General features: G+C 38.3%; 1 protein-coding gene across 1 annotated transcript; it reads right to left on the bottom strand.

Annotated features, from left to right (window-relative positions):
• Positions 1 to 69373: 69373 nt before the first annotated feature.
• On the bottom strand, positions 69374 to 107408 carry APOB (apolipoprotein B). Its single transcript, XM_052809773.1, has 29 exons — positions 107272 to 107408; positions 105541 to 105579; positions 102796 to 102911; positions 101787 to 101932; positions 100598 to 100751; positions 100258 to 100413; positions 99127 to 99251; positions 98853 to 98938; positions 97893 to 98112; positions 96640 to 96867; positions 96334 to 96451; positions 96069 to 96215; positions 94769 to 94980; positions 94211 to 94448; positions 93494 to 93670; positions 93020 to 93211; positions 92088 to 92255; positions 90680 to 90891; positions 89946 to 90128; positions 89609 to 89730; positions 88773 to 88983; positions 87333 to 87508; positions 87005 to 87192; positions 86595 to 86740; positions 83870 to 84246; positions 75318 to 82898; positions 74402 to 74516; positions 73382 to 73565; positions 69374 to 72268 (listed from the first exon to the last, which is right to left on the bottom strand). Exons 1-29 carry the CDS (start codon positions 107327 to 107329, stop codon positions 70442 to 70444), a joined length of 13902 nt encoding a protein of 4633 aa, XP_052665733.1. The 5' UTR covers positions 107330 to 107408; the 3' UTR covers positions 69374 to 70441.
• Positions 107409 to 144179: the final 36771 nt, after the last annotated feature.

The following is a 144179-nucleotide window of genomic DNA, read 5'->3' as shown; positions in this document are numbered from 1 at the left end:
TCTTTCCTCAACTTCTTTGCATTCTTCCCCTTTTCCTGAGTAAATATAAAATCAGAAGGAAGAAAGGAATTAACTGACATTCATTTTTTTCATTTGGATATTCATAGCTATTGCATGACAGATAATTCTACATGTTCTTTAACAACTGGATGCAACGTGCTTGTGTGTTTGCCCAGCTCTGTGTGTGTGTGTGTGTGTTTGTACATGCACTTGTATTGTGGTGAGTGGCAGGGAGGCCTCCAAGGAAAACACAAAAGGCTGCAATCCAACAAAATCGGAAGAAGAACACTTACTCTGAAATGGCTTGATCTGATGTTATGAAAATGCTAGAATGTAAATACAAACTATTTTCATGCCGACATCCTGGCCCTTGTGAAAAGTGGTGTTCATTTCCCAGACCTTTCTCCGGAGTAATCTGCAGTAATTTATAGCCGCTGTGAATAGCCACATCTCCTTTGTGCGGTACACATTTGTTTGAAATATTAATCAGTTCCATGAAAGGAATTGCACTTTTGAAAGTTTCCCACTGATAGATGACAGAATATACAGTCATTACTCTTTTCTGTGGTTTTCCTAAAGGGCTGTTTTCCCCATATTTTTACATTAGGAGGATGGAAGGCTTTTTCAACACCTGCTACAGTAGCTCTTATATGAGAAATCAGAAGACCATCTGCTTGCTGGCCCTTCCTCTTGTTACCATGTTTACATCAACTTCTCTTAAAAACCACCCACTGTTTCCTTAGTAGAAGTATTCTTCACTTCTGGAGAAGGAGTTAACTAAGAAGAGAGACATGATTTTGTTTGATGAAGCCATACATTTTCATGGAATTATATATGTCAAACCTTGCTAAGCCGATGCCATTGTATATTACACAGAGGACATCAGTTGTTAAGAAATCTGCAGTCATGAAGAACCACTGGGATATTTACTTTTCACTCTAAACAGTCACCACAGATCAAGCAAACTGAAACTTCAATGCTAATTGTTTTTTCCTAGCAGTGAACTGTCAAACAAATATTGAAGGAGTGTCAAAGTCCAGTATGTTCTGACCAGGTTCTTTTAGCTATTCTACACGTGTAGTGTTTAATGGTTAATGCCAGTTTTACTTATCTGAAGATTTCTGATGTTACATGGGATTTCAATTTAGCAGAGTGATACAGCAATGTACTAAAATGCATACACTAATCAAAGAGAGATCAAAATAATTTCATGGAATGATCCCAGAGACAGTGTTAATGTTTCTTAGTGGTTTTCTAAGAACAATTCACCTTTCCTGGAAGCCAGGAAAGCAGTGGTCTCTATACTGGATATTGTTATCCAGCTTCATTGAAAATAATCTGCATATTATTATGTGTGATTAAATTAACTGCTATGTAAATGTGATGGAATCATTTAAGTTATATTTTGAGGATATTCATCAGAGCTGTTATGTGTATGCTGTAGGCTGGATTAATTTCTCCTAATTTTGGCCACTTCTATAAAGTCAACTATATTAATATTTCAAAGATATTTTAGAATATCTGTTTAACAATGCTTAGAAACCTACCCATCACTGCATGCATTCACATCAATGAGAGCATCACCTCAGAAAGAGTGAGGTAAATATTTGGTGCTTTATCACTGTCAGGATTCTTGAACCAGCTGACATATAGTCATTCCAATGGATGTAGAAAAGGTTTAGTAAAAAGTGCGTATTATTGTGGTCTCAGAGGTCACAATCCGGAGTGCAGTGATATTTCATTTTACACAATGTTAAGGAAGGTGCATGTCACTTAGAGCAACACAGAAAACTGCTGTAAAAAGGACCCCCGAAGACAGCTTGTGATGCACATAGCCTGAACAAAAGTTCTCATCTTAAATGTTCCCAAAATTCAAATGATCTGTTCTTGGTCATTTCTCTGCTTTAAAGTTATTCTTGAAAAAATCCAAATTCCTTTTCTTAGCTGAAGTGTCTTTGAGAGGCTTCCCCCATTTGACTCCCTGATGCTGTATTCCAGAATTGCCAATCACTTAACACATATGGACCCCAGAATATTAGCTTTGGCAAGATCCCCAGGCTTTTTGCAAAATAAGAATTCACACTTCGCAAGCCAAGTGTAAGTGGAAGGTTCCCACAACATTGGTGAATCCAGAAAGATTCTCGTAGGCCATTCACATCCAGACAACTGAAGAGCTTAAAGCTGTTGACTGGCAATACCACTTAGAGTCCATTCTTGTGGTAAGAAGCAAGTTATTAAATTTTCCTTTTGAAGGCGTACTGCTTGAAGGTGCCAGAAAATTAGGACTTTTCTTAGCCAGTGTTAATAACAAGCAGTTTAAGCTGGAGAATTTCAATCATCTATTCAATTTCATTTTATTTTGCATGGAAGAAAACCTACTCCTTAGCAACAACTTAAGTATGGTAAAAATAAAGGTTCTGTGGAATTTTTTTGTCTGTGACTTCCCTACCTGCTTATCCAGTAAAAACATGCATTCATAGTCCATCTCAATGCTTGGAGCTGGAATCAGTGGGAAGAAAATCACAAGTGGAGGAAAATTATACTCCCATATTGACTTTCGTTGGCTTTAGCAAACCAACCTTTTTTGGCTATATTGGTATCTTGCCTACTAACCCTTGACTCAGAGGCAAGTATTAGAAGTACTTCTGTCACTTGGCTTTACAACTTAGCAAACACATGGTGCATGATTAAAAAACTCCGATAATTAATTCATGTTCAACCAAGAAGGGAAAATTGCATGGAGGTGTTGAGACCTGAGAGTTACAACTGCAAAGGAAGAGAGGAGTTTCTCCCTGGGGTTTCGCAGACATGTGGTGCACCCTTGTGCGCCATTCTTCTGCCAGAGGTTGATTTTATCTCCAGGAGGTTGATACTGGGGTTTATTCAGGGGAGATGAAAGTTGCTCAGTGCTTTCTCCTTTACTGGTGGTAAAAAGACTCCTGTGTGGCTTTTTAATAGGATGCTGGGATTTAAGTACATATTCCATCTTACAGATTCTGTTTATATGTATAATACATGTATATATCCATACAGCTGTCTTCGTAAGTTCAGAAACCCCTTCTGTTGATGCTGACACCAGACCAGGGTACGGCCTGGTACTGTATCAGACAGGGATCTAGGGCTCAATTTACTTTTGTAGTGAAGTAGATTGAATCCCCATTGGTTTTCCAAAATGTATTCTTCCTTTTCATAGGGAATAGTATGCTGGTTATCTACAGTATATCACAGAAAAAATGGGAAACTATGGGAAAAGTTTGCCACTGAATTTTACTTTTTCTTCAACTCATTTTCCACAGGCCAGGCAGTAAGAACTATTTAAAAAATGCAGCTGAAAATAATGCCTTTTGGACAGTTTTGAAACTGAAGTAAGCATAGGAGAAGGAGAGGTAAAAAATTCCTCCTCCAATAGAAATATTCTTGCAGGATTTATTTTCAGTTAAAATGTGTTTGGGTGCATACCTAGCTCTTTATAACTCCATCTATAGTTCAGCTACAGCTTATCTTTTATTATAATGATGTTTTACAACTGCAGTAAAAAAGTGACAGTGCAGATTTATTCCGTCTTCTTTTAACCTGACTGACTCAAGTACCGATAATAGTCTACAAATGGCAACATACACGTGAGTGTGGGCTGTGTGACTATGCTTCTTTTCACTATTCGCTTAATTAGATTGATGGGGAAAATTGGCTTTAAGTATAAAATGTAATCAAGTGCTTCTCCTTAATCAGGATCACGTGCATAATGAGATGATTGACAACAAACATCAAGAAACCACAAACAGCCAAGAGGACTACTGATGGTATTGGAAAACATTAAGCCATTATTAGTAGTTATATATTTACATACATAAGTAGGAAACAGATTAAAAAGTAATAATAGATTCTACAGCATTGTTCTGATTCCTGTACAAACAGCACTGCTAAAGGATTCTTTCCTTTCATATGTGTGAATGCATTTGTTATCTCTTAGCCAAACAGTTTGGAAAAATATGAAGCAATAGAACTAGCCGAATCCCTACAGAGAAACAAGAGCTTATCTGAAAATTATGTCTGCTGGAAAAAACCCAGCACACACGGGTCACTTGCAAATTATAACCTAAGGCCATTACCATCTCATAGCCCTTCAATTGCTTGTGTGAAATGCATTGATGGTCTCAGTCCAATTCCTAGCAGACAGGTGTCCGCATCACTGGAATCACCAGGTGGAGATGACTGCATTTTTTCCCATTAAAAAGGTGATTATAGCTAACACAGTGTAAAACATTAATATAAAGTACTTATAGTTCCCACAGCAGATGTTACAGAAACTTGGAATCTTGCTCACTGGAGAAAATTGTGCCCAGATGCTTGTACTTAAACTTTATGGTCCGAACTCTGCCCTCAGATGTACACATAACTCCCAGAGATTTCAGGGGGAGTAATGTTCATGTATGTCAGGGCCATGTCCAACTCCTTTCACAGAGTGCATATTGATGTTCAGGCATATTGTGGGACATGCAGTCAAAAACCTCAACCGTGGTTGAGGATGATGAGGATTATAATACTACAGTAGCTCATAGGAGCCCCCATCCAACATCAGTGCCAAAAGGTACCAAGCATTGCTCAAACACAAATCAAAAGCCAGACATATAGATAAATGCACAAAAAGAAGAAAGAGAGAAAAAGAGAGAGAGAGAAAGAAAGGAAGAGAGAGAGAAAGAAAGGAAGAGAGAAAGAAAGAAAGAAAAGGTTGGGAACAGACCCAGAGAGTGAAATGAGTTGCACGAGATCACAGAGTAGTTCAGTGGCAAAACCATGATTGATACTACCCTCCGATTTAGATCACTGAGAAGGATATCCATTTTTGTAGCTATTCAAATATCCTTCAAGACTAGGATGGAGCACACTTGGAGCAGTCACTTATTCCATGCTTTTGTAATGTGGTGCTCTCCTTCTAGAAAACAAGCAGAAATGTGTTATCCAACAAGAGTTTAATCAAAATCATTGTTTTTTATTGACTTTACGAATTTCTGATCAGTCCTTTAAGGGGAAGGCCACTCTAGAATACAGTAGCTATCCTCACTCTATCAACATATGGAGAGAAGCACTTTGGAGGCATAGGTAATAGCAAACGTGGAGTAAGAAATAAGGCCCCAAGGCACCCCTGGGAGATGAAACAGAGAAAGGCAGAGGATTTCAGGTGCAGATGTTTAGATCTAGGCACATAGCTTGTCATTCTGCAGCCAGTTCCTATCTTTGCATCATAGCCAGTGCTAACCTGTCCTTCCAAGAAGACAAGGAGCAAGCTAGTATTTAATGAGAGAGGAGCATTGTGTTATAAACAGCTTAACAGTGGAAATGTAGGTACACATTCTGCTTATGTAAAAAGAGAGGCTGCTGAGAGTGTCCCATGGGATCTCAGGTGCAGTGCAGCGCTGCCCCAGTTTCACAACTTGTGCATGCTAGTGTTGGTGCTACCAAAACTTGCTTACCTGAACTTTATTCTGCATGTTAACATTTTGCTCTGCTAGGAGGGCAGCCCATTTGCTTTGCTTAGGTTGCTGCAATGTGTGTCAGGTAAAACCTTCCTGAGGGAGAGCAAAGTTAGGCTTCCCTGGAGGTCAGCTGGGATGCTTGCTGGGGAGACCTTCTGCTGTACAAGATGAGGCAGACAAGCCTGGATGTTTAGGGCACAGTGGTGACTACAAAGAGGAGCAGGGAGCAAATACATAGGCAAGTTTAAGAAAGAAGGAGCCTTTCCCAAAGAAGGGGGTAAGGTTTATTCAAACCACGAAAATGCTGAACAGTTAGAGAGATGGGAGAAAAGAACTTGCCACGTTAGGATACAATGGGTTTAGGGTAAGATTTATTTTGAACTTTTTTAGTATTAAACATCTTTTCCCAGTTTAATGTTTGTGTTCTGATAAAGCTCAGCTCCAGAGACTGAGAGACTTCAGACAGTTTTGCTTTCAAGAAGGGTGTGGTAGTTCCCTGTGGAGATACTAGCTGACCGAGTGTCCCCTTTCTATTACTACTGATGGTAACAAGTCCTACTTGTGTTTTGGCAGCTCTCAGAAGCTCTACTTATGGTTCAAAACATCAATGTATGCATTGACCCAACCAGCACGGGTCCGTTTGAGATCATATTCTGTGCCCGTCATCATTGCATTTGCATGCGTATATATAATAGCTTGATCTTTGACACAGTTAATGAGAACATTACTTTTAACCACTATGTGAGCTGCTACACAGTCATTATGGTAAATATATCCTGGGTTTTTATTTGTTTTTTTTTAGACATTAGAGCATCAGAAGAGCCCAGATGAAAACTGTGTTCAAATAGAAGATTAAGGCATGCTACCTATTCTTTTCTGAATATTCATAACATTGGAGATATGATATGATATGCCATAAATTTAGCTAACACACTGCTTGATTAATCTGTCAGCATAATCAGTAGAAAATGTCCTAAGGGCTGTTGTAAATCAATCACTTAACAAAAGCAGAGGCTAGATATAATTTTTTTTAATGGTCATTAATAATGATATATAGAAAAAGGGATTTCTCACTTTAATGTGGGATTTTGAAAAGTTAACTTCAGTTGTCTAAATGCTGAGTGTCTGACATGTACAGCTACATGCTCCCTGTAGGGAAATAGACACATCAGAAAGTTGTTTAATTCCATCCTGAAATGAGTGGAATGAAACCTCCCTGGAGATTCCTTCATCTTTTTCCGATGACTATTGAGTGATCCCAAGACAGCACATTTAAATGAATCTACTAATTTTTACCTGGCCCCTCACTGAGAAGATTATGCTGCAAATGTATGCTTAACATAGCTACACTTGCCTCTGAGCAAACCAATATCTATAAAGATATGGTCCTTTAAATAAACATTTCATTTCAAAATCACAGTGGGGTAAAAGCACGTCTGACACATATGTGATTCCTGTGATGAGCAATCGTGGTCCTCAATTCCCCTTCTTGGCTCTGCAAAATGAAAAGTTTTCTTTTTGGGAGGACCACTACTAGTTATACTGCAGAGACTAATCACAGGTTGAAAAGTATTTTGACAATTAGGCATTAAAGAGGTTGTGATATATTTTGGATAGTTTATTACTTATTATTATCATTATTCATTATTACTCATTATTATTTATTATTCAAGAAAGAAGAACTGATGACCAGGCAACTGAATGAGATGATAGATACAAGAAATTAGCTTTGTCAAATTGAAAGCATCAGGATCAGGCAGGGTTCTCCATAGCTCCAGGAAAAGGGCTCATGCTCACAGTCTGAGCACAAGCAGGAACGGAGTCTGGAAGAGACATTGTTGAAGGTACTCTCTGGTTGTCAGGTCTCAGTGTAGGCAATGTGGAAAATATCCTGCTCTTGCATGGGATGGAGAGTTGAATATCTTGTCTTGCCCAACCCACTTCCAATCTTTGCAAGGGTCTTGCATTTTAATGAAGCATTTCATTACTTTTGGTGGAGAAAGAAGGATGTATGTCAGACACGCATCACTGCGGAAGAAGAACTTGTGTAGTTCTTGGGAACTTCACAGTGAACCCAGTTCGGGTGCACTGTGCTGACAGAAGGGAAGGCAGAAAGGCTAGAAATGCTGACACCCCTGCCCCCAGACCTGAACTGAGAACGATGCAAATTTTTGCATCAGAAACACTATGATCAGAGTTTTACTTAAAATCTGAAACACAAGAACTGGTAAGAAAATGAGGATCAGTACAATACAGATAAGATATGAATTCATACATGGCACTAATATGAAGTGCATAAAATACATGATCATATCAATAGCAAAAGAGAGTGAACACAAATAAAAAGTGAGATTTAATGTGAAACATTTTTCCTTTAAAGTTCTTAGCAGACGGCCAACCTGTTAAGAAAGAAATCCTATCCACCCAACCTAAAGTTAGAGGCTACAAGTGGGATTCTGTTGCCTAAACATGGGCACCCAGGGGCATTTGAGGTGCCTTAAAGTATCCAAGATATCTGAGTGGAGCTGGGAGACAGGTCTCAGGACTTCAGGAAACTCCGCTCCCTTCTGCAGAGTCAGGTGGAGGCCAGGTAGGACACAACTCAGTGCCTGAAGTGACACTGAATCCTTCTGTTTAGGCAATGCAATCTCTCCCTGGGTTTCAAAACAGATCGTGGGTAACTGCTGAGGTACCCTTATGTATGGCTGTAGAAACAATGCTGTAATAAACAGTAGCAATGAGCCCAACCCTTCTCTTAACAAGTTCATCAAAGATAAAAACTTTTATTCCACTACATATAGGAAAATCAGATACCACTAATGCTAAATTACCCCCTATCTGTATAAGACAGATGTATTGCTTTCTAATTTCTAATATGAAATTATTCTGTCTGACACCACAGAGTGTATAACTTTTGGTCGGGTTTGATCAGATTGGCTTTTTGATCTCTGCCCATGGAAATCACCTGCTTATTTTAAATTCTGAATCTCTGCCTCTTGAATAATTTCTGAACATCTTATTTAGTATTAATGTGATTATAATTCCATAACAGAAAGATCTGTAACTTGCATTTATATTCTGCTATTCTGCTATTCATATTGTGATCTTAATTTATTTCTAAATTATTGTCAGTATTATCACTACAACCAAATCAAATAAGCAGCAGCGATCTTCAGTGCCTAGGGAAGGATGAAGGATTTCTTTTGGGGGACTTCAGGAGGCTGACAAATGCTGGCTGGCAGCTGCATGCTGCCAGTACTGAATGTCCCAAGAATTTCAAAATATTGTACATGTTGATTGTCTAAGTCAGAAAGTGTTGCGTACAGCGCAGGACAACTCTGTGTTAGACATCAAGTTAGTAGAAGAATTTCCCAGTACTTGTGGTTCAGCTCAAGTGTTTGTGACTTGATTATAGTTGCTTTGTATAAACATAATAAAATCCTAACCATCTGTGCACGGCTGTACAATACACATACAGACACACACCCGCACGCACTCCTAAATACTCACACACACACACACACGCATGTATTAATGTCTGTGGCATTTGTGTGTGTATGTGTGCATGTGTGCATACTCTTTGTGCTTTAAAAAGATCAATGTCACAAAGCTGAAAACAATTATGAAACAAATCATCTGGGAGGAAAAATTTAATCAGAAAAACGTGAATGGTAATTAAAAACTGTTTACTTCAAACCCTAAACAGTGTAATCCCACAACTGAAAAGCTTGTTTGAAAGAACCAAAATGAACAAATGAAAGCAGCAGTAACAATACCTATATCTATAACAGGTGTAGCAAGAAAACAATTTATAATGTGGATTTGGTTGGGTTTTTTATGTTGGAAGCTGTAGAAAACTGACACTGCGAAGAGAAAATCTGGCTGTAAGTGTTAAGGGCAATATGAAGAAAGCACTTTTTGGGGAACAAAAAGAAAATGAACAGGGTTATTGATCCATTTTTAGAACAGTAAATAACAATGCATAAAAAGACATCTGTGTTTAATAAATATTTTTGTTCTGAATTGAAATAAAAAGGTAGATAATACATTTACATTATATAAAAATTTTATTATCTAGTAATAATCAAAGTTCTTAAATAATAATCGGCATTAGATCCAGGTTTTTTCCATTTGAGAGCTTTAAAATAGCTGCCCAAGGAAGATTTTAGAATTGATAGCATTCTCTTTCAGTGAGTATTTCAAGACTTTGGAAATGCCAGACAGTTGGAAGAAAGATCGTGCCGAGCCTATATGTAAAGGGAATAAATATGGTGATGCTAGTGATTACAGGATTGTCAGGGGGATGCTCATTTCAGACAAAAGCATGGAATATATATTAGTCAACCTGATTCATAAAAAATTTGAAGAATTTAATTAAAGACAACCAGCATTTGCTTATGAAAAGAGATGTCAAAACACTTCGATGCAGCAATAACATTAGAGCAACACATTACACTGATGATAAGAGAAAAAGGTCAGTGTTATATATTTTAATTTTTGTTGATGTTCTTTCATTGAGATGGAAAGGGCATAGAATCAACATAACATATTAAATAGATGTAATCTGCCTAAGCAATAGATCCCAATAAACCATTTTAAGCAGAGAATCATTATCAAGCAGGTGAAAAAGAAGGTTGTATCTTTAAAAAGGATAAAAAGTCATGGTGGATAAACAGCTGCAAACAGACTCCTCATGTGGACTAATGGATACAAAGTTGAAAGTCATATTTGAACGTATAAAAGGGAAGCATTCAGTCATCAATAGCGCCTCAAATTTGGTGCAAACCACCCTGGAGGCTTATTTTGATGTCTACATGGCAAAGATCTATGAAGAACAATGAGATGGAGTCAAAGAAGAGCACCAAGGAGTAAATCAGTTTCTGAAGAACTCACCTGGATCTAAGCCCTTTTTTCAGAAGGAAGATAAAGAGTTGGGGTTTAACCATTTGTAAACACTCGCATGCATAAATCAATGCTTCGGGATACTTTAAAATCAAAGGATCCTAGATTTCTTCACATACTTTATGCAGACATTAATTCCACTGCCTCTGAAATATCAAAAGATAAGCTTGAAATATATTTCCAGAATTATTCTGTCTAAAATAATTGCAGCTTGATTTACTTATATACTCAGTACTTCAATATTTAACAATTATTTTATTCCATGCAGTTATCTAAAGGGCTAAAACCGTCTGCTTGGGTCACAGAGTCTGAGCCCAAAGACCACGTAAGACTGGAAGGAAAGAGCAGAAGGAGTGATAATGACTGCAGTTTGCATCTAAGTATTTTTCATGGGTTGAAATATCTGTTACAGGTATAACATCAAGGTCACTGTTTGGGTCATAAAATTTTATTAGTGAGTTCCTGAAAGAAAAAGGCCACTTTTTGCAGAAGGAGAGGGGAAATGATGTTGTATGTATCAGTAAAAACTGCTGTAAGGCTTTTACAAAGTGGTCTACACAAAAGTGAATCAGATGTGCATATTGGGCTCGTAGATGTAAGAAAGCATGAAACGAAATGGACTGTAACAATTATTCTAGCATAACAGTTGAGGGGAACCCCTCCCTCCTCACTGAAACTTTTGTTGTTAAGAAATGCCCAGCCCCCAGTGTTGTGGAAGCAGTAGAGGTGTGTTGTGTTGTTATCCAAGGTCACTCGTACAGATCATCTCCTTGTGACAGTCATATGTATTTCCAGGGACTTGCTGAAAGCTAGCAGAGGATCCTGGTAGGATAAAAGCTTCTTGTATTCCCAGTAATGTGCTTCTCTTTCAGTTGTGAGGACACCTACAGAGGTGGTTGGGAAGGGCCTGTTTTTTCATACGGTCACGTATGCCTCAAACCACAGAGATATCCAGAAATACAAGATAAACATCTACTACTACTATAATGAAAGAATCAGAGCCTGTATAATTATTTTCAAGACACCTAAGAATACCTGAAAATGTGAAATGTAAAAAAAAAAAAAAAAAATTATTTAAACTTTGACACTCTATTGCCATTTGCAGCCTGTTAATTCTGTGAAATGCCAGCTTGTATGCACGTGGTGCAAAATGAGAAAGAACATTGTTTCCAGCAAGTTGCACTTTTTATAAATTGCACAATACAACAAAATGCACTGTAGAAGAAACATCCCAGGCCTAAAAATAGAAAATAAAATGATTTATTTTTCTCATGTTCCAAAAGCTTTTCAAAATTACATAATTAAAGGAAATATTTTGTCAATTTAATTACATTGAAATGCTGAGTACTACATTCCGTAAGTTGACAATGCATGAACTGGTATATTTTCTGCAAAGGAAAAGCTCCTAAGCTGGTTTCAAGCTGTTAGAAGTTACCTTTGTGTATTAATTTGTTATTAGACTAACAATGTGTAAGTCAGGAAAAATGAAAATAAAGGTAATGGAGAGATACTTTTGATGACAAGGAACTGCTTGTATTTCTTTCAAAATGTACAACAAATTTTTGTGTTTAAACTTTAGGAATTGGAGTACTCTGAACTTATAATGTGTTGATATTTATAACATAATGCTTAGAAAGAAATCTAGATTACAACAGAATTTTTTACATACTTTTCTGATCAGCAGTGTAACTCACCTAAAAAGACATCATAGGAAAGCGGAAATAATGGAAAGAGCTTTCATTCAGCAGTATGTATTACCTACTATCTGACTTTGATAGTGTCTTACAATTTGATTTCAGCAAACAGTGAATTTGTTGCAATTCAGCTACTTCCTTTGGGAAACAAATGTTTACCTTTCAGGAAATCATAAGAATTCCAGAAGGACTGAAAAACATGACAAAAGTCTCCATGTACATTGTTTGCATAAGAAATGCTGTACACAAACATTCAACAGAACATACATCCAGCAGAACATGCATCCTTCAGAAAGCTTTTAGTGTGAAATGGTCTAATACTCTGTCTTCAAATCCTCATTTTCAGTCTTCTGAAACTCAGAAAATATATAATGCCAATTTCTAACTCTAACATTGCAGAAATGGGAATTTTCTTACATAAATAGAGTTGGACAGATTATAGAAACCTACTGCATATTATTTCTCCTAAGGCTGTGCTTCATGGTGGTTTTAGTTCTACATGTAGAGTTTTGCGAGCTTAAAAGGAAAGAAAAAAGTGCAACTTCATGAAGTTGATTTTTTAAAAATTTAAACTGTATTTCTGAGAGCACTTAAGAGATAAATACATGGTACACAAAGGAAAATGGGATTTCTCCTTTGTTTCCCGTAAAACAAAGTGTTGTTTCTTATTTACTCAAACAGACAGACTTGTTGGGGGACTAAGTATGTGTGCGTTGGTGAAAAAATAATACCAGTAAACTGGATGTGATAATTCTAGCAGAAAGTTGTTTCCCAGAAAATCTGGGACATTTCTTCAAGGTCTTGTATTCAGAAAAAGTATTTCACCATAAGTGAGAAACAATGTAAGCATCCAGCTCCCTCAGAAGACCCTGAGCAAGCAACCAATAAACAAAAACAAAATGCAAATCACTCCCATGAAGACCAGACCTGAATAAGTCTTGCTTTGGGGGGAATCTTTCTAAATAGCTTCTCTGGTGTCTAGTAATGTCACTGTGCAGATGCAGCAGCTTTTCTGATAGTAGGGATGCTAACCCATGGTCTTTTCTTAATCCAATAGTTTATTTCCCAAATCTTTTAGGAGCTTAATATGTACGAATTGGCTGTTCTACCGACAAATGTGGTTGAATTTGGTGAACAATGTTAAGTTTATTGGCAAGCTGGGATATATGACAAAACGACATGACTGTGGGACAAATAAAACCCTTCCCTGCACTCACATTCCCTATCCAAAGCAGGATCTTCATCCCTTAAAGTGAGAAATGCCAGAAATTCCTTGAAATTTATTATAATGCTGCTGTTTTCAAGGCCGGGGCAGATGCAGCTGTGATACTGATGGTAGCAATTCCACCGCAGACATCTTGTCTTCTCACCCACATTCCAGGCCATTTCTGGAGCTGCTGCTTGGAGGGATGGGGAGCATGTGGAGGACTGCTTCTTCAGCTTCTTACCTTTTCCTCCCGCCCCCACACCCTAACCCCACCAGGGTATATATAGCCTGGGCTGCTACTGCCAGGCTGCAGTCAGAATGTGCGCAGTTTCTCCAAATTCTCTTGGGTATGTTGATATGATACTGAGATCATTTTTGACTGCAGCATGGAAGTGGCCTGTGAGTAGCATCAACAGGCCGGGAGGTTGCAGCTGACAAAATTCTGCCTGCAGGTCTCTTTGTCTGCAATTGCAGAACTGGGGTCTCACCATCTCTTGGCTCACTTGGTAATTATCATAGAATCATAGAATCATTTAGGTTGGAAAAGACCTTTAAGATCATCAAGTCCAACCATCAACCATGCCCACTAAACCATGTTCTGAAGTGCCTTGCCTACACGCTTTTTGAATACATCCAGGGATGGTGACTCAACCACTTCCCTGGGCAGCCTGTTCCAATACCTGACAACCCTTTCAGTAAAGAAATTTTTCCTAATATCCAATCTAAAATTAGAGAGGACCATTAGGGACAGCCTGTCCTCCCAGCCCCTTCCCAGCTGCAGGTGGGTTCTGCAGCCCCTTGCCAGCTCTCCGTCTGCAGGTACTACCTGAAAGTCATCTGCAGATCACAGAGCAGAGCCAGCCATCTGACATTTACAGCTTTTAAAAGGAAAGATTAATTAGAATCTCATTCAGTGTAGGCTTTTACCACTGAACAAAACTTTTTGTTGATTTTCAAATGCATTTGTTATTTGTTAGTAGTCAATTTTCCCAATAGCATTGTGAAGATCAAATAGACTGGAAGTACTAGTAATTTGTGGATCCTGTATATTCACTGTACTGATGAAGTTTAAAAGTGCAATCATTTCAGATCCCAGCTGAATCACTGCCATCAGCTACAGTAGTCCTTAAAATGCATATCTGCACTTACAAATAAGCAGGAAAAGACTTAGTGGAGGATGACTTCTCATTTTTTTAGCTCAGGAAGTGTCATAGAATCCTACATATTTGTTTGCATTTTTTTCCCAAGGTCAGTGTAATTTTTTAACTCGTAAAATCAGTTCTGTCTCTCAGGCTAAGACTAATGCTGCCAGTGTTGTGAATCAGCTCTGCTACTTGTATCTATCTCCACAATGGATTCCTTCTACAGTGGAGACCAAAAAGTACAGGTGAATATGCATGAATCAGGGGCTTGCTTTGACATAAGCCTTGAACCGCATCTTGTTCCTCAATACCAACAAATTAGTAGTTCTTTCCCAGCTTTCCTATAAAAAAATTTATGATTAAAGCAGAATCAACAAGTTGAGAGCAACCTGTATTCATGATTGCAAGTTGCTTTTTTTCTTATCTTATATTACCACATTTTGTCCCATGAGGATTTCTGGTGGATTATCATGACTAAAGAAAACTCACAATACTTTCCTTAAGGTTTCATTAATTCTTTTTTACTATAACCTACATATTCCATCAAAATGGTCTCAATATGTTTTAATGCGGCAACTTTAAACAATGTTGGCTTTTTAAAAACATGGTAAAAGCAGTCTATTGTAAAGATTTTAAAATTGAAACAACTTTGGAATTTTGATTCTTTGTGAGAAAAGTTTTCGTTTTTATCATTGTCACTAATAATCATATACTGAATAGATCTTTTAATAACTAGAACAGACTGAAACAGTCTAAAATTTAAAAAATTGAAAGAGATCATAGTTATATCTATTGGTGTGCTGAGTTCTAGATGTTAATGGAAATTAGTCTGAACATTTTCCTCAAAGAATATGAAAATAGAATAAAAATAGACTCCTCCATTTGTTACAAAATATCTTATAAGGATTGATACTGTAATTACAAGTCTTGCGTAACTTTGTGTGCCAGTTATCTTACTGAGCTAAGCACATTTAACCAATGAAGTTGAAGAAGTCAAGCAAACATTTTGCAAAACAAGTCAAAGATCTTCTCAGATGAGCCATGGCGATGGTTAAGGTCCTGTCCTTTGGGAGAGTGGGAGCTAGTTACAAGCATTCAGTGTAGAAGTTTTTGAGTAATTTCCTTTTTGACTGCCATAAATCACATATAGTACTTTAATTGCAAATGCATTACCAGCAGACCATGGCCTAAGCAGGATTATGGATTTTCATTTGTTCATAAGATTAGCCCATGGTTTTTACTTTACTTAAGATCCTTTCAAATGCTTTTCTCTTATCTGTAAACTACAGTAGTGATTGTGTTTCAGGCTGCTTAATTATTAATCTTTATTTAACAAATGTAGTAATTAGATATTATTTGATATAAAACATACTTTTGTTGAACACTGAGTTCATTTTCCGGCTAAATGAAATGAGAAGCGGGAGAGGAAAAGACAAATGTTGGACTTTTCTCATTTAAGCCTCATTTTTTCCAAGTTCACAAAGTAGTTGTAAAAATCGATTCATTTTGCAAACTTCTGATATTTTACAATGACAATTTCATCCAAAATACAATTTGTCTGCAAGTTCTAGAAATGTTTTTTTCAGCCTAGTTTGATATAGGATGATTGGTTCAGACTGATCAAGTAAGTCACATGGTATTAATTCTGTTAATTAAGTCACTCCAGATATGCTGAAACCAGCCCATATAGTCAGGAGGCTTCACAAACGAGTGTTTGTTTTTTAGGAGTCTTTAAAATACAGGAATGTGGAATAATCTGCTCTTCACAGCCATGATGAATAGAACAAGAAGTAACCAGTTTAACTTGCAGTGAGGGACAATTTTATTATATATTAGGAAGAAAGCCACAGTCAAGGAATGGAATAAACTGGCTGGAGAGGTTGTAGAGTCCTAGTCACTGGAGGATTTAAAACCAGATATGCACATGTCTGTAATGGTAAATATATGGACCCTGCGTGGGCACGTAGATATATTAAATGTTCTGTTTATATAATTTGTGACCCTTTTTTATGTTATCCTCTGATTTTATGTCCTTTTCCTAAGCCACTCTCAGATAAGCAGTAGGATACTTGGTGGTGCAGTATGGAAAGAAGTATGTACAGAAGGAAGTATATACTACTTCTGAAGCAGTACGGAAAAGAAGAATAATAAACGAGAACGAGCAGAAACTCACAGTATATGTAACAGATATTGCTTGTATCACTTAACATACCACTGGTAAATGTTTAGAATTTAGTGATGGAAAGGGTATAAAAACTAGACCAGAAAAACTCACCCAGACCAGCATAGTAAGGAAGGAAGACATTCTTGACTGTTCCTTCAAAGACACTGGAAAAGAACAATCCATCTGCAAAAGCTGGTTCAGAGAAACGTAGGCAGTAGGCCCTTTTCCAGCATAAGACTCACCAAGTGGTGATGAGGAAATAAAATTTTCTGTTTCAAGGCAGGATATGTAATAATACAGTTGGATGGAAGTGTCCTTGATAGGGGTGGTCTGTGTGGAACAGGGAACAGGATTTGGTATAGTCCTTGGCAGACTCCAGTAGCCATCTGTCATGAGATAGTATTTAGAATTTAGGGATGATTAAGCTAGCTGAAAGTTTGCCTTTGCTCAGCTTCTTTTGCTGTTGTTTATATTTGCTGTGCTTGTATATTTTATGACTTGGATAAGTAAACAATAAAATCTGCCTTAACTCTATTTTATAACTTCTAGTCATAAATAATATTTTGGACATATTTTGGGATCCTACTGGGTTACAAATTTGCCTTCCTGCTGCTCTTCTATATCAGCATTAATGCCATCTACTTTCCATCGAGCAGTGCCAGAGGTGCTTGGAGGTCATCCACTCCGATGCTAACTAGTTTTGGTTCCTGTCTCGTGTTGAAAACTGGTGAAGATGTTATATTTCAAGACAGGAGTACGCCTTGGAGAAGATATTGCTGGCAACATCATGATTTTTTCCCTCTAAATATCCTGGCCCAGAGTTTTAATGTAACTGCTTATTAGTCAAAACAATGAGAGGAGCTTTAAGGGACTAGACGCAATGCACTAAGGGCCCTGTGAGAACACTCACAGTTAAGTAAAGCCATGTGAAAGAGGAACATTTAAAAGACTGTACACAGCCACAAGACGAAAATAAAATTGTCATGGAGATGGGTGTCTACATATACATATACATGTTTATCAAAGGGCACTGTAGAGGCTGAACTTACTCTAAGATTTATGTTCGGGTGAGGGAAAGGTTGTCTTGCAGAGCAGTGAGGATGGAAGGAAAGGATCTCTCCTTCAGTGAGGGGCTTTGCTGAAAAGGGTGGACTAGAAAACAAAAGCAAAATAATACAGCAACTGAGCCCAGATCATGCACAAACAGGAGAGGAGAACACCATCAGCACAGAAACTGTACGTATAAAATAAACTACCCCACCATGACAGAAGTAGCAGGGAAAAATGGAAAGGGATGTTTCTTGGGCTCATTGAAATTAGGGTTAAAAATCCTAATGGCTTCGCTGGAGCCATATGTTTTATCCAGGTTTTTGTAATGACATTTTATCACCTGATTATGTATTCAGTCTGGCCTGAAAATGCCAGCTTTTCTGATAAATGCATGTGGCCAGAGAACATCTTTTACTGAAGCTAAGTTTTCTTTCCTTTTTTTTTTCTTTTGTTTTTCATAAACTGGTGAAGAAACTGTTTGACATAAAAGACCACCAGAAAATTGAGTATCTTCCAGGAAAAGGTAAAAGTGGGCTCACTGGATAAGATGTGTGCCACCGAAAAAAAGGGTCCTGTACCTTTAAGCTGAGGTAGTACCAATTGAAAACTATGTACAGAAGAAGTAATTAACTGGCCAAGTCTTCCTGGAGAAAATGTTCAGCTCCAGAAAGAATATTATAAAAAAATCAGAGGATATGATGTTATTCTATATCCATCTGCAATGTATTACATGCATATATGCGGTGCTTGTGTGCATGTGTGTTTATGTGAATATTATGTGCATATTATATAGTAAATAAATGCAATGCACAATTTTTGATACACAGTACATAGTTGTCATTGAAATAGATGGTTACAGAGCTGTACTTGTCTGCTGGTAGGATGACAGAGACGCTGAGGAGGTCCTACTAGAGGTAGGCACCAGTTCCCAGAAGATTGCTCTGTAAGCCAGCAGAAGGTGCATCTCCTCCCACAGGCCAGAGCTTTTGGTATTTCTTCACATAAGGACTAAAAATAGATCCTTGTATTCATGAGCAACATAGTTTTGAATAGAAATTTCAAACTATGAAAAGTGTTGTAAAGTTTCAAAGCAATCAGTCACCGATAAAAATTCAGGTGATAAGTGCATATGAAACATCCAGGACAGGAAGAGCTGTTAGAGTATGGGTTATTTAAGAAGCCTCAGGCTAATGTTTTGTGCTTATGGTCTTTGCTAAGCAGAGTCACATGGCATCTATAGGCAGGATTTCAGGAGGACACGAAAATCCACTTGTTTGATCCATTTATCCATCCAGTTCTCTTCTGGTGAAGTATTCATACAAAACACTTTCTGAGTTTCCATATTTTTCTCTCTTCCACAAGACTTACCACAATATCCGAAAGGCTGAAATGACCAAAAAGAAGCACGATGCAGCTGTTTCCTTACTGCCTACTGAACATTTTTTGCAGGTATCGACCCTCTGCAAAGTTGAGAAATGTGTTTAGTCCAGGTTCATCAATTCGGAGCAACTGTTTAGGAGGCCATTGCCTCTGAAGATACCTCCAGGTCCCAGGAACGTGACTCACCCAGGGGACCTCCGCGGACTCCAGCAGTCTCTCCTGTTCGACTTGCTGAGTGAAAATGAGCGAATGGAGGTAGTGGAATCCAGGTCAGTGCCTCGCATGTCATTTGGTGGTCTTTCAGTTGTTGATTGCTTTCTCCATCGTAAGGTCTTTGATTTTAATCGGATCATTGTGTGCACATATGGATATTCCTGGTGGCCTAACCAGTGAACATAATTAAAAGAAATGATTGCCTTTCACTTTAAGCAAACATCTGGTTTTACTTGAAACAAGATGACTTAGCTGTTTCAGAAACATTCTTGTAACCCTGGATTCACATTTTCATCTTAAAATATATATTTTCTCTGTTCAAGCAGCATGTTAATGTAAACACTATATATAACTGACAACCAAAATTTTCAGAAGTATTTGGTGCTCTGAGCATTAGTGAAACCACAAGAATTATTACATTTTTGATTTGATCTCTGTAAATCTGTTTCAACAGTCACTCTGATTTAAACAATTATTCTGATTTATACTCCAAGAACTATAATTTGCAGAAAATGTAACCATGTGAAAACATGTTTTTGTATAGTATATCTTGGCAACCTTGTTTTGTTGTGATGTCATTGCTTTAGGTTTCATGGAAATACTGAGGGAATAAAAGGAAAACAAGACCCTCTCTTTGAAGTATATTCTCATATCCCCTCTCTCCACCCCTAAAAGGGTTTTAATGTCTTTTTTCCATAATGACACTGAGTTTTCTGTTATTGCTTGACTGACATTTTAGTCAGAAATGTACTAAAGACTCTCATGAAAGGAATTTAATTGAGAGGGAAGGATTTGTCACCTTTCACTTCTACCTATCAGGTAGGAATCATCATTTGTATAACGAGCTATTTTGAGATCCTGGGGTTCTTTGCTTTCATGTTGTTACAGTGCCAGATTCTAAACAGTTAAACACAAGCACGTATGCAAGATACACAGAGCAGAGAAAATGAAATTTCAGACCATTTATCAACAGCAGAAGTAACATTGGAGCTTTCTCCATTAGAGCTCTATCTAATCTGGTTTATTGTAACATCTGAGGGAAGATGACTGTGCTTTATTAAACCAATAGCTCTCATTCACTTCATCACATCTGCTCTTTCTAAAAAAAAATAAAATAAAATAAATACAAGGTTATTAAGAGTAGCCCTTCATTATAAAAAGCATACGTTACAGATACATACAATAGAATGAAAAATGGCAAAAGAAAATGTCTTCATATGGAAGCAATCCATCTGGATACACCTAGATATGGTATATGGGGATTTCCAGTACTATTAAAAAGGTTATCCCTAGTACAAGATATTAAAAATATGCCTTGTATGATTTAGGGATTTTAAACATCTCCAGTGTTTTTACTGAAAGAAGGGAAAAAGAAAGAAAGGGGAAAAAAGGAGAGCATCACATTCAGAAACATTCCTAACTGGCTTCACTTTTTTCTTCTTTCCAGCACCGACAAGAAAACACATCAGAGACAAGCTCATGCCTGTCAGATGTGATCATATGCTAAAACAAATGACACCACTTGCTAATTTCATTTCCCCAGCATGTGCACTGGTGCATGTGTCTGGCTGTTGTGTGTCTGAGATGATGGTTGAAAACAGCAGCCTGTTCTTATCTGCATAGTTGCACGATGAACTACAAGAAATTTCCCTATTGGGATGATTCTGCACTTGGTCACTTTACTGTTAATCCCAAGCAATTTAATTGATTTCAATGTATTTCTTACCTGATTAAAAGAATAGCCAGAGAACTGAGCTATCGTTACTGACCCTGTAAATACCATCAGCCACAGTGCTTAACTACTGTGAGTAGTCCCTTTTGGCACTCTCTACCAGGCAAGGGACTAGTCAAGTAATATGTCCTTTGAGTAGTACTGAGTCTTCATAAGATCAGACCATTAATAGATTTTTTTTTCCTTTTTCAAGGATAAAAAATCACAAATAGTTTTTATTGTTTCTGAGCTTATGTGATTGCTATTAAGTAACAGGTTTTATTTAGTCTATCTTCACAAATCTATTTTTCAATATATTATTATCAAGAAAAGCCCTTCGTTTTGTGAATTGGCAACTATTTCAACTCCACCTGCAAAAGTAAATGAGCAAAATGAACATTGGACATGACCTCAGCACTAGTCATATATAATGTTCTAACTATTGAAGGCAATGTTTTATAAATCTCTACAGCTATATCCACAGATTTGAGTAATTTACCATATTTCCTTCAAAATGCCAATCATGGACTATGTCTCTAGTAAATTTGGTTCTTGGTACAATAAATAAAATTAATGTTCATGTATTAAGAAGAGTTACTGTAAATTATTGCTCCCTCTTTCAGGACTATTGCTTTAGCAGTTGGTGTAGGAAATGAAGTCGTTTTGGGGAGTAGGAAACAGCAAGAGTTGTAGAGTACATTTGAAACTCAGGTTTAAGCTGATCTCAGCCTGCCTCCACGTTAGTCATTTCAAGGTCTGCTGCAGGTGGTCTTCACACAGAAGCTCAAAAGAGGCCATTTGTGCCAAAACGCAGAGCTGGGAGGGGTAAGTGATGGAGCATTCACAGGGAACAATAAAGCTTTCATACTATGGAGAGAGTGAAGAACCAAGCTGAGCAACTTGGAAAAGTGTTAGCGAGTAAAAGGTAAAAATAGGTAAACAGGTAAACAAAAATGTAAGAAAAGGAAGAACAGGCTTTGTCTTTGTACAAACTTGGAGACAGTTTTCAGAAAAGACACTGCTAAATTGCTTTTGTTCTGCTAAAGTATTCTTCATAAAATAAGTAGAACCAAATCCCAGCTGAAACAGCACTGTCAGTATTGACAGTTTTTCCCGGTTCTACCTCAGTTGAAATTCATTATTCATTTTAATTGTTATTGCACCCCCAACTTTCTAATTTCTCCTTTTTCCCAGTCCCATCACTTTCTCCAAAGTTGGCTTTCTACCCTGATGGAACTTAAAACTGAGGGTGAAATCTTGGCGCTGCTGAAGTTAATATAAGTTTGGCCTCTGCAGTGAGGTCTGGATTTTACATAGATGTTTAAGAAGTTCTGTGGGAGAATTCATGCCTTCACTCAGGCATTTGGCAGTTAGGCATTAAAGTCTTTCCACTGACCTACAAGGAGCCCAGCTTATTATTTGAGATTAGGCATTTACCTTGGATTGCAAAGTGTCATTGTTATTATTTTATTCTGAATTTCAATAGTTAAGTGCCTAAGGAGGAGCTATGAACTGAATATGGTTGTGTCCTCCAAGCTTTGTGTAAACCTGGCTAGAGGAAACAGCAGTCCCTCCAGACATGACAAATGGGGTGAATGAAGTCAGAGTAGTGGTGCAGAAAAAGAGTAAATAATGTCGTGGTGGCAAACATAAAAAAATTTTCATGACTTGCGAGAGCTGAGGTCACTGAAAATGATGGGTATTCTACTGGGGGATGTCTTTGACTATTGTCTTTGCTATGTTTCCCCAAAGAAGACCCTACCTAGTTGTCCTGGACCATAGGTTTGCATGAGAATGGTAGAAGCAAATGGAGTCAGGAGATCCCATTTTGCATAGGAGAAAAGTGAACTCAGAAAACTGTCCACTTTCAAACAGTGTTTGAAGATAGTGGTTGGGGCTTCGGCAACATCTTCGGGTTGGGCAGTTTGCTGTTCCTCTGCTCTGTGGTTAAGCTAGGAGTCATGCTGTAGCTCAGAGCAGAATAAAGGATCAGCTCTTATAACTCATCTTCTAGGGGTAAAAACTACTTACTACATCCCCTGAGTGCAGCAGGCTAGAATTTGTTCCACAGATCCAGCTTCACCAAAGCAAAGCAAATTCAGCAAACAATTCCTCATGACTTTAGTCGTGTTAGTTGTGTAGTAGAAGAGAACTACATGCTTAGGTTTTTGCTGAATTAGGGTCTAATTCTGCTGTTGTCTTCTCAGCATGTATTTAAAACAAATTTGGAATTAATCCATGGAAAAAGAGCCTGAACATGGCATAGTTGATATTCCATGTGACAAACTTAAATGAATTTTCCTGTAGAGGTTGTCTGTGGCTGACTTCGCTTTTGAGCACTGTCACTGATATAAGTAGCATGTGTAGTGTCATTTCCAGGCGACAGATTAACAGTGGTACAAGGAGTTTGCTAAGGGAATCAGAACAAGTATATGAATAAAAGACAATCAGTATCATTCAGGTGTTGCTAATGAAGGCTTATTGCTGCTTTAATAGAGGGACTGTATTCACAAAACTTGAAGTTCAATAATGAGAAAAACCGGTACAGTATAGTCCAGTGATCAGAAAGTAACTGTATGTTGTCAACATGTTACAGAGTACATAACCAAGTTTTTCACAGGGCAAAAGGAATCTAGTTGAGATACTTGGAGTACCCCAACACAAGCTGAGCTTAAGATTTGGTGGTTTGCTGTTTCCACACAAAAAATCAGTGAGTGGAGTCACACAAGGGAACTGACTGCAGTAGTGAGGTTGTGGGTCTGAAAATTTTCATAACCTATTCTGTGTGTAAGATGAAATTCACTCTTTCACTGTCTGGGTTTTTAGGGCTTCTGAAGTTTAGCAGAGCCAAACTCCGCTTCTATTAAATAAATTAGTGAATCGGTAATTAACAGTAGAACTAAGCCAGCATGGGATTACAGTGCATGCAAACCGTTGCTGATGCAATGATATGTGTGGTTAAAGTGGGTATGGAGTATTTGTAGGGCTGATGGAAGCATTTGTACCATTTGTTACATGTTTAACAGCGCTGGTCAAGGTACAAGCAGAGGGCAAAAGCAGCATCATGTTCCAGAACGTGACATAAGAGGGGCTGGACATTCTGCTACTACAGTGAACAAGTCTCAGTTGTTAAATGCTGCTCTGGCTAGAAAAATTGACATCCTCACCAGCTATATCATGGCTGACGTACGCTGTCTCCTCATTAAAACCATACATCCATTAGACATATGCTTATACTGACTTATTGCCCTGTCATGTAGGAAGGGGAGTGTGGAAGAGTGGTTTGAGACACTCGTACACCTGTGTGCATGCCAGGCTATACATATAATAGTCCTTGCAGTGTGAAAATGACACCCTGCATTCTTCACAAAGGAACCTATTAATATAGAATGTCATCAAGCCATTTAACGCTACAAGGCGAGCGGAGGCTGAAAACAGCACAACTGTTAAGAAGTATCAGGGAATCAGTGGAGAACCGGCCGGTGGGAAAGAGAGGAGAATAATTGGTTATGGCCCCTAGCAGGCAAGTCACAATTCCCCCGCCATCCCTCTGTTTGCATTAACGGGCACCGATTGTGCTCACAGGTCTGCACACCAAATTCACCTCCTGGGACGGGAACGTTAATTTATTTGACAGCACTGTGTGGAAGCGGTGTGGTGGTTTCACTTTCCCCTTCCACAATCGGCCTTTTCCGTTTGTAGGGGAAACAAACCACTTCTGTGAAAAATCCCCAAATCTCTCAGTGGGTCAGGTCCAAGCTGGAGTACATTAGCATACCTCCATTAGTGTTAACTGGAATTTAGACAAGCTGAAGGTCAAATGAAGCAAACTGTGATCTTAAACCCCCAGAACAAAGAAAGAGAAACAAGAGGGCAGGTATGTTGTCTGAAATATTGCCAAGTTATTTAATAAATTAACTCAAATTTAAATTGGTAACCTTTTAAATTTGGCAGCTTTGCTCGATAGTGTGCAAATCTAAGAATTTTGTAACAGTGCATTGGGTGAATGAGTTCCGTTTTTTTCTGATAATGTTTTAAACTGTTTCACCTTGTGAGTGGACAGGTCTGACACAGAGGCCCTGTATCCAAGTATTCTGAAAGATATTGCATATATCCTCCTGGTTTGCTCCTTCAAGACCTGAAGAGACTACTGTGACCACATTGTATGGTATGCTACAAAGAACACTATAAAAAACTACTTAAGTCAGGCCTGGATCAGTTGTGTTACCCATGTGTGAGCTAAGGCATACTGCTGAGAAGACCTTCAGTCTTGAATCAAAGGATGGAGGGTCTGTTCTACAAAAGCTGTTTCAAACATAAGTTGTTCTGCCTGTGTGAAATGTTTGTCTTGCTTCTACTCTGAATATTGGCAGAGATTTTTCAGGTTGGAAGCACATTTGCACTGCAAATATTTATTTCTCATGTGAAATTGAGCATTTCTAAAAGAGACATATAGTGTTGTGTCCTCTCCATCATCCCTGAGGTGTGCCAGTTATACACAGTCTTTCACACCCTTTTGCTAATGTGTAAGCTGACAGCATGCACAGAGAGTTGCAGAAACAATTGCAGCACTTAGGCTGATTTATGTTATCTGTTTAAACTTATTTTAAACAATGAATCAATCAGGATAACAATGAAAATAAAGCTGTTCCTGGCTTCCAGCACTCTTCTACTCAGTCCTAATTCCTGTAACTATGCATTTGCATTACATGTGCCTAATACACATATATCTATACAACAAACATGTATTTCCATATTTGTGAATTCCCTTACACATATAGTTCCCTGTATATAATAAACTATATTTAACATAAAAAGGGCCTGTCTGATTCACATCCTTTCAGTCTGGCAGAGGAGCATCATGCCTTGGACTAAACCAGGAAACGTTCACGTTCACCTACTTTTTTGGCCTTTCTGCAGACACTGTTATTACATGTGTGTTGAGCTGCAGGTTCCTCTTTGTGCTCAGGTTTTGGATTTGGTGACTATAGTAGACATGAAGTTAAAACACCTTGGCTTTTCTGAATCTTATTCTTTTGTTTTAAGGGAATTCCTTTCCTTTCAGTGTGTCACAGCCTGCTCCAGTTTTACTGTCATCATTACCAGTCCACTAGGCTAAAGGAATGAAACAACTAAGATATTTCACAAAACTCAGCAAATCTCTCTCAGCTTTCACCCTTCTGACCCCCTTTGGCCCCTACTAGTGTGACTCTAAACTTATGATTTATGAGAATCCAGTCCCAAGAATCTGGTCCACTCTTAATTAATGAACTATACCTTTAGTGTCACCTGTCTGAATTGGATAAATACAAATTAACTCAGAGGTAATAAACCTGACCAAAGAAAGCATTTTACAAGCACTGAAGCAAAGTGAAACCTTTTTACAGAGAATTATTAGAGAGAAACTTATACTGATGAAAAATTAAAACACAATGCAAAACTGAAATTTTTGAGATATATTAAACAGCTGCATATTTTATATATTAAACCACAGAATATTCCATAAAACAATGGTGCCCTCTTTAATGAAACTCTACTAAAGAAACAGACCTGTCAAGGGAACACATTTTTATATCCAGTTAGGTTTTGTATTTAACAGATTCCCACTTTGTATATATTTCTGTGGTGGCTGCTAAGTAAAATATATATACTCTTGAATATTTGCTTACTTCTGGAATGGGAAATTTCCACACAATTTAGTGATTTAAGAACTGATTCTAATCTAATAAAAAAAAAAACCTTTGGGAATACTTAATGTCACTCAATCTGTGGAACAACAGCCCTTGTTCATTTAGGGCATCATCCAGTTCCCAGAGTCTTTTCACAGATTTCAAAGGGGCCTGAACTGCACCCTGGAGCCACCAGTGTGCCAAATTGCTAATCTGACTGATGCTCAGGCTTCATTAGACCTTCTGAAGAACTGCTCTGGGAGTTTGTCACCTTTCCGTGATTACTCAGTTGCTTTTTCTTGGTTTCTTAAGTAGATTAATAATAAAGGAGACTAATAATGAAGGTAGTCAAAGTTCAGAAAGAAGCACAGGAGGGCTCAGACAGATCTTCATGTCACTGTTCATTGACAAGCTACAATACATCTGAGGTGCTCCCACTGACTGTGAACATACTGTTAGCACATGGAAAGGGCAAGGTAATGCAGCTTGGCTTCAGGGACAGAGCATTTAAAGCTAAATTACATTATATTTGCAATAGGGAAGAGTGCATGCATGGAGAATTGCAGCAGCTCCATTGATACCTTTTAAGTTGTTGACTAGCTGTCGCCATCAGGGATTTGGGCACCTCTCGGGTTCACAGTGCTCTGCTGGCCATACATATAGGTAGTTGCCCCTTAAAAGGTTTTGAAAAAGAAGATACCCAAAATCACAAGTCACTCTAACAAATCCTTTCCTTGATATCAAAAATCATGAGAGAATGCAATGCTTCTGAATAGCAAGTTTGATTAGGAGTTTGCAAGCCAAAGGGCAAGCAAAGTTCATAAATTTCTTCCCAATTACAACAAATAAATAGCAGCAGCTTAGAAATTATATTTTACCACTCATAGAATCACAGAACAATTTAGATGTAGAGGTCATCTGGTACCATCCCCTGCCCAAAGCAGGGCTGAATCCAAAGCTAGACCATATTGCTCAGTGCCTTTTCCTATGAAGGTTATGAATATATCCACAGATGGAAACTTAACAACCTTTTCATGGTATTGGTGTCTAATCAACAATTATCATAAATTGGCAATGCTTTCTGAAACCCTAGCCTGGTAGATAAAATTGTTATTTTTAGCTTCTGGACTAAAACCTGACTTCAACCCCAAACTTGATACAGCGTTTCATTTAACAATTATTTTTTTCTCAATGATTGAAATAATTCAAAATGTCTTCACAACTTAAATCCACAAGCAGAGTTCCAGTGTAGGTAGTGTATTAGGCATTATTTTAACAATGGAAGGTCCAGAAAAGGTGTAAAATACAAGGTCCAGATCATTGTTCAGGTTAAATGAGCATTTTTTCCTTTGACGTAGTAGATCAGCAACTTTGCTACCCATCTCTGCCATTTTTCACTGAATTCTCTTCCTCTTCTCTACTATCCTGTTCAGCTATGAAAAAACAGCAGGAATACCTTCACTCCACAACTTTAAACACTTTTTTCTTTTTTTGTTTTATCTGCCATACATCTGTTGTTAAAATTTCTTGCCAATGGGTTGCAGAAAGCTAGTTTCTGATGGTTTCACTATGATTCCAGCCATTTTATCACCTTTTTAAATGATAATAGAAAGTCAATCAGAAGTTATCTGCAAATACCTCCCTAGTACCTGATTCAGGGCAAGGTGATCAGAAAGAGTGATGGCTATTTAATGAAAATCAGGAAGTGTCCCTGATGCCATCCAGCTTCCCTTTCCAGGTTCTTGAAATACTTGTTCTGTAGCACTGTAGTTGTGTGCAAGTATAAGAAGTAAACCCAAGTACAGCTGCTGCATGTTCTGTGTATGAAAAATGCAAGATGCCACAAACTCTGTAGCTGGAAAATGTAATCTCGTCTGTTCTCCCTTGAGGCCGGACCAGCTCTAGCTGTGTAATCCCTGGCAGATGCTTGTTCTTAAAACTTAACAGCAATGAGGATTCATAGCCTCTATCTCATAAAATATTCTATAAAATGTCTGTGAAATGTTCTGGCAATGTAAAGAGGCCGTAAGACACCCATTATACTTATTTCAAGGTCTTTTTACATAGGCATAGTGGATATAAAATACCTGTAATATAAATGAGAATACATGTACTGGATTCTAAAGCCTTTACTTGTAGAGGATGGGAAAAGGTTCTTCTTTGTCAGAGTGTATAAATCCTGAATCATTCAGTGCCTTTGCACAAAACTTACTGACTGGACCTCTCCAATACAATGGTACAATTTACATTGTACCTCAAGCATTTCCTTCTGTTAAGGGATAGATGAATATTCATACTTGCAAAACCGCTTTGCCATAACAAAACAGCACTTTTCCTGAGGAATGCATGTGCAAGGGGGATAAGAAGAAAGGAAGAAAGGCATTTGTAGAACAATTTCCCTACTCAACATTTTCTAGTTGTGCATACATTGGTTTCATTCGTCTGTACCTCTGCTGAAGCTGAGCACTTCACTGAAACATCTCATTCTCTTCACCACTTTATTTACAGAGAAAGACGAGCCTTAAACCATTTGGTCCAGTTTTGCTGAAATTTTTTCTTAAGTGATTTTTCGTTAACTGTTTGTTTTAATTTCTTCACAGAAGACTTGCAGTATGTGAGATGTTTCGTTGCCAGCGGAGAACCTTGATTATCAAAGACAATGCTGCTATAGAGTACAAATGTACATTTGTATGGCATTTGGCTCAGTTTCTTCCAGAAGAAGAAAAGTGAGCAATTCTCCTTGGGCCAGCCATTAAAATGGAATCCCCAAATAAACTCAGTAATGAACAAGGCCAGCACTTCTCACAGCAGTGAGTGCAGAGAACTGGTTGGCGCTTCTTTTTTTAGCTGTGTTAGATGGTCAAGAGCTTAGAGCAAACACAATATCAGGAACAGAAACAGACATGGACGGGGCTAGATTCAGGCAATACATGAATGGAAAACATGTGTAAACCTCTATCCTGTTTTTGCTAAGTTTTTGTGGCTATCTTCATTTCCATTTCTTTCTGCTGTCTTTCAGGTATTGTATACCTGTTACTCTGACACAAAACTTTCTTGAAGGGTGAACAGTAGGAGACCAAGTTGTATGCCTAAACATAGATATCTAGTGCTGTCCTTAGGTGTCCAGGTATGGTGGGCTGCCCCAGGCCAACAGCCAAATGTCCACCCACCCGCTGGCTCACCACCCGCCCCCCCAGCAGGATGGAGAGAAAATAGAAAGCAAAAAGACTCACGGATCGAGATAATGATGGTTTAATAGGGAAAGCAAAAGCTGTGTGCACAAGCAAAGCAAAAAGAGGAATTTGTTCACTATTTCCCATTGGCGGGCAGATGTTCAGTCATTTCGAGGAAAGCAGGGCTTTGTCACACATAACCATTGCTTGGGAAGACAAATGCCATAACCACAAAAGTCCGCCTCTCATTCCTCCTCCTTTCCCTGAGCTTTTATTGCTGAGCACAATGTCATATGGTCTGGGATATCCCTTAGGTCAGCTGTCCCAGCTGTGTCCCCTCCCAGCTTCTCGTGCACCCCCAGTCTACTCGCTGCGGGGCAGAGTGGGAAAGAGAGAAAGCCTTGGTGCTGTGCAAGCTCTGTTCACAAACAGTAAAAACACCAGTGCATTGTCAGGACTGTTTCAGCCACCAGTTCAAAGCACAGCACCATACAGGTGGCTATGAAGAAAGTTGCCTCCATCCCAGCCAGTTCCAGTACACCGGGGTACTCACAGGAGGTTGGCATGTAAGATGCAGAACCTGCCGAAGCTTGCAGCCTCCTGATGCAGCAAGTAAATGTGAGATAGGATGCTCTGAAACACCTAAGGCAAAAATAGATACCTATTTTTGGCATATCTATGTTACGTACCACTTTGGGTCTTGCCTTTATCCCATTCCTATTAGATTTTCACCTCCCATGAAGCTGTATCGCTGCATTGTGGTGATCCCTGATTGATACCACTGTTGAGTGAAAAAACAGCTTCAGAACACAGCAAGCACTTGCTGCGAAAATATATGTGAAGGTATGTGCATGTGGGTATTTATCTATCTAGCCACTGTTAATCATGTTTAGCCCAGTTGAACCCATTTCTAATCCTGCCAGAGATGTTGGAATCACATACTGTAGATCACATATAGAGGCTGTGTGTCTTCCACAGCAAATTCTACCTAGGTATGAGGCATGTAGGCAAAGAACCATGAAGTGGTAAGTAATTTCCAGTCCTGGGACAGGACTTGGTGTATCTAGCGCAGAGGGGCAGTTTTGACATGACATCTTTATGTCTACTCAGTTAGTACCTCCAAAATGTGTGCTAGCAGCCGGATAGGAGTTTAGATGCTGAAGTACTTTTGGTGCTCTTGATTTAAACTGTAAAGCCACATAAACATTATTTCTAGTGGAAAATTTATTTGCTATCAGCTGAGGAGGTGAATGTAACATACATAGTCCAGAAGAATTATAACTCTTGATATCCTTTTACTGGCTGGTGGGTAGCATTTCTGGCTTAGTATTGCTTCAGAAAGGATTTAAGTAAGTCATACTTAAGGAGCATTTAATAATGAGAGAAAAGGATAAGTGGAATTTACCTGTCTAGACAACTACCTGCATAGGGTAACCCCATCTGGCAGTATAAAACCTTGGACACACAAGAGGTGGATCTCAAGATTTAATCCCACAAATAAGTTAGCTTTCCATTTCAAAAAGAGGCATTTGGAAGCGTGGGACAGTCACCCTTGACTTGTCCAGGGCTGCTTCTGCTGCCCTGGAAATACAGCAACTTCACCGACCAGCCTGTCCCTCCCTTCCCTAGAGCAGATGGCTCTGGTTGCTGCAGGTCAGGGAGATCACTGCCCATGGCCTCAGCAGTGAAACTCTCCCATCTAGGCAGGCCCTTGCCTTCAAACTGTTTGATAATTTATTATCCCCTAAATGCTGTTGAAAAACACATCATTCATAGCTTTAACACCAGAGTAAGTGTTAAATGGCTGGCAGGAGGGCTATCTGCAGGGACATGGCTGGTGTTTAACACCTAATTATCGCTTTCCAGTGTCCTCTGGCTAGATAATTGAGAAGTGCAGTATGGAAAGGTTTCAGAAAGATTTTGGAAATGTAATGACCTAGCTAACAGAAAATTAAGCTGTAATAAAGCCTTTTTTCTGTCCTTTTGAAAGTGTTCTCTGTTTTCCTGTTTTCCGGAAACAGAAATTGGCAGAGGCAGGGTCAGTTGTTGTTACACAAACCAGCAACAATAGTGTTTCAGCTCTCTTTCTGTAGAAGAGGTCTTGACATATTTACTGCAAAACGTGACCAAAAATGACATGAAATGAGAAGAGGTACTCAGCAATGGCATATGACAAGCAGGTGGCAAAGCAGTATGAAAAAAATGGGGAGACTTCTTTCTTGCCATCAGCTCTGTCCTTTCTAGGCTGCATGGGGGAGCTGGGTGACGACCATAGACGTAATGGATCTGGGTGAAGGAGTATGAAAACGGCCTGGAAGAGACACTACCAAGCCCACTGCTGTCATAGGCACTCCCATCAGAGAGCTCTGTTGATAAACTTAGAAACTCTTGAGTAGAGGTAGAAATTATTTGTATTCCACTCTCCCCATTTCAACATTGCTCTACTCCAAAAATTTGAAAGTCGATTGTTTGTTTTTAATTTGCTACCTGAATTTATTTATAGACTTTATATCCATTTATTCTTCTGTAAACATTTTCTTCAGCTTCAAGCAGATTTATTTTCCTGATGCCTGTGTTGCTCCTGTAGTTTTAAAGAATAATTACATCTTTGCTCCTTTTTTAACAGCTAGATCAACAAGTTCTAGACTGCACAGGTGCTGATTGTGTCTTCCTATAAAAACAGACCTTGTTCCTGTCACAGCTTAAATTCATCTTTACTGAACATGGAGATACAGAAAGGTTTTTAAATAACGCAGTCACACATCTCTTCCTAGCAACATTATTGCTGTTCTTTACAGTCCTGCTGGAGCTATTCCTTGTTGTCTTATTACACTACATCAGGAAAAAGTTGCTGTGAGAAATTACCAAGAGAAATCGGAGGAAGAAGCTCCTGGAAGGACTGGTGGTCCTCTGGGATCTGGAGGAAATGAGTTGTGAGCTGGAAGGTTGGATGGCTCCTCTCTCACAGTGAAGATTAATGGGATAACGCAGCTACTGATTAAAGGCAGCTGAAAAGGGGATTATCAACAGTAAGGGACCAGTTCATGCACTTGCTGTTTTCAGCAAGAGACTTTCTGAAGCTAAGGAGGAGTGAAATATGTCATATAGAAAGTCACTGTGTTGATTGCCACCATGCTGTCTAGGTCACACACCTGTGCTCAGTAATTTCTATAATCATTACCACAGATAAACGGCTAGGGCTCCAGATCTTGCCAATTTTACGCTAAAGTCTATAAACATTGCTTAAGGGAGCGAGGGCCTCCCCACGTGTATCTGCAATGGCAAAGCCTTGGAATGTCAAAATCAGTCCTAAAACGAGTGACAGGATTTATCACAGTCTGATTACAGAAACTCATGTCACTATGTCAAGTGGCAGACTTCTTTAGATAGTGCACAAAGTTCTCTTTCCGCTTCAAAATGACCTAAAACCAGACTTTTCTGAAACCTGGATTTTTATGCATTTTATTGCAGACGTCACAGTATACAAATAACTGCTATATAAAACAGAATAAAAGTTCAGAAAGAAAGATGATGCTTTAACTAAACCATACAGTAACACTGATACTTCCGAGTCAGCAAGTCTGAGGCTATAATGCTAAATCCTAATATTTCCATTTAGACTGATGTTTGACAGCATTAGAAAAAATGGTGATGTCAAAAGGACTACTGTTCTTGTGGCTGACAAGGAAACCATTTTATATAATTGTTTCAGCCTACAGAAGAGGGTAATTCCTTCGGACATTGCTGGGTTTTATTTTCATAAAGAGTGAATAAATTATCTCAGTCCCCTGGATCAGAGGATGTTAAGTTCAAATCCTGTCGGTGGAATAATCACTACAAAATAGTTCAGTGTTGATTCTGCAATTTGTGGGTAGTTTTGGTGGGAAAGGCATTTTTCCAAGTTTGGTCTCTTGATGTGTTGAAATTACAGAAAACGTGAATTGTCAAAAGGGTGGCCAGGATAGTCAAAATGGCAATTGGCTAAAATATGTACAATAAAAAGTAGACTAAATTCAATAAAATACTACCCTGCTGTTAGATTTTCATCTCTACAAAAAGCCTATGACAACTTAACTAGATCTGGCTATTTTTATGATTCTTAAGGTGTCTCCCTTAGAAGTCCTAGGTAAAGACTCCGTGTAAGTGTTAGGAAATCTCACAGTGAGTTTTTGCAAAATTTAAAGGTGTTCTCTTGTGAGGTTCTGCTTCACTGAAGGTTAGAAAAATAATGATCAGTCATATCAAAACCTCTGGTCCCTCTTACTTTATTCAATGTGGACTTATTTTACTCAATTCATATTTCTATAGGGTTTAAATTTCAGATTTATTAAATTTTTATTTTAGTATTATTTTTGATCAATCAATTTTTTGGAAAGTGAAGAGCAGGTGCTTATTAGTTTACAAACAACATTATAGAGAAAATAATAAAACAGTGTAGAAGCACGGAAATAGGAAACCCCTACCTTTCTAATGATTGATTAATTAATATGTGATGATATTATGAAAATGTCTCTTTCTGTGTTCTTCTACTCTGTCCATCTCTGTCCTTGAAGAACCAAAAAGGTAATTCTGGGTTTTATGAGATTTTATAAGGTTTTTCTCAGATGCTTTATTAGAAGTGTAACATTATTGATCACAGCCAATGTGGGATGACCACTGTAAACGAACTATCAATCAGTACTTTACTGCTCTGCCACTGCACACACAGCAGATGCAAAAAGCACAGCAAATGAAATGTCAGTTCATTTGATATGCAAACTGGATGTCTGTTGATTTTTTTTCCTTTTTTTAGGGCAAAAATAGGAATATATTAGCAAAAATTCTCCTAAGCAAGGTATAAAAAAAATTGATGAGAAAATTCCTTTTGCCCAGGCAATGAGAATGCAGAAAAAAGCCTTTGAGTTAATCCTTGATAATGAAATGATAACTGCCAGGCCGCAGTTACCCCTGGTGTTGTCTCCACCAGAATGAGTGGGATTGTATTTAGATTAATTTTGCCTTAAGTCTTTAAAGTGCGGGAACAGGTAAAATGGTGCTCACTGATGTTGACAATTTTTTTGTATATTATTACAAATGGCCTTTTTGCATCTTATTCATTTGGCTGTTTTTATGCTAACCTATTCTTTTCAGGGACAGTCCATTCTCAGCAACCTACAAGATCACTGTCAGTTATAACAACAGAGAAGTCATAGAGATTTGAGTGGTGAGTAGCTCACTGTTTTGTTATGGTTGTGGCTAATTACTCTTCAAGCTCTGCTACTTCACAGGGATTTCACTCTTAGGGTCTCTAAACAGAAATCTGTTAGTTTTGGCAGCCTCTGGTCTGCTGTGTAACATTCATCAGTGTCTTTCTCTGGGGTTTCAAAGGCAACACTTACATGTAATGGTTTTGCTGTGAAACAAAACAGAGAAGGAGTATTGTGGTGTTGAAAACACATTTCACAGAGTTGTTACAGTTTTTTTGGAAGGATGCCCTTTATTTAATTAATCTTTCTGCATTTTGTTTTTGCATTTTCCCTCACTGTTTTATTATTCTCTGAAGGACTTGGTCCCCAGAGCCGGCTCCAGGGAAAGGTCTGCTGGATTAGATTGTGGTGCCTTCCACCTGGTGTATTTCCATGAGTCCTTCATGATTAGCAGTGTGGTGTGCAGGCCTACTGCGAATGATCAAATGATCTGTTTTCTTTTCCCTTGAGGTGAACCACATTCGCTTGTATAAGAAAGCAAAACCTCCACAGTAGACCTGAAAAGCAGCCTACTGCTTTGGAGAGGGCTCTAATAGGCATTGATGTAAAACCCCGATTCCCGTTAATGTGATTCTATTGCCATGAAGCCTCCTTTAGACATTTATTTATTAGACATGTATTTATTCTATAAGTAGGTGATGCCAGCATGCTCTGCTGGGTTAAAGCTGTTGAGCTAAATGATTATTCTAGAAAGATTTATTTTCCTCTGAATGTAATTACACACCAGTCCAGTGAAATGAGCAGAGTGGAAAATCTCACTCCACCGCTTTGATGGACTAAGCTGGTGCCATCCGCACTCTGCAGACAAGGGCTAAAGAAACTGGGACGTTTTCATAACGTCACTGAAAGACAGCTTAGGTGTTAAGTAATTTCTGTGGTAGACAGGCACCTGGAAGCAAAGAAGGAGTTTGTCTTTGGCAGAGCTATGGCTGAACTCATTGTCCAGGCTGGGATCTATCCAGACACCTCATGGCTTTGGCTACATCTAAATAAACAGCTTTGAATGCTGACTTAGAGATATTAATGGGTTTCTTGCATCATTTATGACTATGTGTAGTGGCAATTGTGCTACAACAAATCCACCACATAAATCAGGTGTGTATTTTGGCATGGTCAATCCTGCATGGAAGACAGCTTTTAAGTAAGGAAAAGAAAAGTTGCCTCATAAATGTCAATAAGATACTCACTCCATCAGACTCCAGGAAAAAGAGAAAAAAACCTCTAGCAATACAGCAGGGTTACCATCCATGAATGCTGATGAACTATCAGGAACTGAATGTACATTCAAAATAATCTTTCATCATCATTACTATGCAGTCTGAGAGATTAAAAATTAAGTTGGCATCACTTTCTTTTATTATATATAAGGCTTATATACATCTATATGTGCATACTCATCACCTGGCAACCTAACTGCAGTTTATTTAAACTATTTGATGGATGGTATATGCTTAATACTTGGTTTAAGCTCTGTTTGCAAGCTAGATACTGGCTGAATATTGCTGTAGTGTAAGATTGAAAGGAAGGTGAAACTCATGTGAAGGAGGAAGAATGCCTTCATTTTCATGCCTGACGGATGTGTGTCCTCATTACCATAAGTGCATTGGTGGAGAGGTGGAATGATATTAACAACACATAACCAGTGACACAGTCACATATGATAACTTGTTAAACTACTGATCATAGGCTTGAGCTCTCACTTGTTTTTCTCTGCTAGTAAAGTCTCCATGAGCTCAAAGGCTAACAGGTTTTTGAGAACTTAAAAGAACAATTTGTATTTATTTTGACTTAGAATATTGACAATTCTGAAATGAGGTTGACATTTCAAATGCTTCACTGAGTTCTCCAACCTAGATCCGTCCTGCATATCCAGAGCTATTTAACAACTAGGAGCCTCAAGACCCCCAACAGTCAGTGAAAAAAGACTCTTCCAGGGGACAATTCCACTCTCTGGAACCTTCTCTCCATCCACTGGCCACAAGAGGAACATGAAGGTGTGTAGGCTCCTCTGTCTTGGTTGCTGGAGCTAAATGCCTGAAATGAGATGGCTTGAATCTGAGTTTGAGTAATAGGAAATAGGTAGGGAGGCATACTTTGTGAAAAAAAGCCCCAGACTTTCTCCTGATTCCTTTTTGTCCCCCTCCTCTTCCAAAAAAAATTTCTAAGCTGCTTCATAGGTTTGATCATTGTCTACTGGCTTATAAGAAATTCTCTTTGAGACATCTCCTTTACAGGTTCTGTTCTTCCAAGATCAGTCTGTGAAAAGGACATTCAGGATATTTGATGCCAGACTCTAGACGAGCTCTTTGACCAAGTTATACCAGCTTAACCAAACTGGAGCTGCCCTCTTTGAGAACCAACACTACAAATCCTTGCTGTGGACTGAAATACATTTTTCTCCCTTTAAAAACATGAACAAACATTCTATCAAAATAAATATTTTACATAAATAAACCTAACTTTTCCAAATATTTCATTTATCTACAGAATAGTGCTCTGAGAGGCTCCCCAGTTCTAGCTTCTAGTAGACCATTATCTGTGTTCAACAAAAAAACCCCAAGAATCCAAAACACAAAATTGTCAAAAACTAACAACTTGCCACACATCCCAGAGTATCCTCTTCAAGCAAGAAAAGGTGACCCTCTGGATGCTATAATTTCTCAGATCTTAACCACAGCAAGCAGAACTTTAAGTTACACTTCACCGTTTCTGCCTATTAACCACCACCGGCATATACTGCACTAGCAGAAAACGAAATATAACACTCAGAGTGTGCCTTTCAAAATGCCTCCACCAAGAAATGAGTCCTTTGGGGAATCACAACTGTCTGTGGAAGCATATAAAACACAAGCTTAGTGATTTGGTGGCTTCATTTGAAAATGACTGACTTGTGTTTCTTTCTCACTGAACGGCAACATAAACTGCAAACGCAGAGTGTGTCCACTTTGAAGGCTGCCTAGCTCTCTAGTGTCTTGCCAGTTCTTGTAAAAGCTGGGCTTATGTTATGAACAGGGTACCCCTCTGCAGATCCCAGGGTAGCAGAAGCAGGTTTCTCTAAACTGCTTCAGTCAGCAGGGGGTCATTTCACCCTGTGGGGAGAGTGAGGCAGGTCTTAAGATGGACTCACTTTTTGACCTCCCTTGTTATTTATGAAGTCTTCTGGGAACGGACTCTTTGTGTTTGAATTTCAAATGAGGAGTAGGATGAGCAAATATATTTGCTTAGCATATAGCTACAAGTAGTCGTTAGAAAATAAACCTGTGGGAGGATGCAAGATGGATGTGGTAAAGGCTGGAAAAAGTTAGTTTGGGTGGGATACACCTTTATTTCTGGCTATAGTCACTTCTGATCCAGACAATGATATGAATTTGGTGCCCTGTTGTGGCCATGCAATTGAGTCCAGTGTCCCATGAGTTCAGCAGGAAGGTTCGGGTGCAGTGGTCCAAGCTGGAGCAGTATCTAGCCTGGAAGAAAAACACTGCTTGTGGCGGAAACCCTGCTTTGTAATCTAGTGAAACATGGTAAGGAATGGGTTGCTGTAACAAAAGGTAAAGTGTGAAAATAGTCCCAACTGCTCAGCAAACTGTGATTCCTATTTTATGCCTTTTGGCAGCCTCATGCTTTTTGCTTTCTCCTATATTACCAACATACATAAAACTCAGGCTCCTGGATTTCTGGCATATTAGCTGTTTTTCACTGAGGGTTAGCCTGAGTTGTTCAGGCTGCGTTTACCTTCAGTACAGCATTGCCTGTCTCCCGAGCAGACGCAAGGGGCTCAGCTGGGGTCACTGTCAGTGGGGGTTGTTCAGTCTTGTTATTGCACTCCATCCCTGGGAACCAGCCTTGAGCCGTCCAGCGCCTTCAAACTCCCTTGACTCTCTACATGCCTCCTTGCTTCTCAAGCGCTAATGATGGCAGGATTTGGCCAGGCAGAGAGTGCAGACTGGCTTACTCCGAGGGTTTTCTGTAAATGTGATACTGTTTTCTCTCATGCAGAGATATACTCCTTGTCGAGGAGACTCCGTTACCTCTGAGTGGTTTCTTTTACAAAACAGGTTTGATATGAAAAGGTTATTAAAGTTTATACACTTTGTGTGATATGAATGTTGTTTCAAAATCTTTTTGAATGATGTTTTTGCCTTCTTAAGTTTCTAAGCACAAATGTTCTAAGTATTTAAGCACAGTACAAAAGCCACTTTTAATCATATTCATAAATATGCCAAAGCCTTTCTACTTCTGATCAACATTTATGCTTTCTTTGTATCTGCTTTTCTTATTTTCACTCATCTTCCCCTTAGGTCATTTAAATTAACATTAACTGCATGATATATTCCCCCAAATTGCCATTTCTCTGCCTTCCTCCAAACTAGCACCTTGAAAGCTGAAAGAAGAGTTTGGTTGTGAACAGAGCTGTACAGCTAAAAATCTCACCTTGCAGAGATACAGAATAAATCTGGTCCCCCTCTCTTCTATACCATTTGTCCATCTGCACTTGGAATAAGGTACCTTGAGAAATCAGGTGAAGACAGGACAGAGGCGGCAGACACATAGACACTGTGGCAGCCCTTTTCCCAACCTCACCGTACAACGTGCTGCAGCTCTTAGCGGAACTAGCAGTGCCAGGGCACGGTGGTATCTGGAGTATATATGGACCTATAGTCATTATGGCATCTTCTGGGTGAATGGACAGACAAAAACCTCTAGGTGAAATGCCATGCAGTGTAAATAGCATCATACACACCTCAAGAGATCTCCTTTTACACTATGAGGCTGCACCAATTTTGCTGGTAGTATTTTTCTGTTGATTTAGTCACAGTGGTATAAAACTGCTTACAGACAAGCACTTCATATTGAAACACCTCTTATAAGCATTATCCTGTTCTCATTCAGAGGAAAAATGTATATTTAATAACAACCTTGATTACAGCTTTTCCCAAGTAACGATCAGATGCCTTTTTTTGACTTATCTCCAGTTTTGGTGCTGAATGGAAAAAGAGATGTAAGCCATTGCAAACTGTTGTCTTTAACCCATTTCTTGTGTCTTTGTCCTTTTTTCCCATGCTAGCCCGTATTTGCAGGGAGTCAGACAGGATCATCACAACGTTCTCCTTTTGTCCATGAATCTCATGGATCTATTATCTATTTTTTGTCTTGGTTTTCATCATATTTAATTAGTTAAGCAAATTTATGCCAAAGCAGTGTTGGAAAAGGACTCTTTCAAATAATGAAGTGCTTCCCTAAATCACATGAGAATTCAGTAGGAAGCCCATTAATCCAATGAGTTACTCAGTGAGTTAGCATTCAGCTCTGAAAGGGATGTCTCAGATGTAAGACAAAAGCTTGAGCTGAGCACAACATAGTTCTGTGGTAATTCTTAATATTTCAGTTTTTTACTGTGCTGAAATACAATAAGTTAAAATCACACACATTTTTTGAGACATAATTGAAAGCTTGCACCAAATTACAAAAGCCTAAATTTTGGTATGAAGCAATTAAAATTTTCTGATGAAAACAACATTTGTTGCAAAGCTTTGATCTTGGAGGATGTATTAACAAACTGTGGGAAACAACAAATTACTACACTTCGCATCCTTGGCCAGTTTCTGGTTGCATAATTGCAGGCTGACTCCTCTAGTTTCAGAGGAGATGGCATCTCTTCCCCCTGCTTCCTGTTTACTTGCACGCAGTTTCTGCATGAACTACGTTTCATTGACACCTGGGCACCAGCTCGTATCACAGGACCTGTTTAAGGATGAAAGACAGTAAGTGAACAGTATTGCCCTTTTTCTTGCTCAGAGAAGGCAGAGAAATGTTCTCAGTATTCTCTGCTGTGCAAGGCGTAGAGTCGAGCCCTTATAATCTTCCTGAATGTGGCAGAAACTCCTTTGCTATAGGATTTCCTGCTATGTAATTGAAATGTTTGCCTCAGACGAGGAATTTACTTCCACCAGGCACCGATCTATCCTTACATGCCAGACTGGCAGCTTCCTTTGTTGTTTTGAAGAGGCTGGAAATTCTTTCAGGAATTCTTTCAGACCTGTGGGACTAAGCCTACTATTTAGTTACTTTCAATTGTATCTTTGTGGGATACTGAAGGTTGAACAATGCCATTTCAAGAGCCCAATTCTCATTCTTCTTTTCTTCATTATTTCTTACATGCTGCCAAGTCATAATTGTGACCCTCTTGCAGTAGGTGTTCCTTAAACATTTGCACAGTCCCTCTCCCAAAGAGCTTGTAATTTAGCACAAAGACTCAGTCAAGGCAAGATTAAAGGAAAAAAACTCAGAAGCAAATCACTTGGATGGGGTTGGTATACATTATGTCAGGCAGCACCAACTATTTACTGAGGTGTTTTCAGTTCCTCTTCTGAACTTCTTCCTGACTCCATATTAATGGTTAAAATCACCATATTCTCATGCATATTTAGTTTTTTTCTTTCCGTCTCCCACACAAAATCCATTGACAGATGTTTGTGGATACCATAGACATCACACTGAGTTAAATAACATGGATAAAATAAGCAAAAATATCACCTCTTGTAAAAAGGGCGCATCTGACGTTCTGTCAGAAGATTTGTTCCCTCCCTTCAGCACAAATTATCAGAGCAATGATGACTGACTTCACAGGGATCAAACCACTAAACATTTCTTGCTGGCATATTACAAAAGGTTTATTCTGTCCAAGTCCTGTTTTCTTCTTTGGCATCTCCAGCGGAGCATGGCAGATTCCCAGCTGGCCAAGTTAGATACTTGCCATGATGCAGAAGCAAGTGACAGAAGTGATTTTTTTAGCCTTTCTCAAAAGAGGTGCTGTGGGATGGGCGATGGAGAGCAAGCAGAGATTGGTGGGGTATGAAGAAAGCAAGCTTTTAAAGTTTTGGAGAAGGCTTGGGAGAGACCTTATTGCAGCTTTACATTATATAAAGGGGGCTTATAAGAAAGACGGAGAGAGGAGACTTTTTACCAAGGCCTGTAGTGGCAGGACAAGGGGCAATGGTTTTAAACTGGAAGAGGGTAGATTTAGACTGGACATAAGGAAGGCATTTTTTACAATGAGGGTGGTGAGACAGTAGAACAGGTTGCCCAGAGAAGCTGTGGCTGCCCCATCCCTGGCAGTGTTCAAGGCCAGGTTGGATGGGGCTTTGAGCAACCTGGTCTAGTGGAAGGTGTCCCTGCCCATGGCAGGGGGATGGACTAGATGACCTTTAAAGGTCCCTCCTGACCAAGACCATTCTGTGATTCTGTGACACTATGATTCTGTGTCTACATATCCATTCATAAATGTTCATCCTGAAGCTCACTGACCATTTGTAATATCAGCACGTGATGGACATCCAGCCTAAAATGGAAGCCATGCCCAATTTTCATGTACGAGTTCATTTTGTCACAGCTTTCCTGTGTTTGATCTCACAGTTGGCTGCAGACCTCAAGCACAAGAAACAGTCCCTTGGTTCTTGCTCCGGCTCTCTAGCTCTCTGCTTCCTCCTTTTCTGGCCCGTAGCTTGGAAGAAGCGATGGATATGTTCCCCCGTGGATAAACAGGAAGAACACTAAGCTTTGTTGCTACCTGCATGGTGGTTTCATATCTGAAGGGCAGGGCAGCTTTCACCTTGTTCTGGCTTTGGGCTACTCAAGGTTGATCTCAAATATCTCTGTTGACATTGCCTCATCGTGCAGACACTGTAGCGCATCCCACTGACAGTCATGAGGGCTTTGCAGTGTATATTAGAAAATATGCTAGATGTGGGGAGGAGACAATTTGACTTATATTTGAGAAATAAGATTTATGTTGTTTCCTTTCCTTGTACTTTTAGAACGAGATGAGTGCAAACATTTTTTCTCTATCACCTCATAAGCATTAAGTAATTCTCCAGAAATGTGCTAGAAAAAAATTCAAAATGAACCGTAAGCGGGTGCAATAAATAATATAACAAGGTTTTTAATCAAGCCATGGTTATTCTGATCCATAGAAGACAGAGTAGATAAGCAGAGAGATGGGCAAGTAATACTTTAACAGTGACACATTCACAAATATTCCTAGAAATATACGAATGAAAAGCATGTTATAAGTGTGCTGTTAAAAATGCAGAAAGTTCTGCTCATTTCTTGACATCATGTGTCTGTTTCTTGTATTAAAGGGTTCGGAAACATTGTTTATGGATATTGCATGACCATGAATGCCAAAAATAATAATCCTATTAAGTTTAGTCCAAATAGCATGTAATGAGATTCAAAATGATATGTTAAATACACATTCTAATAATGAAACTCAAATTGCTTTACAAATAGCATCGGGAGAACATTAGCCTATTTTGATTCTAATAATTACTTGCATCCTGTGTTCCAAATCTATTCAATATGCTTTTCGTAAGAACAAATATTTGTTCTACTAATTGTTCTGCAATTCTCCTGGTTATTTTTAAAAGGCTAAAGGGCTATACAAGACCAGCAGTTGTCTGTTAGAATAAGTTCTGTTTTGTTTTGTTTTTTTTTTTACTTTAATCATCTTACAGTATTTGAAGAAATTAGGTTCTCTAATACCTCTGTCTTTTGTCCAGATTTCAGTTGTCTGTGTTTTGTATACTATCATTAAACCACTTTTCAAGTGAATCCTTGCCAGACTAAACATAATCTTTCCTCGGAGATCATTCCATCCAAACCACATACAACCACCGTAGCCCTTTCTGGATTGTCCTAAGATGTGGATTCTTGATTTTTAGGCTAGGTACTATTACTAGTTTATATATTAATTCTTATCTAACTATTAAGATATTATCATCATATCATATTATCAGTTAATAAGGAGCTATCGATACATTTTTGATTGCAGAAAAATGTAAACTATCTATAAAAAGACCATATGTTTTAAAATATTGTTTTTAAATAGAGACAGAACAGCTATGAATGGGAAAGGAGCTCAGCTTTGGTTTACTTCTGGCTTCACACTGAAACAGCCAGGGATCTCAGTGGGTATTAGAAATGGACCAGAATTGTATAAATGCTACTTTATCCCCCCCTTGAAATATTTATTCAGGTTTCTCTCCTTAAGTTTTCTACAGATGTGAAGTCGATTAGTCTTCAGTCTTACTGCCACAATCTCAAAGACCCAGTGTGTGGCCTCCAACACATGGAAAGATGACCAATGTGCAAGGCACACAGGGGACTTTTCAGATCTGAAGCCAGCAGTCTGAAAAATAAAGTACCTGGGGAAAGCGTGTCTTCTTTCCACTGACAGTGAGATCAGGTTCAAGGAGAAGCTAAGCATGCAAGTTAGATAACAAGACAAAAGTCAGGCAGACAGAACCTCATTATCTTCATTTTTCACCACATTGTATTTGTATTTTGTTCTTTTAAAAAGTACATTCATTTCATTTTGTACCATCCAAACTGAGCTTTTCTGAAGACCGCTATAAACTTACAACTTTTTCATAACTCAGCTCTTTCTAATTTCCCTGCATTCCGCTTCTTAAAAGAAGGAGGGGAGAAACTGTTAGATAGCAAAAATGCCCATAGCAATATCCTGGCCTTAAAAACATACTATGTTTGAATGGCGATTCCTTTTTTTCTTAGCTGAGTTGCGTGTAATTCTTTTCACATATAAGGAATAGTCCTGGGTATCGAGTACAGCTGGGATTACTGAATACAAATACAACCTGACTGCATACCATTGAAACAAAACTCAGTTGCTTGGAGAGTCTATTGGCGAATTCCTTAAGTCTCATTAATCACATATGTGGTGACACTGGAGGGGGCTCTTTACTTTTTTATTTCTCATTTGTCTCTGATATTCCCTGTTTATTACAAAATCCCTTCCTTTGCTGGATTTATAATGTGGCTATTTTCCAATACAGTTGTATCCTTTCACTCCCAAGTGGAGCCACCCATGTGCGAGAGCTGGGAACCTGGAGCTTTTTGATGAATATCCTTATTCGCCACAGAGCAAAGCGACCATGACAGACCTTGGAGATGCTTGACAGTGTGGCCCACCAGGGAGATGACAATTACAGATGGAGTTTGCTGATGCTGCTTGCACAATCTGATTCCAGTTCCCCGTGGCAGAATGTGTCTGTCCCTCCGCTCTTCTTCTCTAAGAAATTTGTGACTTCCCTTTAGAAATTTGCATGTCTAATTCTCTTTAGAAATACGCATCTCTAATTAGGAAATTTATTAATTAATCCTCTTTGGAGCACAGATTCAGTCTTCTTAGGTTGATGCTGAGATCAAAATTTACAAAGATATTTAAGTACCAAGATGTGTTTGAGGGTCAGGGCCATGATTGCCTCATGGGATCCAGCTACCAATCCCTTGAACTCATCTTCTTTCCCACTTCCAATTTGCTCATGCCTGCTACTGCATAAACAGACTGATAATTTAAGGCTGAAACTTTATCCTTAAAAGGCTCTCATCTGGATTCCTCTCTTGCCTCTGTGCAGCAGTACACTGTGGCCACATACTCTGAAGTGCAGTCATTCCAAGCAGCTTCTTACTCAAAGGTGACATGCTAGGTACATGGAATGGGTTTGCAGAGGGATTTCACCTTGTGTTTGCAGTGCGGTAATTAACACTACTCCAGAGGTCTGCACTATATGCTATTGGTATTGCGCAGTTAGCACACTGAAATTTCATTTGATTTGATGTGCAGGGGACAAATGTTGAAGTGCACCTGAAAAATATCTTAGTCACTTTTTGGGTGTCTAATGTCCATACTTCATTTGTCCAGAGAGGTGAGAGCTGAACCTGAAAACATCATTATCTGTTAGGAGGTACTTATGGTTCTTTTGCTAAGTTAATAGCAAATATTCTTTGATTGGAAAAATGTGACCTTTCAGAATGAAAGAATTGTGAGGGTGTAGGTACCAAGTCAGCATTGCAGATAGGCAAAAACTTACCCCATCTTGGAGAAAGGAAGGTCTAAAGAGAATTTTTAATTCTGTTTTAAAATATGCACTGACATATATACAGATACAGCATATGTAATGTCTAAGCATTACTCACATAAAATCAACAGCACAAATAAATTTTTAACAGGATTCATGGAGTCTGCCACTTTTTTCCTCATTCCAAATGATGCTTAGATGGTGTTTCTTCTCTTCATTTGATGTAGCTAATTCCCTTTTCGGTTTCTTGGTAGGAATTTGGCACAAAAGAGAGCACCGCTGCTGTGATTCCTACTAATTGTCATGTTAAGTAACTTGACGCTAAGAGCTACCATAGGTGTTAACAAAAAATTGCTTCCAGAACATAAATGTGTGTTGCCAGCAGAATTTAACCTCAGGCTGTAATAGTAACACTGAGACACGAGGAGGCTGAAGTGGAGTTCTGCCAGATTTCCCTGGGCAGATTATGCAGGTGTTTCCCTAAAAAGGAAGAGTTGATAATAGATATGATGGCAATTTCTTCAATCCAAAAGATAGCGTGGGCAAGTAGACTTTTGGCATGGGTTTTGACCAGGAAATAATTTGTGATCTCCCCAATATTATTTAAATAAATTTTTATAGAAAGCATAAGGAAATTTATGTTAAAATATATCACATGTCAAAACCCCTGTATTTGATAAATGAAAAATGTTGGTGGCTATTCCCATAATGCTTTTTGAATTAGAAACATGGGGAGGAATCAAGAAAATGGAAAAGATAAATACTTCAGAATGAAAACACTGGAAATAGAGAAGGTTTCATTTTTTTTTTAATCATCTCTACTTGGCAATTTCAAGATTTTGCTAAAATTTAACCTGCTGACTCTGCAGCCTGGGAGGGGAGATTACCTTCCATTGCCTCAGGTGCCAGGATCAGTCCAACTAGGTAAAGGCCAGTCCCACCATGTCCTTAGTCACAGCAGTTTCATCCCCAAAGACACCAACTGAAGTCACACCTTGGTAGAGAGTGCAGAACTATAAACTGTAGGGTGGCTTCTCCTCTCATTTGTGATGGTATGAATCAGTTAAAGTCAATGGAGGTCCGAATGAGAAATGGGAGTAAAAAGAGAAAAAGAAAGGCCTTTTGTCCATGAAAGCTGCCAAGCATTACATGGACTTATTTCAGCCAGGGCTATTTCCACTGCCATTAATGGTTTTATACTGCTGGAAGTGCTAAGTAAAATCTCCGGATCAGAAAGAAGCTAGACTCTGTTCATCCCTCTGCATTTCATCTGCAGTGGCCACCAGCATGTTGGCCATCCACCGTTGGATATGGACTGGATTGCAGTGTTGTATGGAGACACAGATTTACCTCGACAGGAACACGGCTGTCGAGTGCCTGGCCGATCTGTTTAGTGCTGGGTTGACTAAGGCTTTCAGGGAATGGACAAATGTCTGCTGTGATAATCACAATCTTTTTTCTTCTCTTTGGCCAAAGAAGATTTTGGATTGTCCTTAACATTTCAGAGGTGCCTAGGAATACACAGGAAGAAGCATAGTTGGATAAAGGACAGAAGATTTTAGGTAAAAAAATGGAACTAAATACTGGCAGGTGGGGACTGTGCTGTTCCAGCATAAAACCAAACAAGGTGGGTATATATGCATATGTATGTATCTTTAGGTTATGTATTTCATCTTTTGGCCCGGATTTACCCACCAGCAACCAAGACATGAGTTAACATCTGAGAATCCTCAATCCATCGCACGCACAAGCCCCAAGGAAGACTGAACCAAACCATCTGGCAATTCAGTTACGGGGCGGGATTAAATGAGTGGGAGTAACTTATTAGGAGGGAGGGAGAAAAAGGCAAGAGAAGGGAAACACAATAATATATAGGAAGAGGACCCCACCCACCCTTCACCCAGAGTACGTAATCCCCTCTACCAGGTCAGGGCAAACCAGAGCCGCAGATGGCACTGGGAGTGCAGGCAGCCACGCTGACCTGCCTGCCCTGTCCTGCCGGCCGGTCCCCGGTGCTGGCCTCTGCACTTGGCTGGTTTTTCTCACCTCACAAGTATTGCCCCAAATGCACCACCATTTAATCTTCGTAAACCTGCCCAGTTCCCTCTCCCATCCTCGTCCCTTCCTCTTCGCTGCCTGCCCGCACAGCCGCCCTTCTGCCTTTTAGCACAGCTGCAATCCAGCCCAGTCTCTCCTTAGATCTCACTGAATGGGAGGTGAGTAAGTAGCAGTGTGGGAAAGGGAGGGAGATTTCTTCAGTTTGAATGATTTTTTAAATTCCTTCCTTTTTCTCTTTTCATAAAATGAAATCTCTCAGTATCTCAAGAAATAAGTGATGTGTTGAAATTAACTCAAAGTTTAAGTCCTGTGAGCAAGTCACAAGTCAAGTTGGATTCTTTTTTTTCCTTTTTCCTTTCATTCTCTTTTTTTCTTTTTAATGGTGAGTCCAAGCAGGGAAGAATTGCCAATGTGCTTATGAAGAAATTGACAGATGATCCATCTGCAGAGAAAACAAACAAACCAATAACTAAGTCTCCAATCCAGGAGAAGTACATCAGCTTTCACCTGGCATCAAAATGCCTTAGTCTAATCAGATTGAAAAGCAGGAGAGTCTTGCTGGCTAGAAATGAACACACAGAATTTCAGGTAAGGTCAAATACGAGATTTAAGCTATATGTTGGGTTAGTCTTCCTCCCTTCCTGGCACCCGGGAAGCTGGGAATATATTCCTGGCCCTACCATTGTCCTGCTCTGTAGGTGAGGTTAACGCATCTCTGTGGTTCTGTTTCTTCCACTACAAAAATTTTTGATACTCAGACTCCTCTGAAATTTGACCCCTGCAGCTGAAACGTTCAGGGTAGTTGTGGCAGGGTTTATAAAGAGAGAGAATATTTTTTATTAATGCCAGAGATACAGTTGAAAAAAACATCAAGCTTCTGAGATCCCCAAACCTCCTGGACTTCGTTACTGGTCCTTGTTTAGAACAGCATGCTTGAGCTCATTAAGATCACATACTGTTCGTGTTAGCTTACATAATAAAAGCTTATCTGCACACACACCCGCAGAGGAGCACAGAGAGGCAATGGTGAGGGGGAAGCCCAAACAACACCCTGCTCTGGCTCCTTGCAGGCCCATCGCAGGAGCCACCAGCCCACCACAGCCCATCTCTACAAGCCCAGAGGAGCCCAGAGGCACAGAGGTAAGTGGGAACCAAATTAAGGGTCCAAATTAAGGACCCAGAGGGGGGGACACCCTGTCCAGGCCCCTCCCTGGGCTATCCCAGGAGAGCCTCAGTGGCCAGGTGTGATACCCAACACGATGAGTCAATGCTGGAGCACCTTTTGGATGGGGGGGGGTTACGGTTTACCCTAAGGGTGCAGGACACGTTGCAGGACTTATGATGGGATGTTTAGGGGAGGAACCAAAAGTGGGGAAGGGGAGGGATTTTGGTGACCTGGGGAGGAACAAGCACAGGCAAACAGAGGGATAAAGCATTAAAAGGAGGCGGTTGCATGTACATAGTTTGCTAGTCAGTATGCTCATCTGGCCATTCCTGGCATCTGATCAGCGCATTCTGTCCTGTCTTCTCATTAAACTCCACTTCTAAATCTTTTCCCGGGCGAGGGACTCCCCATTTGGTGTGCATGTGTGTGTGCAGGGGTCTGAGTGCCAGCACCTGGAATCAGACTGTCGGTCTGTGAGTCCACAGTGCCAGCAACTTCAGCGAGTGCGGGTGTGCGACTGCTGGTGCAGATGAGGCTGGACTCGCTGGTGAGTAGATGAAATGGCCAGAGAGCTGCGGCGGTGTGGGTCTCTGAGAGTGACACCATGGGTGAGTTGGCTACTGAGGGGCCGGGGGAGCCCTGGCCAGCTGCTGGAGAGCTGTGCATGCACATGTGTGCTCACGTGTGTGTGTTGGTGCTTACGTGTGTGTTCATGAGATGGTCTGTACCAGCAGCTGGAGTGGGGCTGCTGCACCAGGGGCTTGTATGTCCAGGTGTCAGCACCGGGGAGACTGGGATCACCGGCAGCTACTGGGCTGACTGAGTGTCTGAGCCCAGCTGATGAAGGGATATGCATTACAAATTTGTATATACACATTATGTATTTTTCACCAACAGACCTTCATCCTGATCAGTCAGAGGGGGAACTGTTTGCATTTGTGTGTGTTTTGAGTGTGTCTGTGTATGTGTGGCCACTGGGAATACATGCTCAGTCCCACCACTGGTTGGACCTGGGGCACGGAGCTGCAGCAGCCTCACCTCTGTTGGGCTTCCAGGCTGGGCTCTCCCTAACAGTCCACAGTGTTCAAGGCGACAGAGCCAGATGGCTCAAAGTTGCCAAATTCTGCTGCTGAGGGGTTCAGTAAAACAAGTATTTAGCACTTTGCACTGACAACCACTCAAGCGTGGAAAGGCGAAGCCATAGGGTGGTATTTGAGAGCAGGGTAAAACAGGTAAGGCTGGCAGCTGAGTGACCCAAGCGATCGTGGACGTTGCCGTAACCGAAGTTAAACTTCACTCCGTGTCCACCCACCCACCCACTCAGCTGTGGGCAGCCACAGCAGCCACAACAGACACCTGAGTCCACTCAGGTTGAGTTATTTTTATTGAAAAAAGCAGGATGTGGTTCAAAACCCACTGCAATCGCTCAGAAGGCTCCCATCTATCTGCACGGTATAAGATGTTGAATACAGAAATGGTCTGCTTTGGGAAATGGCATTATTGCATGAACATATCCTGGAGTGAACCAGCTTGGAAAAAACAGCCTCACAGCAGTGATGTTCGAGTGGGATCTTCCTCTGCACATCCCCAGCTATTCCTCCCCCCACCCCCCCGTATATGTACTGTAAAAGACAATTGGACTCTGTTGAAATCTTAGAAATATTGTGAGAAACATTATTCTTGGAACAGCAGATGTATGTGCTGAGGGATGAGAGGGAACGTGTGCCAGTGTGGGGTGGTTAAGGGGGCTTCAACCACATTTAGATTAAGGCCAGATTTAGGCTCGGCCCAGGAACTTGGATGGGTATTTGTTTCCTGTTTTCCAAAGCTAAAAGCTGAAACGGAGGACAACTGATTGAAAAGAGGGAAAGAAGCATGTTTACAATGTTAATCTATGTGGGGTATAAAAGAAGCAGGTTAAAAACGGTGGGGCTTTATTAGGAAAAAATATACATCGAACCATTTCCAATGTTTGTTGTAAATGCAACCACAGTTTAACAGCATTTTGAAGGGTTGTACTGCCAGATCTGCAGAGCAAAGGCAGGCCTGGAGCTCTTGCCTATGACCAGGTTTCATCCCAATTGCAAAGGAACAGTAAATATTCATCTGTGGCAAAGTCAAGGCATAAACTCTGCTGATTCTTCAACGTAAACTCTCCACATTACCTGGCATCTGCCCATTTCACTGAAAAACTGCTTTAGGAATATGTTAATGAGGAGATTTAAAGATCTTGCTTATAAACCCAACATATCTTTCCTCTACATAAACTCTGAAAAAAAGAGTAAGTAGTAAATAGAGATGTAAATCCTTCTCACTCTTTTTGTATTCAAATTTTAGCTTCACTAATGCAGCAATTTTTCTAGTTTTCCTCTTCAAAATATGACAGAAGTACCACAAAAAGTAAGATGATTTCTCTTTGTTCAGAAAAAATCTGTTGAGTCTTTTCAGATGTTTGGTTTACCTTTTAAAAAGAAAATTGATTGTGAATAATACTGTGAAAACTTTCTTGTTTTCCATTTTTCAATGTAATTTTTAAATGGAAAATGTTTTTCATGCAAAAATGTTGGCCAACTATAATAGTGCAATTTTTGAAAAGTACCTTTTTTAAAAAAAGCAATGCCACTGGAGATGATAAAACAGTCACTGATATTCCAGGCTGCCCCTTGGTTTGCAGTGAGTGGCATAGGAAAGCAGACTATTAAAATTCAGCGGATATTCTAGAACAGCTCCTGTGTCTAATCCCCAAGGGCTGTAGAAAAGGAGAGCTTTGTTAAAGCTAAGAGACATTTAGCTTGAATTGTATCAAGCTAGGTAACTTCAGGAATTAAAAAATAAATCTCTCAGGCTCTGCTGAAATGTTTTTTCCCTCCAATTTCCTCCACAAAAGAAAGGACAAAATAGAGTGGAGTGGAGAATTTTAGCCATGCCCAAGTTCAGTGAAAAGACACTTTTTAGCTATAAGAACCAGCTTGTTGCCAATTTCCGTCAAAATAATTCCTCAGGTTAAATCCTGGTCCTATTGAAGTCATTGTCCAAATGCTCATTGGCTGCGAGGGGAGATCAGGATTTGTCCCGTTCAATTCATTAGTGATGGTATGAACCCCAAGTAGTATTACGCTTCCTTTAAAGAAAGAGAAGCTCCTACTTACTGTTTATATACTAACGCTATTTCTCACACGTTTATTGTGTTACTCTCCTTAATTTGGTGCCATGCTGGGTCCCTGTGGGATGCCACTCAAACATTATGTCAATGATCTCAAAATTGAACTCCAGTGCTTTATTTTACAAATGGCTTCTAGCAGATGTGTGGCACACTTTATTAACTTAAGTACCCATTAGTTGAAAATTTCATTAGTTTGGGGGAAAGGGATCAGTTTCGTCAATAGATCTGGTATGGGTGGACCCTTTGTGTCAACCTGACCCATATCAAAATGGATTATTGTTGTAAGTGAGACAAGTGACCTAATGTTCTGCCTATTATGCACACATGATCTATAACCTTTTAAAATACTAGTGTGGGAAAGGAGCACACTTCACTGCATCCCCAAACCGCGGATTCTTAACAGGTGGCAGTCCCTCTCTTAGCAACGTTTGCCATGGGCTGTCTGCGCGAGCGTATGAATTATCAGGGGGTACAGTTTCCAACCAGGTAACCAGGGGAAAACCGGGATGGAGAATGAAACCAGAATAATGAACGGCCGCGCAGACGTTTTAATGAGCGCAGAAGGCAGCCGGTGGAGCCGGGTCTGTAGTGCCATCGTCTGACTGACCGGCGCATTTCGGCCACGGCGTTTCGCCGGCTGCCTGCATCTTTTGGGGTAATAAAGCCGCAGAGGTAAAGCTGGATTCGGTTACAGCAGTAACATATGGTACGTTTTACTCCACAGTTTTAATGTTTTGATGCTGTTTGCTCCTTGAATGATGGCAGCAGTAGTTTCCAATGCATTCGCTTGACCCTGTTTTGGAAACCGTTTGAGGGCCAACTTGAAGGCCCATGCGAAAATATTTGGTGGGACCACCCACTGAAAGGTGCACTATGTAACCCTCTGGCTGTTTTGTGCAGCAGCTCTCACACCTGCCCTAAACTCCTTGACCTTCTGAAGAGGGAAAAGTAAATCTGTCTGGAAGCGATGAATCATTTCACACAGCAAAGGACAGTCCTTATTATTAAGTTATTACTTCATGTTTCTCCTCACCTTGTATTCCACACTATAACACTGGGATATAAGCAACAATATTACAGCAGCATAGCAACTTGTTTCTGGAGAGCAACCACTAACCATGATGCATCCTGCAGCCTACTGAGGGCTCTGCCAATACACACGCAAAAGTCCTCTCTTTGTTCCCTGCTGCATAATAAGTGGAGATGAGCACGTGAAAGAAATCTCAGGTAGTCTGATAAGTGGGTTGGTAGAAAGTGCTGTTGAAAGAACCAGAGGGAAAAGTACAACCCTCCAGACACTGCAGGAGTGCTTCCATGCTGCAGGGCATGGGTGCCCGAACATCTTGTTCTGGTGGCTGGCTGACTCCTCTGGAAGTACTTGGAGGTGATCTGTTTCCATTCCTCCATCATCACACCGTGAGCAATGTGGGCACGTGTGCAGTAAAGCTGATCCGAGTGCGTGCCCTTAACCCAACCTAAAGGAGATGTGTCTCATTCATGCATGCAAACTAAAAAGCACATGCACTTTCCTGCTGTATAAACCTCTGGCAGCGGCTGGGAAATCCCTGAGAGCAGGATGCTGTTGCAGGGAAGATCGTACAGCTCACCTCTCCTGAGCTCTGCAAGCTGTGGGGTGGGAAGCAGGGTTAGGCTGGATGAACTGCCCTGGCTGGGGCAGCCCCTTCAGCTGCCATCCTCAGGGGGCTTCTCAGCCCTTTCCCTGTCATATATTGGCCACCAGCACGTCGGTGATGTGATGTGAGCTGTGAGGTAGCCAGGAAGATACCAGCTGGGGTGAACTGATCCTGCCACAGCCCTTGACCTGATTTGCAGCCAATTCCTCCCAGCAGTGTCTGGGCAGCCCACAGACGGGACTGGCCAGGCAAAGCTGACACGGAAAAAAGGCTCGTTTCAAATGTTGTGATTTTGGGAGGCAGAGGGAGGGTTGGTTGTGCTCAGTGTTTGTGGAGAGAGAATCAGTTGTGGAGACACCTGTTCATCTCCAGTAAGAGGGACACATTTTCCTGGAACAAGACACTTCTCTCTGCTGTTAATTAAAAGCAAAGGCAAAACATAGAATCAGTAAACTCCAAAACCGAACAAATCAAGATGGGCAAACTAGATTTCCCGGTTTAGGGAAGGGTTTTCTTCCTCATTCTGCCAGCTTTGCTTGATTCTCAGAGAGGCAAGTTTGGTTTTTTGTCAGAGTCAACTGAGCAGAGAGAGGTTGTCTAGCTTCTTCAGGAGCTGACAGGTATGCACTGATTTCTCTAAGAGATACAGGTTAGGTACAGAAAAAATGGCTCAGGAAATCAAAAGGGTATAGTGTGTGCCTTGGCCCACGTATTCCCACTTGGGTTTCTGGGCTTCTAAGTGGTTGTGGGACACTTAGTTCACTTTTAGTTGCTCATACCTGTTTCCCACCTCTAGAATTAAGGCTTATTTGCCTCCTACAGAAAGTGCTTTCAGGTAGACTGAAGAAAATTTTATGAGAGAACGGAGTATGTCGATTCTTATCGTACAGTGTCACATCACCATAAATTGTGTTGTGAAGCAAAACCACGTTAATGTTATTACGCTTAATCTTCTGTCTAGTGCTGAACAAAGAACTTAGGGAGAGTTAATTCTAGCCATTGCTTCTGCTGACAAGCTGAGGACCTCCCTTTCTCAAGTCAGTAGGGAAACATGCACTCCAGTTGCTTCTTCAGCTCAGGTTCATTGCAGTAATTTCAGTATATTTTGCTGGAAAGTGCTTTCTCACAGCCAGGTCTCCCATGATACCAATATGAAGTGTACACTATATTCTTTCCCTGTTTCCTCCAGAGCCTAATATATCCTTTGCAGCACTTCCAGCTTGAAATGAAGTGTATGACCTAAAGTCTATAGAATAACATGAATCACTGGACAATAATTTATAGGGTCACCTCATAATTACTATTGAGTATAACATGACCCTATTTATTGGACCATATACAGGAGAAAGGTTGTTTTTGATATTTTTCTTGTTTGTTCAAGCCAACATTGCTCCAAATCTGAATGGATTTATTGACACCACATTAAAAATAATCATTGTCAAAACAACTGGGAGAAAAACTTTTCAAAATGGTAGAATCTTCCTGCTCCTGAAACTTTCTTGCAGGGAGGTGGGGAGAGATCTGTGGCTCATGGCTTTTCTGTGAAAGCTGATTTTTTTCATATACAAAGAACTGAGATCTGCTTAGGGATCTCTAGTAAGAATGAACTAACTAAATGATAATAAAGCATGTTGCATGTTAATGTTAAAAAAAAATGTTGTATTTGGAAGGAAAGCAGGTTAAAGCAAAGAAGCAGCCAACAACTTAAAGGGGGAAGTTGTGTTTTGGGCTTGTTTTGCAGATTCTGAGGTTTCTGTATTTACTGCCCTTAAGTTATAAACCCCTGTGCTCTTCTTCACAGGAAAGGTAGAAGCAGTGAGGGGTAGAAGAGGCAGTACTCAAACCAGTGGTGGTTTTGGTAGTAAACGCAAAAATCTTTGGGCAAAACACTTCTGTGTTATTTTGATTATCTGGAAAACTTTGAGGCTCTGAGGAAGAATTTTCTTTTTCCGTGACCATATATGATTTTCAGGGCCACCAAGAGCCCCCTTGAGTCCTGCAAAGGCTTAATCCTGACGGTATACCCTCCCTTGGTACTTCTGGTTTTGAGGTGGGGAAGGAGGAATTTTGATAATCGCAACGTTATCTGTGCTCAGGACCCTCCCTGGCCTGCAAGCCAAACTCTCCCGGCTCTCCAGGCTGAGGCAGGGAGCATGAGAAACATGCTGGGGGTGGAGAAGTCGTGGAGACCCGTTGCCTTTTTTTACTTGAGCAACAGCTGCAGTTACAGGAGGGACTGGGGTGTAAATGACCTTGTGTGTTTTTAAAGAGCTATGGTGGGAGGCTGAAATGTCTGACTGGTGTCTGAGTAGGTCTGCACATATGAAACCTGCTTGGGCGTACATTTTCAGAGGTTTCTAAGAACGGTTTTGCATTTAAGGTGGTTGAAGGAAAGACCTCACTTTTTCCAGGAGCAGTGCTGTAGAAGTAGTCTACCTTTGGCATATGTCTGTGGGACCAGAACGAGAGACCTTACTGAATTCTACCAAGGTTTGATAGGTTAAAAGCACCAAGACACTTCACACCAGAGCAGTGACTGTGGAGGCCTGACAACCAGAGAAAATCAAAGCCTGTGCAAGAAATATAGTAAATGCTGTGCTCCGGAAGCCCAATTTGTTGCTTTTCTGGTGTTCAGGATCCTTTAACGCTGTTGCACATTCCAGATGTGCATTCCAGACTGCTCCAGTTCTGAAAGTATGCTTGGCTTGACCAAACATGGGGGTTTTTATTCCAAGTAGAGATGTATTCATTTGCAGTCATCAAAAAAATGTATATTTATGGAGGAAAGCTTGGGCGCAGCATGCCAACACACCGATTATGAGTGTGTAGAGTAAAGAGGTACTGTCAGGCTGCATATGTTTTAAATAGCTAAATTCAGAGACCAAAATACATAGGGACAGCAGATGGATTAGTGACACATTTGGAAAACTATGGGTACATGTATTCTGGTAAATTAAACAGTGTCAAGGCACGGGCACAGGCACTGGAACTTACTCATCCACGCTATTCAATTGTTAGACAGTCCGTGGTGTGGTTTTGGCCCAGATCAACTAACAACCTCCCAAACAATTCCTAGGTATGGTTTGTGAGCTAGTACAGGCCAGGGACCATTGCCAGTAGGCAAACATGCAGGCGGCTGTCCTGTTCTAGAGGTTAAGAGAGTTTTATATTATGGATGCGATCAGATTGTTCCAGATGGCTTGATGGCCCTGACACTGTTTAGTTTACTAATATAGATGTAACCTTTAGGTTTTTATACTCATCCACTTGGACCTGTGACTCACATACGCCAAACAAGCAGCTGTGGTGATTTAAGATGTTATTGCACCTGAGCTCTTTGTTACTGGCTCTTGCTGGAGGTTGCTGACCCCACTGTAGAGCTGCCAAAAGTAATGTACTTCAAGTGTGTTAGACCAGTGAAGGTCAAGCCACGATGTGAGGTCTGTGCATGTACTGAATATGGGGAAAAGTCTGGTTTAAGAAAATTCTTCCTCCTCCCATTACATCCATATAATTATAAGGCGTTAGCTAAGGCCAGAGCTCTCACCGGAGCCGTTGCTGTCTCATTCTTCAGCACAGGATGCCCTTAATCATGAGTGACCTTTTGGATAATACCCCTTTCTCAAAGCTACTATTTGGCTTCCATGGGCTGCACTGCTTTTCCTGAATCTGTGCTTTTCTGACTGGTATTGCACAAGAGTTTTGCACACTAAAATCTGTAGAGCAATGATGTCTTCCCCAATTGCAATCATTCTTGCTTTTAGAGATAAATTAACTTTAAACAATTTAATGTCTGTTCAGTTGTGCCAGGCAGATTTATTGTGACTAGAGCTTCCAGCTGCCGGTGGGCCTATGATGTAGGACTGACGGGGGCTCTCTGTGTTTCCTTATATCTTAGATCATTTTCCTTTTAGAAAGTTGCAACACTCTTTGGCTGAGTGGCAGAGGCTGTGGTCTCAGTCCCATATCCAGAGCTGTGGCTGTCAAAGGACAGCAGAATCAGCAACCGGGGCAGCCACCCTTCATCCTGGTGTTCTCCCAGCCTCCTGCCAAGGCTGTCCATCCCATGTCTCCCTGATGGCCAGCAGACACCGCTCCCAGGCCACCCGTGCCACTCACCGGTGTCCTGCCTGCTGTGACAAGGCCATTTCATCACCAGGGATGGTGCCAGGAGATCACGTGGGGGCCCAGCCAGCCCTTGGCTACCCAAGGCAAAAGGGTGGCGAGCTCCCTCTGCCCGTGGCTCCGGAGAGCTTCCAGCTCCCTGCAAGACCGTGATGGGGTACTTATCTGTCCTGTAGAGCTTTGACAGCTCTCCAGACGGAGAGGACAGGACCATGCCGTGGTCTGGTTGCATCCCTGTCTGTATGTCCAGCTGTAATGCATAGGAGAAACAACGAAGGTGGAGCAGCCACTCTGCTCTGCCCTGCCCTCCCCTTCCTGCCCTCCCTCACCTGGCCAGGCTGCCAGCTTGTCCACCAGCCTGAGCTGGCACAGCCCTTTTTATACCCACTGGAGCTAGCTGTGTCACCAACCAGCCTGTGACATGGCCACCACCAGTGTTCTGCCTGCTGTGACATGGCTGCTGCACCACCAGGGTTGTGCTAGGAGCTGGTGGCTGCCTGCTGTGACATGGTCATGACATCACCAGGGCTGGTGCATCACTGTGACATGGCTGTTTTCCACCACTCAAGGAAGAATAAACAATTAAATAATAATAATAAAATAATAAAACAATATAATAATAATAACAATAATAATGATAATAATAATAATAGACAGATAATGCTGGGGAGGGAAATTAAGTAGCTGTAGCAGCAATTTAAAGAACAGCCTCAGGACAGGTTAAAAGAGAATTAAAAGCAGCAAGTCCTATCCACTGCCCAATTTTAACGACTTGTGCTGCTGCTTGCTGCTGAGATGTGTGAGTTTGAAGGGTAAATTCTGAAGAAAAATGCTTGTCAAGTTGGCTGAAGGTAATATTTCACACCTTTGGAATTAAAGACACGTCCACCTCCAAACCCTGCATCCACGAGTTACTGATGGTACTGAGGATGTTTCAGTGTGAACTGCAAGACTCACATCTTTCGCTCCCTGACATGAAGCAGAGATTTTGCCAGGGACTGTCTTGTGCTATGCACTTCAGTTGGACACTGGAACAAAAATACATAAGTTAGCTCCCATCTCCTTGGTTCACTGCCAAAGTGTTGCATCCTCTTTAACTGACAGGACCAGAGGCAATGGGCACAACTGAAATACAGGTGGTTCCCTCTGAACATTAGGAAACACTTTGTTATTGGGGGAGTGGCACAGGTTGCCCAGGGAGGTTGTGGAGTCTCCCTCCTTGGACATACTCAAAGGCCATTTGGACAGGGTGCTGCGCAGCTGGCTCTCGGTGGCCCTGCTTGAACAGGGGGTTGGACAAGACGACCTCCACAAAGCCCTTCCAATCTCAACCATTCTGTGATTCTGATTCTGTGAAAGTATTTAACAAACAGGGGCATGGTCCGACAGACACTCACTGTGCCTTTTGGCAGCCACATCAGTGGCTTAAACAAAGGGTAGAATATGGTGAAATCCCCCATGGCTTTCTACCAGACACTTCTAGGGCAGTATCTGAAGGGACGTGAAAAGGACATAAACAACTTTGAATACAAGGAATTGAAGCAATTACAGCCCTCTGAAAAAGGTTCCCAAACTCTGGTGTGCATATTGCAGTTGGTGTGCATATTGCAGTTGGTGTACATATTGCAGTGCTACAGACACTCCTAGAAAGATGTGCATGTATGCATGAATGGTCTTTTTTGTGTGCTTTTTCCCAGAGGGCACTATTTCCAAAAAACTATGCTTTACAACCTGGTATTGGAAAACAAGTCCAGAGATAAGATTAATTGGGCATAGGCTGCTTGTCTTGCTCAGAGTCTCCTTGCTTTCTTACAGTGTGTCTTTGGTTGGAGAAACACAGAGCAGTAAATGTAATTTAAAAGGCATCCGTAACATTTCTGACATCCTCAGCATCATAGCACATGCCATTCTTGTCCTCCAAAATATGTGGGAAAAGTGTGGTCATCTCACACAGTACAAAAGGACAGCTGCTGGTTAATGGTTCTGCTAATCACAAGTGCATTCTAATAACAAACAAATTCTACTACTTCTTATTTTAAGCCAAGTTTATGTGTTTATTTTAAGAACAAAGGCCCAATTGCATAAAGTATCAGTGTTGCTGTAGCCAAAAAAATTGTAGACATCCCAACCCTCCCTTCCCCAAAAGAAAAAAGAAGCCTTATGTGGTTGACTGCAAGAGCAACGTTCTTAGATTAATCTCAAAAAGGCATCTAATGAGTAAGAGGAATGCATTACGTCAAAACAAAAGATCACATTTATTGGCTTATCTTTTCCCCAAAACAGTTTCTACATGTGTTGAAGATAAACAGCAGCAAAGCAGGGAGTCTATGACCACAAAATGTCATCTAGGGCAATTTTCTGTGACTTCCAATGTGAGTGGGAAACATGAACTTCCTCCATTTACATTGCACTAAATAGTTTTGGGAGCACAACAAGTGCTGAAGCCAGATTTAATACACATTTGTGTTGCATGGTTGATCATGAGTTCCACTGAAAGATTTTCTTGTGGCTGGAGCATTCATAACTAAGCTTTTCTTTGAGGAATCTCTTCCATTAAATAGGTGTGAACTCACAGCCTTTCACTTTTTTGGGGTGCTTACAGGTTTAGGTCTTACCATGAAATTGAGTAATTCAGGGTGGAAGGTACTTCTGGAGATCATCTGATCCAACACCCTACACAAAGTAGGGCTAACTGTGAAGTTATATTGAACTTTGAAGTCAGATGAAGTTGCTTGGGACTGTGCCCATCTGAGTTCTGAACGTCTCCAAAGAAGGAGATTCCACAGCCTCTCTGGGATCTGTGCTGGTGTTTGATCACTCACAGCGTGACTTTTTTCCTTCTTTTTTTCCTTCATATGACTTTTATCTATTGTTTTTTGTCTTTTCACTCTGAGAAGAGCTTGACTCTGTCTTCTCTAACCATGCAATAGATCGTGGAAGACAGCAGTTATGTCGCCCCTTAGCCTTTTCCTCTTAAGACTCAACAAACCCATCTATCTCCCTCTTGTTTGCATGCTGTGTGCTCCAGCCCCCTGACTAGGTTGCTGGCCACTGCTGAACGCACTCTGGTACGTCCATGGCTCTCTTTCACTGGGGATGCCCAAATCAGACACAGTAATCCAGATGTGGTCTCACAAATGCCAAATAGAGGAGAAGGATGTCTTCCCTGACCTGCTAGCTACAACTGCCCAAGATGCAGTTAGCCTTCTTGGCCAAAACACCATACTGCTGACTCCTGTTCAACTTCTTGTCCACAAGGAGGACACAGATAGGTAGATATAACACGTAAATGTATATATTATACATTGCAGATTACATATTATATGCATATCTTAAACTTTATAATCCCCAACGGAAAAAAGTGTGCTTAAAAAAGTTCTGTTGCAACCTTACTCACAACGGAACAAATGGGCTATCTGCTAACTACATTATGGTGGATATCAGTAATCACTATGGGAGTACTCAACTTCAGAAACAGAGACTGGCTGCACACCAGCCAGAGACAGGGTGAAGAAGCAGCTGAGCTTAGCATCAGACTTTCCAATATGTGCTGACTTTTCGGTATCAATCTTTGCAGGCTATGCTTTTCTACTTTAAACACTTTTTTGTTGCAATTATTTGTTTTTTTAATGGAAAAAAAAAGTAATGTAATTTTATTAAATAAATCATCTTCCCCCTATAATATCGACTAGTTTGCATGCCTTGCTAAACATTAAACCAGATGAAATGGGGCTTGGTTACATACGGTTAAGTGGCATGCTTTTTGTGAACGGCAAATGAGATAACTATTTGTTATTTTTAAACAAATGTTCACCCGTAAAAAGAAACATCTCTATTAGACAGAAAAGTGACTTCACAAAGGTGCATTATGTGGCAGCCAAAAAATGAAACGGGTGGCAGATTATTTCCAAAGTTAAAAGTTTATGGCGAAACCACGATATAAATTAACTGCTAGCAGCCGTTGAGTCCATTCCTCGGATCATTTATCTGTATGAGTGTTATATGTTTGATGCCTGGTATGTATGATAGTTTTGGGGTGGACTAGAGTGTTTCTGAGTGATTTAGCACATGAAATCAACTCCAAGTTTCTAAAACAATAAACATGATGATGGGAGAGAGAAGTCAATACATGTATCTTGATTTCTTGTTACCATTACAGTGTGTCTATCTACTTCATGGTCTTGAGCACCATTAGAGGTATTAGTTTATCTCCAGGACATGAATTAGTTTTATTCTGACAAATCCATTGAAAAGTAGAGAAGTATAATTCCCTTTCTACTGCTGGGAAACTAATATATGAGAAAATGAGGTGACCAAATCATGCAGTGGATCCAAAACTGGCCTAGGAACTGAACCCCAATCCAGAACGTGAGCTATTAAGACTAGATCCTGTCTCTGTAATGGGCAATAAGTTGTAAGGGGGGTACAGACATGGGTTACATATTAGGAAGATTCGTAAACAGCAGAAAGATAGTGACATTCAGTGGAAACCTTAAGAGGAAGATAGAGAAGTCCAGAAGACACACACATATACATGGCCACAAAGAAGTCACCAGGTCATTACCGGGCTAGCAAAATATCAACAAATTTCTTTAAAACAAAAGTGTGTTTCTAAAAGGACTAGAGAACTTCAGTTCAAATCTTTTGGAGGAGGAACTGGCCAACGTTGAATAAGATCAACCATGATCTTATAGCGAAGTATCACTTCACAAAATTGTACATCAAATTCATCAGCGCATTTCAGCTAAAAGGAGAACAAAATTAAGTGAAACTGCTTTACTGCAACATTTAAAAAATATAACTTCCTGATTTTGTGTTTAAACAAAAATGGAAGCTTTAGATGATGAACTCGGTGGAACACCATTGGTGAAGCTGCTGAATTAATGGGACCTGAGTGGGAAGAGTTACATCAGCTAACTGCTGACAGGCATGTTGGGAAGACTTGGCTGGCTTGATGTGTTGAAATGAAGGGGATGACCTAAGGATTAAGGATTAGCTTTAGGCTTTTAACTTGACAGTAATGTACATTGTACGTGTGCATGTGTTTGCATGGATGTGTGCACATATAGACAGATGTGTCTGAGAGAGAAACGAGGTGGGGTTTGTGCTGCTGTAATGCATTTGACTTCATAGCTTTGTGTATATGGGCTATGTGTGAGGGATGTGTGTTCCTTCAAATTTGGCTGGTTTTCTGTTCTGCAACTTTGAAATGACATGCTTTTGCATAATCTTCTGTATTGTTTGTAAGGAGTTGTAAGCCAGTCATTACCATAGAGAAAAACAAAGGCTTATTAAAGAAACAAATATAATAACAACTGAGAAAGAACATTATGGAGAGACAAACAGCCTTCTAACAATGTGAAATGTCTGTCTGAAGTGTCACACAACACAAAGGTAGCAGGTGTTTGTGAGATTTTGTTTTTTATTAATGTCTCTTTGAGAACATTCAAAGGTAGTAATCTTGAAATAGATTAAATTAACAGCTATGCTGAACTTCGGAGACAGTGATACCACCTCTCCACTCTTCTTCTGTTTTTTGCAGCATAATGTGATGCAGATTCAGTGGGAGTGTGGAGTGTGAGGGAGTGAGGATGTACCTGGGGAATGGGGATTGCTGGCTAGATGCAGAATCTTGATTTGATTGCCTTAGCATAGGGGTCCAATAGCATCTTGTTACTGGCTTTGGATCTTAACTGCCTCTCAGGCTAGCCACTGATTTAAAACTTAAGAATATTAAAGGCTTTAGAAGGAAAAGAAACAAATGGCATTTCAGAGTCACTGGTGGGTGCCATGGGGGGATGTTTAAGAGACTGGTGACAAAACAGTATATTAGTAGATGGAGTGATATCTGGGGGTTCCAGCAACAAAACCTTCCATACATGAAACCTACCAATAGAGCTATAATTACCAGTGCTTTCAGAGCAGTGGTAGAGTTGAATACAAGGGCATCCATAAAACACTTTCTACAGAAAACAGTTCTGAATAAAAACACTATCAAGCTTTTTAGAAATAAAGTCCTGTAATCATAGTAAATACCAGAAAAGGTACTACTGCAAAATAACGAGTAGGTGTATGTTCACTTTTTTCCTCTACTTGGCAACAATATCAGAATACATCTTAAGTGTGGCAGAGGTAGTGCTAGCAAGGGAAGTGTGTGGGGAAACAAAAGTATGTTATGGAGGCTAGCTATTTGCTTTCCATCCTTAGCCAAAGCTGTACACAAACCAGAGCAGAATATTACCTCTGTAAGAATAACCAGGTTGCCCAGAAACCCAGGAGTCCCCAGACTCTTTTAGTATAACTTCCATATAGTAATTATAGAAGTGGCAGGCAGCACTCAAAGAGTTGCAGGTCTGTTACTTCTCCCCATGCATCTCCTTGATTAAGAACATCTTACCCCAGTGGCTTCCTCTAAGTATCTAACCATGCCATTTGTAGAGTAGACATAGTGAGCATTTTCATTCTGTATGCTCTCTCTGCTGTCCCTTTGGTTCACTCCTTGCTTCAGACTAAGTCTCAGGTCCCCCAGACATCTATACTGCATATGGCTTTTGGCTCCCTCTTTAAGGAAACTTGGACACTGAATAGACACTTGTTCCAAGTCCTGTTTCCTACAGGCTATATAACGTTTGAGCTAGTTCATATCACTTGTTCAGAAACCAGAACTTGCTCCTTGAGTCCCAGAGGCAGTATAGATTTATCCATAAATTCAAGATTGTTTCTAGCATGTCCTCTTGAAATCTTTTGCTGGGAAATCAAAATGAGGTTATAACTTGTGGTGGGTCTCTGCTTACAGCAAACACCTGGCAAATTCTTCACAACAGAAGCATGGTGTAAGCATCTTGCATGACCTTTGTTACTTCCATAAGTTGTGGTGGTACTGCTGCTCAGTGTGCTCGATCCCCTCACTCTTCTGATGCCCAGACTAGCAGATGACCCTTCTCCAGCCATTCTGAGAAGACCTAATGTTGCTGCTTATTCTCCTAACAGCTACCAAAATCACACTTTTGTAGTCAGTTCCTGCATGCTGGTAAAGCGTCTGTGGGGCAGAGGTGTTCTTCTGTCTAATTTGACATGACTAACCCAGAAGAGGAAAGATGGAGAACTGGCTGAGAAGATTTCAATTGCTGGAATGCTTCAGGGGAATTTAGGATGCTTGCAAAGTGAGTATGGACCAGATAAAGAGTACAAGATATGGTTGTGGGGAATGATAGCATTAGCCATGAAGAATTTGTCCTACATTGTTACCTATACTACACACTTGATTTTGCAAACCTACGCTCATGTAGGTACATACCCAGTATAATAGGACTGACTGGCTGGTTGTGAGCACAATTACATATCCAAATGCATGGCAAGCTAACAGACAAAAATACTTTAAGGACGGTAAAGGCAAGGGCAGGCCTTGGCCCATCCCCACTGCAGAGACATTCTCATCAGTAAGAGAAACTGTGAGATGTTGCTGCTTGTGCAAGAGTAGGTGAAAGAAAAGGTTTCCAACACTATAAGTTAAAGCAGGTCTGAAATCTCCTGGACTCACAAATTCTGGTGGGCTTGGAACACAGAAATATTAAAGAGAAACTAAGGAAGACTTCTGCAGAAGATGGTCCAGGTTGATACAAGTGAGCATCACAGGAATTGAGGGTCAAAGGAAATGATGTATTATATCAAAGAATAGTATCAGATAGCTGGCAGGTAATACCCTGGGAACCATGCAGTTTGCTAGGGGGTTTGTGTATTTTATATATCGTTAAGGATGAAGCTATTTCCTGGAGAGAAGACAGCTGGAATAGAAACATTGTGGAAGAGCTGGTGTAATATCTTATTGTCAACCTAAAGACAGAAGTTCAAGCCCCCTAGCAAACTTGCCCTGACACCTACTTCCCCTTAGTTTGGCCATGACTGGTTATCAGGTTGCTTGAACTGGAGATAAAAGATGGATGGACATGATCTAGTTTGCCTTGACCACACTATTTCGATTTTCTGCTATTGAAATGTGCCTTCATCATACCAGTTCAATAGCATTCAAAACTTCTGGCAGTCCTCTAACTGGACTGTTGAATGGTGGATATAAAGATTTTATCAGAAATACACTGGTATGTACATGCATGGTGTTTGATGCTGCCAGAACAGTAGTAGGCTAGTGACAGAAAGTATTCAGATTGGTGGTTCCATCTGAGTTTGGTATTGGGGCCTATGCCTCATGGTTGCAATCAGAATGATAATGTATGTACACGCAGGGATACCATAGAACTTCTCCATCTTTGTGTAGTTATATTAGAATGATGATGAAGCCAATTTTTCATAAACCATTTACCAAAGGGTAAGTATGGTAACCTAAAGCCATATTGGTTTAGTCACAGAAAATCACAGAGTAACTCAGGTTGGAAAGGACCTTGGGAGGTCTCTAGTGCAACCTCCGGCTCAAAGCAGGGGCAGCCTTCAACTCCAACTGGGTTGCTCAAGACTTTGCCCAGTCAGGTCTTACATGCTTTTGTTCTACAAGGTCCCAGTTTCCCTTAATGCTTTCGATGGGTAACGAAATGAGGGAAAGGGTGATGAGAGGTATATGGATATTTCCGTGTTTAAGGCATGGGACCGGAACGCAGATTCTTGGCCCTGGCAGACTTTCTCTGTGATACTAGGTAAAACTGGGTAAAAAAATACAAAGAGGCTCTGGTTAGTGTTGCACAGGCAACCTTCAGTCTGGCCTGTCTTGAATTTGTTAGTGATTAATTTTCCTGTCTGCATGGTTTTTCAAAGATATTTTTGTGTAGATTTTAATAGATAATAATATAGCCTTTGTCCTACAGGATCCCAAAGTGCTTCTCAAGTTATACACCTAACTGGCCAAAGCCTACTCCTGCTGAGGCCAACAGACATTTTGCCATCGACTTCATTTGGGCCAGGATTTGGCTGTGTAGAAACGGAATACAAGCAATTCTGTATGTCCGTATGGCCTTTAATAATTTCTGGTTTCCCACCTGACCAATAAATCTGCCAGCAGAAGAGTAGTACAAAATTTGGTGTCACTTACTGAACAACTAAATGTTTCAATATAAACTTTGTAAGGCATCAGTAGGCCATAATGACAGTTGCCCTAAAAGTATCAATAGCATAATTTAGAGCCAGAGGTGGATGATGCACTGTATGGGGTGTGTGGATGTGGATGCATGTGTAGAATCTCTGTATATGCAGCAAATTATACATGTATTTTTAAATCACTTACTTAATAAAAGATCAGCTCTAGTTAGTTGCATAATCTAAAATTCTGGAACGTTTTTGCTGTCCTACATCTCCAAAAGTTTTTCATTTAGGAACACACACATTTCTTGTCAATGTTATTTCTACAATCACTTAGTTAGAGCAGGGCATATTGTTCTCTGAATTTCTTGTTAAAATGTTTCACTTAATTAAACTTTTACAACCAGTTCTGCTCTATGTCTGATACTTGCTGTAAATTATAAAGAAAAGCCCCTCTGGCATTTATGAGAATTCAGATGATGAAGACTATAGGGAAAAAAAAAAAAAAAAGAAACAGTGTCACTGAGCCCCAGATAGTTGCTGATTCCCTGTTATCTCCCACACAATTCAATTTAATGAAATATAATATTTCTTGTTATATAAACTAGACTGAAAAAGAGGCCAAAATAGAACCAATAGTATTTCAAATTATTATATTGTAAACGTTTCATAAGTGGAATGAATTGCAGCATAATTTGAATAATTGTGGGTTTGTCTACATTTCTGTAACATATTATATGGAAAATAAGGCTAAAATTTGCTAGAACCTGAAAGAAAAATGAACCCAACAAACAAACAACAGGAAAAGTCATGGAAATCAAAGCTACACCTGGTTGTACGTGCTTGTGGGACGTACCTGTGCACACATGAAACAAACACAACCCCTTCCTGTGTCAAAACATTGCCAGAGTTTCAAAGGGGTGCTTGAGATAACCCCTCTGGTGTGGGGATTTAACAACAGCTCAGTTCCAGCAAGATCTCATTTTTGAGCGCAATATTCTGTTTCCAGGCCCTCCCAAAACCAACTGTGGGATGACTGCAAGATGGCTGTCACATCGATTACAGGATTGAGAGCTTTAATCCAATTGGCGGCAATGCTGCTATGAGACTTGGAAATCTCCTCTAACCTCTAACCACAGTTTAGTGTGCAAACTATTGTGTTTGCTCTTGGGAAGCTTCACTCTTGCCAAAGACAGCCAGTATTTATGCTATTTGGCATATTTATTATTCAGTTAACCCATTCCTTATAAGTAAATCCTTTTTTAGAATTTATAACCCTCCCAAGAGCTATGGGTGATGGACAGAAATAAATAGCCATGAGGGGGAAAACAAAAGAAAACAAAACTTTAAATCTCTCTTCTCCCATAACTTTTATAATTTCTTCTATTGTCCTTTGTTTCACAGGGCTATTTGTCATGATGAAGGGAAGCAAGAATCAGACAGTGTCTGAGAAATCTGGTTGTGCTTAAACATTTGTGAAATTCAGGGAAACAAGTTGTGCAATCTGACATCAAATAAAGATCAGATGACCCACAGGCTTCAGTTTCCTTGTGAATGAAGGTGAAAGGGCTCTGCAGCCAACATCTTTATTTACTGGGATACTCAGTAGGACATGTAAACAGGGATTTTTATACCTCTGGTTCCCCCGGGCAGGGTGACATATGCAGATTAGTTCTATTCAGAATGAAAACTCCTCATTTTACAGTTCACAGGGGATTACTCCATCTCTTTATCTGAGAATTATTGCTATATTTGTGATGGCTGAAAAGCTCTAAAGAGAAAAAGGATTTACCTTACTTTCTAAGAGATGCCTACTCTGCTGACAGCTAGATAGATGTGCGTATACTACTGTGCTTGTTGGATTCTAATTTTGGGATTAATGTAGCTCATCTGATAAAAATCATTACTAGCAGACTTACTTGGGTAATAATATTATCTGGCAATAGCGATATCAAAGTTGTATAGCCCAACTTGCTCTGAGATCTGGCTAGATGGGTATAGACCAGCTGTGGAGATGGGAGCGTTATTGCTGCATAAACTCAACATGGGCCCTGGACTCTCCCGTTTCCAGGACCTGAGCTAGCATTTTTACGTGGTGCTGCTCTGTGCTGTAGTATGTATCTGCTGCCACAAAACTTATTTGGGAATTTGTAAACTGGTGCTCCATTGCTTCATGTATGTAACCAATCATACCATGGGATGAAACCAGACTCTCTGTTTTCCCATTAATGAACAAGCAACAGCCATATTACAGAGTGAACTGATTGTATCAAAACAGACATGCACACAAAATTTCTAGTGGTGTTTGTTAAAGAGTTTATTGTCAAAAAGGCAACATTTTTTCAGCCTAAGCATGCCTTCTCAAGGACTAACTATGTAGTATTCCAACAGCTGAAAATAAACCGTAACAGGTCCACACATTTTCCACTCAAAGTAGTCCTATTTTGTGAGTGAATTCTTCAACATTATTTAAATTCACCTTTAAATTGCGAATTCATTTAAATGAGGTCTAGGCTTCAGCCTAGGAGACTGCAGGGAAAGCTTTTTGACTCCTATCATATACAGTGATGTCAGTGAAACTTTGACAGTTAACTAAACTCGTGATAAGTAAAAGTTAAACAATTTGATGTGAAAACAGAAATATCATGGGGAAACAGGTAAGAAAACCCTGTATTTCTGAATTGTAAATTAGCCAGAAGAAAGAAAACACATCTAAAATTCTTGGCATAGTTTTCTGAAAACTGATACATGCGTAGATTTATTTTTCTTAACAGAACATTGGTATTATTATCTACAGTTTTCCAGGAGTCAGATTTCTATATATGTTTATATTTTTATATTCTTTTTCACCTTTTGATGTTATTTCCAGAATTAATTAATTTTTTTCTTCATATTTTTGTACATGTTCTTTTTTTCTTTTTCTCCCAAACTTTGAAGGTGTTTCTATGCTGGGAAATAGATGTGTTTCCAAGTTGTTCTTCAACTGGCTTATGAATGTGACCTTTATCTTAAACCCTGTTTATTCTTTGTATTCCTTAGCTTTTGTGACTATTTACAATATGTATTGCACATTATTGGCTTGATCCAACATACAGTGAAATCAAAGCAAAGACTTCCCATTGACCTTGACAATTGTTGGATTAAGCCCTATGGTCCAAGTAAAAGTAGCTGTAATGAATGACACAAAAATGTACTAAAGAACTCATTTATTGGCTTATTAAGCTTATTAAAATAACCTAGTGTAGATTATTCAGTTTTCACTTACAAATTCGGATTCAAACAGTATCTACCTGAAGCTCCAGTATGCTGATTGCTGTTATTTTTAAATACATTGTGATACAAACTTATTACTTCTCTTCTGCATGTCCATTCAGGTCTTCATGCGCTGCTGTATATTTTCCATAATCTGCTGAAGACTCAGTTGTTCAGTGGCAAGTTGTTCATCAATGAACCTTTGCATTTCTTCCCATTTCCTGGAGCCTTGCTCAATGCCTTGCTGAATCAGTGTGCGTGTTAGTTCCACTTTTTTTCTGAGTGCCTCTCTGCTTTTTTGGGGCATTTGGTAAATGGACTGCCAGTCAAATGGCTTGGGCACATCTATTCTAAGCTCTCCTTGACGAACAGCGATATACGGCTTTATGCTCTCAGCTGTTACTTGCTCAAACCAACGAAGAAGCTCTGAGATATATTGTAGGAATGCAGAGTAATTTTCTATAGTTAGATCAATTAACCTTTTGGCCTCACTGATTAGCTTTTCTTGGGAATGACTAAGCTGCCCATAGATCTCCTGGAGTTTTTCTTTGACTTGCTTGTTAAGTTCATTGATTTTCCTCTTAGCAGCTGCAGACCAATATCGGATTTTTTCCTGAGCAGCAGATGAGAGCTCCATGACCTTCTGTTTTCCTTTTCCTTCAACATCAGTTATAAGGTCATAATATTCCTGGCTGTAGTTTTCCACCAATTCTCTTACTTGGTCTGTCAGGCGTGTAACCGAGTCAGCAAGATCTCCAACATACTCATTGTGCCAAATCACTAGTGTATCTATTAGATTCTTCAGCCATCCTAGTACCTTGTCTTCCACCTCATAGTATTTCACTGACCATCCAAGTGTAGTTGGATCAAAATATTCCTCCCGCAATGCCTTTACATAGAGGAGCAGCTGGCGCAGCTTTTCTGAAAGGTCCTGGAATGTCTTCTGGCTAAAATCTTTAAGCTGAGAAATGTATTTTTTAACATCTTCTGCCAAGGATCTCAGTTTCTGTGCATTGTCTGAAGCCATTGCATCTTTGTACAGCTGTTGCATTTGGACTTTGATGTCTTCAAAATTTTTGGATTGCAAGCTTCTAATCATTTCTTCCACCTTCTGAAAAACTTGTTGCACTACTTGTTTCAGTTGCTTAAGCCTTTCTGCAAAGTCAGCTTCCTGCAGAGTAGCAAATGTCTGCCTGATTTTTTCCTGCAAATGTTTCAGCATTTCTTTAATTTCATCAAGTACATTACGACCTCTAAGAATTGTTTCAGAAGCAGGAACTCTGACTTCCATCTCATTGATAGCTGCAATCAATGCATCAAAGTACTCCTGAAGTTTTGAAAGGCATAAATCAGCATTTTTTGCTACCTTCTCTGTGGTCATAAGGTATATTTCTTCACCAGTGTACTTTTCGGACACCCCAGGGACCTGGAATTTTGTGGTCTTCAGGAATTCAATGGCTGAGTCAATTAAGTGTTTTATTCTCTTGTGATACTCTTCTATTATGTCAATTGTAGCATCCAAAAGCTTTGCTTTTATTCTTTGATAGTCAAACTGTTCAGCTTGATCTGCTGCTTTTTGATACAGTTGTTTAGCTTTGACCTTCATCTCCTGATATTTGCCAGAGGCCTCATTGGCAGCTGTGCGAAGCTGAGCATCTATTTGATCTATCTGTTTAACTGCCAATGTGTATGCTTTGTCAGCATTATTCTGCATGATGTTCTTCATCTTTAAGGTGGCAGCACTGATTTCCAGTCCCATATGCTCCTTATGATACCGATTAACATACCTATAGACTGAATTTGTCATTTTAGGTACTTTTTCTTGTACACCCAACAGCAGGTCTTTGGCAGCATCTTCTTTCCAGTTGAATTTCATTTGAATTAGGTCAGGTTTCTTGAAGGATATCTCACTTTTTAATATGTCAATGTCCTTCTGAGGAGCAGACTGAAAATATAGAACAGGATAAGAAAAAGGTAGCTTGTATATAAAACAAATCCAGTATTATTTATGAGTGTATTTCAACATTCTCATTTTGCATCTTTAATTTTATTATATATTAGGACAAATACACTACAATTTTTTGTCTAGTCTTTGTTTTCTGTCATCTTAAAACGTTATTTTGGAAGAAACTATATTGTATCAAGCTACTTTGTGCCTCTTCAAACAGCAGGACCAGAACATAACTTAGTCTGGTGTTTTTTAAAATTTGACTGCAAATAAGATTTTTCCTTCCTTTGTATTAAATGCCTATCATGTCTCATAAGGCATGTGAATTACTTGGGAAGATGAGCCTTCTACTCATTCTTGAAATCATTTAAAATTATTTCAAAAAGCATTTTCTTCATATGAAAATATTAGAGGATTTAATTTTGTAATCATTTAAATCGATGAGACAATTTAGAGAGTTACTCAGAGTATCAAAGATCCTCGAATGAGAATCTATTTACATAAACAAGTTGTCCAGTTTTCAGTAGTTAATAGTGAATTATGAGTTACTTGTGATTTCTAAATTAGTATATAATTTTGGAAGGTAAGATTTTAAGTTTGAAATTGTTGTAGCATGCCAATAATAATAGCATGTTTTGTTAGGAAATCTAGTAAGGTTTTTAATTCTCATAATGTATTCTGATATATTAATGGATTAAAAAAGACACTCTACAGATGGTCTGACTTCTTCCACTTTCCTGATTCCTATAATGGCCACTTTTGTAGTAATTATAAGTAGCCTGATGGGTATACATTAAACCTGATGGGTGGCTTATCTAAAACTGGCTTTGTACTTTCTTCAGTTTCAGTGGGTGTTGTCTTCTTGATCATAGGAGAGGGCAAAATTAACTGTGTGGAGGAGCTGAAACAGCCTCTTCACACAGATGCTACTTTTAGTATTGGAAAAGCCAGTGTAAGAAACAAAAACTTTAATGACTAATAATATACTTTTTCCTTGGACAAAGGGTGGTTAACTCATGTCTTAACATAAACATACACAAACTTTAAAAGGGAACTTTTCCTCTGACCCCACCCAACCTTTTTGCTTTTTATTGCTTATACCAAGCTTACCCGAGTTCGGTAGTAAACTTTTGCTGTGAAAATATCAGTGTCCATTTCAATGACATAGCCCAAGGTCCCAGCAGAGGGTGAAGATACTGAGCCGGATAAGCTCCTATCAGTCTCTTGATAACGCATATGAATGTCTGTAAAAGTTGGGCTGATGATGTCTAGTGATGCAGTGTTGTCCATGACTCTACAACAACAGTGAATACACAGCTATGAAGGAATGCACAAAGCACAAGCCCAATGCAGCGTGTCTAAATACAATACCACCTATTATTTTATATATATATATGTATGTAAACAATGCCTTTGTCATTGAAAGAAAATGTAGGGTTTTACTATCCACATTTCTTAGGATTTAGCCTAACACATTCAAAACTTCACATCACTCCAATTGTCCTGTTTTAGATAAAACTATATTGAGCTCTGTTGAGAATTCTCATTAACTTAGGGCAGCAAAACAAAACCTGTAGCTGTACCCCTGTCAGCTTTCTACAGACTTCTACAAGCTGACTGCAATTTTTTCCATCAACACAAGTATAGGCAGTATTTTTTATCTGCATTTGTACTTGCCTTCACAGACTCTGTCCTTTGCATATATCAGCACAACACTTGCAGATCAAAACAGGCAGTTAGAAGGTCAACTCTGTAATCCCTAGTACCGGTACTTGTAAATAGAAATTACTCTTTGATGGCTTGTGGTGACAGAGGGATCCAGTGAAAAAAACCCAACAAACTATGTTGATGGTTGGATCTAGAACTGCTCTGGTTATAAAATACTGTGTTTATATCTCAGCAGTTTTCTGAAATGGGGCTGCTGAGAAAAGCTATTCTAGAAATGCTGAGAGGGAACAGCTTTCCAGCTATCTCGAGAGGGAAAAAGGCACAGCCAATAATCATGACAGGGTAGCTACATATGTTATTATTAATTACAGCAAAGCACTCAGGAGCATTAGAGATCAAAGCAACAATACATCATTGGCAATTTTGTCTATTATAAATTATATAATTAGAGCAAATCTTTACCTAATTCCCCAAACAGTAAGATCTTCCTTGTAGTTCGCGCTCATGTCACGATGTGAAAAGCTGCCAGTTGTCTTCATAACAAACATGCCTTCTTCATATTTGTAGTTTGAAACAACTGTGAGAAAGATTTCACATGTGTGTATTTCCAGAAGTTACCAGCAAACAATACAAAATACATATCCAGTTGTATGTTAGATGGCCAGTTGTGGGGTGTTTCAGTAGTATGTAAAATTATGCATCAAGAAACTGAATGCCCATAATGCCCCAAATAGAAAGAAATGAAAATATTTGTTCAACCGGAGTATTTTAAAACTAAATTTTTCTCTATATTTAGAACAACATGGATATAACATTTTGCATTCATGCAGATCATAAATGAGGATTCTAATTTCCTGAGAGTTTAGGATTTTATTCTGATGTATATTTTTAGTATTATTATAAAGCCTAGAACTCGATGCTATATGGGACTCTGGAGTTTTCTGAGCTGAAATAATTTTTGAAATCAAATATGATGAGTTCCTAAGGAAAAAGATAGGTATTTCTTTATCTGAACTGAATCAGATAAAAAGTCAGCCTGCCTTGTCTCTTTTACATGTATTATTGTAAGTAAGGGGGGAATGTTAGGTTCACAATTTAAAGTAAGAAACTGTTATACAGAAAAGAGAACTTTTCCCTTTTTTTCACAGTATGACATTAGTGATACATATATCTAGTCATTAGCCTTCAGGGTGACTACCTGAGACTCTGATAATAATTTATGAAAAAATGCTGCTGATGACAAAGAAGTATAATCTAATGTCAATGCTAAATAGACAGCAACACCTTCATATACAAAGTCCTGAAAAAAAAAATCTGAAAAAACCCGGTATACAATATTTTCCCCAAAATTGTGGCATACAGAATTTTAATGTCTTACCATTCAAGTCATATTCCAGGAACTGCAATGTTGAGCTGCAGGTAGAGTCAATGGACTGTTCGAAAGAGTCCTTTTTGTTTGTTAAGTCTGTTCTCCAGGTGACATTGTACAAAGGGGAAGCAACTTTGAAAGATCCAGTCAAGGCACCAAATGATGGGATGTAAATTCCAGCAGGCAAGGATATTTTGAGAGGGGGGATCTCAATTTTCTGTTCAGGAATTGTAATTGTAGGCAGATCAAAATCTGCAATCTTATTAGCTACTTCATCTAGATCTACATGGAAACTGCCAAGAGAAATACTTTTTGGAAGAGTGAATTGAGACACAGTTATTTGGTATTCAGGTACTGTCACCTCAAAATATGGTATTTTATATTCTTCTAATGTAATATAATTGGCTCCTACATCCACTTTGGGGAATCTTAGTTTTGGCAGTGTGGGTAAATTGACATCAAATGGCATTGTGTTTAATGTCTGTGGAATTTTTATGTTGCGCAAGTCAATGGTGTATGCTGGGACCTGGAGAGTCGTGAAAGGAACTCTGAACTCTGGAGTACTGAGAACAGGGCTTGGAGCCTTTAGGTGTAACTCAGGAATACTGAAAGTGAAGCCATCGGTCAGCTTATTCACAGGTATGGGGAAAAAGTAACCATCATCACTCTTTGTGTACACGAGGGATGCTGAACCATTTAAGTATTGTTTTCTGTCAGTACTGGTAGTGACGTCCAACTTCAAGATATCCCATAAGCTCTTCTCAGCAATGGGACACCGTATGTTTTTGAGGAAGTCCATGTATCCTTCTAAAGATCCAGAAATATCAAACTTTGCCTTTGATTTTTCATTTGATAACTGCATATCATGACTGAGAGATAATGACTGAATTTGGCCTTCACCCTTCCAGCCAACTTTCTGGTTTGCAGTACTGATTTTCACTACGATAACTTGATTAACTGAGGCTGTGTCCAGGAAGGAATTTGGCTGAGTGGCTTGAATCTGAAGATCTGCCGATATACGCCAAGGAGCCAGCTCTAAGGTTGCTTTGCATCTTTGAGCCCCCGTTGTTGTAAAAAGAGGTGTATATCGTGCATGGTTCTTCCCACTGTGCTCCCAGACTGCATAAACATGACGGGTAGATGCTTCAGCTGCAAGTATTTCTTTCAATTCACTGTTCCAGAGTCCATCTGCTTTGGAGTGGGCCTCAAGCTTGAGAGATGACCGAGCTCCATTAGCATTCAGATAGGTGTTTGCCTCATGGTCTAGACTTCCAGAAAATGCATTTCCAGTGTAAAATACTCCATCAATATCCCCATTTGTAGAAGTTTCTACTGATATGTAAGATGTAAGGCTCTCTAAAGCAAGTTTGTGAGCAATTCCTCCCTTAGCACTGGTGCCATATTTAGGAGTATTAAAATCATACATTAATTTTAGCCCTGAGGAAAGAGTGGGTTTAGACTTAGTATTTCCAGAAAGTTCTTGGGTGAAATTCATTTTTAAAACTGGTGTGTTGATTTCTGCATTTGTTGCCACTGAAGCTTCCATGTTCCTCTTTGTGAGACTAATAGTGCTGTCATGATTTCCTCCTAGAAATTTGTTATTACTCAGGGACAATGCTGTGGCCAGCTTCAACCCCCTTTTTCTTGTCAAACTTGTTGAACCATCCAGCTTAAATTGCAGTGCATCAATGACAGAAGAGGATAAGACACTGAGTTGCCCAGCAATATCTGACTGATTGAACAGCCCGGCATTTGCAGTTAAAGTGATCACACTGGATTTAAATGAGAAGTCATAAGTAATGTTTCCCATGGCAGGAATTAGGATGTGGTTTGACGGGCTGTTGATTCTGAATCTAGGAAGCTTGAGAGTGCGTAGATCCTGTGGGACATGAAGGACTGGAAGCTCCAGAGAAGGTAAGACTAGTGTGTAAGATGGTACTGAAAAGCCAATAAATGGGACTGTGAATCCTGTTGTGCTTATTTCTTTTGGGAGCATGTACCCAAAGGCTGGCATCTCAGCAGTAAAAGGAGAAACCTCAATATTCACAATTGGAATGGTATATCCTGGAATCCTGAAGGTCCGTGGTAGTTTGTTCAGTGATGTTTGTATTTTGTATTTGTCAAATTTTGTTTTTGCTTCATTATATGACTTTGTGAGAAAATCTAAAGCAGTGTTTCTTCCTCTCTCAAAATACTTGTTGAAGAAAATTATGTATTTATTAAGTGCTTCATGCACTGTTGCTAAAGGAAGTGGGATTACATGCATGTCTTTGTTTTTCTCATACCGAGCATTCAAATTTAAATCAAAGGATTGTCTTGTTGTCTTCAGTAAATCCTTCAGGCCTATCTGTTCCCACAGTGAATAATCTTTTAGCTGAGGAGTTTTGATTCCAGTGTAGGGAATCTGAAGTTGAGGAGTGGTTAGAGGAATACTTAGGAAGTCCAGGTTGGCATCTCCATTCATTTCAACATGAGCTTCAATTCTGTCATCATTGTTGCCAGCAGACATATTATGGGAATATCTGTACTGATTGAACCTGCCAGTAGCTTGCCAGCTGACCTGCTGAACAGAGGAACTGAGTGCAAAACCATAGTTATTCAGGAAGTCAATTTTGCCAGTCAGTCTCATTGGGAAACTGATTTTCACATTTCCATCATTGTTTGTTAATAGACGAACTTCAAAAGGTTGTGCCAAGAAGGAAACCTCATTATTTACAGTTCCAGTAATCCGTCCATTGAGTCGAGCATTGTGAGAGCCTGTTAATTCTACTTTCATTCCTCCAAGCTGTCCTGTGCCTTTTACATTCAGAACACTACGTCCCACACGCTGTGACTCAATTTCAGACTGAATCTGAAGTGTTGCATAATTTAGGAAACCACATTCATATCTCATAGCTTGGTTGACTTTCAGGTACTTATCATTTATTCTGTTGTTGGCAGAAAATGTAATAATTGGGCCCTCCACCCTGAAAGTGGCATGCGAATCATGAGTGCCTTCATCGGAGAAATTAGGAGAAGCCCATTTCCAGTTTCCTTTACCAGTGGTGGTAAATGATACATGTCCTGCTTCTACCTCTGTTGTCATATTATTGACCAGATCAGCCTGGCTGGAGAAATCAGCTTGTGGAATATTCAGTCTGTGGGAATATGCCGTTCCACTCTGCATCCAAATTTTTCTTTGCAGCTTGACCATTAAATTATTCTGTAGTTCTATTGAATTTTTCGTTGTATGTAAGTTTGCTCGAGTTTCAGCTTCACCTTCTACCGAAGTCCCTAAAAATACCACTTCATTGGTGTGATCAACTTTAAGGAACCTGTGGTTGACCTTCATGGAATTTTTAAGGTTCAGCTGCTTCATCTCAGGGGCCAAGAGACGTGAATCTGCAATAACACTAAAAACTAGGAAGTCTAATTTGGACGTTGTTTGAGCTGAAAGGGAGGTCACAAATTCTGGACTGTTTGCAGATGTTGTAGTATTATGAACCTCAGCTTGTGTGGAGAGTGTAAAGAATGGAGAGGTGACTCTGAAAGCACCAGACAATTTGCCAAATGTAGGGACAGTCACAGTATGTGGGATATGTGGAAGCTGGAACTCTGGTATCATCATGTTAGGAATCTGGAGCTCATTTAGATTTAGCTTTGGAACCAATAATTCTGGTATTTGAAACTGAGGCATTTGTATTTCTGGGAAAGAAATGTCGGAAAAAGGCATATCTCTCATCTTCAGATCTTTAAAATACAAATCAATTGCTGGCAACTGAAATTCAGCAGACATGAGTTTGTCTATCGTTCTCACAATCTGAAGTTTAATCTCATTCAAGTCAATTGTATAGGAAGGAACTTTAAAGGTATTTAGAACTGTAAATTCTGGGGTAGTAAACTTCATTGGGATTTTCATGTCCTTTAGTCTCTTAATATTTATCTCATAGGAGGGGATATGCAGATCAGTCAGTGGAACAATGAAGGCTAGTGTTCGAAATGTTGCTTCCCGAAGACTTCGGAGACTAACCTCAAAGGCAGGTACAGTGACTATAACAGTACTGATTTCAGGGACTTTAAATCCTGTTTCAACAAACTGGTTTAAATTTTCAGCCCAATTTTTTAGATCATACTCTTCAGCCAAAGCAAGGATTTTCTTAAAAGCTATGTTCCACTGGTCAGAAATGTATGTGACAACAGAATTGTAGAACTGGCTTATCTTCTGAAGATACCACTGGAATTCTTGAGAAATATCCATTTCAGAAATCCTCTCTCGCAGGTCTTCCAGATGTTCATTTACCTTGGCTTTCAGATTAGCAAACGTTGTTGAGTTTATGAGCTCCTTGAACCAATTAATTATTGCAGCAAGCTTGGTGTCCCTTAGTTGTTCCATACATTTTGAAATCACAGCTCTAAAATCTCTCATATACTGTTTCAGTGCTTCTGCTTTCTGTGGAAGTTCTAGATTTCTGAGTTCCTCATTTATTTTCTGGGTCACTTCTCGGATTTTGTTATTTGTGTCATCAACAAACTGGTTATAGTCAAAAGACTTGAGCTTTTTAATAACCATGTCAAGGAACTTGTTGACTTCCTTAATCATCATTTCATAATCAAAGGTTTGCACTTTCTTGACAGCATCATCAGTAAAAGCAACAACTTTATCAAAGCATGACTTCACATCAATACTTTTCAGGTAGATGGCCAGTTTCTGGATAGTTTCTTTTATTCTGTATTGGTTAAGCAGTTCTATCATTCTGTCCATTAAAAAATATACCTGCTTATCAATTTCATATTTTACAATCAGTTTGTGCATATGACCTCGGAAAGTGCTAATCTTCTCAGACACTTCATACTCCTCCATCCAATTTAGAATAAAGTCTTTGATTTGTTCAAGAACTTCATTAATTTTTTCAATTGGTAATGAATGCTTCAATTTTTCTAAAACTTCTTTTGCATCAAACATTTTAATCTGCTGTTTCAAATTTTCTGCAATGCGTCTGACATCGATATTCTGAATCTGAATCTTGAGTTGTTCTAGGTTTTCCTGTATCCTAGCTGTAACCCTGTACTCATCATCTACATTTTTAATCCAAGCCAAAGTGCTGCTTCCAATTTTGCTAGGATAATACTGCTGAAAAAAAAATTGCAATTTTTGAATAGTGTCAACTACAGTCGTTCTTATCTTATATTTGTTATCTAGAGCTGTCATTGTTTCAACTATTTGGTCAAGAAGCTGTGCAATAAGTGCTTTAAAGTCATACTGTTCATAATGATCTTTGATGTATTGCTCAATTTGTATCAGATAGACCTGCAGCTGAGACAGTATTTCTTGAAGATTGTCCATGTATTTTTCCAGCATAATTTGGAGATCATCAGATGTTATTCTGTAGTCCTTTGTGAAAGCAATCAAATTATTTTTCATGCTGCTAACTCTGCCTTTCATATCTAATTTGTCGATGTAATCATTAATGTGCTGTGGCAGTTTATCCAAAGTTGCCTTGTATTTTCTCATATGTTGTTCTATGTTAATGTTCTTCAGGTAACTTTGTATAGCCTGCAGTGTGGATAGAATGATGCCTCTGATTTGTTCAAAGTAAACTGGCAAATGTTCCAAGAATGGTAGGTTAATAACATGCATATCTTTGTTTTTGTCATACTTCACAGAGCCAGAGATGCTGAATTCTTGAGGCTCTGACACACTGCCCCTGAGGTCCAATACATCAATTAAATTAACTTCTTCAGATGTGAATGGTAGTATGACTGATGTGTCCATTACAGAGAGATCTGCTAAAGCTCTTCCACTAAGTTCCACACCAGTCTTTTCTGCATCATTGTAAGCACTGAGATCTTGTGAATATACATTATTGTTTAGCTGACTTTTCAATTTCCAAGCACTTGACTGCTCTGATGGAGTAAAAAGCATATGAACTTTGTTATCAAGCAGGGTGGTGTATCTTCCTCTAGATTTCAAGTTATGACTGGTAGATCCTCTGTAATCATGGGAGAAAGTGAAAGCAAGAGGCTCTGCTTTAAACAAGAATTTGCTGTAAAGGTCACCTGTGTGTTCACCCATAGCAATCAGCTTTCCATTACCATTGGTATGTATGTCAGCACTGATAGCAAATGGGACCATAGTGGAACGCACAGCATTGCTGAAACGGAGAGATTTGGAATCACAGTTTGTGTTCATAGTAACTGAGGAAGCAAGTCCTGCCACATTCAGATTAACTCTGTGACTCACTGCTGTGCCTTGAACATTTGCGACTGTATCTGTTTTAAAGTTTGCAGCTAGATCAGCATATGTAATGGTGTAGGTATGCCTTATTTCATCTGCTCCATAGGCTCCTCTGACATTGCCACCCAAGTTCAGCTTCAGAGGCTCGAAAAGCAGTTCTGCTTTGTTGGAAACTTCTGTTTTAGTGTATTTAACATTATTGCTCAGTTTAGCTGTAAGTGAGCTAGGTTGCAGTTGTAGGTCAAAAACATGCTTGTGGAACTTGTCAAAGCTGAAGCTGTTGTCTAACTTCGAAGCAAATGTTAAGGATAAGCCAGGAATATTCAAGTCATTTGTGTACTCCAACTTAATCTCTTTGAACGATCCTTGCAAATTATTTGAAAACTTGAGTCCTTCTCTATTAACTCTGAAGTTTAAAACATGTTTGTTGTCCATACCCAGAACTGTACTCTGATATTCACTTCCCAGTGTTACTTCTGTTAGGCTCACTCTTCCACCTAGATTGAATTTTGCATTATTTTTACCACAGCGCCCAGAAGAGGATAGTGACATGGAGCCTCCAGCAGTATCAAGTTTGGCATTCATTTCACTCTGCATTGTCAATGGACTAAACTGCACATTTGTAGTTGCGCTGCTGGCTAGACCGTACTGATTTACATTGAGTGATGACTTATGTGCAGCTCGATTCCTTTGATCAGTCATAGAGATATCAGTGTTGAAAACAAGATCCTGGGAATTGAGAGAACCTGCAAACAAGGCATAACACTGGGTTTGCTTGTAAGTGGCTTGGTACTCAGATCGAAGTGCTGCCATCTTCTTTGACAAAATTAATTCAAGCTTATTGACACCTGCAATATGTCGATACCTCCCATTTGTTTCAGATGTCATTTTCAGCTGGCTGTTTTCATACTTCAGTGAAGCTGTGTTCTTTAATAGTCCGCTTTGTACATCAGAGACTGAAGTGATGGAAAATAAATCATCAGTGTATCTGCCAGATATCTGATTGATAGCCTGAAGGTAAGAAGAATCCAACTTCAGATTTGATTTTCCTTCTAAAACCCGTCTCTTTTCATTGTATGAGCTTGATAGAGTGTAAATGCTTCTTGCAAAGACAGAAGCCACTTCCAGCTGCCCTTCCATCTTGACGTTATTGATTTTCACGTTATTTGTCCTTTCAGAAACAATATCACCAGAAAACGAAAGCTGAGGACCCAGAGTACTGGATGCCATAAGTGATATGGTGTAGTTTGCAACTGGACTAGGTTCATAACTCTTTGTCCTGGCCAACTTAAAAACTGATGTTAAAAGTCTGTGCTTCAGGTGATTTTCATATGCACAGGTGAATCCATTTCTGTTATATGATGCTTCTCCAGAACCTGAAATAGGAAAAAGGAGACAAAAGATACTGGTGTAATTTATACCTTTTTGTCTTTAAGACTTTGCCTGATGCCACTAAGCTTTTATGTTGCTGCTTGAATTGCAATTACTGTTATTATAACATTTTGCTTTAAAGGACAAAATGTTTTGGTAAATCCTGAATATTTCTGTAAAAATTATTATTATTTTGATATTTCAGGCTAAAGTTTTGCACTATGAATAAATTAAACCTCTACACTACTCTACTAAACCTCTACACTACTCTACTAAATATAATTGTGTGAAACAACATGAAGTTATGTCATTATTTAAACTTAAATTAAGACGATGGACTCTCAAGAATAACCCATATTTAACTTTCCTGTTTTTTAATGTTTTCTTTATCATGCTTCATTTATAGTGGTGAGTTTATTAAAGACTGAAGTTAGCTTGTCCTTTTGCAATTTGGGAACTCAAACTGCAATTTTAGAGGAACTAACTTAAAAATACATGTCTTAAGACCTATCCAGTCTGAGTCTGAGATAACTGCAATCTAGTTATGGCAGTATATGGACATATATAAATGATAAAAAAAAAATACATCTATCTATATATAAAAATAGAGCAAGAAATAAACTGTGGGCATACCTACATGTACACCTGCACACCTGATTTTGAAAACACTTGACTTGTCAGATACTCAAGTATTTGTAGGATCATGCCTTCAGTTTTGAAGGACTTTTTCTTCAGTAGGTAATATCTAGGGAAATACGGACCTTAAGAGTCTTTATTGAATTAAACTGACTTCACCTTTAGTGCTTGAATAAACACACTCACATAATATCTTTAAAAACAAAGAGAAAGTGATTTGAGATTATACACCTTTCTTTAAATAAGCAACAGGAAAATGAATGCGCTGTACCTGATACATGGAAAATAAAGTCATTAAAATAGTTTTGCCAACATTGCAGTATTTAGCACACATTCTTACCTTTCACACTGTAGGAAAGTAGCTCAAAAACTGAATCAGCATTTGTGGTGTAAGTAGTTCTTATGCCGGATGCTTTCTCTGTGGTGGTATTAGCCAAAGTATACGCTGCTGTCCAGTTGTAATAGTTGCTGTACACATTAGCAGAGACCTCAAAAGTGCCAAGTAAAGGCACATGAAGAGGATAGGATTCTGGAACAGTAAATGTCGGGATTCTGTACTCCTGAGATGGCACGCTTATTCCCACTGACTCCATTACCAGAGGAGGTGTTTTAACCGTCTGTGGCACCCTTATGTCATGGGATGATCTTCCACCAAATGGCAGCCGGATATTAATTAGAAAACTGTTTTTATTTAAAATGTATCTGATCCGGCCTTCACTAGAAAATAAAAGTGACTCTATTAGAAACTGCAAGTCCATGAAGCATATACAGAAATTTCCATGATTTCTACTATTCCCATGATACTGAGCTTACTTATATGCTTATATCAATGTCCTGACTTTAGGTTTAGAGATAAATGTAATGATCATCTATTACTACCAGCATCTTTTAAGCGCTCATCTATCAGAATTTACTGAAAGCACTTTCAGTATCAGTGAATTCTGTCGATGTTTTTTTCCCCCTTATTTCATAATCAGGGAGACTCATAGGTCAAGTAGTGCCGAAACACATTCTTTCTGTAAGACCTTGCACTAGAATTCAAAGGTTCTTGATTCTTTGTTCAGAGCTTAACTAACTTTAGCTCACAGGTGGACAGTGTCATTCAAGGGGATAAATACACAACTGTTATGAATCTTGCATTTGATTTTCTACTCTGAGAATCCAAATCTGCTTTATGAACATTAATGAAAAGATGTATTGGCATGAAAATGATCCTCAAAATGAAGGAATTTGAATGAAAATAGCTGACATATAGGAAAAAAGTCCTCCAAAAACACTGCTGCATTTGTGCAATGTGGCATGCTAAGTACCAGAAAAAGGCAATTATGTTCTTAAAAAAAGCGATGTATTCTTACAGAAATGCATGAAAAGTCTTATTAGCATTAGAAGTTGTAAGAACCTAAATTATAAAGAATTTATCTTTCTGATGATAAGCGTTTCAAAAGTTTCATCCAAATATTCAGCATTTATTTTATTCTGAATGAAAATAAATAAAAATCTAACCATTTGACCAGGAGCTAGGACTGGAAAAAATGGATCGTCAGCTGAAAAGCTTGTGGGGAAAAAGTGTAATTACGAAAAGGCAAAACAGGAGGAAACTTGGCCTTAATTTGTACATGAACAATAAGCTGGCAAAGATGCTTTTCTTTGCCTAACTGGTCTTTTATATTACAAAATCTTCTTTTTTACACTTAGAGCTACATCCTAAGATGAAAATTAAGGAAACATTTTTGAAGTTTGTTCCTTTATATCAAATGCTTAAAAAAGCAACATCACAGAGCAGTAGAAGTTCCTATTATTATTATTGTAATGTGCACTGCTGATAAGAAAATGGGAGAAAAAGCAGTTTTTTCCTTGCTTCTACTTAGCTTAGGAACACAATAGAAGCAATAGAGATGTGTGTCGTTAACATAGTTTCATATTACCACAGTGAAAGATAGTACATGGAAAAACAATGCTAAGAGAGACAAAATGCAAGACTGTTCTCCATCTGTTTTTGTAATCCAATCTTACACTAAATTCTGTTGTCCTTTACATTCATTTCAGCCATCAATATTTCCCTAGCTTATGGGAAAACTATACAGACATGTTTCTATTTATCACTGTGGTAGCTGTGGGTATATTCTGAAGATACTACCAAGCAACAAGTTCCTTGAATTCTTATGCATAGGCAGAGCAGCAATGTGATATGAACACTAAATGGCAAGAACCGCATGTGCTAGGAACTGTAAGGAGAGCAAATCCTAGCAGGTGCATGGGCATTTTAAAGTCTAGATCCACTCTGGCTGACTTACAGTCTAATTTCCTAGAAACAGAAGAAATATACTATTCATCTGCCTTCTAGTCTCTCTTTTTGTTTGTCAAACCCTACTTTTTAGAAATTTTTAACACATTGGATGATTTCTATCAAATTTGACAGAAGGGTAAATGCCTCAAGGGTAATTACATTCATGCAAATTCTGTTCCCTATTAGGTGGAGGAGATGATAGGCCCAAACTCGTGCAAGCATCCAGTCCATATGTGTGCAACCATGGCATGTGTTGCCTCTGAGCAAGTGACAGACGGAGTCAGACATGGGAAGAGGTCAGGGTACTATATTGGTGGAGGTCAACCAGTATGTGTAGGGGAATGGGAAGAACTGTCCGATAAGACTGCACAGGAAAAAGTAGAGATATTAGGGTTGTGGCCAAAGACAAAGGGTCTGTAAGGATGTAGGACACAAATCTATGGGAAACCTGGCTTCATTAGTTCTGTGGCTTAAATATTGTTGAACGCTGTATTTTTGTTCAGTTCTCATTACTATATAACAGAATACTTCAGGATATATTCATATACTGCAGGAGTGACTGCTGTAAAGTCCAATCTGTATTAAAGATGTGCATCATTTCCTCCATATAATTTCATCTCTCTGGTCTTAAAACTCTTTGTTACAATTCCAATTTTATGCTAATGCTTACAGCAATTCCACACTGTTCTATAAAACAAAGTAAAATAAAATAGCACAAAAATATGAACAAATATCTATTTTCAGTTTCCTGTGTGACTGTCCTAATTTATCTCCCTACCTTTTCAGGAAAAGTTCTTCAGGAATGGTAATAACAGGCAGGTTAATTTTCTGAATGTTCAGTTCCTGCAGTCCACTTAGTTTGTCTTGCAGAGTCTGGGCATACGGGACACCTTTTGATGCCTTTTGCAGCCAGGTGTTGGTTGCCTGCAATGAGGAGTCAAGTTTTTCAAAGTAAATAACAAGTTTTAGGACTTCGCAGTAAGTTATCTGAAAGCCATTGTAACTATCCATATACTGAGCCCTAGGCATCTGATAAGGTGACTGATTTGATCAAGTTGGAAATATACATCTTATTCAATCTGATGAGTGCTTTTACAAGTAGTTCCCATTTTGGCTTCTATGGGGGAGGCAAGAATTCACCAGGGCTATGTGGTCAAGCTGTAATATCTTCTGTAGGTTGAAACATACCACGATAAATTGTGACACAATATGTCGCAGTGTCATATCTGTATGAGCCACTTTCTGATCCAGCAGTTCATTGGCATGCTTCTCTAAAGTTTTTGGGTAATCTGAAAAGTCCACTGGGAAGCCAGAAGACATTTTTTTCACAGCAGCACTGGCACCTGAATTCCACTCTAGCTCAACTTTCTCTGAATCTGAAAATCATAAATTTAAAAGAAAAGGGTAAAATTAGTAATATTCTTATTCTATTTAGGGATATACCTATACCATAAACTAATGTAACAAGATGTTTAAATTTATAGGTTGTACACGTGGATCATGTTTTTGCCCCTACCATATCTGAGAAGAACTCTTTCTGAAATTGAGTTTCCGTGAGTTGTTGCAGCTGAGCTCATCTGAAGATATCCTTTGGTTGGTGAATAATTAACCAATGCTTCGGTTCTAAGTTCGGTTTGCAGGCGAGGAATAGAAATAGTGCCTCTTAACATTGCCTCTTCCATTCCAGCATATCTGTGAAAGCAAAAAGTAAATGTGAATAAAAAACATTTCACTTTACTTTTTCACTTATGTTTCAGGAGCAATTTCAGCATTTAAAATTATCGTAAAGGCATAATAGGTGTTATAAAAAAATAGATTGAATCAAACTTGTAAACTCTGTTCCAATTCAGTGAATGTTTTCTGCTTCTGCTAGTTACTTTGGGAAATCTATGGTAAATTATTATAATGCTACTACGCAGATACACACAATAATAATTCCGTATTAATTTCATAATACTGAAATGGATGGAAATATGTACCTGTCTTGATAAAGTACCTGAACCAAATTCTGAACTCCTTACTCAAGCTGAATTCTCTACTATGGATACAGACTGTGGCCATGAATCACATAGAAAAAAAACACTTGACAAAATATATTATGCCACTGGGCTTCATTTTCCTTTATTCACATTTATTTTATATCTCTGTAACTTTGTTGACTTGAGCAAACTGCTAATATTATGTTAGTGCAAATGAAAGGGAATTGAGGTCCCTGACATCTGTCCAAAGCTCCCACTGATATCAGAGGCAATTCTGCATGAACAGCAAAGACAAAGACTCCCCGGGGCACCATCAAGATCACAGAATTCCATGGAAGATTGAGGTTTATTAAAGAATGTGATCAGCTCATTTCACTATGGGTTTGTGAGGCAGATAATTTTAGAAACCCTGGCAGGCTGAACATTTTTGTTAGCTCCCCTGTAGATGTTCCCGGAAATATTCTCATCGTGAAGCGTGGGAATTTTTACAGGAAGCTCTCAGTTATTTTTGGTTTTTTTGCTTATTGAGTGCCATTAGATTTCTTCATGGGGAGATGTAATAACTTTTTTTTAGAGCCAAACATATCCAGTAAAAGATAATACCCGTCTGAACAAACCTTGCCTTGTTTATATCCTTGGACTGTCACACCTGCAATAACACTAGTACAATGTCATTCCTGTAGTCATGTGTGTGCAAACATGGAAGAACTAGGTCAAGGAACTTGTAATACAAATTATATATATCCATATAGTAGGAAAGATCAGTTGGTGTGTTAGATGTATTTATTTGATGTATACATGATGGATTACAAATAAAATACTTGAAGGGTTTTTAAGGAGGGTTTGAACGACAAGTTTTTATGTCTCTCTATATAAGCAATTTCTCCAAAATGGGATAAAATTTTCTACCTTCAATAAAACCTGTAGCTATCTTATTCAAAGGTATCTGTAAAAGTCCAAGTGGTTTTCTGAATTACCTTATCTGGCCAGTAAGAGTAACTTCAGAAATCTTCTTGTTGTTAAAGTCTAAGACAAAGATATATGCTTTCTTCCCAGGAACGGATTCATCAGTAATTCTGAAGTTTGTACCAAAGTCAACATCAACATCTGGAATGTGGACATCACTGGTCAAAATCTTTCTGTCCCTGTTGTACCTGAAGGTCAATGTGGCCTCATGCTGCTTTACACCTGGAAAATATAATGTACTTTGGTTATTAGCAACTATGGAATCTGTTTGGACTTTTCTTAAAAGAAGAATAAAAAAGGATCAACTGGAAGCTATATTACCCTGAGGTTCTAATGCAACCTTTGATGAGTCTGAATCAGAAACTGGGTCATCTTTTTTCTCCTCATCTTCTAAACACACCATGGGTTTATCCACTAATCCCGTCACTACTTTTATTACGTAAACTTGCCATCCCACAGATTCTCCCTTTGAAAATTTGCTGTTTATACAGTTCTTCTCAATTTGTATCGTTTACTTCCGTATGTCATCAGAAATGGTATTTTTCTCTTGCTTATATAGAACCCATTAACTTCTCCTCTTCCTTGCTTCCATTTACCAACATCACACTTTTATTTAAATCATGGGGAAGCAATTTTGGGATACAAAATCAGCCTCTGATCATGAAAATCTTGCACTGGGATCACATACATGAAATGGCATTAAAGTGTTGGCCTGTTTGGGTGTGAAAATGCTATTCTATTTTATACTGTAAAGAATTCTATTATGATTTATTCATATAAATCTTCTTCCCATTAAATGACACAGTTCAAAACTGAGCTAAACCATATTGATTTTTCAGGCTCTTACCTTCTGTCTGGACAGCAAACTTTAAGGTGTCTATCAGGTCATTTCTCTCTCTCTGCAGGTCATAGTTTGCAGTTGCAGAGTATTCCTTCACTTTGCCTGTGGACACCATTTCAACTTCGAATCTAAAGAAGAAGTAAACAAATGTCTTGTAAATAACAATTTGTCCATGACCACAAACAGAAGAAATCATACAGTTCTCAATAGCTCTCTTTCTGAGCTGCTCATGCTAGTTTGTTTTTAAAGATTTTTAAAGGTAAGTGTTATGTGAGAGGGTACTGTAGATACTAAGCCCTAAGAGTTAACACAAAATAACATAGTTAAAGCTGATATGACTTACCTGGATTCTCCAGTCAAGGGATAATATGGAGCTGCCTCTGTGGCACTGGCATTAGAGTACAATAATTTGGTGCAGAAATTTAGACCAGCAATGAAAGGCTTGCAAGAAGTCCAGGTTTCTCGGTTCTCGATCAGAGGTGGAATCTCTTCAGTTTTGGCTGCAGACACCAAATGTAGTGTGTTGCTGGAACAGAAAAGTGAGCCATTTATTCCCAGGACAGGTGTTCAGACATTGTCCTATTAACAAGGTTATTTTCTGAATAAAAATCACTTATTAAGGTAGGGGCTTAATGAAATAACATTTGGTGGTTAAATGATCAAGTGGTTTATTATTATAAGTATTATTATTGGTAATTACAATTCTGTGTATTGAGCCATTTACCCTCTCTAAAATTAAAGCAAGTAGTTTATTTAAATTCAATCTAAAAATAGGCATTGCTATTATAATAATTTTATGTGAAAGAAAACAAAATAATAGAAATGGTAAGAGTCTTGCTGAAAATTTCAGCAAATAGTGACAAATTAAAGAATCTGCAAGCCATGACTCCCAGTTGCCACTTTTCTGGGCTATTTGCTTATCTTGCAAAAGAAGTTATCCCAGTTTTACAATGTCTGGGATTTTTCTGAACTGAAAATTTCTCCATGCCTGCCCTAGCCTCTCAATTCCATCACAATAAAAATGAAGAAGAGAAGGGAAGAACATAGCCTCAGAAGTTCTCATTCAGTTCTCATTACCTGATACTGAAGAGCTTTGTTGGAGTCTTCGGAGCAGGAATGCTGAATTTCAGCTGTCCAGCTTTCATACTAACATGTGCTTCAATTCCAGACTCATGGAATATATTAGAATTCATCTCCACGCCACTTCTAGCAAATTCAGGCATGTTTATTCCCAGGTGTGTTACAAACTCAATTGCTACTGAAGGTTTAGCAATGAGTTCTGCTTGCATCTATTTAATAAAAACAAAATGGTATATTTATTTGCCCAATACACTTCTTACTGGTTTTATTAAACAAGTGTAATACTCTTGATAAATCTAGAGGTAGGCTTATATAATTGATTTTGCTATTAAAAAAATTTGATTCCCAAGTTACATAAGCAGAGGGAACATGTAAGTGGTAACTGTAATGTAACAAATACAGCAAGATGATAATACCAAGGAACCTTACCTATTTTAATGTAAAAATACTCATGCTTCAGAAAGATTTTGTACATGAAGCTACTTGCATGTATTTTTAAATCTGAAGAGAAGAGCCAGTTTTCCATTGTAAGAAACCCAGTAATTTTCAAAAACAATGAGCAAATTATTTGACAAAAAAGAACTGGATCCAAGATTTTAATTTCTCTAAATAGAAAACAGCTTATTTTCAAGCTTTTGGTTTGGCCATTACAGAAACAAGGGACAGAATGCAAAATTCTGGAAAAGGTTCCAAAGGTAACTAGAAGGCATCCAGTACTAAATTTGAGGACTTTAATTTTTATTTTTACTTAAATCATGTACATGATGGAAAATTAAAAGTTTAGGTCAACTGAAACTATTGAGAAATTTATATAAATTATTGACTAAATTAGAGCAAAATAGTTATTAAAACTGTAAAAAAGAATGGAATTATTTAATTGGTTTTATTTTAACAAAATAATTAATTTTGTGTCACATGGTCTTTAACTGTTACATTTTAAAAATGTTTCCTTTCAGAACAAAAAATGTTTCATTTAACTCAATTTTCAGTATTTCTTTTAACTGAAAATCAAAATTTTCACTTTGAATTGGCCACATCAAAATTTTTTTTTTATTAACTGGTTTGAACAGCAAATTCACATGCTGTAGCTTTCATGCTATTCTCATTTGAGAGCAGGGAGAAAGAAATAAACAGAGATTAAAAGGATTATTTTTGAAAGGGTGATTAAAATACTTTTAATTCATAAATTTTATCATGTCTCATACTTAATTTTTTATATGTATTACTTCTTACTTTAATGTAAGTGTCATCCACAAATTAATTGGAGACCTCTAATATGTAAGTTTTTTTTTTTCATTTCAAGAGTATTTTGTAGTCTTTAAAATTCTTCTGATGTTACAGTTTTATCCCTAAATGAGATTGTAGATTATTAGGAGACAAAAGATACACAGCTGCTGACACTTACGCTTTTTTGATGAAGCTTTACAGCTACTTTGGCCCCAGGTGTTGCTATTCCAGACAAGGCAAATTTCAGTTGCAAACCTGCTCCAGTTGGGAGCTCAAACTCATTGTCCATAAACATGTAGTGGACAAATAAATCCCTGTCAACACCTTTTGAGATGGCTTGTGCAATCTGTGAATCAAACAAGGAAGTGAACAGTAACAAACCTACACTTTGGAATATGTACATTTCACACTTTAAAAATTGATCATGGAATGATTGTAACTGTATAATCCAAAAATTAATTTCATATAGAGTACAGAAATCTAATTTCTGCAGATTCTTTGCTTCAAAAAATGTACTAAAGACTGTTTATCAAGATCTCAGCTTTAAAGGAATACTAGATTTTATCACCTGCCTTGATACACACAGATCATCTACCTTGACATACACATACAAAGGTGAATTGGTTTAGATAACATGTAACATTCTGGCTTCCTCAAAGTCAATGGCAAAGTGTTTTTTACTTCAATGAAAGAAGGGTTTTACCAAATATTCTTAAACAGTGCTACATCTTCTTTTCTTTTTAACACGATGAATTATTGCTTAATAATAATATACATTTTCTTAATTAGAAATTTAGTAGTAACATAATGGCCAACACTAAGATTTTGGGCATTGTTCCAGTAGATATCTCAATCATACAGTAAGATCTGAACCTTCCATTTTTCCTTCCTTTCACCCATCTTCCAGGAGGACTCCACTTGGTTATTGAGGAATCTTCATGGGTTTCTCAGAGTCCTTCAGACTAAACCTGGATATTTTATTTTAAATAATTTTGTTTTCATGCTAGTATCAAATATCCATTCTTTACATAATAAACACAACCCAAATCTTAAAAAAATCTTGTAGAAAAAAACAAATTAATAATACACATTGGTGCATCAGAAACATACCATTTCGGGAATAGTCTGAAGAGTTTTAACACTCTTTAAAATCATGCTTCCCAGCAATTTGAAATCATTGAGTTTCATGTACCCAAGTTCTTCTCCCAGGATTCTCAGATATGCTCTTCCTTCAGGAACTTCCTTGTTGCCCAATTCCTTTATCAGTTTTTCAAGGTTAAGCATTATTCCTTTCATGATATCCTGAAAATTCAGTCAGAAAGTAGTAAAACAGATTTATAAGAAATCTGTAAGATCATATATCTAGAACAGTTACTTAGTGAATATCAGCTAATCTGCACATGCAATTCTTACAGATTTGTCTCCAGACAAAGGCCCCTTGCACATACAATTAAGAAAAAAACACTGTTACATAGCATTAATGATTTCTATTTTAGCTTACCAGAAGAGAAGAAGTATCATATACAATAAAGGGGGAAGTGCTGTAATTATCGTGTAAAGATAGGAATACCGTGCTGCGCATACCTGATCCTGCTTGCCATCCTGGGAGTAACCAAAATAGTCAAAAAGCACCTTGGAAACCTGCTCTGGCACTCTGCCATCAACCCAGTACAAGGCCTTGCTTGCAGTGTCTGGAAAAAATCCCTTCTCTCCAAACAAAGCTTCCAGTGTTGGTTCAAACCCCTTTCCATCCAAGCCAAGCTGAAATGAACAGGACAATGCAATAACTGAGAGAGTTTCCCCACTTCTTTGGAGCTTTACAACAAACAGACTTTCTGGGGAACAAACAATGTATTTAAAGTGTATCCTACAAGTCTATGATTCTTAAGCGAAGATATGGAATACTAGGTCTTAATTTTATCTCTGTGGTGAGGTCCAACAAAAAACCTACACATAGGCTGTATCTCACTTAAAATCTACTGTGAGTACTTCAGTGTGCCAGTAATGATTCATTAGCATGAAGTCAATTTGTTACAGATGGGTTCATTTTACCCTAGCTGAGGCCTTTAATAACTCCAACAGGGTTGTCCATCCAGTCAGTGGCAAGTGACATCACATAACAAATGGCTTGCTCTAAAGCCCATTGAGATCAAATGAAAGTCCCCTTGTAGGCACAGTGATCTTTAGATTTCTCCCAAAGCTTGTAACAACAATACATTATTCAGAGAAAGTTGTTATAAGAAAACAGAAAGGAGAAAGAAAACAGCTGAATACTAGCAAAGTTTTTGATAATTGTTGTACCTCAAAGATATCGCTTGGGCCAAATCCATACACATTCAGGGTGATTTTTAGCATAGTCTCTTTAGGAACATAGCTGTTTGGATCAAATACCACATTTCCCTCTACTTTGGCAGAGATGGGATCAACTCCAGGTACAGAAACTCTTTTGGAAATCTGATAATTTTGTGAGAACTTTCTGAAATCTTTGGCTGTTGGAACCTGGTTTCCTTTCAGAGCTTCTTCAACTCGGCTTTTTAGACTAGGAAAGAGGATAGCAATGCAAATATGATTAGTACAAATTCCAAAACCTCATTTAGTCTTAGTTGAGGGATTTCTTGTGTCACTTGCAGACATTCACACAACAGTAAAAATAAGACTTAAGGGAAAGACTGTAAGCTGGCATGGCCATAGGCACTGACAAAGCCATAGATTTACTCAGCAGATGTGCTTGTTCAAAGAAAACAAACAAGCAAACAAAAAAACCCAAGCAAAAAATGCACTGCTAAATAACTACCACTGCAATTATGATCAGAACTTTGTTCTTCCTAAGACACCAGTATATAACTAAATTTTACTTACTCTTCAATGCCTACTTCTTCAGAGTCTAGGATGTTCGCAATGTGTGAGGCAATAAAGCTTTTCACTTGCTCATTCTTCTCCTTTGTGAGGACTCTCAAAATTTTTGTGAGATCACTTGGGGAAGGATTTTTCATCAGTATGAGATAGGCTGCTAGACGTTTGTCTGTAGGTGCATCCCCTTCTTGGAATGCTTTCAGAAGTGCTGAACGGTCCTATATAAATAGAGAAAGGTTTGCACTGATGAGCTGGCTAGTAGATGATATTGCTAAATTCTTTTAGGAATATATAGGGTGAAATAATTTCCAGGATGTAATTTTTTCAGGACCACATAACTATTTCTATACCTTATTTCTATATCTGACCAAAAATTTTTCATTGAAGCTATTCTGATAAAGTTTCTTTTGATAGAAAATGTCAGAGAAATTATGGTTTTACTAAAACTGATTTTCCTATTGTGTATCTGGCAGGTTACTTTTTTGTTTAGAACAGTGAATTTTGATTTTTGGGAATCAGAAGTGTTCTGGTCTGCAGACAAATTCTCAAATTTTGGAAAAAAGACCATTCAATTTAGGAAAAGAAGGTGATCAAAATCTTCTGCTGCAGGAAAATTAAAAACATAGTTTGAAAATAAATAATAATAAAAAAAATTAAATGCTTTATATTAATCTGAGGACATGAGCTCCAGGTGTTTCCAGGCTCCCAGACTCGTTAAGCCTTGTCTGGAAACAAGAGCATGTCTCTTAGAGTAGAAACTTGTTGATACTGAAACTATTTCACTATACTAAGCTGAAGTGCTCTGTATAATGACACCCATTCCGTAGGAGGTGCTTTAGTGTCACTGTAATGTAAGCATAAATCTAACCAGTACTATTAATAACAATGACAACAAAATGCCAGTATAAAATAGGGACCTGATTTTTTTTTAGTTAAATCCATTTATATCTGGAGTAATTTGTTAGTTAAAACCACCTGTTTAGTTAAAACCACCTAAGTAAGTAGAACTCCATTTAAGACACTCTAACAGGAACAGATCCAAACCTCCCATTTAAACTGAGACTACCTATACATAGGAACTGCATCTCAAAGGAGTAACACCCACTAAGTCAGAAGTCTGCAGAATTTCTCAGATATGTGTATTGAAACTAAACTAACTAAAGGAGTTCTAAAAAAGCTGGAGACAGCTAAAAGGGAGATAGCAAAACTATGAAATAATGGGAATGTTTTTGCATAGTCAATGACTTCTGTGAACAGTCAAGGTGAACTGAAGACAGTTTATGCTGCTTCTTATGACCCAATTTACCTCTTCAGTAATAGTCATTTTCCTGAATGCCTGAATGGCTGCTTTCTGAACTGAAAGTGATGCAGCTTCATTTCTGATACATGTCTTAAGAAAAGATTTCAGGTTGGGTTTGGCTCTCTCCATTACTGCACCCATGTTTCCAATAGCCTGTCAGTGATGAAAACACAGAAAGATGATGAGCATTTTTTCTCCATCAAGAGAAGTAGAGTAATATATGTGCTACAATTTAAAATAGGGAAAAAAGGAAATAAGGAAATAAAAATACCCGAAGTGTGAGGTATGTGAGTTCATCTTCCCCAGAACAATCACTGCCAAGCAGTGATGCCATGAAGTCTGCAACATCTGTTATTTCCTCTGTCACGATCATCTTCTCATTGTAGAACCTAAATAAAGAGAAAAACACATTAGAAACAAAGGGAGAAAATGGGAAATGTCTATTTTTCATTCCTAAAGAGCAAATTCATGAGAACAACAAAAAATCCTCAAAAAGTGACTACTCTTAGGGTTTACCCTAAGCATTGTAATGTTTTCTTGAGGTTATTTTGTACAATTACATGCTATCATTACTTACTTAGTAACAGAATGACTCAAGCCATAAAAAGAAGCTCTGCTTGGCTGATACTGGGCCATGTTAAGAATTTCCCGTATTCTTTTCGGAGTTGGAGAAGGCAATAGTCCCAGGGTATATGTCACCAGGTCTACCACAAGCGGATTCACGTTTCCAGTTCTCAGTATTTGCAGGACTGCACCATAGCACTCTGGAGTCCCGCACTGAGTCAGGGCCTGAACTGTGATGGAACTGAAAGGAAAAGAGATGACTTTGATTAATTAATTCCCTGTTTGCAGTTACTGCTGCATGTTGCATGTTTGAAATAAACATTTGACAGGTTTATTAAGGTGTTTTAATATAAATTATGTATGCTTATGCATGACTGGAAGCAAATCACACAATTGCTTACCAAAAAGAAGCTGCTTAGTTTTACAAGTTATACTAATAACATGATTAGCTATGAACAACAAGAAAGTATTAACAATACTATAATTACACAGACATATCTTTTTTTTTTCTCTGCAACAGACTTTCCCACAATTTTAAGTATTATAATATAATATATTCAACCAGACTGAGGCTCTAGTCCCTCTACAGACTGAGGACATAAAGTATGTGTAAATTGACTGAAGTCCAGCTAGGACAGAAGAGTAAGGGTGGGGAGTGGAGGGCAGGGTCAGACCAAGGAATTGTGCCCTTCCATGTCTCCAAAAATCTCACTTTCAAAACTCTGTTCTTTGCTATAAGTCAGACTTGGGAGCTTGGAATTACAGTCATTGTCCTTGAGCAAAACCACATGAAAGATATTTGGCTCTAATAACATATCCACAGGATTGCATCTGGCATACAGGCTTCGGATGGTGGTGGGGAGAAAAACACTGTACTGGTCTGTGTTATACTCTAATTTATAGTTCAGCTTCTCCAATAAGTTTGGAAGATTTGAAGGGGGAATGATCAAAACAATATTAGTTCTTCATAGAAGGCTAGAACTTTCAGATCTATTTGAATTCTTATATTGTTCTCATATATTTAATGTTCAAGTTCCAATTAACAACTGAGCACTTCTGATGGAAAAATGTGAAATCCACAGGTTTTATCTGTCTTCCTTATTTCGCTCTCTAGATAATTCTGATGATACTTATCTTTCTGAAGGACACTCTTTACATCTAATTAACCTCTAATTTAAAACCACTTGCAGCAAATCATCAACTTTGGAATGGATTTGCTATGGCATTGACATGTGGTCACTTGCACAATGAACTGTTGTAACATACCTTGAAGTTTCCATCATCTTTGGTACAAGAGAGCCAAGAGTGGTGTTATGTAAACTTCTAAGTCCAGAAACAAATTTGTAAAAGAGTCTTGCTCTCTGCTGGTTCTGCTGGGAAGCTGTAAGTTTCTGCAGCTCCTGAAGGGTTTTCAGAACAGCATCCCCCTGCCTGGAAAATTTGGCATCTGTACTTTCCAGTGCAAGTCCCTTCTCTTCCAGTTCATCTAGCAATTAAAAAAATTGCATTCTTTATATCTTTATCAAGCAGCTATGTTCATTTTTATCTTCTGTCATACATTCAGTATAAATATAAACTCTGTAGATTAATTTATGTGATAACGGTTGAAGTTCAACAGCTGAACAGTTTCTAAAAATAATGGAGTGGAATTTAAATGTAATTGTCCCAAAAGTAGAATAATACCTATTTGCATAAATTCTTTTACATTTTCATGAAGATGATTCCTTAACATCTTTTATATTAGCATCGTTTGCTTTTTCATCTTTTAGTGATTATATCTTAGAATAAATATGTTATGACTAGGAATAACAACTACATGTCAAAAAAGTGTGTTTCAGAACCAAATCTATAGTAATCATGGACTGTTTACATTTGGCAGCTGAAGCTGAAAGTTGCATAAGAAATTACAGTTAGCTAAAAAGGGTTCATTAAACTAATTTCCAATAAGATTAAACTTACTTTCCAAGCAAATTATAAATTTTTAATTATAAACAATAATTTCAAAATTAAAATGAAAACACAAAGATTATTTAAAATTAGAGTGTTTTTAAACACTTTCAGGTTTTCCCATCTTATACCCCAACATTCTTCTTAACTAAATTGATCAAATTTCATTAAAAACTGCATCTTTAATTAATTTACTGTTTAAAAAAAAAATTGTCCCTGTACTTAACCTGTACTTATATTTTGTCCCTGTATTTGTATTACTGAGAATTGCAGCTATACCTCCATCAAAATTTCTGTTATTGATCTTTGGGGTATCTTCAAGCTTCAGTGTCTGGTTGACCTCCGTCATCACACCATAGCGATTTCTAGCAAACAAAGAAAAATACAGTGCTTTAGTTGAGTCTAAGTACCTCTGAGAGGTCTTGCCATGCCTCCTGCCTTCTTGAGAACACAATGCATATTTGGGGATGAAGTCAGGGCAGAATGTGATACATCACCATTTTAAAATGAATATTTATAAATAAAGGGTAATGATAAATAGTGAGAAACCTACTTGTATGAGGAGGGCAGAAACAGGTGTTTTTCACTGCAGACAGCATCTCTTATATGCCTTTTCTTTGCATCAATATTGTAATGACAGAATTGAGTGCTCCTTAGAAGAGTAGATAACGGGATGTTCTGTAAAATAAATAGTTTGGCAGTCATTTTACTCAATAATATAGGAAACAAACATAGTTTTAAAGGCTGCCACAGTTTTACGGTAATATTAACAGTTACAGCATATTAGAAAAAAAAGGTGCATAACTGGAATCATTCTCACACAAAGAGAAAATTGTGCCAGTATCAATCTTTAGTCTTAAGTCTCCTCACAGGCAAAAATCCCACTGAAATTTTCCCTCAGGCCTTACTGAGGTGTTTGGCTTAGTAGTTACTTTATGATTGATCCCCTGCTGCCTACAACAAAGGACTCCTTCATAGAAACCAGTTTGTAATTTTTAGAGAAGTTCAGGGCCCTCATAACAGCTGATGCTCTTTTTAATTTCACTCTTATTATACAAACTTTAAAGATTTCTACAACAAGCTGTAGAAAAGGCAGAAATTAAAAAATGTGGTTTTCGCATGATGTGAAATCCTATTTTTTTTTTTTTTTGAGGGAAAACACTCAAAAGCACAGATGCCATGATACCAGGAAGAAATCTGCCAATATTCATGCAAGCAACTGCATTTGATTATTGTGGATTAACAGGTAGCCTGAACAGCATGTCAAACCATTTACTTTGGGGCATTTAGAGCCCTCTCTTCCTGCACATCATACACAAAACAGGGTTTTGGTGGACTACATGTTTTACATGAAATTGGAATGTTGAAAATTTTGATCCAAAAACCTAAACATTTGGATATGATCTGACAGGTTATCGTGTAACCAATAGTACTAATTCCATCTATGAAAAGCTCTCCTTTAAAAAATAAGAACATGAAAGAAGGTAACTACACTCTTTCTCCACATCTGTTTTTCTCTATTGACTGCCAACAAAACCACAGTCTGATCTAATGCAAGCATACAGAAAACCTTTTTAAGCTTTTAGAAGATAAATACAAAATTTAGTTGTTGTAGTAACTGTTTATCATTTTAACTGATATAGTGAAGAATGTTATATCATATACACTTTAATGGTATACTTACTAGTCCCTTTACAATAGCAATAGGGCTGACGTAATCTCTGCTGGGACTGAAGTTGTCACAGGCTTTCAGGTCCCTGTTAATTGAAATATCTTCTGCAACATTTCCTTTTCTAGATTTGAATTCAACTTCACTGTCACACTTTCCATATACAGTATCCTGGAAAGAAGAAAGAAATCAGTGTCTTTGTCCATGCTGTCAGACGTTTTCTGATCTAGCTGTAAGGCACCCTTTTTCATCTGAACTTCCAGGTCTTTTGAAAATTATGTTCAGGAGTAACTCTGCTAGGTGAGTTTTCTTCCATTTGTTAAGGAAATAAAATTAATGCTTTCAAAACACGTACCATTGAAATTGTTTTTACGTTTTCTACTGTTTCTGTTGGCACAAGTAGAGCTGAGATGATTCCTCTCTTGAGATTCAGTACATTTAGAGGTTCATCCTTCTCTGGATACAGCTTGACTTTTGTTCCATCCTGAATGCTGAATTTTAGCTCATGCCTGCCCAAAAAACCCCCGACATTAGTATGAAATCATGTTAAAGCCACCCAGTGGAGAACATGTTACCAATAAACAGCTGGGCTATAGCTAAAGCACTATGTTTACCTTGGTCTATCATTATTTTCTATTGACTGTTGTTACTATTAGAAAGTATTACTATTAAAGCAGCAAAATTCTAACCAAGGACATTCTGATATCACTAGACTACGTCATGTAAGGACAAACAAGCATCAAGAGCAATGGCTGGAAGTTGGAATTGCACAAATTCAGAGGAGATAAGTAAATTTTTAGAATGAGGTAATTATTAACTACTGTAATAGGCTACAAAACAATGGGAAGGATTCTCTACTGGTTGCAGTCTTTAAATAAAACCTTGATTGTTTTCTAAAAAACATATTTTAACACTGTCTCAAGCTGTTTTGAGATCTATGGCTTGTGAAACAAGATGGACTGGATACTGAGGCATTGAAACAAGCATGAAGGTGCATGAGTAAAACACGCCCTGACAAGCACTAGAGACTAATTGCGTGGACGGAGTAGTAGCAATAAGTTACAAAAGCAGATAAGTAAGGAAAAGATAAGTTACATAGGTCATTAAAGATCGGGATAGGAAATTTGGACTTCAATCTTGAAAGCCTTTCTACTGCACAGTCTTTGTACCATGTCAGCAAAGGAAAATTATCTTAAAATGGCTGTACACAGCCATTTGAGAATTTGCTTACAAGAAGGAACATTCTACTTGCAATAATCTTTTAGGGACTACCCAACAGTTCCCTGATGTAGATGATATAAATGACAAAAACATTCCAGGTGAAAATTCTGGATGGAAGAAAACCTTCCCTACTAGCAATTGAGAACTGTGCCAAGTTAGCCCTTAATTGTATCAGGGAGACTTTTGCTGTGGAACCAGCTAATAAATCGACCATGTTATGAAATGTGTTCTATGCCTGGAAAAACATAGTCAGGGTGGACTGTAACATTGCAGCCTGTTCCATGTTAAGGCTACAAGCATTGATGATAATTGATATTGCTTACTTGGACATGGCATTTGCAAAGTCTTCAGAGTTCTTTGACTTTTTCAGCATGGCTCTTCCCTCAGTGTCAACACCAAATGTCTCCCTCAGGGAGCAATGCATTGTCCTCAGGATGAAGTGGCACAGCTGTGGTACCTCCAGTTCAACCTGAAAACACAAATATGATGTGTTTATCTTTTTTTCATTGTCATGTTTCCAGGATCATCCAGTTAGTTTTGAAAATATGGTATTCCTTGGGTTTTGTAAAGTGTCAGAATCACCCTGCTAGCAGCTGTTGGGAAAGATTCCAAAGTACTCTAAATACCTTAAGGTAACTTGAGGGAGAAGATATGAAAGCAGGTATTTGCTTGGCTAATGGCATGGAGTATACTATATACACAGTAAACAAGCAGCTTAGGTTCTGAAAATTTATAGTACTAGAAGAACTGCATGAAAACTTGAGTCATTACACTGATCAAAGTTTAGACTCTGTAAGAACAGTGTGTGCTAAATAAAAAATATTTTCCCCAGTTACTCCATTTCAGAAAAAAACCCCCATGATGGGAAAGTTTGGGGCAAGATGGAGAGACATTGGGTAGTTTAATGGCCTACGGAATCTTTTAGTCCTACAGCCCTGATCCCGGCTTGACTGCTACCATCAATAGGCTATCAAGTGGTCTTCATGGCATTAATGAGCTGTTTTCATTCAGCTTCCAGAATTGTTTGATGGACACTGGTAGACTCAGCGTAGGAGCTAAGGAAAACTGAACTACCAGGTCTTCCCCCTCTCTTGTGTAAAAGTACAGCCAGATCAGAATTGAAATGCACTGGCACAGTGGTATGAAGCATTTCTGCCATACTCAGTGCCTTCTGTCTAGGACAGGCAGGGCTTAGTCTTCAGGACTCTCAACACATGCCTTTCAAAAGAATGACCTTGTTTGGAAAAACATTGAAGGATGCTCCCCAGCTTCCAGCTCCCATGTTATTCAGTATACAGTCCCACTCGGTTGTATTTACTCCTCTTTCCCTACCTTGCAAGTGATCTTTGAACCACTTCGAGAATCTGCTGTTCCCGTGATCCCATTTGATGTTTCTGCTTCATATAAGTAAACATACTTTCTGAGGTGTTTAAATCTGGTTGCATCTTCTGCAATTGGGAAAACAAGAGTGCTTTTATGACTTGGGTAGGATATGCGTATGTTGACCATTACAATACACGCTTAGTGTTGTGCAACTAAAATGAATCCCATAGATAAAGGAAGCATGAGGACCCTCTCACTCTTTCATTTTACGGAATAGCTTTCAGACAAAGAAGTAATGCCTTCATGTCAGCTGGATACTTTCTGAAGCATAAGACAAAACTTGTGGGGGAAGCATAAGTTTTGGGGTCCACCACTCTGATGAGATCTGACAGTATGACTCTACTTGGCCTTCAAATCATGCCCCATTAAAGTTAATGATAAAAATGGGAGAAAACTTAAGATACGGAACCGTTTTAAAAATGACCCTATTTCTTCTTAATTAAAGCAATCAAATGGTAATTTTCAAACTGGTAATAAAATGATTCATTTCAGCTCAGATTTTTCCATCATAATTCAAATGCAAGGAACTGCTTTATCTAAGTCACATGACTGAGACTGAAAGCAAATAAACACAGAGACAGAATAGCAAAACTAGCAATTCCTCAATACCACTTTACCTTAATCTACAGAGTATCTTTCTGCCCTAGACTCTCCTGAAACATGATCTGCTCTAATTCACTTATTAGATCAGCAGATTTTACTGGAGTAGACTCTTTTTAATGGAGATAATCTTTAGTTATATGAAGAGCATCCAGAACAAGAAAAAGCACTAAGTTATGAGTAAGAATAAGGCAGAAGGAAGTATTTGCAGAGGTGTTTCTCTTTTTAGCAAAGGAAGCCCCAAAACCTAATGGACTTCCTCAAAGGGATTAATTTCACCTGTGTTTTATCTGTCCCTGTTGCTTTCAGAGGCAATTAATCTGTAATTTTAAACCCTACAAGCAGGAATGAACGTGGTAATAGAGACATAAAGAAAATAATATTTTGTCTCAGTGTCAAATACAGGGATATAAGATCTTTTGGTGTATGGAATACCAAACAATGTTCTCAATTACAATTCACTCCTATTATAACTGCAGGCATTTTAAACTAAACATATGATGATCAGGCATTTGAAGTTACTGTGTTAGAGCAGTTTAGGTCTATCTGAACCAGAAGTTACTGGTCCCTCTGTTTAGACTGAGCAACTCACTGGGATTGTGATGCTGTGGTGATGCTGAGTGAAAAGCAATTTCCTAAATTGCTCCTCTGTGGTTATGTGGGACTGTCTGAACATATTAGAATCCTGATCTACTTTTATGGAAAAAAAAAAGGTAAAGTCATCTCGGTGTAAACCCACACAACCACCATCAAATATGTATGATTTTGCCTGCCTATACTTGCCATGAATGTATCATCTTACTCTTCCTCTTTCATAAAATATTTTTCAGGTTAGAGGCCAATGGCAATGTTATCTTGCCCTTTATGTCACAGAATTGCATACTTAGAGAGGAGAACAGAACAGTACTATTAATTTCGTATTTCCTCCTTGGACTATCATTTTATAAGCTTTACATACTTTAATAGTGTTTTAACTGACATTACTTTCATGTAATTTCTAGACAGAAATAATATATTTAATACTAGCTATCATACAGTAATCAGCATCTTACAAACAATTGAAAACAATTAAATTATCTAATTAACCTTAAAATTAAGTGCTATAAAAAAAATCAACACTACCTCTGTCAGTTTTGGCTATCCTGGACTATAACATTGCTTAACTGTACATTCTCAGAAATTTTTGCAACACCAGTATCTACTATGCTAAAGCGAAAAGGCTAATTATTGCTTCATTTCCTGCTTTTAAACAGAAATAAATGGCAAAGGAATAGGGAAATGATAAGATTAGAAATGCAAATACCAAATAATGTATTATATCAAAAGATACACAAGAAATTGGCAACAAAACCCAGAAGTCTTTGAGTTGGTTCAGGCAGCTGAAATAAACCCAATTGCCTGGAGATGGTGCTAAAGCATCCAACAAGGGAAAAAACCCCTGAAGACAAAGAACAAAACAACTTATTCGGTACTTTGACCCTGTGGTGGAACATTATGTATTTAACCAAGCAGTCAGGGCCAGTCAGAGTTCATTATAAAGATAGGGCATGAAGTCAGCATTTCCTGAGTCTTGACTTGTTTAAAGAAATTGCTGTCCTTGCTGACAGAGTTGATGATTTATTCTACAGGTATTTAGTTAGATATCCAAGTGCAATTCTGGGGGTTTAGCAGCCACTGTGAAGGGTAAATGAGCAGTGAGATTCAGCCCATGGTAAAGTGTAATGTACATAACCTCACTGCTAAAGCTTCACATCTGACAAACAGGGATTTCTAAATTAAGGAATTTGCACCTGACAATTAAGAAATCAACAAAACAAAGGAAAGTAGTTTTTTAATGGGAGCTTTTAAAAAGTTTAGAAACTCAATCTCAGCTCCTCCAATCCTAGGAAACTTTTGAAATTCTTTTAGCCAAGCCTTATGCATAATTAAATAACTAAAATAAATGCAATAAAGACTTCAGAATATTGCCATCACTTTTGTTTCAGTAACTCCAGAGGAAGAGATTTATGGAATAGGAAAAGTCAAACTTTGAAAGAGGTATTCAGTTAATATAGCAACATAAGATAACAAAAGCAGATGCAGGAAATCAATTACTTGAACATCCTGAATTTCCACTTTCAGGCGTTTCTTCTTCTGTAAAGAATAAAAACAAGAATTAAAAGCTGGAAAAGCAGTTTATAGCTATAAAAAAAGGGCTGTGGAAATATAAATGGAAATACTACATTTTCATTATAAGACCTTTTTAATTCATACCAACTTTTGGTGTAGCTTGGCACACTGATGTAAATAACAAAGCTACTATTAACATTGACAGTACAGAGTCAAATCTAAAGGGAGTTACAGTAGTTGCCCTGATATTGTGAACTAAGACCTCAGAATAGGATCTTTAAGTCCCTGAATTAAATTGATTTAAACCGAGAAGAATCAGCTTCAAGGTTAACAAGTATTTTAAAAACCCTATGTTATGTGAAATAGAAAGTTTATAAATAATGAACAGATGAAATGCACCATATAACATGGTCTAGTTTAAAATTTTAGTCTATTTGAGCACACAAAAATACTGCATAATGGATGAATGGCTATTTTTTGGGTTTTGTACATTTAAAAAAGGACAACTTTGACAATTAATACTACAATTCTCTGCTATTAAATCTTTTCTGAATATTGAGAGTTCATTCTTTGGAAGAAAAGAACACTGATTAGAAGCCTATTCAAGTTAAGAAGAATCATTTGCTCCAAACTGTCTTAGGTAAGTCCCATATGACTCTATTTAAAACAAAATAAAATAAAATAAAATAAAATAAAATAAAATAAAATAAAATAAAATAAAATCTAGTAAATTCGCTGCATTCATTTGATGCTGTGTCATTCTTTGGGATATCACACATGAATGTCAGCACTTTTCACAATATTCTCTGCACCCTTCCCAAGTTTCCATTCTGGGAATTCTAAGGTTGACCACTCTATAGAAATAGAGTGTAACATTAGTTACAGTAACAACAATAGCAACAGTAATACTACTATTACTATTACAACAGTAACAGTAATAACATTATTAATAACCATTAGAAACAAGTGCATCCTTTAAAATTGTATAACATCAGTCAACAACAGAATTAGTTCAACAAAGGTGTATTTATGATAAATTCCATCTGCATATAAAACCAGACCTGCATAATTTGTCCCAGACGCACTTTCCTCCTTAAGGTTCCTGAAGTCTTAAGTAACACTACAGTGTTGTATTCTAAAAAGCCACTTCTTGGGAAGCAAGGACAGCTCACAATCCACAGCACCATATTGATCTAGGCTGTCTTTCCTGATCTTAGGAAAAAAACCTCTACTGGCCTACTTCTTTAACTACTACTACCAATGACTATGTCCCTTTAACACAAAATTGTATTTCAAATGTCACTATTGCCTGCCAAACACATTTTGCTTTATTGCTCTCTGTATTCACATTTGCTGCAGAATAGGTTAGCAACAGCTGGGATAAGTCCGTATGGTATCTCCAAGCTAGAGTGTCTCCACAGGGGTTTAAAAGGACAGCATTACAGAAAAACAATTAGGCCAAAACAAACTATGTGAATTCCTTACAAGTTGCAAAATATATTAAATCTGATCAAAAGATACCAGGTGACATCTGTGACTTTTTCTACATTGGGATCCTCCGATGATTGCCCAGTTCTACAAAGGGAAGAGATGATATCTTTGCCACACTTACCCTAATTCTATAAGCCATTGTCCTGTTGATTTTTGTATCATTGTTGTTTTAATGGGTTCATAAATAAAGCAGCAAAAAGCACTAACATAAAAGGCAGTACTTACGTGTGAGAACACCACTGCTGAGCAGCAGCAAGAGCAGCAAGAGCTGCACAGGGCCCATGGTGAGCCCCGAACCCTCTTGCTGCTCTTTCTTTTCCTCTGTTTTTCCTTCCCTCCCCTCTTCACCTCTTCCCTACTGCCTCAGAGGGAGAATGAGCCTTCTGACTTGGACCTCCATTTATATAGTCTGTAGCAAGCAGCTGAGGCAAACGGTTTAGAAAGCTCAGAGCAAATTGCCAAAGGTCCAAAGGTGAGAGTCCCAGATCCTCACAGTGCTCCAGACAACGCTCTGCTTTGGTTGCTGGGAGTCCCTGAAGGCAGAAGACTGAGCATATACTGGAGAGAAGTCACTCTTCCAGTTCCTTGGGCTTTTTATTTAACAGAGTTTTAAAAGCACAATCCCTCAGCTACAGACTCTAACAATGTATTCAAATAAATTTCCCACATCTACATAGGAATGATTACAATGCATAAATTATAGCTGGAAAAAATGACAAAGCAGCATGCTTTCAGTATAGATGTTGAGAGGCTTAAGGGTATGAGTACTTGAGAAAATGAGAGCATTGTGGAATTTAGACATCTTCCCTCTACAGGCAGGAGAATGAAAGTTTAAGATTTTTTTCCTTTGTTGTACCAAAATTTGTCATATACCTTTCTAAAAATAATTTTATATTTACTTGCAATATTCTAGTAAATCAGGCCATGTTCATGTTGAAAGTAAGCGCTGTATAATTATTTTGTTTCCTTATTTTTAAATGCAATTTGTTTTGTTTGCTAATAATAGCAAAAATATGAAAATAAGATGATACAATTTGTCTGAATGAAGAAGATAAACCTGATTAAAATACAAACAAACCCCTTTTTATGAATATATATATTGGTAAAAAAGACTGGGTTTATGTCATGAGAAATTCTAGTAGATTGAATTCTTTCTCTACTCATATCTATCAAAGCTAACTGCAGTAAAAAAAAATTGACTATGGAAATAGTTAAGAACATTTTGTTCAGTAAATTTAATTTTCATATATCTGATCAAATGGAAATGTTTTGACATTCCCAAATCAAAATATTTCCTCTTAGCTTGTTGAATCAAAAATAAAATTTTGGCTTAGCTAAGCGGTAATTTCTTTTCCCTTGAAATGTTACCATGTTACCATGCATCACTGTAGTTATCTTTAAAGTCTCTTATTTCTTCATACCCTTTTTCTCTTGGACTTCATAGTTCGGTTACATTTCCCAGGATGCACTATGATCATGTAACTCCTAACATCAGTTCAACCATATGGTAAACATTGATGTACAATGGGGAGTACTTTCCAATAAGGGAGACCTCGTCCTTGTAATTAGGATTTTGTCTGATGACATTAACAAGAGCATGCCATTTCAGAGAGACCTCTTGCAGAAATTTCTTTCATGGATTCATCAGTATTGGAGGCATCACGAAGAAAGCACTTCTTAGATCTTTCCATTTAGGTTTCTGTCCTTGGCTTATACCAATCACAGATACAATAAAACAACCAATAGGAGATTATTATCTTTTACTTCCAAAAAGCAACATAGGTTTTTGTTTACTTTTGTGTTCACAGCTGCCTCAATATGTGTTATGATATGTAACAATGCTTTTACTTTGTAGTACGATTCTACCAAAGAGACTGTACAAAAATATCATATTTTTGCCCATAGCATTTGATCCCTTTCTGCGTTCAAACATCAAGAGGTTTTGACTATTATTTAAAATCTATTTATTTGTTCACTTTAGCACTGCAGTTAATAGAGCTCTGGAGTGCCCAGCATTCAGAGATTTGTTAGCTATTTCCCTATTTTGCCTGTCTCTCCTCACTTTCTTCAGGTGGTTATTTGGGCTTAAGCTGAGGCTGACTGTATTAATAGGACATTGCGGGGACATAAACAGATTACAGAAGTTATGACTCAGCCCATAAGCATGCAGGTAACATGGGTGCACCTCTCTACTGTGACAGGTTTATATTGCTGTATTACCTAGTCAAGGGACAGCATTTTTTTCACAATAGGTGCCACAAAATGCCACATACTACTTTTATCTGTTCAGCCATCAAGGAATCCCCATGCTTCCAGCTCATTTGAAGAAGTCAGTATTCACATGGAGTTAGACAACATGAAGTTCTTATTTCAGCTATTTCTGTGAAATTGTGGGCTTTGACCTCAGAACACAGTTTATCTTCCAGACCAATCTGTTTTAAATCATATTATCTCATTTCATTCTTTGTGTTTCTCAATTACTTTTGGCTAAGTCCCACTCTCCTCTGAGTGCATCTCTTGGAAGTGAAATGAAGACTTTGGAGATGGAACCATTCTGAAGCCCAGTAACTGTATCGCAGGTCTTACAGCTTTGCATCTTTTGCACTCTATATGACAAAGACAGGCAGAGGGTATTGGTGCAGATTTGAAAAGAGAAAGGACAACAGAAACATCAAACTTTGCTCCCTGATGTTCTACACTGGAAGTAGCTCCAATCTTTGGTATATGCTGTATATCTCTAATCTGCACAGATTCGGTCCTGATCTAAAAACCAAACACCTAAATGGAAGTTCTCCAACTGTCTTTGGATCAAGCCATCTGAGGTGAGTGCTGTGTTCCATGATTCTTTTCCCTTAAGAATTTTTTTTTCCTTTAGTCCACATTGCTCAGAAATAGGGACAGTTTGAGCCTTTGTGCTCACCATGGTAAGGTAGCATTATTGAAGCACTAGGTACTGCTGGAGACCATTAATTTTGTTCACCATTCCCTTCAAAAAATTTAAATACCAATATTAAAAATTATTTAAAAACAATTATGAAATTATATTTAGAAAGAAACTATTTCTGGACATTTCACATCTTTTTTCTTAGGAGAACCTATTACGGAGAAATTCCCTGAACGAGATAAAAATGTCATCAGCATCTGGTAACTAACCCTTACTGAAATGACGTTTCATGGCTTATTGAGGAAAATGCAGGACACCTATTAATGCTGATGAAATAGGGTAGCTGGAGCTGTCATACATGTCATGAATTTTGCCAGTTACGTCTTCTTTCTTTCCTAAAAATCTTGCCATTGGTTTAGGATGTTCTGCATGTTCATACGTTGATACAACCTAAAAATGAAAAACCAAACACGCACAGATTCTTTGTAGAACACAGGGTAAGTGCACTTCATATATGTAAAGAACAACTGATAAACTGAAGGTGTCACATGTCCATGCACGGACTGGGTGTTCACAAAGTCCACTACTTCATGTATTCATCAGACATACTGTGTACAGACTGAATCAATGGTCTTTGAAACGTAAGAAGTATGGCAATACTTTCAATATGCTGAATTAATTTTGCATGGAGAGATAATTTGTGCATGGGTATTACGGATATGGAAAATCTCTGACATGATGTGGAAGCCTTAGCAATCGTAGAATCGTAGAATAAACTTGGTTTAGAAGGGACATCTAAAAGTAATCTAGTCCAACTCCACACTCAAAACAGATTTTACCAGATCAGGATGCTCTGGGCCTTGTACAGAGGAGTCCAATCAAATGATGAAGGCATGATCATTTGATGTTCTGTCCTTCACGGACTTCCATCTAGCTGCAGTATTAATAGGCTACTGCCTCCTCGCATGTACATGAAGAAGTTATGTATTTGGATGCAGTACTCTAAATGATGGAACAGCTGCATTTCCACTGGAACTACAGCACTTGCCTGAGAAGTAGATGACCAAGTTTCCTGCTTTGCCATCATGAGAGAGGGTTTGATCCTATGTATAAGTGTCCTACGTATAAGGCTACATGTAATTCTGGTTGGGAGCAGACTTTCTAATGAACCTGGACTACTATGTAGCCATGACTTGAAGTTTGTAGAGCCAGAAAATTGAACAAGTAAATAATGAAACAACTCCTGTGCATGTTGGGACATGTATCTGGGAGTATGAAGTCCTAGCTTCAGCTATGTAGGTACTGCACATGTGGATTAAATGCAAACATAATACATGTAGCAGGGACCAGGGCTCAGGACCGAGTACAGGTATTGCTCACTTTCAAACTGCTTGAACTCTCACTCATAAGCCATGGCACATCATACACATAAGTATATCACTTATAATGAAAATGGATTTGATGGTCACAGTCACCTGTAGAATCTAGAAAAGCTAAGGAAACTGAGCACAGTAAATTAATGCTAGCTGGGAGTCAGCAGGCAAAAGCATTTTTAATAGCTCCTATTCCATAATGCGTGCTATGGTGTCCTGTATTTATGGTACATATGGCATGTCTTGATGGCCTCCACAGTACTGCAGAGGCACATTCACTGATCCCTTTCTTTTCAGTATAAATGTGTGCATCTCTGTAACACTTCTTCTGTTGTATTTAGGGATTGTCATATGAATACCATTAAACAGAAAACCCATTTAACACTTTAACTGAGTCTCTTAAACTGATAGGATCTGGGCTTTGAATTTCTTTCTTAGCCACACTGTGCATTAAAACTTTATTTTTCTAAAGTCTTAGCTGTAGGAGTCTCCTGACATTCAGAGTCTAGATTTGATTCTAGAAAGAACAATTTATTTTATCAGATTTTGTCTTCAGACTTCACTACACTTTTTCCCACAGCCGCACAGAGGAAGCTGCATCAAATCACTCATTTGAAACTGAACCCCCTCCTTCTTACACTTGTCTTTTCCATGAGGAGCTGGTTTTGCTGTGCCTGTTTTGGCAATGCCAACAATGGTTTTGCTAATACTAATATAAATACAGAAAATCCATTAAAATTTAATTATATATCCTATAGTTATTATATACATTATGCATATGTATATAGTATAGTATAGTTTACATTACATTATATATTATAGACCATGGTCTTTTATTCTGCTTGATGACACCAAGATTTCCTTTTTCTATCACTCGAGACTAGTCAAATGTTTTGCCAGTACTATTAAGAGAGGGATGTGATAACACCTTCACTGGACACATCCACCAGAAATTTTATCTTGTGCTTGTCATTGCATTGTCTCAGGATAAGGCCCTCTTCAATTAACTCATTTAGATTCTTTATTAAGTTTTGCATCTCATTTTCACTCAATGACTTTTGCAAGACAACAATACAGGCAGTTTATGGAAGCAATTATGCTTGGTACTAAGTTGCTTATATTCCAAAGAATCCTTGTGTACCTTCCCTTCCATTCCTCTCTCCCTTCTCTTTTTCTTTCTTCTTTCCTTATTTCCTTTCTCCCCTTTTTCTTCATTCTTTCTTCTTGTCTTTCTAAGAAATATACCCACTAGATGGTGTTCACATTTTTTTTGTTATTACTCATTCAGGTCAAGGCCCAGCACTTCTGGTTCTTTGGGAACACCTTGGAAACATTGGTCTTTCTTAGTCTTCTGTGTTTCCCAGATCACAGTGTCATCTGTTTAGGTCTTAGCGTGTCCCTCATCAGAGAAAAATGGTTGTATTTTCTGGCGAAATACCTATGGTGCTAACTATAACCCAATGGCAATTGGAGGAAACTGTGTCTCCCAAAGGAGGTGTCGGAGGTGCATAAACATACACTCTGTTTGTCTAAGAACTGCTGCCAGAAGCCTGCTGAGGCATCAAGAGTAGAAAAATATTTGGCATAAGCCATCTCCTCCAGAATTTCTCTCCTTGTAGGTAGTGGAAAATGTTTCCTTTTTACATATTTATTTAGTTCTTTTGAGTATATTCCTGGGCAAAGGGTCTGTCTTCTTTTTGCACTAACAAGAAAATGTATGATTCTGTTGAACGTTTTATTCACACTCTTCTTTCAAAGTATTAAACCTCCCCAGTTCCTTCACTTTGTTTTGTTCCTAGGCAAAGAAATGTACTTTTGAACTGTGGTAGGTTGGGATCTCTAAATTCAGTTTTGAATTCTGCCAAGAGATTCCTAGAAAGATGTTGCAAACCTCTACTTTATTTTTTCTCACCAACAAGGTGACATGGTGAAGTGCTCGATGTATTTCTAAATGAGCATTTTTTCCATGTTTTTTTCATTTCTTCCAATTTCTTATTTATCCATACTTTCCATTCAAATGCTCCCTTCTAAGCTTACCACAGGAAGATTGATCTTCTACTGTCTCTTTTAGTACTAATAACACTGTTTCTGGTACAGACGTTCAGTGCATCTGTGAAAAAGGTAAGACTAAGAAATAACCCATTTACTTTCACAATGACAATCCAGGGATTTCCTGCAGCAAAATTACATGCTGCTGTTCTAGTAACTTCCATTGAACCAGTGGCATTTTTTTCATCCTTTTTGTCCATGTTGTAATGTTCCAGTACTGCCAGCCCTGCCAAGATATTGTATTCCAGTGGAGTGTCATGACATAAGTCGTCCAGTGAACCATGGTTTTTGAGAAATCCAACTTGAAAATCTGTGTACCGTTTTGCTTCATCTCTCCCATGGTTTCAACCCTCCATTATCTTCATACTGCCAGAGCTCATGCTGTCTCCACAGGCTTTCATGTACACAGGATGCCATCTCTGCCTGCAAAATTCCAACTGCTTTCCCAAAATTAATTCACACCACCACTGTGCTTTCTATGATGCTTTTCCTCATCTCCACATCTGGCCACTTCTCAGAGACTCAATTTGTTTTCCAGACTTACAAGTTGAGTTCATCAACATAGAAACAGTTTCTTTCCTTTTTTTTATTCTTTCTTTTCAAATATTTATCAGTTAAATGGAAGCTTTGAATGTAAGAATTATAATTTATAGAACTACTGCCTTGCTGTTTTTCCTTTTGCTGGCTTCTGCTGCTCACAAATACACTGAGGAGTAATGTTTAAATCTTTTCCAGTTGTTTTGGGAGCTCATTTTTCCACACTCTGAGCAATTAATTTTTCTTTCTGCTTTTGAGAGCTGTTCAATAATCACCCAAAGTCAAAGAGTCTGACAGGTCACACTCAGTGTCTGAGCTGATCCATCAATTTGATAGTTTTAACTGATTGGTATTGTGCAACACAAATTTCTACACAATATTACATGGAATTTTACTAGATCATTCCTGAGCCTTTTCAAGGCACTGTTCTCCTTAGATAGGGAAAAAAATTCTGTCTTCACATTAGCAATAGGGAATAAAATGACAAACGGACTAACTTGCCTTACAGAGCATAGGAAGCCCTCACTACTAGCTTTGTCCTAGTGTTAGATAATTAATACTGCAGAAGATGCCCCTGTGACATACTAGCTGCTTGAAGGCCACAAGGAAGGCTCTGAGAGTTAAGGAAATAGTTAGGTTTACCCAATGTCTCATCTGAGGAGGAGAAAGAGATTTTTTTTTGTTTTTCATTTTACTAAGGTGCTGATGTTATACAAGGAAGAAAAAAAAAAAAAAAGTCACTACTTTTTGCATGACATTACCAGAAACGATAATGAAACATATGAAGCTGCAAGAGTGATAGTAGATATGGCTGTCAGGTGGGGACTGAACTTTAATCTCTATATGGACCAGGTTATAAATTTCATTACTGGATGATGAACTGCACCTGTTAGGCTTGAGGCTCTGAAAAGTTAGAAAGGAAGGGGACATGTCATTCATCTTATTGGTACTGACATCAAAGGCTTTTCACTTTCTGGTCACCTTCATAAATATAGCCTTAATGAACAGTGGGTTCAGTTTCCTTCCCAGGGTAAAAATGTTTTCAAAATTAGAAACGTTATTGTAGTGGTTGTGATTTTAAATTCTAGGACAGGCCAAGAGTCACAGAGGTTTGAGAAAAAAACCTGCCTTTTATCCCTAAAGAGGCTTTGCATTCTATCATTGAAATATCTTCAGCTTACCCATACACCTGAGTATTTTGCTGATTAAACAGCACACTTCTACTGATGATAACCAAAATTCTTGAATTTTACAAAAGTCCTCTGACAAGAAAGGTCTTTTACCCTCTGTCTGGGTTCCTTTCTAAACTCAATATAGCAGCCTCGATTAACATACAACTGACAGGAATCAAATTCATATTTTAAAGAGAGATACTTTGTATATTTTTAATTATTACATTAAATATTTATATTCTTACTTATCTGGGGCAATGTTGTGGTGCAGGAAAATACTACATACTTCATCTTCACAGGTACAACTCATCTAAAATGTGCTGACAAATCTTATATATTTTTTTAAGTAAAGCATTTGTCTGCACTTCATGAATTTTTCAGTTTACTGGTAAGTAGCCTCTTTCTTGTTCTTCGTTAATTTGTTATTACTCCTTTTCTGTCCAGCAAAATCACAGTGACAAATATTATCCTCTTCTTATATTACTTTTACTCCAGAAACCCCTGTTTGAAGTCACTTTATTGTCAGTTCTACTGTATTATCTTTTTAAGGACTTTATATCCCTATAGCATAATTCAAGCTTATATATAAGCTCTTATTTCTTTCTGAGTGCTCTTTCACTCCTTTCATTCAGTTAAGAATGCAACTTTTCAATACTAGACACCTCTGTACTTGATAAGCCACTAACAGATAATGGTAAAAATACAGTATTAATAAGCAAAAGAGAGGGAAGGAGGGAAGAAAGAAGGCAAGGAGGGAGGAAGGGAGGAAGAAAGCAAGGAAGGGAGGAAGGAGGGGAGGAAAGGGGGAAGGCTATTTTTGTCATCTATACTTTCTGTTGTGGGTCTGTGGTGGGTCAGTGAAGTATGTATACCTAAATCCACCCCTGCACGTGGCCATAATCAAAAATGAATTCATTGTTCTCAGCAGAATGAGTTCAACAGCTTGCACTGGGTATATGGAAGTTATCAGTTTGTATTAAAAAAGAAAAAAGTAGCAGACTTCTAACTAGGATGAGACTTTTTAAATTGTATTGCTGAAGAAGGAAATGTGTCTCCTAAAATCCACATTAGTAAGAGTTATATGTTTGCAACTGAAATTCAGTTTTGATGGAATATGACTTTGATGGAATATAAAGCAGCATGAGACAAGTGTATTTATTCAGAACACTGACTTGTCCCTATTATTTCACATAGTAAATAGGAGTTCTACTGTGAACATCTTGCATGTGGAATGGTTATTTTATTTCTATTGGCTATAGATACACACTTCCATGCATTGATTAATAAGGACTTCTGCCAAAATCAAGGGGTTCCCAAATCTGAAGTTTTCATTAAAATGTATTTACAATATTAGTATATTTTTATTAGAAAATCATGTTATTTTTGTTAACTCCACCATACAATCAGAAAGAATGGTGTTGGAAATAAGCATGCTACCCGTTGTCGGCATTGCCTACACATTTGATGATGTCCCAGGGGCTAGAGTGACATCGTAACATGATTCCGATTTTAAGTATCAAATTATGTGGTCAGATTCTCACATTGGGCACAGAATTCCTTCTGTATACAGCTTCTGTTATGGGGTCTGAGGGTTTGAAAATCAGTCCATGACATCTTTGAAAAATGTGTCTCTCTGGATAATATTGGGTTGCAAACAGTTGCCACTTAGGCTAAAACTCCTTTACATAAAGGGTTCAGTGAAGATGGAACATTTTGTTTTATGTTTGTGTATGACTGTCCAGTTGTCTCTGCTATCAACAATGTAGTGATTCATTATGCTGATCACTCAAATGAAACCAAACCTCATTTAACACTAAGATAAGGTATAAACTGCAAAAATAGGTTAAAGTTCATCTTTCAATAGCAGCTGGGGCTCAGAAAAGAAAAGGTAACATCCTGTTGTTCAAGATGTTATTTAGTTCAGATGTTATTTAGTAACAGAAGGAAAACTTCCAGAAGTTAATTTTTTTTACATTCTTTGAAAACATGCTTAAGCAAGTTAAATAAAACATCTAAATATTTATTTAGTTGGCAAGAATGAAGATTTCTGAATTATACTTTTTGGCATAAAACCCCAATATATCAACATGCCAACTATGACATAGTTTAACGAAAAAGGACAGGTTCCTTAGAGAAATGTAACACTGAGTCACTTTATCTGCAGGAATGAATTGGTTGACAATGATGGAGTTACATTACTCTATCTGATATGAGGATTTGGCTCAATTCTGAAGCTCCCTCTTTGTTCTTATTTGATGATTTCAGCAGCTACTTCTCTGCTGACTGCTCCACCATCTGCCTTTCTATTCCTTGACCTTTCACCACCTTTTCCCAGTATCCGGTATCTCTGATTTTTCATTGCCACAATTGCACTTAAAGAATTTTATTTTCTAGTGTTATTCTTTCATTTCTTCTTCCTGTTTTCTCTGTTTCAGCACATCACCTATACCCCACACTATCCCAATGTTACCTTTACTTCTTCTTCCTCATAGTTAGCATTTTGCTAAGTCTCGCTTTGGTGTTAGACTGCTGAAATCTCCTCTTCATCTTCTTGTGCACTAAGCCCTTGTAATCCACTATCCTATGCAGAATTCTTCTGCAAGAACAACCTAGCAGATTCTCATAACACACTACTTCAGCTCCTTAAAATGGCCACTTCTGTTGCATTAAACCACACATAACCTCAGAGTGCTTTACCATGTGGCTTCCTGAAATAACCCTCTGTCCTAAGCTCATGATGCAATGCTTGTGCACCGTTTCCTAGTCTAGCGCAGACTTCAGGCCTACAATGTTCACATGGTAAGTTTAGATAAGATGTATTCCACTGTAATGGTAAGGATTTGGTGGGCAGAGAATGTGCACATAGTTGTGAGCAATTCAGAATTGTGGTCAATGTACAGAGGTGGGCAAAAAAGCAAAGCGGTAACATAACAAAGGAAGAGAATGGAGAACAGTGTCAAAATATTGTAACAGTATTACAGTAATGCAAACAATGGTATGTTCTCAATAGTAACAATACTAATAACAGAAGTAAACAGAGCTATTGTTCAGTTCCTGTGGTTCCAGTTCAAAGAACGTATAGTGAAAACTAAGAAGGATCAGAGATAGGCAGGTCAGAGCCATGAAAAATACTCCTATCCGAGAGAGACTGAAGAGACTGTAATTGTTTGTTTTGAAGAGATAAGAAGAGGTAAGATAAAGGCACACAAACGAATTACAAATATAGAGAAAGATGAAAAGCACTGAAAGTCTCCTTTTCTTGCAGTACTAGAAGACATTTGGGGGGTGTTTGTGTGTGGAATCAGTACCCGAAACATAGTCATCCAATGTTATTTTCACCTCTTTAGGTATCAAGGACAGCTGTATGGTAGTTGGAGATAAGACATGGATCTTACAGGAGATTTTCACTCTTCTCAGTTAGCAGCTGAAGGTCAGAGAAGATAATCCACCGAGTGAAAATGATACTAGATGCCCACATCTATTTAATCTTTCTTTCAGTGAATTTGAAAGTTGGCAATAAATCTGAATGTAAAACCTCAACTAACTAAATAAACAAGTATTAAACATGATCCATAGGTAGCATTGGAGACCACTGTTTTAAGTCTATTCATTTAGGTACCTCTTGGTTTAGCTTATCTCCTGGACGTCCTATTATAGCTGGACTGGGACCTTATCACAGCAGTGTTTTACAAAGACAAAAAAGAATACTTCTTTCCTTGACTGAGTTGGTCATCTAAATACAAACAAAAGAGACTGAAACAGGCAGATACAATAATACAAGGATACAGAAAGGATGTGATTTATGTATTTGCCAAAACTTGGACATCTTAAGTAATTTCATATACTAGAGTATCTTGCCTGGTTTTCAGCTGTCTCTTCAAAAGGGTAAGACCTCTTGTAGATATTGTATCATAACTGCCATTACTTCAGTAACATGAGGAAACTCAAATAGCATCAGACACTCATGATTAGGCATCTGATTAAACATGTACATCTCCACTGACTGTAATGGAAACTTAGATATTTAGATTACCTGCAGACACTTACATCACAGACAACATAATTTTGAAATGATCCAAATTTTCATGCTTAGGCATGTGAGCTAAGAATTTTCCTTCAGAGGAAGGGAGTACTATAGCTCCTCTTGATAGCTTCTAGCATTTCTCTGTGAATCACCTGACATTGCCGGGAAAGAGTGTAGCTGTTTCTGTATGTCTACTTTATACTCCATAAAAATCCATCTTTTAGTCTGAATACTAATTCATGAGGCTAGTGGGGCTAGAAAATAAATTTAAAACACTCAATTATGTTCCCACATAAAATTTGCTCTCAACAGACTTACATCGATAGACATTTGTTTTCTTGTATCTTAAGTGAAATAACTCCTGATGCACCCAAGTAAGAGTATACAATGTAGAACAAGGAAGAATGTAGTGTAGAATCAGGTTCCTTGGTGATGGATGGTAGAGTTTGAAATGGGTAAAGCTGAGAATGCAGAACTTTTCCAATTCTTTGAAATGGCAGTTGTGCTTAGAAATTCACATGTGAGCATATTTATTATTCAATTTCATGGGATTAATATCAAGCCTAATGTTGAATTTCAGTTATCTGAGATTTATGTCGGGAAAGTGTTTGAAATTTTCCTATTACTTTACACTTTGGTAAAAAATTATTCTGAAATGAAATTACACATGGGCTTAACATTTCCATGTCAGCTCTTAGCTGAGTCTGTGCTGGAAGCTTTCTGCCTTTAATCGCTGCTGATGTACATCTAACTCAGCCACAGGACAGAAGTAGGATTAGATTGAAACACCAAATGGTCAGCAGTCAAATAGACCACAAACAGGCTACTTTGGATGGGAATTTTTCCCTATTTCTTTAAAGTTAGGGTCCAGAGAGAGAAGATGATGATGGTTAGGAGAGAGTAGGTCCAGAAAGCTAGAATGTATATTATCTTTGGATGGGGACCTGAATGAAACTAGGTATTTTAAAAAATAGAATATAAGGGGAAAAAAGTCTGAGGAGTGGAAAGGTGATGTTCAAATAGCGACGGAACAGAGAAGTTAGGAGAGTGAATGGGCCACTCAAATATTTACACACCTAAAGATGCCCACAAATGCAGATAGTAACTTTCATGAAGAGAAATTAACACACCCCTTACTAGAGAAAGACTGATTTGACAAACAGATTTGCTGTAGTGGAGAATAAGAAAGAGACACAAACAGAAAATGTCAGGCAGAAAAGAACAGAAATGAAACTAGTTCCAGGGGAAAAGGGTGATGAGGACAATTGGGTTTGTTTGTACTAAAAAATGAAATGGGCCAAGGATCACTTTCTGGCTCTGAGGCCAAGGGTCGTGGTACAGTCCATGTCCATCAAGTTAGATTCTCTCATGTCACCAAAAAAGGTGTTCACGTGCAATATGTGTATTGGGAAAGGTTCCTGACTTGAGGTAAGTCTGAAGTGGTGCCTGGGCATTATTTGGGAAAGTGCTTGTTGGGCTGGGCTAAAAACGTGCTGTTGACTGTGTTATTTAGCTGTGAGAAAAAGTAAGGCCCAATTGCCATAGTTCTGTTTAGTTTACTAGTGTAGGTGTAGCCTGGGAGAGTCCAAGGAGACATGAAGATAATATACAAAGAACTGCAAGATTAAATGGAATGCCATGACCTGAGGTCCAAAGAAAAGCAGGGAGTTAAAACTCTGGGATTCCTCTCAACTCCAGGAGAGGTCAGGTCTAAAAACCTGGGAAGCATCTTACCAAGAAATATTTAATAAACCATCAAAGCCATTATATTTTGTCATCAAAGTGTATCCAGTGAACAAAAGCACGCAATGTTTGCCAAAAGTAAGGATATGAGATATGAATCTGAGGAAGCCTGAAAAACTCTCTATTAATTTTTAGGTATGCTGGAAAGCAATGATTCTGCTGGTTTCATACTGGAACAGGTCTAGATTATGTCAGTTTAGGGAAAACATTCAAGAAAGTGGTGTTATTTCCAGTGATTTTTCTAGTGGAATTTCAGAGATTTTTTCTTCCAAAGGAGGAGGATAAAGATTTGACAAGGGAAGGAAAATAGGTAGATTATTGATTAGTATTCCTAAGAAACTGAGAAATGTTCAGCCACCAACAAGCATTTATGAAAAGAGAACTGTTCTCAGGGAAAAAATTCAAATTAAGAGCATGATGTTAAGTATGTGGAAGAAGAATGTAACTTCTTTACTGCAATACCACTTTGGAATCTCCATATTAAACAAGAGGAAAAAGCTTAAAAGGAAGAACTCCAAGCCTAACCGAATAAATAACTATGTCAGAAAATACTATTAAAATAAGCAGAACATTAACAATGAATAAGAAAAAGGAGCAGATCAGCAAATAAGTTAGATCTTGGAAGGGTTAAGGGAGAACTGCCAAAACTCCAGAGGGAAAGTATGAGTGCTGTAAAAAAAAGAAAGCAAAGGAAGGATAGGAAGAGAGGAGTTGATAGAAAGATACTGTTAAGCTTGGTATGAAAATTAAATTGACATCAACCTCAATTCTTACTATCAAAGTTCAGGGCACATGCAGGAACAGAATTGCTGTAGTACTTTCTAGTGATCAGACAGGTACTTAGCAATGACAATGCCATCAGAGATACTGACCTACTCAGCAAAAACAGTGAACCAAAAAATTTGACTGAATCCTACTATATCCTTCTGTGGATCTAGCCCATAGTCAGCACAGAAGAGATCAGGTCACCCAGGAAGTAACTAACTGATCTTAAGAACTAGAACATTAGGAATAGCATGAATTTCAGTAGTACAAATGGAAAGGTCATTCATTTAAGAACAGGTAGGAGGAACTTCTGCTTTAAGCTAGAAACTTGTACATTGGGAAAAAAAGAGGAAGGGAAGGATTGATATATATCATTTATGGGCAGGATAACTGTGAATAGTGAGCTGTGACATAAGTGGAGAGCAGCTGCCATCTTCGGCTCTATCAGTGAAAGTATTTGTACTAGTGATAGGGACGTATTACCTATTACTCATTAGAATATAACAGTAATTACTGATTATTTTCCCCGGTACTGCTGGGAGTTCATGTAGAACATTCTAAGCACTTCTTGTTACTCATATTCAGCAAACAAGAATTCAAACTAGATGGGAATGGAAAGACTATTTGAATCAATACGGAAACAAAAAGTGTTTTTTCAAGAGGGGACAAAGCAGCCTGACACTTCTATCCTAGATAATTCTGAGAGGGTTATGACTGATCCCTGTAAATCCACAGGAAGAGAGAAGAGCCACACAAACTTAAGGATGGTGTTGTTACAGGCCCAAAATAAAGCAGTCAAAGATACATCAAGGCTGAAGACTGGAAATTATGCATCAGTCTACAAGCCTTTGCAAAGAAATGGTGGTATCTAAGGGGCCAAAACAAAACATTTTTAGAGCCTAATTTAATACATTTATGGCTAGCATAAGAAAACACAGTTGTTTGTGATAGCAGGCAGGACTCTGGTCCTAAGGATTTCAATAGTCATTTCCAGTTTTATGCTTCAGAAATGCTGCAGAACTTCGCTAAGCCGAAATGAATTATGAAAATGATGAAAATACACAGTGGTTACTTCTTTGACAAGCTCAGTAGACTAAATCTACAGAGTTTTTACAGAAAAAAAATTCTGTTTGCGTACATTTACACCTAAGGTTAAACATTACCCTGAAAGGTGAAGCCCCTCATTGCAACATCAGATGGTATTTTTCCTCAAACACTAATGGGTTTTTAAAAAACAAAAAGACAAAAAATCCCATTAAAAACCTACACCAAAGATTTCAGGAATGTTGTTTCTAAAATAAGAACTGTGTCTAGTGTCAACAGCTGACAACTATGAAGAAAAACACAGATTATTAAACTGTTATGACATTGAAATACTCAGGCCCAGTATTGTACTTTTTATGTTTTCCTATTAGATGCATGATTATGTCAGGGAATGCATAAACAGAGAGGAAGACAAAAAGCAAGATTTTCAAAGGCACCAAGGACAGTTTACCAATCGAAATTAGGTGCCTAAGGGGTATTACCCCTTTTTGCATATAGATTCCATAATCTCTGCAATTAATGATGTACATAGGGCTACCAATATAAGCAAAGATGTATGCAATCATAGTAATAAATCTGGGAGTTCTGCCAGAGTAACTGCTCTACAATTGGATACATTCTTTCTCTAAGAGATTCTTTCCCTTAAAATCTCTAGTCAAATTTTGCCTTGACTAAAGAAATTGGCCTCATCACACCTCAGACAAAACCCCATGCTTTTATAATGCAAAAGAATATTAAAACAGACCTGTTTTTCCACAATGCCTGGAACTGGTAGAAAACATCAGTTTTCAGGAAGGTATCTATCTAGTTTAGTGGGTCAATGTTACTCTTCTAAACTATCTGATAAACCCAAATTAATCAGCCTGCTCCCAAGAACTCTGCCTATATAAAACACTGTTTTTATTAAACACACCATAGTATTAATTAATGTAGAGGAATGATGTTTAAAATAATTTCCTCTAAACTATGTAATAAGGTCTGAAGTAAGTGGTGGACAGGATTTAAGGAGAGTCATTCCCACAGATGTAGATTTCCACACTGTAAGAAGCCACCCATGGATCATCCCAACTTTCTGTAGCAGGAGGGTTAGCCACCTCTATTGACAGTCACACCTTGCCAGGTCCCGCTTTGCCCTTCACTGGCTTTTCTCCCAAAATGCTTGTAAAAAAATTTTTCCTACAGTGGGGCCTTTTATTAAGAAAATTAACCTTTTAGATTGCTGTTTATTAGAATACGCTTGATAATTTTTACCAATCTGTAGCAAGAAAAGAATTATGAGGAATAGAAGGCACTTCAATGACTTCTGAATGACAGCAGAACTCATCAAAATCTCTTTGAACTTTAATTTATCTTTCTGTTATAATTTGGGCAATGTGATGGCCATGCAAAGAGCTTCATAAAGCAGTTAATGTTGTAAATGAATGTTGACACTTTACTGGTAGAAAGTAGCGACTATTCTCATATTTGCAGGGGGAGTCTATTAATCCATTACGCTGTCATTAGCTATAACAATTCTAATGAATATTTTAAAGATTTCTTTCCATTGGCTTACAGTTAGCTACTTATGTCAGCCAAGGAATGATTTCCAAGTGATTTGGGAGGACAACATGTACACTGTGTTTCACTAGCACAGGCATAAATTCAACAGTAAAAAACTCATGATGTCATGAACATATTTAAAAGAGAGACGTTATTAAGTTACATATTTATTGCTGTTTGATATAGATAGAGTCATAAAAGTTAATGATGGAAAAGATCTGAGCCAAGATTTTGAAAAATTGTGATAATTAAAATGAGGCTGCTAACTGTGCTAAACGTAAGTGCATATTGAACCAATTAAAATAACCACCACTGAGATTTTTTCAGAATCTAGTAGCCTCTGTTAAATTTTAAAAAGTTGATTAAAAAGTTAGTTGCAATGAAAATCAGGCTACTAGTTTCCAATACTAAACAGAGATTTTGGAGCCTAACTTATTAAAAACATTTGGCCTTATTAGACTAATAACTTATTGCTACTCAGCGGTACCTTTCATTCTTTTTTTGTGGTGGATTTTCAAAGGCACTAGTGAGATGCTTTGTGTTCACTAATGTATTTGGAAAACTGTGGTGTAAATTAGTTCTCAGAGTTCTTGGCCACAACGGCGAAATTTCCTCAAGTATCTGAAATTGCTTAAAGGTAATAATTCTTGACAAACCATTTCACTGCATGTGAAATGTGTGCCCTGTGTTGACTGGGAATTCACGTGAAACGCTGGAGAGAGGCAGAGGCTCCGAACAATTGCTTCTTGGACAAAGCAGTAGCTGCTTCCATGGAGTATCTCCAAGAAAGTAAGCAGTGCCATCAAAAATGCTTTGTCTTTGAATTTGCATTCATTTTAGTACAATGTATTTCTGCAATTACAGACATTAAAAAAAATGCACAGCATCAATTATTTCTGCATCAGTAAAGCTGCTACGACAACAATTTTGTAGTGTCTTGCTATAATCCAAGTCTCAATTTTGGTTTTTAACAGTAAAATAGAGGGAAGGGCAATTTTAGACTGTTATCAGCCATGATAACAAAGTTGAGAGAAAGCAGCAAAACCCACCTTAGAAGCTGGGTGAATGATTGGGCAACGAAGTTGCACTGAGCTCTGCCCTGCTCTGGTTCTGCTTGAGAGTAGAACCCCTATTACCAAGTTCAAGCTCATCTCCATGCACTGAAGTCCTTACTACACAGATACTTGCCAAGCCAAGTTCAGTCTAACTGAGAAAGGGGTCAAGGAGCAAAGAGCATGGGATAAAAAGAAGAAAGATCAAAGTAAAGAAACTCAGCATAAACTTGTTAACCTAACAGATAACGAAGACATTAAAAAAGAAGAAAATAAATAAGTAATATTTTGATATGAGGGAGTTTGCCACAATATGGTTGGTTGACAGAATCTATTTTACTAGATAAAAAAGAGCCAGACCCAATGGAAAGAACTTCAAGGGATATCAGGGCAGGCTCCATTACAGCTGACATGGTGGTGGTCTCCTCACTCTTATATGGCACCACTAGTACGTTCCATGGAAGTAGGCAAGGATGTTTTGTGTCCTAAAAAAATGGATAACTGAATGCCTTATTATGGTTCTTCCTATACTAATTTTTGTCAAATGCGCTGCAAGCATTACTGAAGTCTCTGAACACTCTTGGCTTTCTGAACTACAGGTTTGTCATTTGACAAAAGCATAACCTGAGGACAAAGACAAATCAAAGCCAACAAATGTGACCACTGCTTCCATGCCAATTCTTTTTTTGGTAGCCCAGCTGAAGACAGCAGATGATGTTTCCAGAGCTGAGGAGTAAGCAAATAGTCATTTGAGGAAATGATGTTCAGCATCTTGAAAAATGAGGACAGGCACACAAAAATTCACAGAAGATTATAGCCTGTTTTGTTAGAAGTATGTGTGAGTAGGGGGGCTGCACTGGGCCTATACTGAAATAACCTGACATAGAGCCAAAGTATTCTTAACTGTTCAATTCAGTAAAACCTATGCAAGATTTCTGTACCACACCTCTTCCATTAGGATAAGGTTTGCAAGCCGTGTTGTATCAAAATTTCTATCATTTTTGTTTTATTTTTTATTCTTTTCTCGTTTTTAAAGTATGTATTTCCTCAGTTTCCTCAGTTTCCTCAGTGCCATGAATCCTTGTGGTCTTCTAGTCAGGGTAAAAATAGATCTCCCCTAGGGTTCCAAATACAGCCAGAGTTCATCCACACATAACCAGTTACTGGCAGACCAGTCCCATTATGGACCTTACGGCCAGAGAAAATGCTGAATTATTAGAACTTCATACAGAAGGAACAAAATGAAGATTCCCATTTTTAAATGGCTCTCTTCCTCATGATGAACACACAAAATGGAACAGGCGCAAATGAAAGAATTATGATAGATGTGCTGTATAAGCCTGTTGGTTCCTCTGACAAGTACTGGTATGATTTTTTTATCCTTTTATATGCAGAGAAGCGACCTGAACATTTGTTTCCAACAAACCACGTAGATGCTGTAATCACAGTGTTACAAGAAAAAGGAGTAAAGCAAAGCATAGAAAAAGTTGTGTGGGAATTACTGATTTACCCACCTAATTCCAAAAAACATTTAGGTGTACACTAGATACTAAATTTTGTCCTTATCTGTGAAGTCTACTCCCGTTTAACCTGGGAGGGTATTTTCCTACTGAAGTGTAAGTATTTTATTTTCAACTACTTGAAACTTCCTAGGCTTGTAGAGGGACACCCTACACCAGAAGATTCCACTTTATAGCAAGATGCTTCATGTTAAAACACCTCCAGTTTGCTGTTGGTTTGGTTTTCTTTTGATTTAAATCCTCAGGCAACATTTTAATGGCATTTACTTAACTACAAGTATGGAATTGAAGTGCAATTATTTTCACCTAATTTTTGGTATCTATAATCTTAAATTGGCCACCTAGATTAATTTGACCAAACATTTCTAGTACAAATATATGTATTTCATCTAGAAGCTAGGTTTCTCCCATACCTAATGGGAGAAAAAGGGACCTCTAGGCAGAATTAATCTCCTCCTAAAGTTAAATCTAAAATAGAGCAGGTGACTTGTGCTAAACATGCCTACTTCTTTCCACTGAATATTAAGCTATCTTGGACAGCTGGTTCAGATTTTAATGCTACATACTAAATATTTATAAGATGCACTCTCCTAAATTCCAAAGTATAAAGAGATTTTATAAAATCTCAGAAAGTGCTTATTTTCTCATTTTTGTGTCTAAGAATTTTACAATACATCCCTCAGGAGCCTTAAGTTTTGCTGAAATTAAACATTATAAATACCTTAATTACCTAGGAATTATTTCATCTAACTTTGTGCACCTAACCTAGCCTAACTTTGATGAGTCACTTAAAATAGATGCCTAATGATTGGGTGTTTACAGTTACAAAAGCTGAGCTGAATTTCACCCTCTGGGTGTTGCTATGGAACAAGAGATTAAGTTACTGCTCCATAGATATCTAAGTTGTTTTTGTGTATGCTTTCTATGTTTATGTCACCATTCCTGGTTCTTTCTAAACCAATAATAAAACATTTACTACTCAGGAGACTGAATAAAATATATATTGCCTTTTATAATCTGAAATACGATCCTCTACCTGTTCCTTCAGGAAAACAGCGTAAGGGAAATTGTACTGCTTGTATCAAGGACAATGAACTCACTGTAAACAACTATACAGTTCATGTGTAAAGTTCCCACCTCTTAACATAAATTATAATAGAGAGGATGTCAGCATTTGCCCATGTTTAATACCTACAGCATAGAAATGAGCACTGCTCCAAGCTCAGTGTCACAAGCAGACGTGTGAATTTCAAGTGGCAGTCTTATACATATGTATGATGTATCTTATGATTGTACAAACTGGGAAAAATAGTTTTCTTAAACTAAAAATCAGGTAGTAATGAGTGCAAAGAAAATTTTTTTACTGAGTACCTCCCTCCCTGACTTGCAAATGCTTTCAGTATAAGACATCGCAGTGGAAATGATAAGACAAAAGGTGATTACTTCACAGGCTTATCAGACCTCTGTTAAAAGGTTGTTGCTGCAACCCCTGGTTAGGGTCAGCAGTCCTCCAAAGATAGGATTAAAAAACCCAGAAAAAACAACTTACATAAAAGACCTCTCTCTTTCCTCTCCCCCTCTCTCTCTTTTAAGGCATGAAGCGTCTTTTCTGTGGCCCTTACAGGCAGGAAGAATGATTTGAAGACCCCTCTTTGATAAGAGACACTGAAAAGTAATATGCAAATTCAGCTATTATATAAGACAATTTTCTCATTTGCATCAAGTTAATTAGCAGAGGTGTTCCTTTGCAGCAGAGAAAATGAACAGACCACTGCACTCAGCCACAGTTACACTGCATACAGGAAAGATGTCTCCATACTAAATCAAATCTACAACACACTTATTACTTGGTTTTTTGTAGAAAGCAGTCAATAGTGGGATACTTATCTCTAATTCAAACATATACACAAATGACAACTAATTTGTAGAGATAGCTATGAAACAGAAAGCAAATTTAATTAAAATCTTCATATTCTCCTATGTTTTTAAATCACAATTTCAAAATTTCCTGACACTTTCATATGAACTCTGTTAACTCCAGTTGTTATTTTTCCCTTTCTCTGGAAAAAGGTGGAATAAGGACTGTACAAAAAGAATCCAGCTCTCACTTAAATATTAAAAAATAGCTCATAATCACTATAAAGTCCTGTGCCATTAGATATATAGCACCACTCTGCCACTTTTTCTTTATTAATTATTTCCTTTTGAATACCAATCAGTGAATCCAGATGTCTGAACGTGAGAGATCTTAGCTGTGGCATCTGGATCCTTCACAGATTCCAAAAGCAAGTCTGCTATTGGCATTTAAACTGAATCACACTCCATCTAAGTATTTATACTGCCTTTGGCTTGCTGTGTTATTGTGCATTTATTAATAAGCCGGTGTGCTTACATTTTGACTTGGGAATACTCTGTGCACTTTGGAAGAAATCCTATCCCCATTGAAGTCAATGGGAGTTTTGCCATCAGCTACAAGAGAGCCAGGATTTCATCCTCTGAGTTTTTGTTCACAGAGAAGAATAGAGCTCGCCTTAGGCAGGCTCTTCAAAAATCTTTCAGTCCTTGAAGCCTTCATTACTTACCCATTAAAAAAATCTGCTAAGGGAAGAGGTTAAGCTAAAAAATCCTGGTTGTTCTGTCTTTATATTATCAGCACACTCATAGATCTCTGATTTGGACAACGGTTGGCACAAAACATGCTCAGACTGGGACTCTCAAACCACTCACAGAACAGGTGACAGCAGGTAAAGGCTACTGAAATATAAAGTTTTTGGTCCAAAGTTACAGTCAGGGTCTATTGGGTTCACAGCTCTACTAGATCCCTCATAGTAAAAGCAGTCATGTGCCATGTTGTCATGGACCCTCCCAGTGAGGGGTTTGCAGTCCTGCTCCCTTCCAACACTATGTGGAAGCCACAAATATTTATAGTTAAGGATGCACCATAAAAAAAAAGAAAGAAAAAACACTGAACTCAGATCTTTTAAACTGAGATTCATCACATTTTTTGTGAGCTTTCAAATGCCTTTTAAAGACAGAAAACTTTTCCTAGAAAACCCTCCACAGATTTAAGAAGAATTTCTCATGAACAAATTCTAATAGAAAGCAAAGTATTTTGAGAATGGAGCTCTTTTTCTTTAATTTTAAACCATTGTTTTCCATGAAAAGTGCTGGGAAAACTTTTGTGTACTTTTCACTGTCCTGGTTATTTTGCCAAAGAAATCTAGGGCAAATTTATTTTAGTTAAACATTTATTTGGTGGCCAGTGTTTCTACAAAGATTATTTTGCTATCCTCACCATTAACCATTTGTTTCTCCGAATGCCAGTAAGTGCCACACTATTCATCTACAAAAAGGTGTAAGGAAGTATTGTTTGTTAAAGATAAATTGCAGAACTATTTTTCATGGTTCAAAATCTTGGGTTTTGCAGCTCAGTATAGTTTAGGTCATGAACCATTCCCACTACTCTATAGTGAATTATAAAACATATCAATCCCTATTACCCCAAAGAAAAGAAATAATAATATGCAAGGTACATGGCTGTATTATTTTTTTAATATGGTTGAATGCTTATCCACTAGGAACAGAATGAAGGTTTAGTCAAACAGCCAAGTTACCAGAGTAATTCTCCATGTGCTCACTCCTAGCTTGCAGCAAATGAAACTCAATGTCAGGTTAAGTTCACATCTCCTTAGGGTTAAGCATATGTATTTCGACAGCTAGGTCAGTTTAGCTGACATGAAATAACTTCTGAAGCCAGAATAAATTGAGCTGATATCTGAGTTGAATGCTAATATTTAGTTTTTATTTATTTTTATTTTAATAAATATAGTATTTTGGTAATGGATTTCTGAAATGGACCAGCATTTCATTACAATCCTTATGATCTGTCTGCACTTTACATCTACTGCTCCTCAAAGCTGCGTAAGTTTTAACCTTTTTGGACTACTGGTGTAATCCAAAGCTCTGTCTGTCTATGTATCTTAGCTTTCTTTTTCTAAGTTACAGGGTATTCTGATTACAAAACCACATCTGGTTCATATATTTTAAATTTCCATTAAAAATTGGCTGTCTTGTTAATTCTCTCTGACATTGTTTCAAGCATCTCTTAGAGAGCTTGCTTTTCTCTACTTTGCCCACTCAGCAGTTCTCTAACACTGGTCTCCTACCTTGTCATATGAGGTTATTATTTTGAGCTGGCACATTTTGCCCACTTTTTCATTCCCTTCTGTGTATCTTGTCTTCTGATCAATCTTTCTCTGATGATTCACATGAAAACTGTGGGAGAGCTCGATACTGCTTATTGCTGTCTCCACTGACCCAGGCAGAATGGATTCTGAGGAAACCATGGAAATGGTAACGAATGGTAAACACATTCCTACCAGGAAAAAAATTATGTAAGTACACAACGCATGCTGAGGAGGGAAACAACTTCATATTAATTTTAAAATAATTCCTAACTACAGTAGTCTTTTGGAACTGAACTTTGGCTTTGCCGCACATTGACAACAAGTAGCTGGAGGCTTACATGGTGGCTAATGGCCAAACTAGAAAAAAAAAAAAGAGATTCACTAAGCTTATTCAGCCACCTATTCTTAGGCACTGACCTGGCAAATCTTTCCAGATTCACCTATAGTCAGTAGAAAGATGTACTTCCTTTCTGGGCATTAATCATGCTATACCTTCACCAGCAAGTACTGCAGTTCAAAAGGTGTGGACATGCAGAGCAAAGCTGTTCATGCTGAGGACCTAGCAGACATAGTATGCACTTTTTGTGGACTTCAGACTAGTTTTTATCTGGTCCCACAGACAATACAAGTTAGGACTGGAGAGTTTAAGGTGCACGCCTGGTTTAATCTCATTTGAAATGAATCCAGTTTGTGCACGCCAAGACAGCTCTGTAATGTGAATCAAAGCAGAGTAAGTGGGAGTTTTGCTTTAGGAGCACATGCTGGATGCAGATTAAGAAGTGAATGTAGTTGCATCTTCAGATCATCTGAAGTGATTCACTTCTTTTTTGAATACCTACCTGCATCACAGCCTACTTCGCATTCCCCTGTCTCTTCCTCATAATAGAGATAGCTACAATAATAACCTAAAGGAGTGTCTTGTATTTCCTCTTACCCCTGTAACACTGTCAGTTGTCACTGGGAAAGTTTACCTGTTTCTCTACTTCCTCAACTGTTCATTGATTTGGTTGCTTCTTTTTAATTTCTTTGCTTTTATTTTGTGTACTTTGGAAAGCAAAAGGGTTACGGTGTCTCTTCCACTAAAAACCACGCAAGATTAAGCATCAATTCTCAGAAAGTGGTATTTTAAGCTGAGGTTAATTCAAGTAATCAGTATGTTATCGCTATTATTATCATCTCCCTAGAAATTAAAAAGACGGTGTTAGCCTGTCAATGTTACCTTTGTAAGAAACAGACCTTAGCCTTGTATTCTTTGCTTGCTCAGGACTTCTTATCTAGGTAGGAATTTTGAGCATGAAATGCTGGGCTATGCTACACAGATAAAATATCTCAGTAAAAATAAAATGTTCTTCAAATTTACTTACTAAATTATCTAGGAACAGGAGTGGTGACTAGTTCGCATTGCATTTTTGTCTATCAGCTATGGGATAGAGCAGTCATCTGAAAGCTGAACAAAGTCAGATAGAAGATGTATGGACTGAGGAGAGTCTGGAAACCTTGACTTCCAGTTCCTGGATGTCCTGGTTTCAGCTGGGATAGAGTTAACTGTCTTCCTAGTAGCTGGTACAGTGCTATGTTTTGAGTTCAGTATGCGAAGAATGTTGATAACACTGATGTTTTCAGTTGTTGCTCAGTAGTGTTTAGACTAATGTCAAGGATTTTTCAGCTTCTCATGCCCAGCCAGCGAGAAAGCTGGAGGGGCACAAGAAGTTGGCACAGGACACAGCCAGGGCACCTGACCCAAACTGGCCAACGGGGTATTCCATACCATGTGACGTCCCATCCAGTATAGGAACGGGGAAGTGGGGGCGGGGTTTCGCCGCTCGGGGACTGGCTGGGTGTCGGTCGGCGGGTGGTGAGCAATTGCACTGCGCATCATTTGTACATTCCAATCCTTTCATTATTGCTGTTGTCATTTTATTAGTGTTATCATTATCATTATTAGTTTCTTCTTTTTCTGTTCTATTAAACCGTTCTTATCTCAACCCACGGGTTTTGCTTCTTTTCCTGATTTTCTCCCCCATCCCACTGGGTGGGGGGGAGTGAGTGAGCGGCTGCGTGGTGTTTAGTTGCTGGCTGGGGTTAAACCACGACACTGGACAATAGGTTTAACTCTCTAGACTGTTATACACCAGTCTGATGCTTCCTCCAGCTGTACTTTTGGATGAAACTGTCCATGGCTACTGTACTTTGTGTTGAAATAAATGCTGTCCATGTGTGTTAGAGGTGTCAAGAGACCACTGATTGAACTGGCCTCCCAGAAGAGCTGATGTTGAAATGCCTTGTTTGTAAATCATAAACAGTCTTAAGGGAGAGAGCAGCACTGAGGAGCCAAGACAGTGATGCTTCAGGGAACATAAAACATTTTGGCACCAAATTAAGTCTCCACTAAAATGATAAGCACCCACAAAAGATTAGGTGCCCAAATAAGATTTATATAAAAAACTCTAATGAACTCAGTTGCCTGAAATCCTAACTGCACTGAATTTTATGTGCTTAAAGGTCTTTTTTTACCTTGCCCTTTGAAAGCAAATTGATGAAAAACAGGCTTTGTGTTAGTCCAATGTACTTCCATGCATAGTATTCTACACTATCTTCCTGTAAAACACGTATGTTAAAAATAACCAGATAAGTTTGAACACTGGGGATTCACAAAATATGAATATATCTGAAATTTACACCTGGATTGCTTTTTTAAAGAAAAAAGAATAGTGATTTGCAAATAGCTTGCTCTCCTTTTTTTAATCTAAAACAATTAAAACCAATGAAAATAGAATAATGGCTACAGCCAGCTTTCCAAAAGTATATAAAAATCTTGTGATACATAAAGGCACCTAATGGGAATACCAGTTTATGTTTTCCATTTATGCCACTACTTCAGGCAATCCCATTTATGTCACTTGTACTTCACTGCACAGATGTTTTAAGAAATTCTTTTCCAGGTCCAGTTCCCTTAAAAATTCCAACTCTTAACACTATAACTATAGGTCTGTCTCCTTGACTGAAAAATGAAAAGGGAAAATTTATGAAAATATCAGTTTTATTTTCTCTGCTTTTCCCAGGGAAAAAAAAAAAAGTTTAGGTGAAAACAAATACAATACAATTTGAATTATTTATCTGGTTTTAGTTTTCGAAAAGTGTATCAGAGTACAACTGGCATTATAGTTGGCAGATATTAAGTTGTTTTTCTAGCCAAAAGGTACTTTTTTGTTTGTTTGTTTATATCTGTCTTCCACGTCTGAGTAAAATTCGAATATTGCTATAAAACTATGATTAATTAACAGTACTGAAAGACAAAGACTTTTTTCCTTCTATTAAGGTAATTTCTTTATTCAAATAAATTACAGCATGCATTTGCTGTAAAGCAGTGCTTCCTTCTGCATTTAAGAGTATTTTTACATGACTAACTTCAAATCATTTCTTTGTTTTTCTGTTACTAACTTAATGAGCTCACTGCCACGCAGCAGACATATTTATTGTGCTGTGCAAAGGTTGCAGCCAACAGAGATTTGTTATGTGCAAAGTCCAGGTATCTGGGATCTTAGTAATTAAAGCATGGTATTTCTTGTTGCTTCTTTATAATCCAAATGGGTTCAGATAGAACAGCTTCTTTATAACTTCTCTGATAAGGACTGGGGTAAACAGGAGGTACAGGCAGACACTGGTTTCAGGCTCGAGTTCGTTCACTCACTGACACCAGTTTTAACCTACATGCACAATACTGATAAACAGTGGTAGAGTCAGCACTATTGATAAGACTCCTGGCTCCCTGTACAAATACTGCACAGGTCTTGCAGTTGAAAAAAATCACAAGGGTGCTTGTTAAAGTTGGTTTTGGCTAAGAACCTATTATACTGTACTTGCATCTACAGAGTCTAACCTATCTGAACTCCTCCAAGTCCATATAGTAGGCAGAAAATACCAGGAGATAGTGTTGTAGTCTCTTCAATGAAACTGAATCTGAGCCATTGTATCTAGGACAGTTTCATTGTTCTACCATTAACTACAGATTGTAAGTAATCCTCTCACCTCATTCTCCACTGGATGATAAAACTATAAAGAGGAAAAGAATTCACAGAAGGAATTATAAAATCTAGCCAGAAAAGTGAGATAACCAAGTGAGCAAGCATATACTCATCAGCTATTTAAATACACACACTCCTGATTAAGACAGTACAGAAAACAAATGACTTGTGTTCCACCCCAGATAATGGTCTTAGTGTTACCAGGAAACAGTACAAATTTATTAAAATCTCATTATTATTGTCTCAATTTTTCAGTTTTCAAAGCTGTCACTGCGATGCTTGCTAATTATCCGCAAGACCACCATACGCTATAGGTAATTGGTACTGAAGTCTTTCTACTTCCAAAGAATAGGTCCCATTTAATTTCTTATGACAGCTGGTGATACAGTGGTGGTTCTGCCCAGTACTGTTTCACAGATCAGATATGTGCTGATGTATAAGACTATGATAGGGCCTAACTGGATTTCAGTTCTGTTTCTGCCCCACTATCAGTTTTCTAGCATTACACACAGATAGGCTCAGAGTATGTTCATTTCTTTCATCCCCAGGTGGGAAGGAAATAAATAGAAAAGAGAGAGTAACAAAACCTTGGCTCCACCCTACCAAAGGATCAGGCAACAGACTGCTTTTGGAAAGGGCTAAAAGCAAATTACCTCTTCTTCAAGAACCCATTCCTATGACATGCAGTTATTTATCATTTCTACCTGGAACTGGCAGTTAGGAACAATTGATGCCTGAAGCACTTAAGAGTTTTAGTAAAGATACACTGTAAATATGTTACATTGGATATTTTAGTTAAAAAGCACCAACATGAATGACAATGCTGTTAGCAATACTGAAGTTACTGCTACTTAAGGTGAGAAGGTATTTTCAAGACTGAACTATATCCTTTTGTTCTGAAAGGAAACATTTTTAAAATTATTTCAGAATACAGAGGCATTTCTGTGACATTACAGGAATTTAAAAGCATCCAATTGAGACAGCTGAAGAATGTTTTCAAAAGCTGCATCTTTCAAATTTGGACAAACCAAATACAAGATTTTTTTTCTTATATTTGATATGAACTTAGATGAAATGTTATGTAAATTTGTGCCATTAACATTACATTTCCTTCATATTTTTGAGGGATTCTGTGTTATTTGTTGTCCTGGTTTCAGCTGGGATAGAGTTAATTGTCTTCCTAGTAGCTGGTACAGTGCTATGTTTTTGAGCTAGGTATGAAAAGAATGTTGATAACACTGATGTTTTCAGTTGTTGCTAAGTAATGTTTAGTCTAAAGTCAAGGATTTTTCAGCTTCTGATGCCCAGCCAGCAAGAAGGCTGGAGGGGCACAAGAAGTTGGCACAGGACACAGCCAGGGCACCTGACCCAAAGTAGCCAACGGGGTATTCCATAACCATGTGATGTCACATCTAGTATATGAACTGGGGGGACTGGGAGTGGTGGCGATCACTGCTTGGGGACTAACTGGGTGTTGATTGGTGGGTGGTGAGCAATTGCACTGTGCATCATTTGTACATTCCAATCCTTTTATTATTACTGTTGTCATTTTATTAGTGTTATCATTATCATTATTAGTTTCTTCTTTTCTGTTCTATTAAACCGTTCTTATCTCAACCCACGAGTTTTACTTCTCTTCCCGATTTTCTCCCCCATCCCACTGGGTGGGGGGGAAAGTGAGTGAGAGGCTGCGTGGTGCTTAGTTGCTGGCTGGGATTAAACCACAACATTTGTGTAGTTGAGTATTTAGTTTTCCTTTTTTCTCACAGAGAAGTTAAATTATTTTAACAATTAAAAATGGATACCTTACATACCTTCCATCTTGATTTGTGGCAGTAACAGAATCCTATTATCCAAACTGTGTACAAGAAGTCCATAAATTATGGAAGTTGAGCATTAAATGGTTGATCCCCTTTACGGGTTAGAACATGGAACCATACAGGAAATTAGGCTGGCAGGGATCTCAGGAGGCCATCTGGTGCAACCACTTTTCAAAACAGAGCTGACTTCAAAGTCAGATCAGGTTGCTTAGGGCCATGACCAGCTGACTTCTGAATAATCTCCAAGGATGGAGATTCCACAACCTCTCTGGGAAACCTGTGCTATCATTTGATCACCACCCCTATGAAAGACTTTTCTGTATCTAACTGGAATTTCCCTTGTTGCACTTTGTCTCCCTCAGCCTTCCACTGTTCGTCCCTGAGAAGCATGTGGCTCCGTCTTCTCAAAGATGTATCTACAAGGTAGTTGCAGACAGCAACAAGATCACCCTATAGCTCTCTTTCCTGAGGCTGAACAAACCCAGTTCTCTCACCTCATGCAGCATGTGCTCCAGACTCCTAACCACCAGCTTTCCTCCAGAGTCTCTCCAGATTTTCAGTGTCTTTCTTCTACTTCAGAGCCCCAGGACTGGAACACAGTATCCCAGATGCAGTTTTAAGAGTGCTCAATATAGAGGAATAATCACTTCCCTAGACTTTCTAGCTACTCTTTTGCTAATAGCTTCTTATAAGGTAGGCCTTCATAGCTGGAGGGGCATACTGCTGACACATGTTCAGCTTGTCTGCTAGTTCCCGTTCTGCAAGGCTGTTTTTTATCAAGTCAGTACCCAGCCTGTTCTGTTACATGGTCTTTCTCTACTCCAGATATAAGACCCTGTACTTAGCTGTGTGGAACTTCAAAAGGTTCCTGACAGTCTACTTCTCCAGCTTGTCAAAGTCCTTCTCAGTAGCAGCCCTGCCCTCCAGCATACCTATCACTCCCCCTGTATTTGTTGTCACCCATGTACTTGCTAAGAGTGCCTTCTGTTCAATCATCCAGGTTAATAAAGACGCTGAACAGTTTTGGGCCAGGTATAGAGCCCCAAGGAAAGTCACTAGTAACCAGCTATCTGTTACACTTCTAACTGCTGTTACTCTCTGAAGCACTGCAGTCTAGCCAAGTCTTCGAGGTAGTCTAGTCCCACCTTACCCAGTACACACCTCCTCAGTTTGGTTTCAAGGTGCTGTGAAACACTATTTTGAAACCTTGCTACAGTCTACATAAACAAGAGGCACTTGTTGACACAATGCTAGCTTTCTTCCAGTCCTTAAGAAGCATCTGAAGACTTATTAAAATCAGTATTAAAAGTAAAGAGGCCTCCTCTGGCAGCTTTAAAAAAAACCAACCAAAACACATTTGGACGCAAGTTATCCCTATATGCTTATTTTAAAGTATGCTGACATCTAATATCTTTGTTAGTTACTGTTGGAGTGGAAAATATTTGGGCATGACCTTACTGTAGAGTCACCTAATATGCTTTACCAAAATGAAAATAACAATATTTCTGCAAGACTTGTGCCTATTCTGCATGATTATTGGCAGCATATCTTTGCATTCCTAGAAATAGACAAAAACCATTAACAGAAATCCTTTTATTCTTGATATAGTTAAAACTTCTAAAATTGTCTTTAAGTCTTCCAAACATGGTTTTCTCCTTGTCTTTTTACTTTCCTTATAACCTTTTTTCACTGTCTAACCTCTCAGTTAAATCTGTTCCTGTGAGTTCCCCCTTTCAGCATATTTGATCCCATTGCATTTGTCCCCCCTTATATTATCAGTCCTATGTGACTGTTTGTATTTGGTTTTCCAGGACATAGTATGCTATCAAAAGAATATACCACTAACACTCCCCTATCTAAATTTATAATTCATTGTCTCATGATTGTTCCCTAATTTTAAGATGTTATGAGGATGCTTTAATACTGGTGGAATGATGTCTCCAGTATTCTGCTCATATTGGAATCTCCATAAAAGTACAGCTTGCTTTCTTCTTCTTAAGCAATCTACAGAAAAGAAATAGATGGTCTATTCTTTTAAGCTCCACTGACAGTATAAGCTCTGTGGAAGGCAGCAATAGTCACTGTCATGGTTAGATGAAGACAGCTTATGCTGAAGAAAAAGGGCTGTAACAGCCTTAGGTGACTTTATCTGGTCTGCTTCTACTGCCTCCGCTTCTTTCAGGGGTCTCAAAAACAGCAGGTTGGAACTGCCCGCAGTAGCGGCCAGCTTTTATCTGCTGTTGGAGGTGGCTGAAGTTATCTTTCCAGTCACGTGATAGGCATGTAGGTAGTCTGATAATTAGTGAGGTACTGAGACTAGCAACTGAAGGTGAGGAACAGAAATGCTGTAATCTGAACAGTTCATGCAGACTTCTGCCTGTCTACCCAGATTTTCAACTGAGCTGATGGAAGCCGCCTACTCCCTGTCACCATCTTTCTAAGTTGCTCTTCTGGCATAGGCAGGAGTACATTATGGGCAATGAGTATGTGCCTGTGCTATACAGTTGCAGTGCAGTGCAATTCATCACAAAAATCTGCTGTTTCAGAGAAGCACTCAGAAATACACTGGACATGCATTGGTTTTCTGTGTTTGCAGTACCTCTGATCATGTGACAGAAAAGAAATAACACCATATAGCTGGGGACACTGGGGAAAGAAGTATCTGATCATGACATTTAGGCACTACACAATCAGAACAGCTATCCGCAAGTATTCATAGTCACTTGGTACAGAGCTGTTGGCAGCACAGAGATAGCTGTTATTGCTTTATATACAAAATGCTGCTCCCTCTTCTTTTGCCTAATGTTCTCCATTGTTCAAAACCCAACAACCCACTAACTCTAACCCTCCCAGGTTTCAGTAAGATCAGCTGATTAAATTCAGTTCTTTTCATTATTCTGACTCCTGGAATTAATACTGGGAATTAAATATATAGGCCAAGAAATCTGGCATTAGTAGGATAAACTGCACGAACAAGGAGGACCCATATACGTAAGGACAGGGTCATGATATCAATGTGTAAATTTTTTAGGGCAACATCTATTTTTTTAGCTCCATGATACCCAATTGTGACAACACAGAAATATTGTATTGTAATTAATAGAAATTATTTAGCAGTCTGAGACTTGGACCAGTGCTCTTGGTAAGCAAAAAGCAAAAAACTCAAATGAAATTAATGATAAAAGACAGTATCTATATCTCTGACCCAGAAAAAGAAAAATGCAAGCTAGTGGTTACCAAGGCCAAGGAAGGTAATGAATGCAATTAACGGCATCATTCATTGCATGGTAATAATCTAGAAGTAATAGCAACATAGCAATCTTCAAGATAAATTCAGGATTTGCAGTTTCTAGATACACACAATTTCTAGGGTGAGTTAGCTCAAATTGTTACAGTGTACGCGTTTACCAAATTCAAGGGACAGTCTCCCAAGTTTTAAGGTGCTGTTTTGCAGATTGAACAACTTTCATTTATTCTGCTTTATCATTAGATCAGGTATACTGTTTATCTTCAGTGATTTACTCCCTGAAATTACCATGACTCTGACTTTATTGATTCCAAGGAAAGGTTCATGTGAGAAGTCACATAGACTAGCTTATCTTCTGTAGACCTGTTTGTGAAGCTTGTCTGCAAAATGATTTTTTTCCTTGAAAATTATCAATACATCCTTACCTTTCAGGTTTGTGTGTTTGAAAGGACCCTTTTCTCAAGTCACTGTTTTAACAGGTGTTAGATCACTCTTGAAATGTGGCCTCAGTCCATCTGGGCAAAGAGACTTAATTAGCACACGCTAAGTTTCACCATCTCCTATAAGGGAAAAATAAAAGAGTCGGATAAATATATACTTCAGAAGCAGCTATGAATTTCTTATACACTGAGACTTTCCTAGAGCAGGCATACTTAAGAGATGCCAATTATCACGTCTTCAATTCTGAAGTAGCTGGAAACAAAGACGTAGAGCTGGATCTGCCCTTCCCAAGATTGCTTTTAGTTTGACAGAAAATGACAGTCACTGCTTTACATGGCACTAAGTATCACTTGTGGTTAATTCTATATGAATTTTTCCTATGCAGGGTGAAACAAAGCTTTTGAGACTCAATTTAAACTCAGGTCATGAAGGTGGAAGCCTTGTGAGATAAACTGATCTTAAGAGAACCATTGGTACCACAGCACTGCCTCATTTAGCACTTAAGTCAGATTTCTGATTCAACTCCAAGTATAACTAGAGTTTTTCGATATAGATTAAAACTCTAAATGAAAAGAAATTTATCAGGACTGGGCTGTCTCCACACCTGTCATTTTGAACACATCTATGCTAATACTCTTATTCTAAGGCGAATAATGTGGTAAATAAACGTTAAGCTTGATGTGGCACTGGTAAACAGACAAAACGTTAGTCTGCTTAAAAAGAATTGAGAAAAGATACCTCCAAGACAGTTTGGCATTTAAATTGCAAAACAGACAGGATTTATTTGCTTAAGAGAGAAATCTAGAAAGCCTATACAACCTCAAAACCCATCAAGTTGTGAAGTTTTATGCAACTTCAAAATCTGTATCAGTGCATTACATACATTTTGATCCTGAAATTTCCTGGTCTCACTGTAAGCATCAAAGCCAAGGACAAAGGCAGAACAGGACAGAGTTCTGAATGAGTCTCAGAAATTCATAGCTAACATGACAGAAACATATTAATTGGTATTCATGGAAAATTTAAAACTGGAACAAAAATGCTGCTATGACTATTTTTCTTTTATTTAGCAGAAAATTTCCCCAATCTGTTAAAGCTCTTAGCAAGTTTCTGGATTATAAAGAAGAGATATTTTTCATACTTGTGTTTGATTTTCAGTTTTAGTAATGTTTTAATTGCTCCCAAATATATATTTGTGGCGTCTTTTTTCTTTTTTGTGGGGGGGGAGCGGGCAGCAGGGTGGGGGGAAGTCCCCAAAATGACAAGACTGTTCAGAAGAACATAAATCTTCAAAACAATATTTTTCACTAAAACAATCTTTGCATCCAACTTTTTTTTTAGTTTTTTATTTTACACATTTGTGAATACTGAAACTCAAAGAACCTAGTACATAGTTTGACTTTCAGTCTAGCTATTTTGTGAGAATTCACAGCAGCTTTTTTCTGATGTATGTTGATACTGCAACTGAAGGTGTGACTGCAGTGGAGAATGGTTTAAGCAAGCACCAAATACATTATTTAAAGACTGTGGATGTCAGAGCAGGACAGCATCTAAAGTATATGCCTAAGGTCCCCAAAGTGATTGCACAATCCATAGTGAAGTCTATGCAATTGCCTCTTTCCTGCTGTTTACCCATGGTAGCCAGTTCAAAGCTACTATGTTTATAAACTTGCTTATATTAAATACACAATTATATTCTCATTATTATTTTGCTAGATATGTACTCCCAGTGGTATATAGTTCTTAAATAATTTTGTATTTTGTTAATTACTTATACTTTTGCCTTTTAAGGTTTGACTATTCTTGCTACAAAAGATTTCTGATAAGACATTTTAGAGGTATTGCACATTGTGTAATTCTTTGGGGGGGAATGATAAGAATTATGCAAAGCAAACACTTTAGGGCTCAGATCAACAGATAATCCTCAATTTCAGACCACACTGACCTGTTCAGCTGAAAGATCACCCTGACACAGAACACATGAAAGAAAACGAATCACTTCCATGAACCCCTATGACCATTTGAATGAGTGTGACCCTCAAGCTTCTCCTACCTTTTCTAGTCCCCTGCGTTATCCCATGTAACAAAGAAAATTGAAGTAATGACCTGTCAGCTAAGCGTCGAACCTATTTTGTTTGGACAAAATGGAAATTACTTGCTTTCTTCTAATAGGGATGTGCTCTCTGGAGGAGCAGTGGAAACTGAGTAATTTCTACTTTTAATAAGCTGTCTTTTACATTAGGGAAGTGACAACATAGTTTTTTCTATGAAATATCTAGAAAAGTCACTGTGTACCCTTTTCCATGGGAATGGAGTCAGGTTCTTAGAAATCCACACATAGAGGCTACATCTGTGCCCCAGGTGTGCTAAACAGGACACAGGATTATTCTTTGCACCCTCATCGTTAAGCTTCCTTAGTCTCGAAAACAAGGTGACTACATCCAAAACTTCTACTGTAAAATAGTCCCTGACCCAAACTGTGTCTATAATCATGCCCAGGAAGTTTTTGAAACAGTGTTTGTTGGCTTATGACAAAACCATGCCAGAGAGTACTCTATACATAAGAATTGTCTTCCTTTTGCTCAAATCTTACGTAAAATAGTCAGACCTGACACTAAAAAGAATCTAGACTTTTCCAAATCCAATGGTAAATGCGTCACTGACTTCCATAAGGGTAAATTTTCCTCTTTATTTTGAAAATAACAAATTTCATAAAATATTATCTAAATTTAGCCTTGAGATAGCTTCTTAATATTAAAACATGGTACAGGTAATGAAGTATTCCTTCTGTTTGTTCGTGCTCTGTTTTTAATTGACAAACTTCTATCTATAGATTATGGAGCTTGATGCATGAATTAGCAGGTAACATTTTATGAAGATTGTCAGGGGTCAATTGTGACTTACATATTGCAAATCTACTAAGAACTTAACAACTTGCTTCACAAATACTAAGATTTGATTAAACTCAAACTAGTAAAAGAGCGTGAGAGCTTAACTTAATTTTTAACTTAGTTAAATAATTTATTCACTTTTTAACCTACAAGAACTGTCTGAAGCATAAACTTCAGTTTCACAGTAGCATTGTTTGGTAATAAGATATTCAGGAAAGATTCAGGATTATTGTACTTACATATGAATAAGATTCTCATTAAATATAAAATATTTGTAACTTGTGGTCTTAAATAAAGTTTCCATAAGAAAATTATAATGTTACATTCATCCTCAAAAATGGAAAATGTCACAGCAGTTACCAATAATAATTTGAAGGAGTGAGACCTGAAAATCTCCACTTGTAAGAAACACAGTCCTGCTTTTCCTACACTAATTATCATTAAGTTGTGTCTTAATTTACAAATGCATTGACCAAGAGAACAGTATCATGTAGCTTCCATTAACTGGGAGCTCTTAATAAAGTTGAAAATATATTTCAACACAGGGAAGGACAACTTCCTTCTCACAAACCTCACCTGAAATCCAGACAGGAAAGGTATACTAAAATTACAAATACTATCATATTTTCCTCTCTGATGGAGGTATGTTTTGTAACAGTGTTATAAAAGTGTGAGTTTCCTTTAATTGTTAAGTAATTGCAATTATACATTTAATTTGACATTCTTTATTTCCTATGTTTTAAACAAAAAAGCATTTCATTGTTCCATACATGCAAATATCAAGTAGAGTAAAGATATTTTATTCTCACCAAAAAACTTT

Source organism: Harpia harpyja, chromosome 15 (assembly GCF_026419915.1).
Source record: "Harpia harpyja isolate bHarHar1 chromosome 15, bHarHar1 primary haplotype, whole genome shotgun sequence".
NCBI classification, from domain to species: domain Eukaryota; kingdom Metazoa; phylum Chordata; class Aves; order Accipitriformes; family Accipitridae; genus Harpia; species Harpia harpyja.
The sequence above is the reverse complement of the archived record's forward strand: the minus strand, read 5'-3'. Positions and strand labels throughout refer to the sequence as shown.

Coding starts and splice junctions, on each gene's coding strand:
- APOB (XM_052809773.1), bottom strand. CDS start 107,329: ATGGGCCCTGTGCAGCTCTTGCTGCTCTTGCTGCTGCTCAGCAGTGGT. Junction 90,129..90,679: donor ACAAAGCTCTTCAGTATCAG/GTAATGAGAACT, acceptor TTTCTGTTCCAG/CAACACACTACATTTGGTGT. Junction 87,193..87,332: donor AAGAGTTCTTCTCAGATATG/GTAGGGGCAAAA, acceptor TATGATTTTCAG/ATTCAGAGAAAGTTGAGCTA.